Genomic DNA, 144179 nt, shown 5'->3' with positions numbered 1-144179 from the left:
AGTTACAAAAAATATGGAGCATGACCTGAGAAGAAAAAAAGAGAACTGGAGTGGAATTACACCAGAATATAGTCCTACTTGAGAAGAAAATGAGACTGCAGTGAAGGCACGAAGGGTGGAGGCTTCTGCACAGAAGTATTTAGTCACTGCTGGGTGTTCTGAGACCTTATGGAAATAGTATTTCAGAGGAAGGATCTGAAGGAAGACAAGGAGCAGATGCGTACAGGCACCTTCTTCTTGGTGTGATGGGCAATACAGGAGAAAAAGGATGAAGGATGTTTGCATATTGAGGAAGTGACAGAAATAGCTAGATGGGGATGGGAACTGGCCTCCTAGCATTTACACAGTGAAAGATTATAGGTAGAGATAGGCCATGGTGATTTTGAATGTGAAAATAAGAAGACATTAGAGAGATTTCTCGAAGAGATGATGATCTCTTCGTCCAAGTGATAGACTGGAAAAATAATTTGAGCAACTGACTACCGTTGGGACTATATTTCGTCTATCATGACAAAACAAAAACTTAAAAGGAGATGCAAGATGATGAGAGGCCAAAAGGATTTTTTTTTATGTAGGGAGATCAGAGAATCCTTAACTTAGGCATATGCTTCGGATAGTCTGTGGGACCCTAGCTCAAGCCGTAAGGTTTTAGAAAGGGATTCAAGCTGAGCTGGTTACCTGAGTTACAGGTAGGATTGTGCTATTATTCAAGCCGCTGAACAAAGCATGTGGAAGGAGGGTTTGGTATAAATACTGAAATCTCTGTTTTAGCCAGTCTGAGCTTGAGGTGACAACTAGACACCCGTTAGAAAGTTTCCAAGAAACAGGCCAAGATTTTGATTTGGGGTAGGCCTAAAGTAGAAAGGGGTATCAATCTAGCTGTCTGGGGCTGGGATGGAGAGGAAGATTTGTGGTTATCAGTAAGATGACTGTAAACCTACTGTCAAAAGAGAAGGTATTTACAACACAGTTCTGTGGGATCTTCAGAGAAATCCAGAATGAAGGTGAGGAAATTCCGGATTTAGAGCCTCCACTGACTGCATATGAAGACCGCCAAGAAAGGAAGGAGCTATGGACATTGAGGGAAAATGTGATCTCAAGAAGAGCTTTCAGGAGAACAAGAAGAACTAGGGCAGAGCTCCCAAACTTGGCTAGAGACAAGGGCAAAAGAAGCCTGGGTGGTAAGTGAATGTCCTTGGAAGCCAGACAGGGAAATGTGCCCAGTGGAGCTGGCGGGGAATCCCAGCCAGCAGTCCTAAACTGGGCACGCAGTGAACTCAGAAATTAGGAGAGAGGCTGGATAAGGAATTGGGGAGTAGTAAAGGATTAGGGGTAGGTTTTTCATTTTGTTTCTTTTTTAAGATAGGAAAGGCTAAACTGTGTTTGCCTTGTGAGAGAAAAGAGACAGCTGGGACTGAGAGGTAAAGGAAAAAGGTAATTCAGGAGACAGTTTATCCTAGCCTGTCCTCAAAAGATTTGTTTGAGTTGCTTAGAGCAAACTCTTTGTAGCTTTGGGTTAAAGCTCGGGAGTATACTTTTTATCTAAAGAATCTCTTGATGACAAGTCCAGTGCCGGAAATGTATGATATTTTAAAGGTACAGCCATTTCAGCAAGTGCTAGAAACCAAAGTATGTCTGAGACACTACTCTGTTTACGCTGATGAGTGGCAGCCTGTAGCAAACTGTTCCAGACAGCCTCCAGAGACAGAGATCAGGTATGGGCAAAGAAAGATAAAATGTTTGGCAAGTGCATAGGCATGCAGGAGGTCCATAACCTTTCACAGGGGCTTAACAGCTCCAAGCTTTTGACAGACCACAGTCAACTAGCACCCAGTCCTGCCAAGTATCACAATTGTATTATAAAGCTCTGAGCTTTTCTTCAAGTGCTCTCGTCCGTCCTATCGCATTAGAATATCAGCTTTCATTTAAAGAAATAGTTCCGGTCCTCATAGTTACAGAAAAGCTTGAAAAATGTCCCCTAAAGGCTCTAAAAACAGAAGGCAAATAAAAAGAATTATTCATGTACTATTTTTTAATAGCTTATGAATTTTACCTCAAGATTTTTGCAAAATACGTTTGCATCGCTACTTACTCATAGTGAAAACTGAGCCAAAAGACCCTTAAAGACTGGCTCACCTTTAATGTAAAATTTAAAACCTAATACAGAATAAGCAGTAAGGCAGTGGCTCCCAAAATGTTGTTCACCCATCAGATTATGGTAAAGCGCCTACCATTTGCTGGATGGCTTTTCACTGTAATTCTTACATTGCCTTTATAACATATTCAACGAAAAGGTGGAAGATAAACCTGCCAAATAATGTGAGCTAGTGTGGTAGCCATTGTAAAACTCTTAGGATTGACAATTGGTCCAAAAAGCTTAAGAATCATTATTATAAAGGTGCATTTTTTTATTGCAAGGTTAACTGGGTTGTTCATTTCAAGCTCCTCCCTTCCTGTTAGTCTACAACACAAGAGAGTGATAATACCACTGAGCAACGTGTGAGTTGCTGTGTTCATATAGGCACCTTGCTCCCTTGAGAGGGACAGGAAAGCTGTTTCTGTGCTGAATCCATTGCTGTATTGCAGTGTGTTGGGAACCTACCAAAGCTACCTTTCAACTAAAAAGCCCAGGTAGCATTAGAGTCTAGCCACAGCGGTAGGGAGCTTAATGTAGGTTAACCACCCAATTATTCACCCTGCTTCCCAAGTGATGTTTACAGCACATGCTGAGCCTTCTGCTGCTGCTTCAGCTATTCTGCGATCAGTATCTAAACTGATGAGATTACAGCTAACCCTGATATCTCTAGCATAGACCCGCTCTAAGATTTCGGAGGTGTAGCACATTGCTTGCACTGTGGTGGAGTTTCAGGGAATGGGTTCACTTGTACATTGCCAGAGAGCTTTTCTCTGCTTTTTGAGATGCAGAAATTAATTGTGGGAAAAATTTTGAGCACTGGCGGCCCCTGAACGGAGCTAACTTGCAATGACACTGAAGAAGGGCTGTATTAGTGCAAGATAAAACACAACCATGCTCAAGGTGAGAGGCTCCTGAGCAGATGGGACAAGGTTTGGGTGAGTGCTGACATGTGGCCAAAGCCAATGTCATTCTTTAGAAGAAAAAATGGACATACACGTGGGAGGGTCTTGTAAAGTGAGAAAGTAGTCAAAAATGGAGAAACCAAAATTGAACTGCACCAAGCTGATTAGCTCAGTTATTTCTGGTGCTCAGGACACCCACAGCATTAGAAGGAGACTGATGAAAGGGTTCTGCTTACCACATGTGTATATTTGCTAAATAGATCTCTGCATGAGAGAAAGGACTTACAAAGGCCTTGCGGAGTCCCAGAAGTACTCTGGTAGTGGCCCAGATGAGGGAAGAGTCCAGATATTCAGGCCAGCATGTGAGCAGTCACCATGGATATATTCCCAAGACATCATTTAAAACATATTACATTCAGCCCAAACAAATACAAGGAATGGGCTATGGAAGGCAGCGGTGAAGAGATCTCAGGCAGGAAGACTACTATGAGCTGTGTAAGGGAACAGGGCAAGCAGAAGGACAGGCATTACTAAATTCACCTACAAGAACGCACAATAACTTTTCTAACTGTAAAAGTAAATATCTATTGTAGATGACTTTGTAGTAGGTAGTGACAACATTTTCTGTAGTAGCCTTTGTCTCAGAAAATTCACATTTACTGAAAGAGAAATAGGTGATAGGTGTATTCCAGTCTTGATAAAGCTTCCCACGAAAGTAGAAATGTTCTAAAGGAAATGTGTCTGTGGTCTTTTAATTTGTGTATTTTACTGGCTTTTCACTAATGAGGCTTCCACAGCTTCCACATGCTTTTTGCCACCTCTGTCTGTTGAGGTTCCTAGAGGGTACAGAGTGCAGAAGTATCATAGCTTTCAGATAAGCAGTAATTTCAAAGCAAAATTTTGAATTTAAATTTGAGGGAAAATTAGATATCATCTTCTTTTGGGACAGTAATTTTTTCAAAACCCCGACACCTTTCATGAAAGTGAAACAAAACCAGTTTTCTCTAATAGATCACCTACATCTCTGAATGTTGAACTATATGACTTAGACAGCAACAGTCTTCAAAGCCAGTCTACCTTGAGAACAAGAAAAAAGCTATTAATTTTGATTTTTACATAACTAAGATTAGGAAAGGAACTGGGAAGAAATGTAGTTTGGACCTTTTCTGAGAAAGAACTATGATGTGAACTTTTTACAGCTGGTGGATGAACGGCATGAAGCAAAGGTGTCTGAAGAGATTCTGACACGTGTGCACATATACGCTATTAAATGTTCAAGACTCTGAAGAGTCCTCTTAGGGAGAAAACAAGAAGGAAATCTTTGTGATTTATCATTAACATTTATCTTGTGCCAACAAACCATAAATAACAATATATGCCTGGCAAAGAAGTTCAGCTTAACAGCACCCTGTGCAGGGACTTTAGCAGAGGGTGGGGGGAGGGAATTACTTTTATTTCAGCAATAGGAGCACTGCTACCTGATGGACAGGTAGCATTATGAGTTAAAAAGAGCAGCAGCACTTAATAAGGAAGACTATTTAAAGAGAAATGAAACAAAAAGATGGAATGTAACTTGCTACCTTCTAGGGTGAGCACTTATTTAAAACATTAATTTCTGCTCAGTCTAAAACAGAGAACCCACAAATGCACTTCCCAGACACACTATTGATTTCTGACCTACAAATTACTCTCCTTCAAGGAGGTTTGATGCAGAGTACAGACAGTGGGGGAAGTGGGCTGGAGTAGACTGGGTACTTCTCAGCTGCAATCTGCATAATGTTTAGTATTCAGTGAGTTAAAGCATGCAATGAAAGGGAACTGTCAGCGCAATCTAGAAGATATAAAGAAATGAAGGGGTGAAAAAAAGCCGTATGCTAATAATCCACTCAGTAATTAAGTGAAGATCGCTGCCAAGCGCCACTGCCACTTTCAAAGGGTAATTTGTACAGGAAATCATAGAGTCATTGTCAAATCATTTCAGGATAAAAGGAAAGTCATCAACTAAGATAAGATAAATGCTGGGTGTCTGGCAGCATGTGCCCTAGGAAATGCCTTTGCTTTTTTATATTAAAAAAAAAAAAACTTGCAAAAGTGGGGCTAGGAAACCTTGACATGTTGAAATGCACATTTACTATTAATAACAGGGATGATATGTGCGTAGATGCCTTATTAAATAGGTAACTGGAACGAAAAAAATGATCAAGTGAGCCAGGCTAAAGGGGACATAACTTTCAGCAATCATATGTGACTTTCAGGTTGAACCTTCAATAAATCAGAGCATACTTCATCCCACCCCTAAAATTTTCTTTTATAATTAATATAGTTTAATATTACCCTCTTACAAGTACGAGATAATCTGTAGCAGAGTCAGTTTTCTGCAACAAAAAATTATTCACAAGAAAAAATTTGCAGCTTTATTACTGCTCGCCTTCTGCGAGCCTTCTTCCCAGTGCCTACATGTTGCCATACACCAACAGCCTTAGAGCCAGCCCAAGTGCTGGACCTGCAGTCGGTCTGGCTGTGTTGCGGTGGCGGTGCAGTGAGAATGAGTTTTTGGGTTTGCAGATACCGCTTGTCTGCAAACAGGCATTATTTACCGCTTGCTTGGATGCTATTATTTTAGTTTCCCTGGGTGCTCTGAGAGGCACCATTTTTTTGAATATATATTTTCAGTCATCAGCATGTTGCCTTTAAGGCTCTGCTTCTGTGAAGGATGTGCTTTTGTTAGGACTGCACTCGTGCATCTGGGTCTGGCTGTTGGACTAATCAGTGTTTAACGTTCAAAATAGGCTGCAGTGGGATGGGGACACATATTAAGGGCTGTACTCAAGAAGGTCAGTGATTAACTCCCATGGGAGCTCTCCGTTTCTCTGAGAACAGAACTTCAGCTTGTACATCAAGTGTGGCCATACATCTCACACTGTCTCATACGTCTGAGATAGATAGTGTTATAAGATGAAAATAAGAAGTTTGAGCATTTTAGTTCCTCATGCCGTGAATGTGTTTACCTCAAACAAATGAAAGCGTTGGAGAATATCTCCATGAATAATCATGCTTATTTTGCTTTGTATTTAAAGATATATGGATTTACCCAAGCTTTTATACCATTGGACAATTGATTTTGACTATATCGTTTTCTTTCACCACATCTTGAAACCGCATAATAAAAAACAGACTAATTTCTAATTCATATAATTAACTTTTGTGTAATGATATTTGAATGTTATTAAGTGTATATTCTGTCTTGCATTTACCCTGTCACAGGTGTACAATTCTATAGATGGGTTTAATCATTAGAAGATATTTATTTTCAAGAAACTGTTTACCAGAAGTGTAAAAAAACCTAGTTCATCTATTTTTCCAAATGTACTAACTAATCTTGTAAAAAGTGAGCAGGAGGCTCTTCAGATGTGCACACAATTTTATTTCATGCCAATTATTTTGCACCTATTCAGCAATCCTAACACAGAACCCAGATCTGAGAAACAACACAGGCTCCTCACTGTATTTAACACAGAAGTCTAACACTCAAACAGCATGAGGGCTTGTTATGCTCTGGAGAGAGTTCTGATTTTTTTAAAACAGTGATAACGTTTCAGCCATCCAGATTTTTTCATCCATGACAGACATAGTATAGATCAAACAATTCACATCATAAATAATTCAAGTCTAATTTAATAAAAGTTAATGATCTACAATAGAAATGGCTTTAATTTCACTTTTAACTGTTTCACAACACTGTCTGTGAATGAAAAATACAGACTGGAAATGGACTCGGTGATAATAGACAAGCTCCTGTGCATATTTTAACGTACTACCTTTCACCGAGAACAATTTTCAGAGCATTTATAAAGCAATGTATTAAAACTTCTGCCAGAGAGTCTTGGAAGTCAAAAATGGTCACAACAATGTACTAACAAATAGAGAAGGGAGAAAATGGAAAGCCCTTCAGATGTACATTTGCTATATTTTCTTTTACTCTTCCCAGTCTGTAATATTATTACCTTTAAATTTTTTCTTTTCTTATGTGAAACTAGACTTTTGAAGATTTTTATGTTTAGAAAATCTTTTTTTTCTTTATTTGAAGGTGGAGTTATTTCTGAATTCAGTTTTGATTAGGATCTCACTTACATTGCATTTCAGAATAAGCCTCAATAAAAGGATTTCCAGAATATTCATTGACTGATTATTACATGATTAAGGTGAGCAAATAACTATTGGAATATATTATTTCACATAATGCAATATAAAACATAAAAATAAAAAATGCTTTACCTTTCTATTTCGGGGCTATGCGTATTTTGTTCTGAACAGAGACAGAAGAGGGTCATATCTGTACTCAGCACAGAACAGTAAATCTCTAGGTATTAAAAAACAACAAAAAAGGCCTATTGGTGATCCTCTTGCTAACCAAAAGCGATCTAAAATATACAGTGGTACAATTATACTCATGTCTAATAATATGCAACATAGCTTCTAAAGAAGAAGAGGAAGAAAAATACTCTTCACTAAGCCTTTTTTAAGGATTAATTTGTGTGAGGGATTCATTTGGGCCAAATTTTTTCAGTATATCTAGGCATGAAGGCCTACTTTACAAAAAAAGAAGGAGGGGGGGATAGATGGCCGCATGTTTCACACTCCAGCAGGTGCTCAGCTACCACTGCCTGGTGCAGAAGCTGCTTTCGTGAGTAAATATCTGACATACCCAAGTGCAGCCCCAAAATAGGTAGCATTTCGGTGGCAAAAGAGCCCCAGAATTAAGCTATACAAAATCACAGGCCCAGTATTTCAAAGTAGCTCCGGGTCCAAACGGAAATTTGGCCCCAATTGGATTTTACCAACCGGGAAAAATTAGCTGAAAGTTTATGAGGTGAAATGTTGTATTTCCTACAGTAACAACGATGACTAATTTGTGATTGTACGGCGTATCCTAACAGCTGTGGTATATGTTGCGTTGAATTCATTTAGTTGTAACAATATTTGTTAATTTTTTCCTTCAGATGCCTGTTGTTGATATTTTCTAAATAAAGCCAAGGAAAAGAAAACGCCAGCATTTTGAAACATAAAGCAATCTGTAAAATTAAAAAAGCTTTCGCTTCCCCCCACCTCACAAATGTATACCATATGCCAAAGCTACTCCTTAACTATAACCGACTGTTGTTACTGTAGTAATCAGTCTATGTCAGAGCAATTACTTAAAATCATCCGTCCCGGTTGTTTTCCACCGGCGGCGTCACGCTGAGCCGAACAATGCAGCTGACAGCCCGCGCGGCGCCCGTGGACCTGCCGCCCCGCGCACGCCGCCTGATTGACGGGTACCTGCGGGAAGCAGGAAGGACCCCGTCATCAAAGCCGGCGGTGGGCTCGCCACCGGCCAACTTCTCCGGGGACGGCTGCCGGGCGGCCGGCCGCCGCGGGCTCAGCCGGCGCTGCCCTGAACGCCGGCAAACGCGGCCCACGGTGGGAGAAAGGCGACGCCGGGCTCGCGCCGGGAGGGTGCTGGACTTCCAACGCCTCTCTTTATTTCTCCATGTGACCTGAGAAAGGAAAACTAGAAAAGTGTGCCAAACCAGCAAAAGCATCCGAGTCTGGATGATGCGAGGGAAAAGGGACAAACCGCCCCAGTAGTCCTCCCCAGGGTGTCAAATGTAGGTGTGCCAGAAATCACCCCCAGATACTGTGGAGCTTCAGAGTGTCGAGGCCCCGTTCCAGACCCCGTAGCTTAGGGCCATCTCCAGTTGAAACACCCTCGCTCCCCTTTCTATCCTTAAGAACATACTTATGCAACAGAAAAATAACGGCCCCCGAACCTCTTTCGTTTTCTCTAACAGTCCTGAGGTATTTTTTTCTACGTTACCCAGAGAAAGATTTTCAAACACTTACTCACATTTCATTTTATTAACAAATAAGCTCTGTTAGAAGAGGAAGCCATGCAAAATCGACTGGTAATTGAAAGGATACGTACACATTGATTTGTACATCAATGATATACTGCACCAATTATTGCTGAGTGAAATACTGTATAGAGGTAGGAATTGTTATACATTTATTGTTACTTTCTTAGCTTTTATTATTATTGCAAATTATCTGCTAGAGTGAAGAGAGACACGACTGGTTCCAGATCTTTGAAGCAGGTCACAAACGTATATGGGGAAAGAGCACAGAACATACAAAATGATAGTAAGTTTGAAATTTCAAACCATTGAAGCTTTTCTGTGTCCCCACCCCCCCAAAAAAGTAAAAATAAAAAATTCAGAAACCGTAACAGTATTGTTAAGTTCACAGAAAGGGTTTGTTGCTCTGTTAATTATTGTTACAATGCCTGGTGAGATGGCACCATGACTGGGGTGCTTAGGACACTGCAATTGAAATAATAAATAATTGTCTGACATTTCTTAAAAAGCTCGCTTCTTTCTGAGTGCTGTTGTCTTTTACCAGCCTGCCTCATGCCTTTACATTCAGAGCAGTGCAGGCTTTCATTTCTTCAACAGTCCCAAAAGCCAGGATTTGTAGGCTGTATTCAGATTCATCTAAAATCAATCTAGTACAAAATAATTAGGGAAACAAAAAGGTGTTGCAGGTTCTTTTTTTTCCCCGACGTCTTTTGACCATAGAAGGATGACTGTTTGTGTTGGAGAAGCATTTTTAAATAGATTGTGTGTGCATATGTTATCTTGCACACATACTGGCTGTACCCCGCACAGACCTATAATTGCGAATGCAATAGACCAGCAGAATCCTAAACATCAATACAAAGAAATACATTTTTTGCTCAGCAGCAGAAACATCAATAAAAAAAGCCAATTAGAAGAGATGAATTTTTATTACATGCTGATGATTAAATCTACATTAATCATAAACATCCACAGGCCACCAACAGGGCTTGTTTAATCATTTTCAACCATTTGTGTCTCTCTCTAGCTCCCATTCTGTTAGATTTTTCTACATTATTTCCATGTTTGGTATTGGGATGTTAGAAAGTGAGAGTATACTCCTGGGTAATCAGAATTTCATGCAATATGACTCAGAAAAACATCCACAAAAGAACTCTTCTAAAAGGTTTCTTAACCTGTGATTTGATGGGTTGTGCAGCTACATGGCATTGTTTATGGGGCTATTGTAGCACATATGACACTAACTGTATGGAATGCATGGAGGTTATTTCAAGTGTCAAATAACAGCTGAGTTGGGTAGAGAGATAACTGTATAAATGGGGTAGATATAAAGGATATCACGCAGAGTAAAAGGTCAAGAAAGCCCCAGGTACAATGACCTGAAGAGGACAAGAAAAGACTTTAATATCAACAGGAGAAATTTTAAATAATTTGTTTTGAGCAGCAGCCTAGAAAAAAAAGGATATAGCATGTTGTCTCATTGCTAGAAGCAAGTAAATAACGCTACAGAAGAGTTCAGACCTAATTGGGAGTTGGAATAATTATAGATGATGATAAGCCAGCCACCAGAGAAATGCAATATTCAAGATGTGTGGTAACAAACACATTGATTAACATAAGTCAGGACAGGAAAGAACACAGCTTAGAAATACAGTATATAATTTATGACCACGGCAAAAATGAATATCAACAATAGATATCAAAAGAAAGAAATACAACCATTAGAATTTCTCTCTCCCATCCCCCCCCCCCTTTTTTTTTTTTTTGATTTCACAGTGGTTTTGTGGAAGAAGAACATTTAGGGAAGATTTTTCATTTAAGTATGAATTACATTGCAACGGAATACAGCATTTTCCCTCCCCCTTTCTAAACACATACAGAAATTTCAGAGCAGGTTTTTGTGGGATATTGAGAAGTTTTTCTGCATGCAGTCATATATCAAGTTGCCTGGTGCTGATCTGATTCTTTTTTTTTTTCAAGTAGATTTTTCTTATATGAAAAAATGGTGGGGGGAGGAGGTAAGCAGAAGCCATTTTAGTTTTTTCTTAGATAAATTAAGCCAGTAAAGATGCTCTCGGGAGCTTTCCTATGGAAAAATAAAACAAAAAACCTGAAACACTTTCTAGGTTCTTATTCTTAAGCTATTTTTCATTCCAAACAGCTTGACAAAGGACAGTATCTCTGTTGTAGAATTTCACAGTTTTATATTTTTTCCTCGCCTTAGAATGGTTTGGAGACGGCAGAGGCAGCGAGGACGCTATGATGGTCTGGTCTGACTGGGGCCTGCACCATGTCCCTATGCGGGATGCTGCATGCAGCCGTGATGGGGACCAGGGAACAACCGGCCGCACAGCCAGCAGCTACGCCAACCTGTGACCTGGAGCTTCGTTCCTACCACATCACGCTTAAGAACGAAAAGAAGACTGGCAGGAGCTACAGCTCTGTCACCTATAAATCTCTGTGCAGCTAAGTTCACTCTTTGAATGCTGCAGGATTTCAGAAGAGCGTGTCTCCATAAGAGGGTGCTTCCTTTCTCTGGGAGCACCGTTCAGACTGCAACGCAAAGATTCGGACATGCAGTGGCTGCTGGCTTTGAGTAACCTGGTGTGCTGATTTCACCACCAGGCAATCTCTGCTTACTTCTCCCAGAAGCAAAACAACCTTACAGTGTGCAAATAGCTGGGGAAACCAAAGGCATCACATGCTTTTTTTTTAGTGGCAGAGGAGATGCTCTAAGTTCTAATTTTAAAGTGCCGCCCTCACCAGCCTGCGCTCCATCAGCAGGGTATGCCTTGCCTGAATTCAGTCAGTGGGAAACTGCGAAGTTACATTGTTTGAGTTAGTAGTTCTGAGAATTTCTGTGCTCCAAACTGTTCATCTCCGAATTTCTCAAGCACCTCTGTGCACATATAACATCAAAATATTAACTAAAAACACTATTAAAGGCAACATGGCTCATCAACCACATATCATGGCTTTGCTATCAAGCAGTTTTTTTGTAGAAAACACTCTGAGAACCACTCACTGAAACTGTCTAAAATGAAGTATGGAAAACACTATAAGAAACAGATCCAAGGAAATAAAATAATGGCAAGGAAATGGAATCCAGCCTCATTTTTTCCGTCTCGGAATTACAGAGATATATGATAGCTCTATCAAAAGCAATGCCAGTCTAAGTCAGAATGTATGGTTAAGCACAAAGAAAAAAATAGGGAACCATCACAGCAGGCAAAAAGAGGTATAAAGACTAGCAAATGAAGCTAAGCTGAGATAGGTATAAAATGGTGAGAACCATGAGAAAAGTGAAAGATGAAAGTTATCAGTCAGCCCAACAAGATGAATATGATGCAAAGCAGAACAGCTTTTAGTTAAGGTAGATCTCAGTTTCTTAACATTCTGTGAGGAAAGATTTGCAAAAGAATGGAGCAATGTGTGAAAATAAGAAACAGAAGGAGCAGAAGGAAGACAATATGGTAACACATGGTTACAGTTCCAAGACTTGAGAATATATTTCTTGTACTATATCCCTTTATGTTAAAATGCATTCTGTTTATTCTGGCTCAGTGGCTCAGCTGGTACCCTAGTGTAACACCCCACCACATGGTAGACCTAAGCTCAGGAGCAAGCTTGGGCCAACAGAGCTTGGGACTGCCACGGAGGTAATGCTGTTAGCTTCAGCGTTGGCGAATGCAGTGCTGAGAAGGCAAAGAGATGTGCGTTTCTCAGAGAATACCAGTAAGAAAGACAAATAATAAGCAAAGCAGAAAAAAATGCATTTCAGAAGAATAAATGACAAAAATGTAAATCTCACATAGATCCTGCTTTCTTAGGAAAGTGAGAACACCTTTTGCTCATGGTTTTCTGCAGGAGTGGTAGAAGATCCTGGCATCTGTACTGTAAACATTAATTTTCAAAATAGATTTGATTCGCTTCCTAAATACTTCATGCTTTAATATGAATATTGAAAGACAGCTGAGATGAACATCAAGATCACTAAATTTAGAGCTAGAATACTAGCTAATTATGATAGTGAAGGCTATAAACAATGATCTTTGGGATACCCTTGCAATCCAGATACGGTTAAATATCAGGACTGCACCCGCTCTCTGTTGGAGCTGCTGTGCCTTCTGATTTTTAAAGTTGCAAGACCACATAAAAGATAAACCCACTCGTTTCAGACATCCTACAGCTAGCTTGCAGAAAGCTCATTTGAAACATACGTTAGCTTGCAGAGTCAAAAAAGTGCGGCGGGTTTATCTAACTTCAGTGATCTAAATGTATCAATTATTTATTTCAGATATCTGCTCCAGAATGAGGCATGTTTCTTCTCCTAGACAGAAAAGTCAACTAAATTACAACAGATGCTTGATTTCCTGGTGAGTAATCTCAGGTGAGATGAAGTCTACCCTGGGATTACTGAATTGAGCAGATCTTAACTCCATGTATTTGACGCCACCTGCATCCATGTCTCTCCAGTATTATCAAATACTGCAGTCTGAGAGAAATCAGACTGATTTATTCTGGCTCTCTCAACAGCAATGACACATCGATAATGGAGAACAAGTGGTTTCCCTCAGTAAAATTCATTCTTTGCTCTGCGCTGTGGTAGTGCAACCTGATGAATATTTTGTAAGAAATGTTGCAAGGACAGTATGGCTCTGAATTGTAAGCTGGTCCTTTTAAATCAGCTCAATATCTTGCACATAGCCAGTAGCTTTTGATTTGTTCTAGGAGCCAGTAGCTTTTGATTTGTTCTAGGCATGTGTTTTAGACAAAGCATTCATACATATAAATATACATTATTCCAAAAATAATTCTTATCACAGCTGTGAGATTATGGACTTTTTTGTCAACAAATTTTCCTGAAGAAATAATCACGCAAAACATTGTCTTTTAGAAGCAAACTATAACTATTTCAGAAATTGCTTCTTCCTCCCTCCCCAAACTTGAAAATGCCAGGCAGATATCTGTGTTATTTCTGTAAAGCATATTTAAATAAGAAAAGCATGGCCAGGGTCAGAAAGTAAAAAAAGAACAAAATTATAATTAAGTAAGATTTAAATTCTACACACAATTAAGTTTGATCAGCTCAGGGAAATAGGTAATCTTAGCCTGACAAAGATGGGTACGTTTGCTTTGCCAGATCTGGGACAATGAATCTGTAAGTTACTGTGCCTTTTCTTTTAAATGCTACTTCAAAAATGTGGGAGGAGAGAGCATCCAAAGCAAAATTGCAAATGCAACTTTTGATTGTTATGATTTATTTTTAATTATCCTTTTCTCCTTTTGTCTTAATTGGACAGAGCCAGTCTAAACTTGTTCTGTGCAATTAAGAGCAGTTACATGCATAGAAAATTGAGACCTATTTTAAATCTCATTTGGACTGACTCATAGTTCAGCTTGCTACAGGAAAATTAGAGCAAGAAAATATATTTAAAAAGCTAATGAGCTTTTGTAAAAATATCCTTAACAAAATGATGTGCTGGGAAATTTTACACATTCGCTTAAAACTATCAGACTGTAGATTGGGGGAAAAGTGCTCTGCTCTTACTAGGCTTTCGTAGGGGACACCAAGGCGTATGTTATCAAATCCTCTTATAAATCTGTTCTGAAGTTTGAGCTATTTATTTCCAAGGCAACTAAACAAATATTTTCCAAATAACTCGTACACGCAGCTCAGACGGGGGCTAATTCTGTGCTTATTAGTTTCATACCTCTCGCAAACACAATTGGCACCCAGTGTACCAGGCAATGCACTTTCCAATAGCTAAGGTAACAAAAACGCCGTAAGGTGAAGGCGGTGCTAAAGCACCTGCATAATGCCCATTAGTGTTAATAGGGGCTTGGGCGAACATATCCAATACCTCCATAAAAGGCCTCACGCAGCGCAGAATAAATGTGCAGAACAAGAACAAATTAGTGAGCCAGTATGAGAATAATCGTTTGCAATGAACCCAAATCCAAATATTGGAAATTTCTGGGGTTTCATGTTGCACATGGGACTCATTTTAGATGCTTTTGCTAAGGTGCTTGGAAGGAGGGAACAGTGCCTGAACCTGTTCTCCTGAAATCTGAATCTGAAGTTCTGTCTCCTCTCATGGCTGCTTGAATGCAGCTGGTGGTTTGGGACACTGAGGAAGTCACACGCACAAGCAGCAGCTGTGAAGAGTCTGTGCCTGCTTGGGATAAAAACGTGCCTCCTGACTCCCCTGGGCACTGCCATTCCCTGCTTCCCTGTTTCAGGTGCTGCATATGCTAATGAAAAAACATACAAAACCATTCAGAGCCATGTATGTGTTTGAAAGGCTGAATTACATGTTTTGAGAGAAAGTCAGTATTCCATGGCACAAATCTTTGCTCAAAATTCCTACTAATTTTTTCCTCAGACTTGAAATACGCCATCAGTTTTATAACATTTTATTAATTTTTAAATAATATTTTTTATCCCTTATCTTTTATTGCTGTGCATCCTTGACTCCTCTAGTCTCCAGCGAGAAACAGCAGGAGGAACATGTAGCAGCAAATCAAGCTTTTCTCTTTGCCTATTGAATAAAATTCCCCAAAACCAAGACACTTGAAGCAATCTGAAGCTGCTTGGTAAAACTGCTTGTTTGTTTTAAACACCCTGTCTTTTCTGAACTCTTATTTGTCCTATTGCCTTTTTGCCAAAGCCCTTTGCTGAGGTCCGGGCTTGTTCATAACGTGTGAATTTCCATCAAGTCAGCCGAAATGCGAACTCGAACAATGGAGAGTTGGCTCCTCTCCAGTCCTAAATATAGCTGTGTGAGAGCTCTCTGAAATCTGCCAAGCTAGTCAGCCCCACTCTTAAAGAAATGAAAGGCCTGAAATAGTTACGTGACCTCAATTTGCCTTATTCATTTTTTGTCCTCCCATAGTTTTGAAGGTCCTCTTTCTCCCGTGTGACCAGTTAGACTCTGTCTACAGTTTACAGCCACTATTTGATGCAGGAGTCTGTACGCCTCCTGGTCATCTTCCCTTCTGAAAGAAGGCCTTCCCTAGGCTCTTAGAGTGGCATCTGTGCTGGAATGAAATTTTAAGGCATAAAACAGCAAATTGAAGAGCTCCTAGGGCTTGGTGATGTTGCAGGCAGTTACACAATGGCTGACCAGCGATAAAGCCAAAGCAGCTTTTCTAGAGCTTGCCTACGGCAAGGAGCAGCAGGTCTCCTGGCAGAGAAGCACAAAATCGATGTAGTCTCAGCAGCTCCCGGAGAGCAGGCTAGCTGAGGGTGAGGCAGAAGAGCTCCTGTCCTAAGCCCAAAGCTCAGGGATTGCTCAGAAGGGAAATGTACCCAGATATTAACAGTTTGCCTAGAACTGTCTACTTTCCATGATGGTGGAAGTACGTAGAGTGATTAATTTTTAAGTTTTTGACAGAGTGTCATGCTGCCCAAATGCGGGCAACTAACGTTTGTGTTAGGGGGCTGTTGTCTCTAGTCTCCCAGTAGAGCCCTGCAGAAGGTGATGCAGCATGGGATCCTGTAGAGGGCCCTGCAGAAGGTGATGCAGCATGGGATCCTAACTTAGATCCTCTGAAGAAGCTGCTCTCTCCTTCTTTTTTGATGTTAGAGGAGGCTTAGAAACACCAGCTTCTACATTCAGAACCCAAATCAGATGCCTGAAATTAGACAATGGGAATAGTGGCCAGATCTCCGGGAAAGGCCTGTGAGGCTATATGATCCTCCAGGGGGTCACCTGTGGTCCTGATGGCCAAAGAAAGTTAGCCTGGGCAGTCCTGTTTCCGTAAAGGGAGAGCCTGTACCTTGTTAATAGGGCAGTGAGTGCAAGCTAAGAGCCAGTGCTGCAGCTTACCCCAGCTAAGCGAAGGCTGAGAGTGCATGGGACTCAAATGCATGAGCCTGGTGAGTGTCCTACGCTGGAGCTCTGCCAGGGTACATGACACTCATTCACTACACTTTTTGACCCTCCAGCCAGATGTCTTTCTTCAGCTCTCAGATTCTCTGGCTGTTCCTCTAGTATGGTAGAGATTTAATAAAGAGTCCTCTGCTTCTATTTTTGTTGTTCCTTTTACTTTGTTTAATTATTTTTGTGTTGTTTTTGCTTGGTTTGTCATCTGCCTCCCAATTAGATGGCCTGCAATAACGACAGCAAAGCGCAAGCAAAGCCTTTCAGCTGACGGAGACTTAAAGGAATTATCTGGTCTACCTATGTTGGGATTTAAGTTTTGGGCAAGAATTTCAATACGGCACTTCTCTTAATTCATCATAAAATTGAAGTACATGCAGGAACGTACGGAAATTAGCTCCTGTGGACAGACTCGTAATAGGATAACAGACATTGTGACTATTGTACGTTTTCAAGGCCCCTATAAGAAGAAATAGCTCATGAATACTTTCAAAGTGACAATTTTTTTTTTTTTCAGATGCAGATCATATATTTCTTCAGATTGATGATGGATTATAATCGGATGAGAAAATTGGGGCAGTAATAGGTGAGGCAGTCCCGTTCCTGAGGAGCCCTCTCCTCAGCTGCAGATCTTGGAGGTGAGGGAAGGGCTCTTGATGTTTTCATGAGCGCACTCCTGCTGCAACCTAGAGAACAAAGTTCCTAAGCTCACAGGTGCATATTTATGTCTCACATCTAGGGATGCCAAGAAAGATAAGGAAGGAAAGAAAAATGGAGAGAATGAAAAGGAAATGAGATACAGCTCCAGTCCTTCTCAAGCTCAGGGACACCAGTATCTATGTAGAAGGATTTATTCTTATACACCATTAAAAAAGAGAAAGCATGCTTCTGGGTATATTTTATGAAGAGAACATTTCTGATATTAGACTCAGATTCTCAGTGTGAAAAAATGATATTTTTCTCACTAAGCATCTTTCTTCTCAATTCATTTAAATTCTTAATGTTTTAGCCAGGCTTTTCTGAACCTGGGAAATGTATATGAAAAAAGGTTCTGGCTTGAAGACAACAAATAGACATAATGTAATGTTGACACTGTAAAATAAAAATTCACTTCTGGCTGATCTAGCATCTAATCTCTGAATGTTAATGTCTAGTGTGCTAATTAATCTATGATGTTAGTAAGTCCCTAAAAATTTAGGAATAGAGAAATTTAGGACTGGCTACATTGAGTAGACAGTCCTGCCAAACTTTGCATAAACTGAACAACTGCATCTTAACATTTATTTGAACTTTTTCTTCTCCTCTCCATTTCCAATGGAAAGCTGATTCAGAACCTCACTGCTCTTATGGTTAGAATTTTTCTTATTTCTAGTCTAAATTTATCCTTGGCTAGATGATATCAAACTGTTTTTGGCCCAATACTGTCCTTTCTTTAAATAGTTCTTATCCCTGCCTAATGTTTATTCCACAATAAATAGCAATCACATCTCCTTTCAGACTTTGTTTTGATAGGCTGACAAACTAAACATTTTAATATTCCTTCTTTGAGATAGACTCTTCTTTCTCCCCATTATCCTCATAGCTGTTTTCTGAAATAGTTCCAGTCAGAGCACATCTATCTTAAACATGGATGACCAGCAAAGAGATGCCGCATTTCAGATGAGGTTTTGATGGTGCCTCGTACTAGGGCATGAATACTTTCCTATCTCTAGTGCAAATACTTCACCTGACACATGTAGGCTCTCACTTGCCTTTTTCCCCAACTGCAACATCTCTGCTGGCTCAGAAAGGCAGTTCCTCTTCTTCCTCCCTTTTTGTTTCAACTGATGAACTCCAGATTGTAGCAGGAAACCTAATTAGTCTGTGATTTCATAACCTTACACTGAAATTAAAAATGAACCCTTTCATTTATTTATTTTTAATTTCTTACTTCTTTAGGAAAGTACACAGTTTCCTCCCCCCCTCACACAGATGCCCTTAGTACAGTGATGTCAACTGTGACAGGCAATCTACAAAGTCATCTGGAGATAATATTGACCCAAACATAGCTACTTTTGGAGAAGCCAGATCTGAGCACAGTCCAGTCCAGTTGAGCTCCTTCTGTCAAAACTTCATGATATCTCAGCTGTTGGAGTGCTCTGATCACTAGTTAAGAGTCTGAATAAGAGCTCATTGCATTTTTTCAGCTCTTTGTTTAACCAGATAGTCTTTCTACTCTACAGCATAAGCTGGGATGGACAGAAACCAAATTCTTAGTATGAGATTATACGGTGCTTTACAAAGTAGGGCTCTGATCCTACTGGGACTGAATTCACAGGGACCTATGGGAACCACAAATAATACTCATACAGGAAACCAAATGAAAATCGTAAATAAAAACTTTTGAAAGGAACAGAAAAATTCAAATGTAGATTTGAATTTTTGGTATTAATCAGTATTAAATAAAGTGCTTGGATATCTTAACTAATTCTACCTAAAAAAAAAAAATATTCAAACATAATGTGTAATGTAGGAATCTAATCTGGCACAGAATCTAACAATAAGTATCTCCTGAATTTAGGAAACTATATGGCTTACTGTGATATGCTTTCTGCAAAGGAGGTGCTTTCCCTAAACTGAAATGTGATTTACTTCTGGAATTGGTTGAAAATGGGAGTGCTGTTTTCACCAGCCATCCAAAATGCCGATGACTGTTTTGAAGATTGAGATTCGTTTTTTAGAAACATTAATTCTTAAATTCTTAAAAAATTCTTAAAAACACTGAACATTTTTACCAAAATATCTTTAGCTTCTTCATTTTTTCAAATGGTCTCTATAATTCTTCATTTTTTGGTATATTATTAAATTTTCAATACCTAAAATGGATTTTCAGTGTCTCTCAGATCCTGTAGATAATTGCATATAATCTGCAGGACAGTTGTCAGCATGACAATTCTAAGATATCTGGAGCATGCAAGTGTCTCAAACAGGCACCCCACTATAGTGAAACATTTTGAAATACAGACTTTCTCCTTTGTAAATATAAAGTCAGTCTTAAACTATGATCTCTGAATACAAAAATCAGTAAACAGTAGAAAAAGTAGTTAGAAAGAGTAAAAGCACTAGAAAACTCTACTTTCTGTTTGTAAAGAACTTCCTGTAACAATACTGAGAAAGCAGGCTTTTTTTTTCCCCCCTCAGGTTAGGTGTCTTCCCGGTACAAACTTTATCAGTGATGGAGGACATTTTTTTCAGGATTATTGTTCCACCCGTCCTGAAAATACTCCCCTCCCCAGTCCAAGATATAATTACCTTGTACCTTGGGCTTTTGTCTCTGCCAAGCCTTGTGGATGATACCAAAAGGTGTTTCAACTTTACTTTCTCAGCTATCAGAGGAGATGAATATTTAACTAAGAGACAAGAAAGCTATTTTATTGCATTACTTAGGGGCAGAAAGACAAAGAATTTACTGTACACTCACCCAGCTGTAGCTACAGAGGCTGACACAGAATATACAATTGCACTGAAAACACTACAGCAGCACTTTTAAATGACTGTTAATGGTTTTGAAGAATGCCACAAATACAAGATGTGAAGCACAGGGTATAAATGAGCCTATACACAGTTATGCGGCTGCTCTAAGAGCATGTGAATTTGGTACCATGCAGGACAAAATGCTAAGGGATCAACTAGCGGAGAAATCTTCTGTTCTGTGTATTCGGGAACAATTGCTGTTTAAAAGAAAAGCTAACAGTGGTCCTTACAGATGACTAGAAATTGCTCACAGCCCTCAGTCAAAGCTTGAAAAGGTTATAGGACAGGAAGATTTACCTCAGCATTCTGCACAGGTAATTTTGCTCTTGGCTAGCTCCAGTCCACCAAAGAACTACACTATTCACTGTTTTTGTTTTCAGCCAGGATGACAGGGACATATATGCAGTTTACAGCAGGTGCCCAGGCAAGTCAACAAAGTGCAAACTATGCAGTAAAAAATAATATATAAAAAAGGTCACTTTGCCAGGGTATGCCACTCCAGCAAGTTTCAGCACCTTACAGAGAAAATGTCTGAGTCCAATGACCGGAGTGATACTGTGCTCACCACACTGTTAGCAGAAGCTTTATGTTGTTTCCTGTTAATGCATGCAACGACTTTTCAGATGTTTCTCAGCTCTTGTCTTAACAGTCATTACTACACCTGTTTCTTTGAAAAAGAAAAATTTTCAGCCCATTCATTGATAACCTCCAGGTGTACAGCTTTGTGCCTGTGACAAAAGGTCATTCTTCCTAGCAGCCTTTTCCAAATCAGACCTATAACGCCAGGTCACTTTGCTGAAGGGTGATCCCCCCTGGGGGCCCTCTACACACATTCACCTGGCCCTCTAAAAGAAATAGAAGCCTGATTCCATGTCCCCTCAGATGACCATGACTTCTCTATCTTCCTACTGAGGATGAAGGAGGCAGAATTAAATATGCTGAAATTAGCTGCATGTGACACTGTACGTGAAAGCTGTCATAAAAATTTGGGTACACTCTGAAAATAACTTTACACTGAAACGTAAAGGCTACTGTCAGGGCCTTGAGTGCATTAACAGGCCTTAATTGCCTATTGCCTCACCTAAGACCTCCACCCCTACCTGCTGCCTATGGGCCCTGACATCATGAAAACACACAGGTACATGGATCAAGGAACTGATTCAGTTGAAATCAAACTGAGTGGAAAGAAGAAGATTATTTTTCAGCTGGGTGAGTTTCCGTCATTTACATGCTAAAGCCAGCAGAAGGAAAGACATAGAACTGTGCAGACCTAGGAAGGATGAGACAGGCCATTTCGTTTGCTGGCGCAGAGAAGATCCTATCATCTACCTTGTGATCTCATGCAGAAGCTGGGAGGAGGACCACTGACACATTATAGACACATTATAGACACAATGAGAGAACCATAAGTCCCATTAGCATTTGTGTTAACGGTTCAGCCTTTGCTAGCTAGCCATGTAAATATCAGTAAAAGTGCAAAAGAAGTCATTTTGTATAGTGTATACCATTCTATTTCCGTAGAAAAAAAAGGCTGATAGCAATGTTGTTTTTACAGTTATGGCTCTGATTCTGGTTCTGATTATCATATGGTGAAACCAGGACAGAGTCCACATTGAAAGAAAAGCTATGCAGATATTTTGTTTCATGTAGTATCAGATCATTATTATCTATATTTTGTTACTTCTGCATGGTGTGTGGATGTAAGCCCTGGGAAAAACTTAGCAGTGTGGACAAGAGCTAATTCTAAGAAATCGCTGCACACTGACCAGACTGGGACATCATAGGATCAGGAGCCCCTACTGAAGACGGCTTTATTAAAATGTATAGATTTATGGGAGGGGGGAAAGATGTTCCTACATAAAGGAAGTTGCAGAAGAAAGAGGACAGCAGTAGATAGAAAGCACCTGGTACCATGCCAGACACGGCTGTTACCTGCTATTTTTAGATGGATCTTCTAAGAAGCGGGGCTTTCAGAAGCATGCTGTGTGCATGTGTGCCTTTCTAATTTTTGAATCCATTGATTCAGCTTCAGGCAAGTTTGACAAACGGCTAGAGGTCTCAAATATCTGACAAGTTTCACATAAACTTATACATATGTGCATATATATGTAAGTATGTCTATGTCTGTGTCTATGTATATAAATCAATTGTATGTATATATGTATATAAATAAATTTGAAACTTTCATGGGTGGTCAGGTTGAAGGAAAAAACCCTATTAGTCACTCTGCTAATGGAAAAGTTGCATGGTAAATTCACCTGTACTTGATATCAAAGAATCTACTTAGGTAATATTACAGTTCAGACATGAGAGAAGCTTAAACTGGAACTTGTGTTCTAGTGAGTACCAGATCCCTGCACACAAGCACCAAAAAGCAGCTTCATTAACTTTGCTTCTCACAGGATTATTTGTTTCTGTCACGCTTGAATTTCTTTAAGGCATTGTCCATTCACTGAAAAACTGGATAGAGGAGTGTTTCTCTGGTGAGCAATTTCTAAACTATTCTTCTGAAAACTCCCATGGGAGAAATAAACAACATGTTGTTCAAACAGGGAGACTGAGTGATAAACAGCAGAGACATCACTATGCACTTCAGCCTCTCTTTAGTAACCCCAGGAAGTATGAATATGTAAAGAGGGAGTAGTCTTGCTAACCATACCTACAAAGCAGCTAGGGCAAAACCACAAAAAGAGAAGATGCTGATTAACTGGAAGACTGTTAAGGAAGAGGCAGAATTTCCTCTATAAGGGGAAGTAATGGTCTTACAGCATGGCAAATTAAGGTGAGTTACAGATGCGGAAGTGGGATTCTTTACATAAGAAACAATCCCATATGCAAAACAATGAATATAGTCCTAATACTTACGCAGAGAGTCAGTCAAATTCACAGTTGTTGGCCTCTCTGTGCACAGAATAGAATATATATATGAAGTTACAACATTACTGCATTGGATCTGCGCTGACAGAAAGAGACAGTATTTACTTGCCTGGTCACATGCCCTTTCTATCCCACATGACCTTCATGTCAGTCTGCACTTGTTTCCTGTAAGTGCCTGAGGCCATTTCATACTGGCATAACCTCCCACCGCAAAATGCTTTCTCAGGGGTCCATCTATTTGAGTCTATCTGAAGTTCATCTATTTACTAATCTTTGCATTGTGCCCTGTAGGTCAACTGACTCAGACTTTCTTGAAACGGAAAAGAGAGTGGAGTTTCAGCACTGTGGACCTTCACTGAGGATGTCCTCTCTGCACCATCCAGATGTTTACATCAGTGCTGAATATCTCAGGAGGTCTCAGCAGCTGATGGGAAACAGGAGAAGAGACGCAGTTTGTGCATGACAAGCAGGTAATAGTTGAGCCAGTTTGAAACATATTTTAATTTTTAATTGATCACCCCCCTAATTTAAACTGTGTTTGTGCCTCCTGGAAACGTTATAGAAAGAAGAGAAATAATAATGGAGAAATAATAATGTTGAACTTGTCCTTATAGAATAACATTATCTGCCTTTTCTTTGAGGTGCTCTAGGATGCTCGTATTAGGAACTTAGAAACTGAGCAAGGAAAAGTTTCTCTGGCAATACCGTATCTTATATTGTTCCTAATTTGCTGAGGACTCCCTAGCTGCTTAAGCTTTTGAAAACAGATCAATTTCTTCCTTATTAGCAGACACTTCACAGTGAATATTTCAGCAGCTGAAATGTGAGTCCTCACTGAGCATGCACCAGTTGCAGGATGAGGACACCCTTTCCTGCAGCTCAGTTCTGGGCTGTATGATGTTGAAAGAGAGTCCAGAGAGGTACCAGCAACAAGGAGATCATCTTTCTTATCCTTCCCCTACTAGTCTTCCCTTACTGATGTGAAGCCAGGTAGGGCTGGTACATCATTTAAATATAAAGGAGACAGGCTGCATATTGTCTTGATGTGTAAAGAAATGTAGATTAGGCCATAGTAGGGGATGTTGAAGTGGAGAGGAAGGAACTGAAGACGAGGAGCGTATTTAAAGAAATTTAAGTGAAGAGTAGGCAGGGACAGCAAAGAGGAGCCTAGTATTGGGAGAATGAGAGGAAATGGTGAAAGGAGAGGACAAGGGTCGGGGGGAGAGAGGAAAATATGAGTCTGGCTGAAGAAATGAAGGAGGTATACTGAAATACTGAAACTGAGAGTTACTGGGAACATGACTACCAGGCTAAGGTTTTGGAGAGAAAAGAGCATTTAAAGCCAGCGTCAATAAGTAAGCTAATCAGAATGAATATTCGAGAACAGTTGAAATGGGTCTGGCTAGGTGAGTCAATAATAGATGCATGGGGAGACTGGGAGAGGACTTGGGGTCCAATGGGTAAAACTTAGCACTCACAGAGAGAAACTCCTGGTTTAAAAGTCAATGTAGAGAGTCTGGGGATGTGTAGGTGATGAGAATGGATGTGGAGAAAGAGCCAGCATGGAGAAGAAGAAACACCTGAGCCAGGGACAAACTGGAAAAGGTGGAGTGGGCATAAAGAATAATTTGTGTGTTTTAGCAACAGGTCTTTTAGAGCAGACTCCTTTCAAAAGCCCCAAACAGAGGGCAAGAGTCACAAACCTCACTTTCATCTGCTCTCAGTATCTGTGAAATCCACTGGCCAAAGGTTCTCTCCCCTCCAGTACCATTCGGCAGAGACCAGAAGGCTACTAAGTAATTTAGTCCCTTGGTGCAGAGAAGACTATGATTCCCAGTCCTGGTGATGTCCCGTGGTACAAAGATATGCTGTATGTCAGAAATGGTATTCCTGATTTGTAATTTGCTCAGAAATTTATACAACACATATGCAAACTAATCTAAAAAGGGAAGGTTGCAGTATGCAGCATTTAAACCTTAGGAAATATTGGACTTCAAGTCATTTTCCTGAGGTCTTCTATTTCATTCACAAAGCATTCTATTTCTGCTCCAAATGATTCAGGGAAGCTATTAAAAACAACAGCCTTTGCAGCTGGTATCTTCCCAACATACTGGCTACCCTGAGTACTGAAAGAGATGAGGATCCAACAGGAAAGGAAAAGAAAAAGAAAAAAAAAAGCATGCAAACGTGTTATGTAAGTCTGTAGCATATAGTGCTGGCATGTTTTGAATCAAGAAAAAAATATTCTGAAAGAAGGAAGGCTCTCCCTATCTTTCCCAAAGAAAACAGGCTGACTCAGTTCTGGAGATTGATTTTCCTCCCTAAATATTTATAAAGGGTCAGCCAATGGCTTCTTTTTTAGCCTTTTCCACCCTACAGGTTTATGCTGAATTTAAAAAAGACAAATATAGAAAGTTTTTTTTCTGCTTAATTTGCAGATTCTCATATAACATAAATGTGAGAATTTCTATTGCTTCCTGATTTAGCATTCATTTCTCCAGCCTTATTTCTTTAGCAGAGACAATACACAGATCATGGGTTTCTGCATTTCTTCTGACATTGGCTGGTAATTTACTCATGAGAATCATCTGACTATAGACACTGTTATTGTTCACGTAAGCGTTGCTTAGCAAAAGGAGGGCAGAGTTGGACCCTCCTGGGTCCGGCTCTACATAGTTATAGAATCAGTGAAACATGTGATGAATACATAGGAGTGGGAATGGAGAAAGCAAAATGAGTTTGTGAGTTGAAAAAAAGAGCATGTTTGATTATCTTAAGTCTCCTGTGTACCTTTTCTCCATATCTGCAGAAGAGAGAATATTCTCTTGGCAGCTATCATTTATTATTTATTTTTTATGCTTTAATTATTTGTGGAAATCCTTGGCTTCTGCTTGTTCAGCCAGCTCCTCTGACAGTAAAGTTTACACGTTAAGATGTGGGAGGTAAAGCTCTGGCTCACTGGAAGTAAGGGAGGAAGGAAATATTGCTTCTGCTGCTGGTGATGTAATATTGACCATCTGCAATTTTTATGCTTTAATCTGCTCCTATATATTTTTCAAATAGAAACCTATACAGATGATGACTGACTTCTTATCTGGCTATTTCCATTACTTTCTAGGCTGTTTTATTTGGGCCTTCATGCTCGTGATATAACCTTTCTATGTTTGAATTTAAGGTTTGAGTAAGAGCCAAAGTATTTGATTTCTTATCCAAACTTATCCATTCTCTTTTAAAGCTTCTATTACTCATTCTTCCTATTCCATCCTCTTACATTTCTCTCTTTCTCCTTCCCTTCTTTCCTGCCAGACAGCTCTTTCGTTCTAGGCTGGCATCCGAGTTTTCTTGGATACTTCTACTTTTTCCACCTGGAAATTTTGTCTGGGTACAGTCTGAAGATTTTGGACAATTGTCAGGGATTTCTGGACATCTGGCAATTCTTCTGGAACAGGATGGGAAACTTTATGTCTTTCTGCCCACATGCAGATGATGCCTACAGCACACGTGCAGGCGATCGCACACATGCCAGGAGCACTGGCCTGCTGAGGATGTGCTATACAGGTGGTCTCAAGACGGATGGTAATTCCAATGCATTTCAAAATATCAGACTTAGGATGTGTGCGCAAGTATTGTGTGCAGGGGCTGTGCAGGGGTGCTGATGTGTCCCGGCCTGCTGGGCTGATTCCATACACGCATGTAGTGCTGTCTCCCAAAGAGAAATATGTGTTGCACAGACAACCTGACTTCTTCCTTTCATTTAGCTGCTCCTGTGCTTCTCAGTTCTCTGTCCTTTGCTATCCTTCCCCTCCCCCTTCCACCTAGGACTGTGGAAATTTGGGGATTCATGGCTCTTTCTGCTGCTTTTGGGACAGAACTCAACTAACACGCTCGGGGGCAGCTGAGAGCTTGTGAACTTTTGTCAAAACTCTTCAAACCTAGTGAAACATAGCACTGTTGAGCGACATTTAGGCTAATTGTCTCCCTCCACTCTTTTCAGAATTGGCTTATCTCAGGTGATAATCACTGTCAGTAATAATACCTAGGCTTAGGCTCCAAAAGGATTTTGGGTGATATTGAAACCAACTGAGCGTTAAATACATACAAGAAATTCAGACTCTGGGCTTTAGTGCCTATGATCGCTCAGTCCCCAAGGAGGGTTAAGAAAGAGGTAAGCTTTATTATTCACATTTTGCAGCTGGGAAAGAGAGCCACTAAAGATGAATTTTTTCCACAGGTTTCACCTAGCAAAACAAAGTTGCCAGAATCCCAACCAAGCTGCTATACACTGCATCACACTGTTATTGTTTCTAATATTTCTTCTGTTCTGAAAACTTCCTTCTGGGGGAGAACTCGTTATGCCTGCATAACAGAAATCTCTGTTGATATATATTTGTCCATTTCTATTCCATAACTATAAAAGGGATATAAACAGAGGAGCGATGGAGGAAAAAATAAAGCATTTCCTCAGGAATCCTGGGTACAATATATAAGCCAGGATTCTGGGAAAGCAAACTTTGTATTTTCATACAATACACTTGATGCCTAAAAATTCAAACCAAACAACCTAAATAAATTGCATAGATGCAGCCAGGAAGTGTTCTAGAGATGGTAATGGTACATGAAAAATCAACGTTTATTATCATTTTAACTGAAAAATTAAAAAGATTTGCCATAAAATACAAGTGCTTTGCAACATTTTGCATGTTCAGAGCATGCCCTCTAGGGTGCTATTAATATAGTGTGACAAATGAATGATACATTGTTTATGTAATTATAGAAACGTAGCCAAATCTTTTCTCTCCCTCTCTCCCTCTTCTCAAGCGGTGGCAGTCCATAGCTGGAGCTGATGGATCATTTCTAGACCTCTGCGGTGAGGAATATATATTTTCAGAAGTAATCTACTAGTTGGTTATGCAGACCATCTCCCAGATGTGCCCCAGTGCCTAGTGCTGGGAAATCCAAGCTCTCAGGTCTGGAAAGGGTAATGCAATAAAAACCTGTTATCATGTAGTAATTGAGGTCCAGGGTTTACAGCAGTGCCATGAACATGATGCATTCTAATGCAGAAGACCAGAGTAACACAGGCTTGGGCAGGAGTACTAGAAGTTTATTAGTACTCTATGGCCCGGTGAACTTGTTCGTTCAATGCATATTGAATTTGAAAAGGCTTAAATGCAGCTTTTAAGTAACTTTTCACAGTTTATTTTCCTTTAGTGGATACATTTGCTGCTGTGACTTGCTGTCACCGGGCACTTGTTTTCTGTGGAGCATGGCAGATTTCTCCATGAACTTTCAACTTCTTTCTTTTTCACTTGAAAGCCAAGAACAAAAAATGGAGCAGGCGCAATATACAACATCTTGCATATGTGTCATTTTAATCAGATTTTCTGTATTTCCCTTTAAAATCATAAAGGCCTCAAAGTGTATGTTTTACTGATGATATATTGACTGATAAAAATGCTCGTAAAGTGTTTTGCACTGCTAGTGGTCAGATGCTGACCTTGTTTCTCTGTCATAAGCATTGGGAGCTGGCTTTATTATCATTCATAAAAATGTGTAAGAGGGCAACAAAATGTTCCAGAGACTCATGAGGCTAAGACTTTATGTTACTAATGTAAGTAAAAACTCTGAAGAATATCAGATTTATTGTGGTACTGATGTGGATTAACTGGGCAAAACAAAATAATATCCGAGTACTTCAATAATGCGTACTGATAAAACTCACAATATCACATTTTTTTCTGTGATAGAACCAAGAAAATTAGCTTGATGACTTCTGGTGCTCTAGGAGAAAACTGAGCAAAGATTTTTCAATTTTTTTTCATCAAACTATAAACAAGTCTCCCTATTTTTCACTTACCACAGTTAAATTTGCAGATTTGTAGTGAATAATAGATTTATGATTAATAAATCAAAAAATGGCTCTAATTAGTTCTGCTAGAGATGTCGCAGAACAGAGATTCCCCCCCCCCCCCCTTTCTGACTCTTGCACAGAAAGAGTTTATAGTTTAATTTTTGAATAACTTAATTGGACCAGAATCTGATTACACTTTTAAAGATTTGAATCAGCGGACTCTTGGACTGCCAAGAGTTACTTTTGACTTACTATAGCATGGAGGAAAAAATAAATCAGATCCATGTGTTAAGTTTACCCAGTATTGTGTTCTGCTATGAAGGAAGGAAGGAAGTTGCTATAATTCTTAAAGTCTTTGTTTAGTGAAATGAATGCTATAAAGATATATACTCCTCTCTCCAAAAAAGATAGGATTTTCATTTGTACAAAGAGTGGTGCTTATATCAGCTGAAAGGAATTGAAAGGATTATACATAACCATACATTTCTAGCTAAAGGATAGACACAGCATAACTGGTGTGCACACGATGAAAGTTGTTAAAGGAGATACTGATTTCCCCAACAGTAGCAATACCTCTATCCTTTAAAATTATATTCAATATTACTCTCAAATAGAGCATCTCTGCTGTTCGCAGCACACACTTTCCTTTTTTTGTCCTTATGCCTACCTTTAGTCTCGCCAGTCTCATGTCTTGCAAAACACTTCATGCAGATGATGGTATGATTTTTAGCAAGCACAAAAATGAATCAAAATTAAAACAAGAAGATAACCTGAGGAACAAGAGAAAAACAAATGGAGAACTGACAAAAAAGGGCAAACGTGCAGGGAACTTCTGAGGAATTCAGCCTATGTCTGTACTGGAAGCCAAGACTGGGAGATTTAAGAATATGGCTACTTTGAATAAAATAAAGTAGAAGCCTGACTGGACTTAAACAATAAATTGCTTTTCAGCCTCTAAAAAACTTTGCTCTGTTCTGGTTTTCTTTACCCACTGGGATCTAGCTATTTTCTCCAATCCTCAATCTTTTGAAATGATTTCTTACTCTTACACTTTCTTTAAAAGGAAGATACCAGTGGGAAATGTGTATGCCTTCCGCTGAAAGTCTCACAGTAGATGATTAATATCTGCTACTTTGATAGGGAGTGTGAAACCTCAGAATCCAGGAATTCAAGTGTTTTGCTCCTAGCAGTTTGCTCTGCTCTGACACCAGTGGCTAAGACCAGCTGAAAGCCTGCCCATCATCAGGATATGGTATAGATTGCCTAGTGATTCAGTTCTGAGTAAAGAAGAGGGAGACTAAACAATATAGGCACAGAGGGGAGATGATAGCTTTAAAAATGAGAAGACTACAAGCTTGTAGATGCAAGATGGAGGGAAGGGGCTATCCTCTCTAGATCCCCACTCACCTCCTTACTCCCTGTGTCAAGTATCTCACAGAGAATAACAGAGAGGAAAGTCAACCTTAATTTCAAAGAACGGCAAAAAAATGAAGCACAGGGTCTGGACTGGATGGGTTTTATTCATATCCCAATTAATCCAAGCAGAATGTTCATCTGAAATCAGCAGTCTTTTTGTTTAAGATAGGTCTGTTTGCTACATCCATTGCAAAATATGGACTATCCTGGCTGGAGACAGGAGGTGGAGAAAAGGAGATAGCGAGCAAAAAGCAGAGAGAGGAAGCAGAATCTAAATGTAAGGACAGAACTTTCTTCTCTGGGTGTTCAGTATGAGTGTGCTCAGCATTAATGGTGTGATTTGCCTTCCTTAACAACCAGGTGTTTATTTGACATAAAGCACTTACTATTTTCCAGATACTGATACCAGCTACTTCAGCTCATATCCATGCCATAATGCAGCTTTGTTCATATTTTGACTGTCATTTTGACTTATTAATGGCCAAGAAATGTTGAATTTGGAGCTATGGTTATGTATACTAAGTAAAGCATGGTATACAGATAAATTCAGGGCTCCGCATGCCTACGAATTGCTCGTACAATCTTTCATCAGTTCCTTTAACATGTTAAATCTTACAATGTTTCTATGAAATAATGAAAGAGGGGCAAGGGGCAAGGGAGAAAGGAGTGCTGTGACAATTGAGATCAACAAAAAACAAGCATCTGAATACCAATTTGAACTGGACACTTGCCAAGTTCGATTTTAACTGCTGTTAAAATTGGCAGTTTTTTTATTTGTTATTTTTATTTTTTAAGAAGGCTAATATTGGTGATAACAATGACTTCTGGCTGCCAAGCTTTACATTCTACTTCTCACCCTAGTAATTAGTGCGTGGCTGTTTCTCATTGGCATCATGGACAATTTCTGCAAGACTGATGACATCTAGGTATCTCTTACACCTCTTATACAGAGGACCTATTGCTACCTAAGCCTTTGAACGTACAGTTCTTTACCAGAGGCACATGTGGGAAGTTGGTTTCTCAAAAGTGTTTTATCTATTCTCACCTTGGACTAAAGTTTCTAGAACTACTAGTTTCTAGGGCTTCCCTTTATACACAGAGGAGTTAAGTTACAGTACTATCTGCGTAGCATTTGTTAATGCACGGTGACTTTTTTATAGGTAACGCTTGTATCATGACAGATTGTCTATTTAAGAATTGTTATCAAAGAGAGCAAGAAAAGATGTGAAAAGCAAGTTTTATTTAACTAGCTCTTGATCCTATGAGATACCCAGAATCTCACCCTGACATTAACTTCAGGCTGAGTTAAGCATGACAAGGTCCTTCATGAAAGGGTCTAAAGGGAAAAAGATACCTCCACAATAGCCTTTGAATTGTTAGCTATACCTTATTTGTTTTCTTTTTCTTAGTAAGACATAAAGAGCACAGTTTGCAGTTTTTCTGTGGTAGTTTGGCCTCTGAGATCAGCCTGCTGTTTTGTATTACTGGACTCTATCCAGCAAGATCAAAATGGGGAGTATATTTCTGTCTTTTTTTGTTTTGCTTTGTTTTTTTCTGTTTAGATGCAATTGCTAGTGTCTTTTATTAGCTTAATTCTATTATATGTTCACAGTTCTGGCTCTAGACCTAATTACCACTTCTGGAAAACTACTACCACACATACTGTATATTATGCTGTTCAGACCCCAGTGATTCCCAGTTCATTTAAAATTTCTAAATATTTTAGTTTCTACCCAATTCAGACCACAATCAAATTGTAGTAACCCCTTCTCCCCCCTGAAGCTCATACACCCCAAACTGGAATTTATTGTGAACCAGAAACTCTGCTTGTTGGCCAGAGTTGTTCCCTGAAGTGCTACTCTAGCCTGAGCACCAAAGGTTTCACTACACAAACTATTTAATTTAAATGAGCTGAAGAGTGTAAAATGATTGTCTGTGCCATGCTGTAGCAAAAATTTACAGACTGCGAAATTCGTCTAGGGAAGAGCAAACTGCTTTAGAATAATAATAATTTTCCCAAATGCCTCCCAAAGACTAGCACTGAATTAGAAACAACATTATTTTAAACATTGAAAATAAATGGTAAGTTTTGACATCAGGTAACAAGTTATTTTAGCTATCATGAAAGGTCACAGGTATAAGACGGAGTAGGAGGAGAAACACATACAAATATGGGTGACTTTGGAGAAGGAGAAATGAATAGTTCTGTTCACTAAAAATGCTGCTTCAGTGGTGCCAGAATTATTCACTAACTTGGCAAATAGTTCCTGCTGAAAAAGTTCAGTCATGTTGACAGAGTTATTTTCAGCACTTTGGAAGTGTTGTAAGGGAGTGCGATTGTAAAGCAAGGACATAAAAGCCTGTAGAGACTTCGATATGTTTTGAATAATGACAGTCTTCATGAAACCTTCTTGCCCCGAGGGTATTTACCTACCTAAGGAGTACAATGCTACTTCCTTTCTCAGACACCCCTCACCCCCCCATCCCCAAATGTTTAATTACTTATATATTATGCAGTTGCTTCACACATAATCTAATCACTGGTGCGTTTGAGGTGGCCACTCGTGTTTCTACTTCTTGTTTGAAACAGAGAAGGATTTTATACCCTACAGTTCAGCACCTTCGGTAGGCATCCTAACCATTGGGTGAAAGACTACAAAGGGTGATTCATCCTAGGCAGTTTTAAATGGCCAGACTTAGGGGTGCTTTCAGCCACTTACATCAAATGCTTCCATTTAGGTGCCCACATATGCACTAAGCTCCCACTTGTTGTCCAGGCTCCCATTATAGTCAACAGAGATCTAGTCAATGCTCTAGTCAGTGGGACCTGGAGAATTTATTAGCGCAGTTTAAATTGGACAGTTTCTGTCTGGTTATCTGAACAGCTCTCTAGGACCTCCTGATGACACTGGCTAGATCTCCACTGACTGTAAAGGGACCTTAGACCCCCTAGGGATTGATAGGTAAGATGAAATCCAGTCTTATTCTCCAGTGAAATCTAGCCTTATTCTCCACCTTCAGAGCCTGGAGCCTGTTACAGACCTGCAAATTTCTTCTTCCAATCCATTAATTAAAATATTAGTGGTACAACTTACAACACTTACAGTCCGACATTTATTTCAAAATAAAGATATATTTTCTATCTCTGTTGCTTAGCTTATAATGTAAAAAGAATGTAGTCAAAACATCTTCTCTCCATTTTTGATGCTAAGTCAAAGATTCAAAGATTTCTTCAAGTTTTTTTTTTTTTTTTTTTTGACCGGCTCTGGTACCGAGGTCTCACTGAGGTGTACATATAGCCGTCTGATGCTGATGTGAAATGTGGACATTTATGGCGGAGTGGCTGAACCTACATAATGATTAGAAAAAAAAATCGGTGGGTTTATTTGTGAAGCCTGTCTATATTTTTGCTAATAAAACTCTTAAGGGTAGTGCAGATTTTTGTACTGTAGAAACGTCCTTAATTTGTACACCAGTGAAGTCAATCTAAGAAGCGATTCACTATTGCCCTGCCCTCACCTCAAAGTTCATTTTTAGGAACTCTATTTGGTATTATTGTGGCCGACACACGTGAAAGAAAAGTCACACTCAATGATGCTTTCAGTCTATTCCACTGCAACATCAAACATCTCTGCCATGATGACTTTAGGATTATAGTTGAGTACTCATTAAAAAATAGAAAATCAACTCAACATTGTATTACTCCAAGACAGATTACAGAGCTTTTGTTGTTAAGTTTGCTCTGAATGTTAATCAAGGCCACTCTTTCTAATTCTTCATCCTGGACATTTTGTAGACATGTGTCTGTATGTAGCTGCCATGCTTTGGGCTGAAGTATGAGCAGCAATGACTCTTTTTATGGGTCTATTGTTAAAACTCTAACATTATGAGATTCATCAAACTAAGTAACACTGTTAATCCTGTAAGAGTCTCTTCTTACCCAATGAATGATTTATAACAAAAGAGTAGTCTTCTTTATTAAAAGGTTCTCATGCTCTAGAGGCTCTCGTGCTCAAACAGATAAGAGCTGCCACTGTTGCATTAGAAGAAATATGCTTTTCACTGGGACAAAAGGAACTGAGGGAAGTGCATCTGTCATTTGCTTTCCATGATTTTCTTTCTTTTTTCTTCTCTAGAGTTTACTTTGCAGAAAAATCTGTTCATAGTTCTACCATTAAGTTTTTGAATTCAAGAAATATGTAATTGCTCTACTGTTTAACTCAGTCCATTATTAACTTGTCATTGCATTAATATTTGTCATCCATATGTTCTGGAAAAGATTGAAGTTACATTAAATTATAAAACAATATGGGACACATTTTCAATGCTGACCTGATCTTTTCAATTCCTGCCCAAGTTTTATGCATCTCTATATTTTCAAATATTTTTAGGAACGAAAACTCAGGTATTTCTGACTGCAAATTGAACGAAGGATATGTTGCAGAATTTAAATTGTGGGCAGACAGCTGCATTTTCTTCTGTGGGGAAACAAGAAGGTGATAAATAATTGCATGTGGAAATGTTCAGTGCGTGAAACTCAAGGACTAAAATTTTGGAGAAACATTCAGATAGCTTAAGAAAAATAATATGAAGATGGTTTAGGACTTTTTTCACATCTATTCATTTTAATATAATCTAAAACACACATTTTCTTATAAAAATTCTAGACTCATGAGAGTAAATTTTCCTCAGTTTGTTTGCATGAAAGAAGACCCTTAAACTGCTTGCGAAGAGAGTCTATCAGTTGCTGTCAGTTGCTATCAGCTGCTAACAGTCTATCAGTTGCTGTGCTTACTGACTTCCTATGCTGCAACACAACTAACTACAACCAGCTGCTAAATATGGTCTCAATCCAGCAAAGCACTTTGGCATGTGCTAAACTTTGCCAGGGTGAACACTTGTATTAAAGTCACTGTGACTCTTCATACACTTAGAGGGAAGTTCATGCCTTGGCGTCTAGGTGAATTGGGCTCTACACATGTATACGTTCCTTCTTACACATGTACAGGTATTGCTAATATAGCCCTTAACACACCAGTGGCAAAGATATGCATTTAATTCCCCCACAAAAAACAGGCTAATGGGGCAGGACAAATTCTTAGAAACCTGCTAACAAACGATGAGGATATCTGTGCTGTTCTCTAGTAAAAAAAAGTATTGGTGAAGAAGTCATTTATTTATGATCTTTTAAGTACGCAATCATAACAGGGTCTCATAAAATAGATCCTTTATGATGATGGATAGGTTCATCAGCAGTCTTCCGCGCTGCGCTGTACATTTATACATGGATTTGTGTTGGCTATTATTATGTAAGGAAATCTATATAGTAAATAGTAATTACAACACAATACACTAGGTACAATTCAGAAGTGCTTCCCACATGTAACTGCAAAGGTTGTCATGTTGCAGGAGAACCACTCTGACAGGTATCAGATGCTTGCTCTGGGAAACATGTAGGTCCGTGCAAGTCAAGAAGGAGTCTGTATTAGAGACCTTATGCAATATTCACCCTGCTAGTCCTTTTGCACTTCTTGCTAAGTGTCACAGCATAATTGGGAGAAATTCTAGTTTTAACAATTCTTGGTCTTTTTTAGCTAATAGCCATGAAACTCATTAAGAGAGCACATTGCCTTTTTGCAGCCACAGAGCAAGGAGTGGAGGCACCTTTCCTACACTACACTTCAGGACTGATTATGGGGAGCACGATATGAGTGGGGGAGGAAGACAGCTGGTTCATCCTCATTCCAACGCCGTTATTTTCCTCTCTGTTGAGACTGCTATGAGAGTGTTTTATTCATTTCTCATTACGCTCTATCGTACCTGTCAAGTGGCTGTCACAGAAATCCATGAGACATTTTCAAGTGGAGTCCTCCCTCTCCAGAGATTCAGGCTTGAGGGCAGAAAGAGAAAGGCCTGGAAAGCAGAGGGTCTTGCAGGATTTAAAGTGGAATTAAGGAATGAAGAACTTGGAAAGGAGAAGACTCTCCCAGGAGAAGAATGGTAACTCGAAAAACAAGGTAGGGAACAGACAAGTGGGTTTACAGAAACAAAAAGATAACAAACATCCAACACTGATCCATCATGTTTTATTTATCTTTGATTTCTCTCCTGTTCATTCAATACTGCTCAAACTTTGAAGTAAACAAGTCCAGCCTTTATCTCACAAGTGCCACAATAATGACAATTAAGCAGAACAGAGACACGTGAACGAAACAAGTACGCTTAGGTAGATATAGCCTTCATCCAATTTGCAAGAGGAATTTTTGCACAACACTGCTTTTCAGGAAAAACCTACCAGTGCTCTTCATTAATTCTTTGAGTGCCTTGCATCAGTGTGTCCACACCTCGTTTTATGTATTTTACTTCTCTTCTATAGGCTTGGATAAAAATGGGAATCCATACAGCATTCAAATGTAATTCCAAAATGAGCATCTCTGGAGCAGTAAATTTTCTCTGTGACTGACAGTACGATTGGGAGCTATTTGCTGCACAAAAGAAAAGTGTGAGGAGTTCTTTTTCTGGCGAAGCTCACAGCATCATTATTATGTGCAGTGATGTTTATACGCAAGACCCAAAGTGCCAAAGTGCACAGAAACATACTTGAAGTGCTGCTCCTCAGAATCTGTACTAATCATATTCTGTGAAAGTCAGAGACTAAGGGAGTCATCGGAACAATCAGCATTGCGTCTGTCTCACATATTATTTACAGTTTGAAGTAGCCCACTAGTTTTTTTTTTCTGTAAAACTAACATCAGTGTTTACCTATAAACAGACACAGAAGTCACTGCTGGCTATACTCTGCTTTGTATACAATGCTATTATATAAAGAGCTCAAGCAGCACGTCTGTCTGCCTAGATGTGTGTGTTCTCCTACTCCAGCTGCCAACAACCTAAATTATTCAGCAAGCCCTGATCATGCCAAGTTTTTAGTCAACAATGGAGATCCTGCCAAAGAGCTAATAATGTTAAAAAAAAAAAAAAGAAGCAATGTTTGTGACAATTAACAGAGCCTGCAGCCTGCAAAGAGAGTTGGACTCATTTGTAAAGGAAAATTTAAATGATATGCTTCATTATAAATGGTCCCATGCAACACATTGCTAATCAACCAGAGCAGCTTCTTTTTTTCTCCTCCCTTCCTATCAGATAAACCAAACAGCAGCATGAGCCAAAGTTCTTGGCCACTGCTTGCTATAGCTATAAATGTGGTGTGGTTATCTATCAGTATCATAATCGGCTCAGATCAAACTGAATAATTAGCACTAAAGTGGATGAATAGAGCCCCAGCCTCTTATCTTGTCTATTAATAATAAGTATAACTTCACAGCCAAATCAAGAGGTATGTTATTGTACCCCTGAGAGCCTGTTTGGGTAAAACCCCATGTGACCTTCCCAGCATAAGCAGTGCAGATGGGACAGTGTGTGCCTGTAATGATGAGCTGACAGCTGCCAACTCCCCCCCCCCCAACTCTGCAGCTCAAACTGGGAGTGAGAGAGAAGATAAACAAGCCAAGCACAAACACGAGAGCCATTTGTAGGGACTACTTCCTCCCCCCGTCTTCCTTGCTCACACCACCTCAATTAATAATAATTGGTTTTCATATGACACAGCTCTGCAGACTGGCAGCTAAGACTATCTGTTTTTTTTCACCCAGGCTCACTATGAAATTTAAGTCATGTTTAATAGCAGTACTGTGATGACTACAAATTGCTAAAATCTTAGGCATAACACTCAGACACGCTCTTCTCATTTAAACCCTGGTGCATACCTACTAATTATTGTGCAGTGTCCAATGCAGTAATTATCGTTATACTTTGTACTGCATTACAATATTAGCCTCATTTTAGGATCTCAAAGAGTTTTAAGCCATGTTTAATTAATTAGTGCCAATTTAATTTTGCTTATTTTAATAATTAGAGAAGTTAACTCAAAGTAAGGGTTTCAAGGTTTGCAAGAGAATTAAGTGCTTTTACTCTCTGCTTGGGAGACACTTCCCACAGTTCATCTGCAGCTTACTACTTTCGTTCACTTTAGTTCCATTGATGAAGATGATACCTGTAAAATGCACTGCTATAAACAGCCTGATTACTCAGCTCACATCAATCACAGAAGCGGAGTTTTTAGGTTCATCCTCCAGAAGCTGTGCTTTTATTTATCTTAGGTAGCTGAACATTTCTGAAACAGTCTATCTGTATTGTTTATTTCTGAATGCGATGAACCTAAAGCAGGCAGTTTCCAGTCAGTTTTACTCAGGCCGTGGCTTTCCTTATGATGTTTTTCTATGAGATTTAGTTTGTGAAAAGAGATTTGGGTTGCATGATTACTAGAAGTAGTTGAGATAGATAAGTGGAAAAGAAAAGATTACTTGCCTTTTCCCTATTAAAAAAGTTGGTCGTGGGCCTAGTATTGCTGTCTGGTGGAAGAAAGGAAATTTTACCTTTTATTAGAAGCAGAAGAAGGCTGCCTGTTGTTGGGATCTGGAACAGAACACGAGGAGAAGAGAAGTCTGGATTCGCAAGAAAGCATTAGTGCTAGTCTGCTACTGTGCATAATGGGATTAAACATGGCTTAGTAGGTTTTTCTCATTTTCTTTTTTTTTTTTAAGTTGGGTATTACGCACTCAATAATGCAGTTTATTTTTACTAGTAATTTAGTATTTGAAAAAGACAAAAGTCAGACTAAGTATAAGGAGAATTGACACCTACATTTACCCGTGGCAAAAGTACTGCAGCTCTCTTGAATGTGGGCTTTTGCCTGCCTGGCACCAAACAAGCCAGCTTCAGTAGCTTTGGGGTGGTAATTCCCAAGCTTCAGAGGAAGTCAGACCAACCCAAGTTTATAACTACAGAAAAATGTTAATATATATTTTTATTTCAAAATGGCTTTACTGCAAAATGCTGTTTCTACATGTACATGTGGGGAGAAGTGCTATCATTTTTAGCCAGCTCCCCAAGAATGGGTTGACAGAAGCGGGGAATATTAAGCACACAGCTTCAAAATGAAATGTTTGTAGTACTTTTCATGTGTCCACAAGGCACCTGTCACTAATGACAGTGTCTTGCTTAAATATTATTTTCTTAGGAAAAGCTGACCAAGGTGTGAAAGCAGGGCTCGTAGTAGAAGTCTGAATCCTGAACTGTGGTGCTCCACCTTTCTAGGATGATAGCAGAATTAAGCTGAAATGATCCCTCTCTTGGGTTTGTTCTTTTTTTGTACCACTTTCTTTTGTACTTTTATAATCCACAATGAAATGCTTAATAAAGGAAATCAAATCAGGATTTTCATGCACACCTTCTAGCTTTGTTTAAATCTCATTCATTGTATTCAGACTGAGAAAAGGTCTGCGATTTCACTTAATTCCGTCAATCACAGCTTCAAAGGTTTGAAACTTGAATGGACCTGACTAGCAACCTGAGCCCTGAGCCAGTAAAACTCTCCACCTCTTGTCATCCTTAAGATGACAGGCTGAGATTCACCATTTCTTCCATTTTTTCTCCTTACTATTCAGTTTATTTCTTTCTGCATATCCATCTGGCATTATTGTGCTTACTTAGCAAAATTCAGGACAAATAAAAAAGGAAGATAATTTCTTCCAATTCTAAAGGAGCTGTTAAGCTACATCTGCCCATTCAATTCAACCACCAGCAAAGACTCTGACTCTGCCAGACATGCAGCTGTAGTTGCAGCCGTGATTCAAGTCTGGAAATTCATTTCCAGACTCACTAAAAACCTGCTGGAGAGACATGCAGTGAGTAATATTTTCTGCTTTGTGTAGGTATGGATTTAATATAGACAGAAATTTGGCAAAATAACCTGCTCCACATTTCCAGCATCCTATCCCTGTAGACTAAATGTTAAAATTTATATACATATATGCTCAGAGACACACACATATATTCATACTGGGGTACATGTACATCCATACACACACACGCAACCCTCCTAATCAGTTGGCTAGTTGCTAACCTCAATTCTCTGTTAAAAAACAGGAGAAGGGAAAATAATCAATTTTTTATAGTATATTACCTACAAGTGCAGACATGAGTTTGGTAATCATGCTTTTGTTGCACACAGGCTGTAAAATATTTATGGAGACAATGTGATTTGGGTCAAGGCATTAAATAAAGTAAAAGTTGCTTTATTCAATATGTGATGAACACTATCCATATTAAAAACCAGAGGGAAAAGTGTTCAAATGAAAAAATATGCTTAAAACAAATTCATCTGTTCAATGTTCATAAATGTTTTAAGAAATGCAGACAAACAAGTCTTAAAATCCATATTTACTGTACACAACTGAAAAAAACTAATCGTATTTATTTAATCCAGAGGGAGAAGTGACTAAAAATTTAGCATTTAATGATCAAGAAAAAAGTATTTGTCTTTGGAAATTACCATAGTATTTATTGTCAGGTAAGTTACAATAAGGTTATAGCTCTTCTCCTGGTAAATTAATAAAGCTATTAGGTCAACATAGATCTAGAAAGAAAATATTTCCTCCAATTGTGAGATTATTTGCAAAGCTTTGATTCAAAGGTATTTCTACAATAAAATATGTGGAGAATGCAAAGTGAATTTGCTTGGCTATGAGACTTATTTCATAAATAATAAAGATTACAGATGGACCTGATCCCATAAAAACTTACACACAGGCTTGACTTCAAGTACCTATGAAGTCTCACTTGCACTTCAAGTTGCAAGTTTGTAAAGGAATAGCAACTTAAATAGACAAGGGTATTAAAACGCTGCTGACCTGTACGGATCTAGTCCACATGCAATATAATTCACAGACATATACAGACTGTACAATTCTTCTTAATTTAGATAGAAAATGAAGCATCACTTGACTTTCTTACTTAATGAATATCAGAGGTAATCTACCCACCCTTTAAGGCTTCACCAGCTCTGAGGCTTCCTTCCCACCATTTTTGCCTCTCATCGTGTACACCTTGATATTCTGTTATTAATATTCTGTTATTAGCTCTTCCTGCTGGCTGGGTCTGTCAGCTTGTCAACTTCTCTTTTTATTGTCTGATATAGAACTGGCACAAAGAACACTAGATTCTGATCATTTTTTATTTCCCTTTTCAAAACCTACCACCACCACAATGCTTTAAAAGGCAGCTGGGCTCAGATTTAGAAGTGAGTTACTACAGCTGGAAGGTGCTTCAAAGGGTCCACCCATGTGTTGGGCCACTGTAATGACCACTTGCACCCTCTGAGTCTGATGTCATTGGGGGGTAAAATGCATGAACATAAACCTTTTTTGGTAAAATTAGAGCTGCCATGTTTTCCCTCACATTTACGTGAGCAGACAGAGAGTCAGGTACCGTGGCTTAGCTAACATGTCATGATTAATTAAGATATAGTAATTTGAGATCTCAGAGAGCAGCGTTAGCTGTAATTTCATTTATTTTACTCTTCTAAAAATTAAAGGCAAAAAATCATATCTTTTGCGACTTTTGAGCACCAAGTCAAGAAGGCCTCGATATTAATTAGGACTTTAATAGCTAATCACAACTAAGGCTATTTTAATCCAGTTTCTGTTCATTCATACTTCAAATGTATTTGTTCAGGATATTTTTCACTCTTTGTGCTGCCGTCTTTTTCCATTCACAATACACTTGCCATGCCAGTACTTAGATACACACAAAAAGGCGTCTGAACTGTTGTGAGGGTCCATGAAATAGATATGTGCTGCAGGCAGGAAATAAACTGTAAAAGAGGTTAGGACTGGATCTTCTTTAAGGCTCAATTCAATGGCAGAAAGCTCAATACCCATTTAACTTTGCAATATCTACCTGAGCGTCACTGTTAGAGACAGAATTTTAGGGAGTTCTGTTTTTTCCTGTCTCCCAGGGAACGTATCTGTGGTAGCATTTAACCCAGGACAAAGGAACTGGGCAAATCTCAGCAGAGTTCTCTCAAGGAACCTGTACAGAGACAATCTGAACTTAAAATGGAGTTAATGCCCTGAAGAACTATCAGCACAATGTGATAAAACAAGAAAAGTCATATGTGATTTAGACAACATTTTAAGAATATATGATGTATTTCTGTATTTCTTTTATCCTTAGTTTTTCCTGGGCTAACACTGTGAAAACAGTATCTTAGTATCTTCAGAATCGATCAGCTCCTTCTGCTTGATTCCCTGTTATCATAAAATGCAGTTGTATTGTCACATTTATTTCTATAACAACAAGTTGTGAAGTTATGAAAAAGTGAATTTTTGAAACAGTCTATAATCAAATAAAATATCTGCACTTTAGTTCATAAAGTTTGTAAGTTTATAAACTATATGTAATAATATAATAATATAAACTAAAACTACTAATAATAGTAATAAATAAAATCCCCTCAGAAGAGGACTATCTGTACAAGAATATCTTTAGTAACTAATAACAGAGAAGGAACCATACAGAAAGTAAAAATGCATAGCTAGCTATGTCTCTGATTTATTCCTGGGGTTTAGACTAGTGTCTAAATGCAATATGGACAGCAGCGGTAAGCTGTTTCCTAGGCAGAGAGAAAAATGTTGTTTTCTTCTTTTCCCTTTCTTGTCACAGAATGGTCCTCTGAACTCCAAAGCTAAGTTGCCTCCCTCATGTAACAGACACTTATTTGGATCGCAGCAAGAACATAAACTTCTGTGTTCTGGCATTCTTTTTACACCTTTTGAAAGTCACAGACCTGGCAGCAAACCACCTCGTTCTACATGTTCAGATTACAATCCCTAGAAAAGCAGCACAGATTACCTAGGAAAGTCTCTACTCCTCATTCTGAACCAAACACAAAACCAAACCTCCAAGCCACCTTGTTCTTTATATCCCTAAAATCTGTTCAAGGATTGACAGATTTCTTCTTCATTACCTCAAGCACCTCTGGTGCAAAGCACATAAATTTAGATATTGTTTAGATATTGTTTAGGTGGTGGTTCTGATGTGGCTACTCAGCATCTAGTGTGGTTCAGATGATTGGGGCAATGCAGTAGAACTGAAATAGCTTTGACTCATATTGTAAAAAATGTTATACTTTCCAACTTGTGATACTGGTAATTCTTCATTATCCATCTTATTGGAAACTATGCTAGTTTGACATTTTATATCACGAGCGACTCCTGACTTCACATCGGTTTGTGTGACTACTCTGCATAAGACTGGAAAGAACTGTCCTCAGAAAGGTTAACTTGTAATGGTAAGTAGCCATTCATCAGTGTCCTGGGGGGGGTTTCACAGTCAGTAATGCTTTTAATCTTGGTGCCGCTGATAATTGCTCCTATTTTTGAATTTAGACTGTTTCTTACTGGTGCGGGTGGTACATGTACTTGCACTATATTTATAAGTCCAACCTTTGTTACCAGCCCCTCAGTAAAACTGGTAGTACTGTCTGTCATTTAAAGCCTGGGATGACTAATGACTTCCCGCAGTTAAGTGCTAGAAAGACAGAGGCTATTCTAATTGGGACTTCCTGTCAACTAAAGCAAGTATCTCTTACTCTCTGCGCATTGGAAGGGTGTCATCCTGAACTCACTCATCCTCTGAACAGTCCTGTCATCTTTATTGATTCCGAGGCAAGTCTCATAGTGGCTCAATTTCTAAGGTATAATACTTTATTTTCAACAAACCAACCAGTCACATCATCATTGCTATAAAGATTCAGTTATATTTTCCTTTTTTTCTTCGGAAATAGAGAAATTGTCTTTTCTGGTCTTCCTAAATAATCTGGTAAAAATATAGCTCTTTAAAACTGCATTGTCCATTTTATTCTTTTTTTTTTTTTCTTGAGCTGCAAGACAGTCTTAAACTTTCATGTATACATCAGATCTAAAATTTCCAGCCCCTGCATGAGATGTTAACAAATACAAGGCAAATAAACATTTCAGTCACAATATTCATGAACCCAGCTAAGCTCATATTTGAGGCTCACCACACAGTGATTTTGCCCATGTCATCGCTGCAGTCAGGAAACCAAAACCCGAACCAAGCCAACCCCAAGATGATTCTCTTCTCAGTCCTAGCAGAAACCAGCCACTTGGCATTTCTGCCTGTGCAAAATAAAATCAGAAGGTCAGGAACATACACTGAAGCATGATGATGCATATGCGAGGTATAGGCAAGGGGGAAGTAAGACATATAACTTTATTGCTATCTATAGAACTAGTTGAAGAGTTTATTGTAATTATAATTTTTTCATTATGTTTCTTTACTTATTATTTACCTTATTGACTTTTTCCTATAATTCTATAATTTTAATGTTCACCATTTAAAATATTTTTCTAAGATAAAAATGTGTAAGATATATAAAAACATCACTACACTCACGTATAGGGACAAGCCCTATGAACTACATGTACTAGGATTATCATGCTGTATGGACCAACTCAAAGAAAATACATAGGCTTTCTATTACACAGAGTGAGGCTGAAGACTTAAACCACTTATTTCAAAAGACTGAAATAGTCTGTCCCCTGAGAATGTTAGATACCTCTTTCACCTTATGTGCTAAATCTTGTTCTGTATTCTATAGATGCCAGTCTTCTCTCTATGGCTGCTTACTGATGTTCAGCCCTGCGGGTAGGCTCCTCTGGCTGCTTTTACACTGAGGTATGAGAATGATATTCTAAAGTTCATAAGTATTGCTGTAACCTTGGCCACATACATATTTGAATTAACTGTTTCAGTGCTGCTTTTCTAGAGCCAGACCTGTGCTAAGTATTTTCACCCAAGTAACAGATAGTCAGTTACTTGAAGCAGTTAATGAAATTACAAGAATTAGCAGAATGAGGATAAAGACTGTGAGAGAACCTATAAGGAATGTGTTAACTACTTCAAGCTAATAGGCAAAAAATACAACACAGTAAAAGTATCTCATTTCAGTAAACTCAATATATAGGTGCATGGGGAAAAATAGATCTTGTCCTATTCCCAAACCTGTCACAATTAAATGGTAAAGGTCCGTTAAAACATGGGTGTTTAAAAAAGGCATTGTTGTGATCTATGACTAGGAAGTTGCTACCATTAGACCTAATAATGGATTATCAGTGCAATAAAATCTAACAGATGTGTGGCCTCACAAAGGAGTTAACGTGAATACAGCCCTGGCCATGTGGGTTAGCTGAAGCCAAGTCAGAGCAGACACACTGCAAATTCAATGCCTGGCGTACTGATGAATTGCCATGCTAAAACATCTTAAGGCATGTGCGTTAAAGTTTTGGGGCTGAAATGTTGACCAACTCTATGATTCTTAACCCACTCTGGGAGAACTTGACCATCTCAGCATCCTAAGGTGAGGATTGGGGGCAACACAGGAATAACAGGGCTTGTGCAGGAATGTAGGAATAGCCTGGGCTAGTTAAAACAAAGGCAGGCGCCAGTCTCCTCTGCACTGAACCTGTCTGTGAGCCCTCTATCCCACTCTGCTTCAGAGAACTCCTAAAAAGACCAAGAGCCGATCTAGAGCCAACCAGATATAAAGACTCTACATGGTAGCACTTGTGCCTTCCCAATTGTAGACTAAACAATCTGACACCCAGTTTCAGTGTGTGAGTGACAGAGTCAGGAAAATAAACTGAAGAAAAAAAGTAGGGTCTTTGCCTTGAGCACTGAGATCTGTTAGAGGGGAAGTTTATCCTTTTGCATTTAGTGCCAAAGATATGAGCATCTCTCTTATCTTTAAAATGTTGTATGGCAATTCCCCTCCCTTCCCGAAAAAGCTGCCTGCTGGTTAATTTCACAGATATCAACTGAAATGTGGATTTGCCAGCTCTGTGTAACCCACCCCAAATCTAGCAGCTGTACTTGTGCACATGCAGCATCAAGCCATCTGTGAAATATAGCACAAAGTACTTCCTTGACTTAATAAAGGACAAGAGAGAAAGGCTTTAGCACTGTTAAGAAGCCTTTCTTCTGAGGAGTGTTTTGGCCAGATTATGTCTCGCTTCCTGGGAGGCATGCAGAAACGGGCGTCTTGGAAGAGCCACAAGGAATTCTGGCTGCGGAAAATAGCATTCCTTCTGCGGGCTCTCGGTGTGTGCACACCACTGTTGGAGGAACAAATGGTGGCCATATGCTTCCTCTTGCGAGCAAGCTAGGCATATGTGACCACTGCCCTGCTTATACCAATGCCTCTGTGTTATCATGCAAAAATCCAGCACCCCAGGAACCGCTGATCTTGTTGATGTGATCTTTGCCAGGACCCATACCTAGGAGCAAAGAAGATATGGCAAAAGCGTATTCCCCCTCTTTCAGTGGCTGATTTCAATCTGGCTAATTTCCCTTTGTGAGTGAAATGAGGAGCGGGGAGGGTGTTCTTTTTTTTCCTTTCCAATGTTTGTGGATTATAACGTGACAGAGAAGAATTCAGCAATCACTGGTTGACAGTTTGGTTTGACTCTTATGTGAACACTTTCTTCTTCTTTTTTAAAGAGATGCTGCAGATCAAATGCCTGACTCTCCACGTTGATCTTAGTTTAATATGCTCTTTAGTGGTACAGCTCTTGACTTCTCTCCAGGTATCTGCACTGGTACTGGAGAATGATATCCAGACTGTAATGCCACTAATTCACTCTAATTCTAATTCTGAGTATGAAAGGTGCCAGCTCATTTTCTGTGCAGACTTTTTTTTTAATTTCCAGTGTCTTGAAAGAAGGTTAATGAAATTATACTAGAAGCTTGGCCTCAAGTCATGTTTCCATCAGGATTTTGAATAGTATGTTATTCAGTCTGTGAAGGAAGATGAGATCTGAATCCAGGTATTTTTCGGATTCTTCATAAACACAAAAGTCACCTGCAAAAATGAAATCTAGATTATTTTCTAAAATAATTTCATCATTTGAGCCTCTTTCCTTCATAGCTATTTGGATCAGGGTCAATTCTAATTCAAATATGCGTCCAATCTTGGGTTAATAATTCATTCAAAGCATTTTATATTTGTGAGTCTTTCAAAAAAATTAATGTCTTCAAAAAGAGTAAAGTAGATTGCATTTATAAGATTGCCTGTGGCTCCACCCCTACAAACAGATATTGAAGAAGTATACCATTTTCAGTCACATGACAGTGAAAAAAAAAGCTTGCTTGAGTCGATCAAACTGTTTTTATGGAAACTGGTAACGTATTTGTTAGCTACATCAAGGAAGTAAATCAATAAAGTATATTCCAAATTGCACCTGAGACATACACAGTTGCTTGCTCTCTCTCTCTCTCTCTCTCTCTCTTTTTCTCAGCTGGAATTCCTGTTGGTACGTTAAAAGGTTGATGGGATTAATAGAAAAATAAGTCATCTTTACTGGGTTATGTTAGAACAAATTCAAAGAGATTTTTTAAGAAAATAAAATCCATTGTTGACCTTTCTCACTGAAACCTTTAAAAAAAGAACATTGCATATTGCAGTATTTTACTTTTTTTTTAGCAAATTAACTACAAAGAAATGTATATAGTGGTAGAGTTCCACTTGCAAGGAAGCCTTGGCTTTACGTTTGCTTTTCAGTGCAACCTGGTCTGCAAAGCAGTTATTTGTGTTGTTCTGGAAGTCACAGTCTGTACACCATGAAGACAGATACAAATGCTTCCACCACTTAAACAGATGAATGAACTTCATTTCTCTCTGAAACCAGATGCAGTTTGTATGCTGATCAGTTATTTCAATAGAAAGGAGAGTTTAATTTCTTTAATAAATGAAATTATGTGATCTTATGCTTGACTGGCAAGTGCGTAGGTGTATCTGAAGATTTCAGAAGTAGAAACCTGCCTTGAACAAAAAGGAGAAAGGTAGGGAAATAATACCTCAAAACATTTTGGCATTAGAGACAGAGAGATTGCTCTGCTAATATGAATAACTGGCAGTTCATACATGAAATTATGGGTCTGACTAAAAGTAGTCTTCTCACATATTATACAAATGTGCTTTTTACAATGCACAAAGATCTCAGGGTACTTTACTAAACTTTCAAGCCTGTGAAACGGGCATACTTGTATTTCTTCTACACAGTTCCCAGGGGCCTAGTTAAGGAACAAGGTTATGTTTTTGCTCTCAGTGCAGTGCAAACAAGAAAAGTCCATGCTTGAGAGTGAATGTGGTCTAGATCTATCTCAATAAGCAGATAATCAGGATGGAGAGAATAAAAGCGTACGGAGAAAAGAAGAGGATTTGAATACTTGGCAGAAATCTCTGACTACACAGACATTACCAGCTGCAAGTGTTTTTCTGGTATGTTTTGCAGGAAAGCAAAACAGTAGTTAGTGTTAAGGAGAGATCTGAAGGTGGTTGGAGTAGGACCTACAGGCAAATGCAGCCAGACTTGAGGATGCCTGCAATGGTATGCTGTAAATGAATGTCTCCAATATTGAAATGAATGTGATGCAGAGGTTTCGCTTAGTATTAGCTTGCAACTTGGAGTAGACACGCATCACATTATCTTTTGAACTCCCTAAAAAGGAAGAGGTTACTTAGCCACCAAGACTAGACCACTCTTTTATTCCCTGTTACACCCTTTTACTCAAGGAAATCTGGGGAAAAAAAAAAAAAAAAGGCATTTGCCTACTGGAGGTTTTCCCCTTGGCCTCTTTTTTACTTCTGCCTCAATCTGGTATGAACCAATCTTTCTGGAGTCACTGTTCCAAGTGGCTTGTCTCACTTCAGTTTAATGTAACTGTGCCTCCTTGCTGCCACGAGATTGAGAGAATTCCCTAAGCCTTTGCCAGATTTACCACAGTGAGAAAGATGCCTTTTGGACCCTGAAAAGAGGGAATTGGACCCCCCCCCCCCCCACCCCAATCTAAGACAGTTGCTATGTGACAGTTATGGGAAGAGAGGGAGAAAGGGACAGCTAAAGGGAGAAAAACACTTCTGGAAACCTAGTCAGAAGTTTAAATTAACAGGGAGAGGGGCCAGACGGAGAGGACAAGAAGCTCCCATCCAGCGGACAATGAGAAGCAGGCATTTGCAAAAGGGGAGCCATCTCCCATGGTGGAATATGACCTGTCTGTCATTAAACCAACTTAGGATCTAAGAGGAAAACAGCAATAGTCTATCTATCTCTGTAAAAGGAATGGAAGAAAGGTGCCTAAACAGCAGCACTATAGCAATGCTTCTGGCTGAAACTTAATTTTGATTCAATTTCACATGAAATGTGCCAGTATCTTTTAAGAGACTGTTTTTTTTTTGATTCAGGTTAATTCAACTTCAGACAGCTTTTTTATTTTATTTTATTTATTTTTTAGTAGAAAAACTGAAATGCTTTGGTGAAATTGAAATTTTCTTTAAGAAAAACTTGGAATATTCCATTCTATGTCAGAAAATCATTTAAGCAAATAATTACCAGGCAGTCACACCATATATCTTGCTGCTGTGTTATTTATATTTTATTGTGCTAGGTAAATAGCCAGGTCTTGGAAGATTTTTGTCCTTTTAGAACCTTTAAAGCTAAATTTTAGCAGTGTAAATTAGAAATTAAAGGTCAAATATCTATTCCGTACATTGAATTTCATATCCGTTATATGTGAAACTAATATATTCCCAGAATTTTCTCTCTCCTCTTGCCTCATTCTTTGATAAGCTTCTGAAAAGACTTTTATCTGGGGCCCTATCTTTATGCCATTCTTATGAAGAAAGAGTGCTGCAGCAAATGGATTGATCTTGAGAGCAAAGTTAGAAGATTAGGAAAATAGATAACAGACTTAGCCGACCCCTCTCTTTGCCTCAAGGAGCCACTTTACAGACCATTGCAAACTCACTCATAATCTGTAAAACACAGATATTCATCACTTTTACTAGGTAGTGTCTGTAGCAGTAGGAGGATAAGATGGGGAGGTTACATGTTTGGTTGCCAAATTCTCCACATAAGCCTACAGTCATAATAGCAGCTAGAGGAGCTCTGTGAGGTAAAACATTCACACACATACATACCCCTGAGACCTTATTAAGCTTAATAGTTCAGAAATGCTATGAGCAGTTATATAGAAAATTAGAGCCAGGCATTATGCACAGATGAACAGACATTTCTCTATTCTCTCAACTTCTCTCAGTGAACTGCATGGGAGATGGGAAGATTCCTAATTCTCCCTACAGTTAGGAAGAAAAAAAAAAAAAAAAGAAAAGTTGAACTAATTTAAAATCTACCCCAAGGGAATGTTCTTGGCCCTGGTAGGTTTAAAGGAGATTTCTGTAAAACCTTTTGCTTAGCCTCTGTCATACATTTGCCTGACGCACTCTATTCCTTGAGGGATTCAGGTGGATTCATTTCTGCTGCTCTTGGTGCATACACTTAATTTTACAGATTATACAAATGGTATCTCCTGTAAACTGATGTTACTCATCCATGAAGATGAAAAGAATCTTTAAAAAATTTAACTCAGTCAATACCACAACTATGATCTGATAGGAAGTGATGATCTTGACCGAATGCATTTATTTTTACAGTTAGCTGTGTTGTGCACTGCATTTCCAGTTAGTAAGATGCCCTGTCATGTTCACCACAGTTTGGAGTGGTGCAGATTCAGTGTTTGCTTTAGAAACAATGTCTTGTTAGGACTTTGCATCCTCCGTGCTGAGATGAGGCAGGCGTATTATCTGCTATTAATAGGGGGGTATGTCAGTTCAACTGCAGATATTTGCGCAGTGGTGTAAGACGAACAACGACACACAAAAGCTTTCAGGCAGTTCTTGGACATCAGCTGAGAACTTTGATAAATCCAAAGACTCGACGGAATCTTAGGCCTTTTCTATTGGGCACAGCATCATGCACTTGATACTTTATGATATTCATATCCTAGGCTCTATTTTCCTAAGAACGATTTTAGGTTGTAATCATTTTAATTTTATAGACTCACTAGAAAAGTGATATCCCATTTTATGGCTTTTATTTGTCTTCTCAATCATATGTTTTGCACGTTAAAATAAGAACAGGTGACTGATATTTGTGCAGGCAGTGACTCTTACAAGAACCTTGTTTTATACATATAATTAGTGATAAATCTTAAAAGCCCAGTCAACTCCGCTAACATTTTTAGTTCGCCTCCTAATAGCTTATGATAAATACTCCTGGGAAATGATGAACTTAAATGCGCTTCTTTATATGATCATCTAAGTGTTTCAGATTTCAGAGACCTTAGTATCAAATAATAAAGAGGACCCATAAAACTACACTCATAAAACAAGTAAAGCATGTAAGTGGGTTCTTCCTGGGACAAAGTCATTGCAGCTTTGGCACGTGGAAAGTGAGATTTTTAGCAACTGCTGTTTGGAGTGACGATCCTATTAGCAAGTCCATAGCTCTATAACAAGTAAGTTGCAAGGCACAAGAAGTCACACTTCACAAAATCAAGCAGTTCACACTTGTTTGCTTTTGATCCTTTTTTGAGGAGCCTGCGAACTCTGTTTATTACTGCATTAACTGTGTAAATTAGGAAACGGTGGAGCAATGCTTGGATGGGAGGTTCTCAGGATGTTCCAAGGTGCATCTTTTCTCTTACAAAATAATAATAAAGTTCCCTAGCATTGTGCTCCAAAAGATATTATTGCTGAATGTTATACTTTGTCTGATAAAGTGAGATTTTTTTTTAGAAGATGAATTATTAACTGAGGATGCTATGGAGCTTTACAAATGATTTTAAATATCCAAAATCAAGTCCTGGCCGAATTCCAATTTGGATAATTTATTTGCTGCTTAGTTAAAGTTAACCTATCTTTATAATTAGATATGCCGGTATACTCTAGTAGAATAACTTTTAGGTCAGTGGAATTACATTAATTTATACCAAAGAGGAACTGGCTCAGTGTTTTTCATCACATCTTGCCCTAAGATCTCACTAGGGAGGCTATTAATAGATTAGGAATACCATGAGGGAAGGGAAATGGGGAAAGGGGAAATTGGATAAGTCTTTAAAATAAATTTAATCCAATCAGAACTACAGAGAGGAATGAAATTCTAGTCACGCGGTTACAGCATATTGGCATTATAGAGCAAAGTTCTTAGTTTTCCTTAGTAACGCTTTCTGTATTCAACTTTTCCATTTGTGCCAGACAGTCAGTATACTAAGCTTACAGTGCATCATTCAGATCGGTGCTTTCTCTCTGTTTCCTTGTATTCCTTGCCTATCTGTCTGTCTCCATCTCCCGCATCCTACCCTAGAGCTGGAGCTCTTTGGGGCCAGGAACCTCATTTTGTTCTACGTTTGTGTTGCACCCAGTGCATATGCGGCCTCGTTGGGCATGACCACGAGCAAAACTGTAACAAAGGGTCCATGGGTGTCTGGGGCAGCCCCCCACTTCACCGGGCTTGTTTCACCTGTGGTCTGCAGAGCCTGCCGACCGTGGTGCTGTGGTGGATGTCCAACCCCTATTCCTGGGGGCAGGACGGGAGCAGGCAGCGAAGCATGGGTGCGTTTACCTCCATTTGGAGGCATCTCATTCTGCTTTGGCTCCGATCATACACACACGTGGGTGTGAACAAGCAAACACAGATTAAAACTGAATTCCCTGAGTTTTTTACACAACGCTTAGGAACGAGACACAACTTCAATTATCCACTGTTTGAATAGTGATAGGTCTCTGACCTGCCATCAAACCTCACGCTAGCTGGCTCCCAAGTCCGTGATGGCTCGTGGAGAAGCACGGTGGTGCTACTGACTTGATTCACAGCTGCTCAAAAGTATCAGTAAACCTTGTTCAGGAGCTTGTGTCGATGTGTTTCATGCACACAAGTGGAAAATGGTCGCTGCTCCAGTCTGTCGATGACAGTCTCTGAATGAATAAAGCACAACATTGTTTCTAATTACAGTAAAATTTAATAGGTACTCATTTCTCTGTCCCATGTCAGCATAACATTTACGAGTAGCGTTAATTTATTTTAAGTGTATTTACTACATGATGAATTTTCAGTCAAAATGTAGTCTAGAAACGGAAGGCATTGTATAAATTTCATTTGCATTTGTTTCATACTTGCTGTATTTGACGATATCAACATAAAAATCTATGCATGTATGCTGGTAAATACTGTTATTACTTTTTAAAAGAGAGACTTTTTACAGGAATGTATTTAAACAAAAAGCTATTGTATGATGTCTTCTACCAAAGACGTGGACACGCTAATAAAGCCTTAAAGATAACTTCTTTGTTTGTGCTAGACATAATTTTTATGCTTTGTGATCTAGCAATGGACATAATGTTAATGACTGTACACTATCCACTCAGCAAGCAGTGCTGTTGCGTCCAACCTGATTTATAAAACAACAACACAACAACACTAGTTAGAGCATTGTATTCTACTTGCCAGATGGTTAACTCCCATGGGTTAATGAGTATACCCAAATTCTAGATGATTTAAGATGTCCTGCAGATATTTCCTTAGGTACCAGGATTGCTGGCTGTTAATTTACATGTGTACTGTATTTTCCCCTCTCTCTATTGGTCTCCCGAGAATTCTGAATTTCTTTTTGCCCATAAAATGCTAATAAGCCACATTTAATTCCCCCCTTTTTGCTGATCTGACCATCAAAACATTGTTTTCAGATTTCAAACACTTCATCTATTATATTGAATTAGTTCCTTGCAAAGGGCCAAATTTAAATTTAAATTTGTATATACATGAGCGCACACACACAGGCCTTTTTAGGTTGCATGTGCGATTTCCATACATCTATTTGGCAGTCATATCTCAAGACCTCATCACTGAAATGCATTTGAGCGTATTTACAAATAGTCCAGAAGAAATCCAGGCTTTGTTTTATGCCACGGCAAAAATTTTAATTTGTATCAGAGAGGGATTTAGCATTCTTGATAGCTGAAACCCAGGGAATGGATCCCCCACTAATCACAATGTTTTCCTGAGATCTCCCTATAGCGGCGTGGCACTTCATTACCTCTGACTCTGCCTGACTGGCACATGCTCATCTTGAACGACAGGAGATTTAGAAACAACAGGAAGAACATTCATGTTCTTAGGAAAAGATACAAGTTAGGTACAGCTGTATTATTCTTCCATGTGGGGAAAAAAATAGGCATGCAAATTGCAGGGTAGGATGTCAGAAATTTAGTGGTAAATGAAATGGAGATAGGGCAACTTACTATTTAAAGACAGAGCACCGGCCTTCAGCCTTCCAGTTACTAGCCCTTCTCTATTATCAAGTCGCCCAAGTATATTCAAAAACCGTAACTACACCACTCTGTAGAAAATGATATGTTGGGAAAGTCAAAGAAGGACTATTGGCAAAAGAAAAGAGAAAATACGGAAAGAAGTACAGTTATTTTGTGTAGAAACATAGGTGCTGACATCGTGAAATAGCTCACAGTTGTGTTCTTTTTGGCAGCAGCTGCTAGTGTTAAGTTTTGTGAAAGATATTCTAATGGGAAGTTTCTTCCTGACTCTCTTTCACCCATTTAATGGACACACATGTTCCCTTTTACCTATATAGATGTTTAATCTTCATTTTTAAAATCCTATTAAACTCTTCATATAAACAATATTTTGAGGCAGTGAGTTCCACAAGGTCAGCATACATTGCATGAATCTTATCTTCGTGTTTTAGATTAAATAATTTATCCTTACAATTTTGTTAACTCTTTCCTTATTTTTGATGAGGTGATATTTTAATTTACTTTTCAATTCACTCTTCAAAGCATTTATGTGCCTTTTCAAATCCTGTTATTTTCTGTGCCCAGCTCATAACTCTTTTTGTACATGTCTCCTCAGAACTGACTATTTTGTACAAAGTCATACAAGCTTAGGGTCCTAGTGCATGACTGCAGTTCTTAAGCACTAGGACTATGCACGTTACTCCTTTCCTACTGCTCACAGCAGCAACAATGAACAATCCTAGCTTTTCCAATCAGATATAGAAGTCTGTCCACCACCCTAGAGTTATGCACTGGCTACCTTTGTATCCTTTCTACTATTTCATTTAGTCAGGATGGTAAGAATTCTAAATAATATTTAATCTGAGGGAAAGCCATCATAACTGCAAAGAAAAAAAAATCCGTTTTGTTGTATTCTGTATGCATCTAATGTTCTCCTTTGTTTTCTTTTTATCATGACTGTACTCAAACTAATGGTTTTCCTTGAGCCATCCATTTAAATATTTGTATTTTTCTCTCCTGAGTCATCACAGTGAATTTCAAAACCAGTCATGTGCATGAGTAATGCAGATGATTACTTCCCACCTGCATTACTTTGTGGGATTTCTGTTTCCCCAAGGTAAAGTGGAGATACCTGGAAATACCATTCAAGTACTCCAACAGCACACAGACCAAATGTACAGGGTCAGCAGAAAAGGGAAATGCTAGCATCAGCATATTGATTTACCACCTCATATACTGATACACTCGTACAACATCATATACTCATCCCATGGCTGAGGTGACTGTCCAATGTCTGTAAAATTCGTTCACCAAATCCCGGAGTTATGACTTTGTTTTCAAGCAGGGATAATGCAGCAGGGACATGCTGAGCACTTCATACTCTGCCCTCCTTGAGGTAAGGCTCATAGCTCTCTGGCTGTACTTCTCCTTCACCCGTCCATACCTCCCTGCGCTCCACGAGAAAATCTTTGCTTTTTTGTTCCTCAGGCTTCTGTTCTGCTATTATGGAAACAGGCAGGAAAGACAAGGCCTACCCTGTTCTTCTTTTTTTCCCTGAATTGAAAGCTAATCAGTTTCTATGAAGAAACACTACAGAAAACCTATGTTAATCCAGATACTGAGCTAGGATTTTGCAGTTTTCCTGCTGATAGCAAAAAAGTGATTAAAGTCACAAGATTAAAAACAAAAACCAGCTTGCATTAGTCAATCTGGGAGCGTTCTGCCAGTGCACAAGCAGCCTGTCTGTTGAAGCACATCAGTGAACCAACTAAAGGCAAAGAGCACTATAACTAGGGTCCTATTTAGGCAGAGAGAGCGGAAGTGCTTCTGCTGGGCTGCCCATGCCAACCTCAGAACAGGATGCTTGAAGGTGCAGGGTGCTGAGATACGCATGGTACCTACACGCACGCCTGCTTGAGTTAAGAACCTGTAAGACATAATTTGTCTGCCTCTCACTCTGGATTAATAAAACCTGCTTCTCTGACTGTGACTGTCTTGCTTCCAGAGCTGGGTGAAATGGTTAGAATTTACTAATTGGGAGATTTACTTGATTAGAGACGTCTGCAGCTGAATAGTATCGTGAAGACATAGTTTAGGGGAAGCCCTTTTGAGAATGGAGATCAGTCTTCGATAATCTCGCTAACCTCTCAGAGAGTGCCAAGTCACGTAAACAGCATTCGCTCTAGAAGTTCGTACACTTCAGTTTTATCAGCTTCCTCGATTCAGTGTTTGTTTCAATAGGGTTATTGTCCTCCAACTTCAAAACACAAAAAGAAATGACAGATATTACTCCATGCTGCTGGAAACCTCAAAGCCTTGATACTACCACCGAATCTGACCACATGAACCGAGGTCAAAATCTTTATGAACAGCAACCCAGTTCTCATGAGACAACTTCATAAAAGGAAATGCACCACCTATAGAGACACTGATACTTCCAGTGCTACGTGCACTTTGTTTATAAACCTGCGCTTGCTATTTCAGCCTTTACGTACCACTAAATACTGCCAGGTCTGATTTCAGGGGAGAAACTGTCTCATACTCATGGTAGCACATAAACGTGGGGGCTGTAGCACAGAGTTTCTGCCTATGATTAGGTTTAAAGGAGTTAATGCCAGAGGAGAAATGTCCTGACTTGTTTCTTACAGATGGGAGAGCTGAAGAATGCAGAGATGGTGAAGCCTGCTCAAGGAGAAAGAGGGTGCTCATGACAGGTCCAGTTCTTTAATTCACTGAACCCCAATGAGCAAATAGGACATGAAAATTCCTATTTTAAATTGCATATCTAGCCTATTTTCTGCTCACTGTATAAGTTTTTTAGCTTATTCTCAGGATAGCAAAAGTATAAAAAGTATTATGACAAGCATTTCAGCACAAAGGCAATTCAGTATATGATTCTATTCTCATATATAATATCCAATGAATACGTACTTAGGAAACCAGTAGTATGATGGGCAATGAAGCAAGCAGTAAACAAGAAAAGTATATGCTAAGTGAGCCAATATATGGGAAGAGCTACCGGCTGAATGCCCATCTATGGTAATCTAATCAGCCAGGACTGAATACAGCTCCGCCACCCAAACACAGCGCTATAGGATGCCAGCTGCATCTGCTTCCACTCCTAGTTATTCCTATTTCTGAACAAAGTACAAAACCAAGCTCTTAGGGAGTAACTTCTAATAGCATACCCAAATAGGCAGTGCTGAGAGAGGTGTTATAAGCCTTTAAATTGCCATTAGCTAATCAGAATCATTGTTCAATGACCATTATCTTTTATTAAATGGCCACTGAATCAGAATGTTCATACTGCTTTTCAATTAAAATGTAGAATAGTCAGAATTACTCAATAGCATCTATTAGCAGCAGTAGGACCACTGAAGCAGCCATTAGCAGGAGGAAATTCTGTGCTCAAGAAGGTAAGTTTTTTTTTTTTTTCTGGTAGATGCTTATTTCTAGCCATGCATATTTCAAAACAGCTTTCCAAACAGGAACTAGGATTTATTCACAAACAAAGGCATAACCATCCTCTTTTACCTTTTGAAAAAGGCAAAACCATTGATTTCTTTCTCTGTGCAGGGATGTTGCTAGAGTCTTTTCTATATCTTTGTCCATGGGGAAGTATGATAGCTCCCACTCAGAGGTACAGAATGGGAAGATTCTCCCTGGCACAGGACTAGCTTAGCAAACATATTCTCATATATTTTTAGAAAGGTTGAGCCGTGATATGTTAAATCTGATAATGACATGAAAATGCCTTCAACATCAATCATTAAAAATGCAATGATATCAAATGTTCTGGAGTTCTCGCAGTGAGACCAAAGAGATATTTTATAATATACAGTCATAACTATGAGGTGAGACTTTATAAATAAGTAAAACATAACACATGTGCATATGTGCTCCTACAAAGAAGTCTCTTCTCTCTTACTTAGCATACTGGTAGAGGTAAAATAATGAATAACCAGGTAACAACGAGTTAATTCTCCCATAGGAAACAGAAGCACGTAGTTAAATACTACATCACAAATTACCATTTTTATGTCACCACCTCACCATGACTTTAGCACTAACCCATCTCCATCTTCACACTCTCATTAGGATATAATGCATATTCATGGTCCTGATTATATAGCCACTTTCTTGACTAGTTTTAATTGTGCATAAAGACATTGTGACAGGAGACCTGACCTTTTCAAGATCATTTTCTCTCCATTACTTTTCACAAAGCTATTAACTTGTCGCCTTCCATAAGATTGCAATAATTTATTTCCCATTAATAAAAAATTCCTGGTGCCATGCAAATTAAAATTTATTCAGCAAATAGAATTCTTTGGATTATTTTCTAATGGCTTTATATACTTCCAGCTTAGGAAGAAAAATAATATTAATGGATACAGGCTGAGTGGATAATTGCATATATAGGAGAAAAATGAATGTGCAACTGGTGCTGTGGCTTACTGCACACCAATTACCCAGAAGAGTTCCTTTACTTCCTTTTTCAAGAAACATATTAAATAATTTATTTCAATGGATATCATTATAATCTTGAAATTATTCCCATTGCATAAAAAGCTTGGCAACCTGATGCACAAACAACAAATGTTGGTATTAGAAAACTCGCACTAAGTAAAAATACTTCTAAGTGTAAATGAAACTACTGAAGGAGTAACTTTGACAAAGTTGCAACAGCACTGCAATGGAATTAGAGATGGATTACATGGTGCAGTGATAAATATGATTTCTATTTCAGAGTGCTTCTCCAATATGAGTGAATTACCTTGAAGTTGCATAAAATATTAATGATAGAATGGTTTAGGTTTTCTGAGAACTTTTTAGTTCTGAGACGTTAATAAAAATATTGATTTAATAGGAAAAACAGAACATCATAAATCAGCAATATTTATCTTTTTTTTTTTACAGTTTAAACTATGATATGTTCTTAGACTTGCTTACGTAAGTTCCTAATGGGAAAAGTAGCTCACATATGTTTTAAGCTGTGTATTAGTAATATGTAGTAATTACTGCACAAACAGAAATTTCAGTGTTTAGAAGCTGGCATGAAAACTGCAAACCATGTAATAGCAGACATTTCAAATCCCTGACCATCTAAGCAGGGGGTGGTGATGATAAAACCCAGTGATATATTGTTGGAACATTGCAAAGTCTTAGAAAAAGAAGTCATTAAATTTTCTACTTCAAAGTCACAGAAATGTGAGCTGAAAGAGGAACCCTTGGCTGTCTGCTATTTCCTCCTAACAATTCCAGATTGTTCCCACTCCTCTCTGGTGTATCTGTAAGCACTTGCTTAGAAACTTTGTAATATTACTAAATAGTGCTGTATGTTCAGTTGTACGACCATGAGTAAACACCAAGAAAGGTGTTTAATTCATTAGCAAGATGGACTATAGTATAGAAATGTGGAGAGCAGCATGAAAAGATATGAGGAAAAAAAAGAAGAAGGAATAGTTTTACAGGGCAGCTGGACTATGGTAGAAAACAACTGGATATATGAGCTACGTAAAACAGTGAGAGACCTAAATGTTAGAAAAGAGACTTTGTTCACAAACTATACATTGATATTAGCAAATTAAACACGCTGGGGGCTGCTCCTCAGGGCTGAGGCTGGGCTCTGAGCTGAGGAACTGTTTGGGAGAGCCCTCGCTGGTCTGGGCCAGAGCCACATCAAGGACCAATCCAGCAGCTTAAACACCAGAGACTCACAGTGCTCCCATGCTGGCCGACGTCCTCTGGCAAAACTAAACAAAGCTGTGGGCGTGTGGGAAAGGGGATACGGGGAGGGTGTGCAGGAAAAGGGAGATGGGGAGAGGTGTCTTGGCACGGCAACATAAGATCCTGTCTCCTGGCCTGTCCGACACTGGCGGGGAAGGAGTTTTTTCATGAAACCACAAGTTCACTGGCGATAGCTGTGTGACAGAAAAATCTGAGAAAGATAAGGCAATGTCTGAAAGGCCTACAGCGGATCCAGCCCTGGAGATTGAGCCTTTCAGCTGAGTCTCACAGGGAAGGCCAAGAAGCCTTACAGTTCTGGCTACTTCTGCTGAATGTTCTGCACGATGATATCTCATGCAGCGGGAGCAGTGAGACGGGTAAAACTCATCGTAACTGCATAAAACGACATGTGCATGCCACTCAATGTTCATAAAGCTGGTCTTGGCCTGGAATTGCCATTCCTGTTGGATTTAGAACCTCATCTTTCCATGAGGAAATTCTAAGTTTTATCCGTACTAAGATGTATCACACCTGAGGCAAATTCAGCCGTTTGCGTCTGGAGTAACACTTTGTAAATGCAGAATATTTTTTGAAACTCAAAGCAAAAGACTATTGAATGATTTTGTGACCTTTCAATACACAGACGTCTCTGCTAATAATCCTTCTGAGGTCTTCTGTGATGCTTTTTGTAAGAATATTACTTAACCAGAACAAACTCGGCCCTCTTGTTAACTCTGATTTCTAAGTACAGGTCAAATGAAATTCTAGGAGTAAAATTGTAGGTGCAGAACAAAACCAGAAAATGTATGGTTAAGGCATAAGATGGTGATATTGTTGATGAATGCCAGAACAGGAAGATCAGCTTTATTTCTGACGTCTGATACAAAACCTTCCCAGGAATGACAATGTAGGAGCAAGATGATTTTACAACTCTGTAGCTGTTGGTCAGACCTCGGCTTCTGGCTGAAGCTTTTATTTTTGTTTCTGTTAACGTTTTCACTTCAGGTGGGGATTCTAAAATATTTGATGCACATTAGCAATTTTGTATTTCACACACACAGCTGTTAAGTTCATAGTCAAGAACGAGCAACTAAACTATGCAGTGTTCCCTATCCTTTAACTGTATAAAATCAGTCATCACATAAAACTCTTTTAAATACTGCCTTAAAAAATCAATTTGCAATTCATGGCAAAAATCAGATCTCACTTAGTAATTTATCTGAACAAAAGGAAAAATCAAGAAATTTACTGTTTTTCTGTTGACTTACACTAACTCGAACCCCTTTTCCCTTTCGTTATAAAATTCTATCCTGCCTTAACATAAGTAAATGAGTTTGTTACTCCAATGAAGCAACTGTCATATAACTCTTTTTTTTTTTTCCATAGGGTAGATGTTCTGATATACTTTAAATGCACAGTCAGATCTAACCTAGTCATTTTATACACCTGTAAATCTCCTATGGAAACTTTAATAGCGTAACATGAATGACAAATATTCAGTAACAGAAAAAGTGTTTAAAACTATTGCAGCTATTCCTTGACTCATACAAATTACTTTCACAAGTTCAGAGTGGTCACTATTGATCCCTGAATATTTATCAATAATAACCACACTGGTATGCATAAGCGCTGCAGAAAAGGAATTACAGTTTGTCTTTCATAGGATTGCTGCCTTATGGTTGTTAATAGGTATCAGGGCTTTTTTTCTTTACAAGGCTTTGATTCCTATTACTAAAAAAGAATGGTTTAAACGTATCAGTTGGCACAAGTTTTCTGAATAATAGTGCAAGGTCTTTTCTAATAAAAAAAGTTATCATATTCTTCTCTGTTAATAGGTCCTTGCTAATAAGGATCAGATTTTTACGGTTGCTCAAGATATTCAGAAAGATTTGGCATTTTCTTGTGCAATAGCCTGCATGTAGTTGCAGGACTTATCATGAAATAGTTACATTAGCCTACCAATTTAGGCTGCATTTTAAAAATTACCAGCAAACTGAACAGGAGGAAAGAGCTGGCCATGAAACGATGTTTTCCCTTGTGAAAAAAAGTAAGTGAGCATGAACATTTTTGTTTACTTTCACGGAAACTTTGCACAATTCTCAAAAACTGCTGAGTCAAATATCTAAAAAAGAATTTTAGTGAAAAACCCCAGAAGCGTTTACAGAGGATTGCTTTCCATTTCACTTTTCTAACGGAAAGCCTTTTTTCTCCAAAGCACTTGCTAGAACGCTTTATATCACATGACCACAGTCCACTGCCCCATGCTGTCCTCTTTCCAAGTACCAGCACTGAAAGTGACAAAATACAACGTTTGTTTTTGAAGAACCTTTGTTGCGATGTTGAAACAAACAGAGAGAGGCTGGGGATTAATTAGATCTAGTTTGCTTAACAACGTTTTAGTTTTCCAATGGTCATCAGTCTGCTATATTTGCTAAAAGAATTGAGTTCTTACTAAAACATGGTACCAATGTGTTTCCCCACAGATGCTCACTCATCATTAAGTTGAGTTCTTTAACGCTGCAGAGAAAATCTTTATATCCTGGCCTGCTTAAATAGTCTAAATGAACAAGACGTATACCTATTTCATAAGGCAACGTAAAGATGGGGCTCTTGCTCCCCTTTAGTTGTGCAGATGGGTATATTTTGCATGCCTCCCACACACCTCCATCCAAATGCAAAATATGGATGTTTCATCTTTCACAACAGGAACCTTCTGTTCACAGATATGCTAACATTCCTGAGAAATTTCTGAATTTTGCAGGACGGTACCCTACCTGAACATGAGATCCAATTCAGAGCTATACAATTCAGCTATAATAAAACACCCTAATATTCTATAGGGTCATAAAATTTAAGAACCTAGAAAGCATTTCTGGCCTTATTAACATGAGTATGAGTTTTATTATTGACCTCAACTGAGTCAAGATCTACTCAAAACTTGATTTTACAGCAAATCATTTACATTCACATTTTATATCTGTCTATATAGATATGATATTTTACCTACAAAGTTGACTCTAATTTCTCATTTTGTAAGAAGCTGGTTTATATTCCCCAAATGATCATATGTCACATTTGTCAAGTAAAGTTTCTTCCCTTTGTTGTTGGAGGACAATACAATTGTGCACCTATTTTGTGTCTCTAAGAAGAGGATACGCCTGCATCCTCCTTGTAGCGGTACAAAAAAGGTGCACAATTGTATTTTCCTCTAACAACAAACAGAAGAAACTGTAGGTCTGATGAACGCAATGATCCTTTATAATGCTTTGATACTACTGTATCAAAGGTGTATCATTAAAAATAAGCATACTATCAAGTGGGAAAGCAGACTTATATTGCAATTATTTTCCTATTAGCTGCTGCCCATTGCTCCTGACAGGTATAAATTAGATCTCTCTAGGTTGCCTGCAGATTAATGAGTTCCAAAATTGGCATTTAATTGTTTGGGAGTAAGAGGAAGAAAAGGAAGGTATCTGTGAAAAATCTTTATACACCTGTGATTAGAAGACACTCTCCTTTCTTTCTGTTTTTCCTTTCTCCCTTGGCATCGCTTGGGTGATAACTGACACTTCTATCAGAGGATTCCTTTCGACGCAGCAGAAACTTGCAGCTGAGGCAAGGCCAGAATTAATAATCTGCGTGAGCAAACACACAGCTGCTGTTTGTGGAGAGAGATTCTATTAACGAACAGTGAATTCTCATAATTAGCTGAGCGGTTTCTGCAGCTGCCTGCCTGACCCCAGACTACACAAATTGTGGGTGGTGTTCGGCCTCTAAATCAATCTTACCTAATTACTATAAGCATGTTCCTCCAGTCCTAATGATTGGGGGTGGGGGGAAGAGAGAGGATAGACATTTCCTTACCCATTCAAATGTTCCTCTTATTAGATTCTCCTTTGTGCCTAAATTCATATTTTTTCTATTAGCATTTCTAAGGGTATACAGGTGTGGCTACAAATCAGAAGCACAGAAGTATAATTCATGTCCTACAACCATGTGCCAGTGTGTGTCTGCTTTGCAAACAGTAGCAAAATGTGTGCTTGTTGGAAGCATCTGCCTTGCTTCAATTCACAAAACATAATTTAAAGCACACATGTCTGTCTGGATTCAAAGCCTTTTCTCTGCACTACTTCCCCTCCCCCCCAAATTAACGTAACAAAAAATAGGAAATCCTGAATGGTTGTGCCTTTGCCTTGTCTGAAGCACAGTTACTTACTACTATCTCGCCACGTGAGAACCGCATAAGACAAGCGTGTTCGTCACTCAGGAAATAAAAAAAGGGGACTATTTGCATTGACAGCCCGTTGCTCAGCAAGGGGCTTTGTGTTCCCAAGCTAAGGTGGAGTGCAGAGCCAAAGGGCTCACCCTAGACTGTGGTTAGCAGACCTCGGGGCACCTCTACCTGTGGTAATGCATCAGGAAACACAGCTGCTGTCATAACACGCCTGCAAGGCGTGGAATTGCACAAGGAGACACTGATGTACACGTGCCATTTTGGTATTCACATGATAGCGGTGCTCTTCTGCATAGTTTATTTCTATTATGGGGAATGTTAGCTGAAAATATTCTCAGATAAATGAGATATGTAGGTTATGACTAATTTTCTCTAGAAAAGCAGTCCTCAGAACCAAGTCTCTACCCATCTCTGTCCACGTACCCTCGTAGGTGAGGACTGCCTTCTGTTATGTTTCTGCAGCCATTAGGCTCACAGCAGTTCTTCCCTGACGGTAAAAATACTGCTGACTTCTACAGTCTTTGGTTCCTTGGGAATCACAGTTCTCCAGCTTCTTTTCTGGTGTTTTTTTAGGGATTTGGCTTGTTATCAGAGAGCGTCTTCCTCAGAAGATCCAAGTCCTAGGCTCTTTTTTTTTTTTTTTTCCTTAGCTAAGAATTTGTCTTGGGCAAATTATTAAGGGTCTGATAGTATGCTAGCTGAATCTGATTCTATATTAACCTGAACAGTAACTGGATCTAGATAATATACAGTTAGGTGTTTTCTATAACTTTGAGGCTTACACAGACAGTAAACTTGAGGTAAGTTTTTTGAATAGCCAGAAATATTAATTTTCTGGAGCTTTATGTAGAAGTGCTATTTTTACACTTACAGAATTAACAGCCTTCTTGATCAATTTTTAAGAGGGCAACTCCTCCTAAGTTCTATTCCACAAGTTTAAGATGGTATTTTGCTAGCATTATAAATATTAGGGGTTGTATCACTAATTAGCAGATTTTCACCTGCTGGTCAGATTGCTGTCATGGGCACGATTCCACAATTTTGAGTGCTACACCAATGCAGGAAGCAGCACTGTAGAAATCAACAATGAGGGAGCGCAAAGAACAACTTGTAAGGCCACAAAATTACATAAAGATATACTCACAAAACATTTTCCAAAGTACTACCACTTGTGGTCATTATATGTTTGTATGTCAACTGAGAAAATCTTGAATGGATTCATCATTCACATTATTTATGGATTGTTTTATGAATTATTCTTCCTTATAAACTGTTAGAAACTCTGAAAACATCCAATACCTGAAATCTGATCTACGTAGACTTAATTTGTCACTTTCATAAGTTAAGTATTTTTTTTTCTGTTTGTTGATTAGTTTATTGTGGAACTGACAGGAAGAATTTCAAATTTTGAATGTTAAGACCCAGGCTTCAAAATAACTTGTGTTGAAACAACTAAAAAATGTGTTTCATAATTTCATTATCATAGATTCATGTCATTGCTGGTAAAGTTCCTGAGTGTTTATACAGAAGTAGAAGCTATACGGTCACAAGAACATCAAATCTATTTCAAGGAAACATGAACAATTCCTATAGATATTTTCTGAGGAAATAACAACTCAAATCATTTTATGTGACACATAATGTAAAGAATTAAAGTATACTACACTGTCAACATCTTCTCCAGCTAGATAGCATCACCCTGGATTAAATACGTGTATATCATTGGTATATCATTTCTTTCTGAAATCATTATGAAAAAAGCACTTTCATTCGCCTTGCCACCTGCAACACTTCAGCTTCTTCATGCCTTTATATTCATAGTGATATAAAATTTCATGTCACATAGTTTAACAAGCAGTTCTTTAATGCCAACTGTAGCGGATAATACCATATCAGGAAACCAAAATCAGACCACCCTTATCCCTGAGTTAACAGGTTAGCAATATAAAGACAAGTCTGAACACTGCATTCCAGCAGCCCAGCTGGATTTGGCCCTGAAATCCAGATCATCTCATTTGTGTACCACAAGCACCACTGGTAACAGTACTCGACCTTGGAAGCACCATGCCATATACAAAATTTGTTATAACAGTTTGTTAAGTTGTTATGAGGCATCTTGCCTGTCAGTGCATGTTATCCTCTGCATGTTAGCAATACAAAATACCTGTCATTTCTGTTTTGCTTATTTTAACATATAGACTTCTTTTAACTTCACTAAAACCCCTTTCCTGAGATATACTGCATAGATGCACATATGTTGCAATCTACCACCTATTCAGAAAGCAGCCTCCACAATAAATCTTCTTTAAGTAGCACATTCTGGTCCAAATCGGCAAGCATGAGCCCAGATTCTTACAGGGCAAAAGACAATCTTTTCCATTCACTTTGTTTACTAAAGATATTGCTTTTCCTATGTCAGCCAGGAGAAAGTCATAAGGCATTTACATCCCTTTCTTATAACAAAAAAAAAAGGAATAAAATAGTCTTTCATATCCTCCCAAACAATTGCAACCTCTATTTTTTTCACAGACAGGGTACTGCAGGGCGCTCTCATCACAAAACCTAGCAAGTAAATAAAGATTTCTGACAGCGGTAAGGGACTTGTTCTGTGTCTTAGTCAATAGGCGTGTTTAATATACAAACCAGGAGAAGCAAGAATAAAAGACCAAAAAAAAAAAAAAAGAAAAGAAAAAGCAAAATCCAAAATTGCAAAATAGAAAAAAAAAGATGACAAAATCCTCTGTCTAGGAATACGGCACAAACTAAAACACCTGAAAAATCCTCATTCCTGAAGAATCTGGTGTTTTAACAGAAACAAAGACAATGAGAACAAAAATAATCATCTTTTCACCAGGGAAGTCGCATTACTCACATTGTCAACTCTAAGATATACCCCAGCATACCAGAACAACCACTGGTTCTGCATATGCCAAGAGAGCAGCTCTTACACTATTCACATAGACTCTGATCCAGAATCCACTCAAATCATTGGAAGTCTTTCCTTTTATTTATTTTTTTTTGTATGTAAGGCCCACACGGTATTAAAAGGTTTTCTGTTATCCTTTTAAAATTCAGCTGGTCATTTCTCTTAATATAGTCATCTGGTAACAGCAGAAGAGCCTGTAGGCAGAATCCCTCTCTCCAGTCAGGGAAAAGTGGAACATGACTCTTTAAGTAGTTTCCCTTTGCTTCCAAAGAGAGTTATCCTCTACGTAGGACCTAAATGGAAGGGAGTCTGAAGTTCACGTCCGCAAAAGAGGACATGTCTGTGCATGAGGTATGCTTATTCTGTGGCCCCCTTCCCTAGAAACAGCAAGCCCAGATCACCAACCAGCCCAGCCAAGATTTACAGTGTAATGGATACTGCAGTCTTTATCATTTTTAAAGAAAGGGAAAGACTTTTCATGCTTTTTGCTTTCGTCATCGCTAGTCTGGGACCCACCTGTACTGCAAAGGAGGTTATGCCATGTTATCACAGCTTCAAGGATGGCAGGAGCTTAGCACAGGTCTGTTCCCAAGGTGTTTTCTGGCTCCCCGTCTGACAGTTCATTCTGTTGACAATGAACTGAAGGGAGGAACCTCTAATAATCCTGAGAAAAGTAGTCCAGGGTCAGGTAGGGAGACTGCATTTTACAAAAAGTTTGGGGCCAAGCTGGAAGGGATAGGCCAATCAAGGAAACATCAAATTACTAGCACCGTGTGGTTTAGTGCTAAGCAGTGCTAAATGAGTAGAATGGTTAAATTAATTAAAACATATCCTCTTATCTGTCTTTCCACATACCTGGGGCAAATCAATTTGATCTAGTCTGATTTATTACCGTGGGAACAATTTTGTATAAGCCATGAAGAGACATAGGTTCAAATCCGTAGTCCTCTACAGCTTGATTCATGTTAACTCGTGAATCCTTTACTGAATCTATTCATGCATCTTGAAATTAAAGTTTCACCTGTCCTATAGCTGTCTCCTTAACAGAAACCCAAAGTAATCAGCAGATCAGCAGTAAAATCAGCTGGCAGGATAGATAGGCTCCCCTCTCCAAGGAGTCTGCAGTTTCAAAATTTGAATATTTAAAGAATATTTAAATTTTGAACAGTAGAGTTGTGTGCTGCGTACACATTACACTTTATTGAATTAGTCTCATCCTCCAATGAGTCTGAGAGCACTGATCAGAATACTAGGAGTTTCCCATTAGGCAAACGAACGCTCAGGTAGCAGCAGACACGCGTTTTCTGCACTGGACCCAGCTACTCAGCGAGAAGTGCCACTACTGCGTGAAGTGGTCTGTTTCATCAAAGGATGAATGCTTTCCCATCAGTATGTTTCAGAATCAAAGCTGAATCCCCTCAGGCTAATACCTGCTTTGAGAATATATGTACTTCACACACGGTGTTTTAAATAGGGTGGTATGAACAATATGCTCATGGCATTAGAAATACTGACAACATGAGATATTTTTCATGTCGCAGAATTACTTCAACATTGTGTTTACCAAGATATTTTACTTGTTAGTCTGGTCATATTTTGCCTAATGCATAAATGAAACAGCACACAAATTAGATTTTTTTTTTCCTGGAAGTCTCATTACAAATGCTTACTCTTTAAAGCATGCAGTTATAGAAGTTTTGACCAAAAATGAATTTTAAATATATACTCAACCATGTGTGTCCTGTATTTTATCCAGGACAGATGGATAACAAAATGGTCTAGTGTCACCTGAACGAATAGCAGTGGGAAAATTTGAAATGTTTAATTCTTTATAGAAGTTCAGACCATCCTCTTGAAAAATGCCTCTTGGAAAAGGCCAGGTATGGGAAGGCCAGTCTATCTCCGAAGTTTTAATTACTCTTTCCTCCAGCTTTGTCGCACAAGGAGAAGAAAGAGGGGAGGCCTGGTCCCAAATCATGAAGTCCTGGATCCGCCTTGGAGCTTTCTATTGTTCTTTTCTGCTCCGTGACTCCATGGCTCTGTTCCCGTTGCAGAGGCAACCTCGCCTGCTTCAGAAGGGTGTGCACCAGTCCCCAGCAGCTGAATTAAGGGCATAGCAGGGCATATTTCAAAATAGATATAGGTGCACATACCTATATCAGCATCATTGCTTTCAATTAATTTAGGCAACTCAAAATGTGTGTCTACATGTACCAACTTTTCATACTTTCGTATTTTTAATAACTTGCCTCTAAACCTCTGGCACAACCAAGTACCTTGATACCTACTGACTTTAAACAGGTAAATAGACTTTTTTCTATAGGACTATTTACATATTAAGTGCTTTGTTGGTCTGGGGCCTCAGACCTTTGTCCTGTAAAAGGCCGAAAGTGTGAGACCCAGAGAACAAAGTATGGACACATTTGTGCAGACATTAAGCATACAGAAACAACGACAGCAATGGCTGGGAGGGACCTCAGAGCTTCCCCAGTTCTTCACTCAGTCCCCAGGCATGATCAGCCACACTTGGATCATTCCTGGCAGGGTTTTATCTAATCTGCCCCTTAAAGACTTCTAATGAGGGGACGCCACCATCTTCTCAGATATCCTGCTTCAGTGCTTCACTAGTTTCAGCACTCGAAATTTCTTTTTAAACTATAATTTGATTTTTTTTTTTTGTCATTTAAACTATTCTTGTCCTAGTTATCTCTGTTCTATGCTTGATGATTACCAAAATGCCCCTCAACCTCCCCCCCCCAACAAAAGTAAACACAAACTTTTCAGCCTTTCCTCACAAGTCATGTTTTTCTAAATTTTTATCATTTTCATCACTTTCTCTTGGTTTCTCTCCAGTTGGGTTAAACTCCTGGTCTGAGGCACCCAAAAGCAGCCACAATACTCTACCTGAGACTTTTCCAATAGCAAGGAGGACAGAAAGATCACTTCAGCTGTCTCACTATACATATACTCCTATTTATAAAACTCAGTAAGACGTTTTTGCTTCTTCTACAATAGTTTAACTCTATTGACTCACATTCTGTTTATAAGCCAGTGCCATCCCCAGAGCATTTCCTGCAGAGCTACTGCGAGTCAGCCATTCCTGAGAAATCCATACTAGTTATTTCTTGTACTTCTGCTTTCTCCTCAGTTTATAGAAATAGTTCATTTGATTATTTGTTGCAGTATTTTCTAAGAATTGAAGTTGAAATCATGGTTTATGCTTAACAACAGGCACCAGCTACACACTTTTACAGTTATTTTGATGATATCCCCCCCCCCCCCCCCTTTATAAAACTACAAGCAGAGCCTGTGTTTCTTCATCCAGGTTTTTAAGTATCCTAGGGTGAAGCCTATCAGACTCAGCTGATCTGAAAGCATCTAATGAGTGGTCTCCTTGACTCCATTGAGATGCATGTGCCTGTACTCAAGCACTTTGCTGGACCAGGGCCAGAAAGCTCAGCACTTTACAGAACTGTGCTGCTCTAAGTTTCCACGATGCCACTGGTAATATAGGAAATATAGGACTACCCAGAGAGGTTGTGTCCACCTCTTATGTGTCTCAGACACAGTGTAAGGACATCTAAGATGTACTATAGCACATCACACTTCCCTAAAGGAAAAAGTGAAGCTGTTTTCAGATCAGGAGGAGTGATCAGACCTACTATTTTCAGAAAAAAAGTTTCTATACGATCTATTGCCTCATCATTACCACCGATACAGCAGCATTTTCCTGCACCTCCATGATGCAAGGACCCTGTAAAAATGCACTTGAATATACAGAAAATAAACTAGAATAATGGCAGTTTTGTGAAGCAGAAACTCAGGTAAAAGTAAGTAAAAAAGACTGTGGTTTTCAAAGGGCTGCTGAGCTGCCTGTAGGAAGTCCTTGGATTTCTAGGCCACTTAATTCAAGACCCACATCTGCCACAAAGGTAACAGAATCCAAGTGTAAATTTTAATAATTGCAGCAGTGATTAGTTTTAGTTCTTGGCAGTTCATTACTGACTGCACAATTCCAGAGGCTCTTGTTAAATGATCCACGGAATGAGTCAGGCATGGAATTAACCTATTTTGAGTTCCCTGAAGCTTATGTCCCATGAAGGAGTATTCACATACCTCTCTTGGGGCCAATCCTGAAAGCCCTTCCTCGTACGAGTAATCCTTACCCACACTAGACTGCTGTTGACTTCAGTGCCAGCACTTGTGTTAGCAAAGACTGCACTCATGAGTAACCATTTGCAGGACTGGGTGCGTGGTTTTCATGTTCCATTTGACAAAAGCAAATTACTTACGGGCACAGTCCCAAGTTTACATGAAAAATTACACTTACTTGTTTAAAAAAAACAGTATTTCTGTTACATTCCTACTTTCATTCTAATTGCAAGCACATTTGGGCTCTGTCCTAACTGAGGCCAATGCCAGCAAGATTGGGTGCAGTGGCTGTGAATCATTATTACCTGTACAGCACTGCTCAGATGCCAGCTGTGATGATCCATGGTCTGCTAGAATTCTTTAGGGAAACATCTGGGAAAGGATAAAGCTAAATGGAGGGCTAATAACTATTAAGAATTTCTTTCTCTTTTTTAAAGTTTTTTTTTTTAAAGTTCTATGTAAAGAAAATCCAAGAGAAAATTCTTTTTTTCTTTTTTTTCTGCCTGGGCTGACAGTCAGCTCTCCTGTGCAAGGTATGCTGTGGTTGATCAGTTGTATCACCAGGTAAGGGAGTTACAGGAGGAAGTCAGTAGGCTATATAGCATCTGAGAAAATGAGCAGGAGATTGACAGCATATTCTCAGAGACTGTGCAGCTCTAGGAGTCCCCACTGCAGTGGAATTGCCAGAAGGCTCTGTACTGTGTGAAATGGTACATCATAACACTGTTGAAGAAGGATTTTCCAAGTTAACAATTTGCTGTGCTGCTGGTGTTGGCAGCAGGGTTTTGGTTTCTATGACCATGGGACCCTGTTTGAAGATCACCAGCTGATGGGAAGAGATGGGATCCACCTCACCAAGCAAGGCACGTGTGTCTTTGCCAACAGGTTGTCCAGCCTGGTAAGGAGGGCTTTAAACTAGGCAAGATGGGGGAAGGGGAGAGTTATAGAGATAGGGTAGTCAGCAAAAGGCCACTGAAGTTGGGATGACTCCAGCGGGTGCATGCAGTCAGGGAAGTGCACGTGGGACATAGCTAGGAGGATCCTTTTGCACCCCTCCTAGGAAACCTGCATGCTTGATTGCCTGTCTGAAATGCCTATACACCAATGCACACAGAATGGGGAATAAACAGGAAGAGTTAGAGATCTGTGTGCGGTCCCAGGACCATGATCTCATTGCAGTTACAGAGACATGGTGGGATAGCTCACATGACTGGAATACTGTCATGGATGGCTGTGTGCTTTTTAGGAAAGACAGGCAGGGAAGGCGAGGTGGTGGAGTTGCTCTTTATGTAATTCCACATACATAAAGAGAGCATGTATGAAAGAGCAACTGGAATGTATGGAGCTCTGCCTAGGGGTGGATGAAGAGCAAGTTGAGAGCCTATGGGTAAGGATTAAAGGGCAGGCTAACAGGGGTGACCCTGTCATGTGTGTTTACTGCAGGCCGCCTGATCAGGAGGAAGCTGTCGATGAGGCCTTCTACAGACAGCTGGAAGTAGCCTCACGATCACAGTCCCTGGTCCTCATGGGAGACTTCAACCACCCTGACATCTGCTGGGAAGACAGCACAGCTAGACACAAACAGTCGAGGAGGTTCCTGCAGAGCATTGATGATAACTTCTTGACCCAGGTGGTGGAGAAGCCAGCAAGGAGAGGTGTGCTGCTGGACCTTGTACTAACACACGAAGAAGGTCTAGTTGGAGATTTGAAGGTTGGGGACAGCCTTGGCTGCAGTGACCATGAGATGGTGGAGTTCAGGATCCTACGAGGAGGGAGCAGGGCAATGAGTAGGATTGCAGTGCTGGACTTCAGGAGAGCACACTTTGGCCTCTTCAGGGACCTACTTAGGGGAATCTCATGGGGTAGGGCCCTAGAAGGAAGAGGGGTCCAAGAAAGCTGGTTAATGTTCAAGTATCACCTCCTCCAGGCTCAAGAGCAGTGCATCCCTCTGAGGAAGAAGTCGAGCAAAGCGGGCAGGAGACCTGCATGGATGAGCAAGGTACTCCTGGCAAAACTCCAACAGAAGAAGGAAGTGTACAGAATGTGGAGAAGGGGATAGGCCACTTGGGAGGAATACAGGGAGGTTGCCAGAGTGTGCACGGATGCGACAAGGAAGGCTAAGGCCCATTTGGAATTAAATCTGGCAAGGGATGTCAAGGACAACAAGAAGGGCTTCTTCAAATACATTAATAGCAAAGGAAGACTAGGGAAAATGTGAGCCCACTGCTGAATGGGCCGGGTGCTCTGGTGACGAAGGATACAGAGAAGGCAGAGTTATTGAATGCTGCCTTTGTTGCAGTCTTCACTGCTAAGGCCAGTGCTCAGGAATTCCAGACCCTGGGGACAAGAGAGGAAGTCTGGAGAAAGGAAGACTCTCCCTTGGTGGAGGAGGATCAGGTTAGAGATCTTTTGTCCAAACTTGACATCCACAAATCCACGGGCCCTGATGGGATGCACCCACGAGTGCTGAGGGAGCTGGCGGATGTTATTGCTAGGCCACTCTCCATCATCTTGGAAAGGTCCTGGAGATCAGGAGAGGTGCCTGAGGACTGGAAGAAAGCCCATGTCACCCCAGTCTTCAAAAAGGGCAAGAAGAAGGAGCCAGGAAACTCCAGGCCTGTCAGCCTCACCTCCATCCCTGGAAAGGTGATGGAACAGCTCCTCCTGGAGGTCCTCACTAAGCATCTGGAGGACAAGAAGGTGATCAGGAGTAGTCAGCATGGATTCACCAAAGGAGAAATCCTGCTTGACCAATCTGATAGCGTTCTCTAATGGCATGACTGGCTGGGGAGATGAGGGGAGAGCAGTGGATGTGGTCTACCTGGACTTCAGCAAGGCTTTCAACGCTATCTCCCACCACATCCTCCTAGGTAAACTCAGGAAGTGTGGGTGAGACGAGTGGACGGTGAGGTGGATTGAGAACTGGCTGGATGGCAGAGCTCAGAGGGTTGTGGTGAATGGTGCAGAGTCAAGTTGGAGGCCTGTAGCTAGTGGTGTTCCCCCAGGGGTCAGTGCTGGGTCCACTCTTGTTCAATGTATTCATCAATGACCTGGAGGAAGGCACAGAGTGCACCCTCAGCAAGTTTGCTGAGCATACTAAACTGGGGAGAGTGGCTGACACACCAGAAGGCTGTGCTGCCATTCAGAGGGACCTGGACAGGCTGGAGAGGTGGGCGGAGAGGAACCTCATGAAGTTCCACAAAGGCAAGTGCAGGGTCCTGCGCCTAGGGAGGAAGAACCCCATGCAGCAGTACAGGCTGGGGGTTGACCTGCTGGCAAGCAGCTCTGCTGAGAAGGACCTGGGAGTCCTGGTGGACAGCAAGTTAACCATGAGGCAGCAGTGTGCCCTTGTGGCCAAGAAGGCCAAGGGTCTCCTGGGGTGCATGAGGTAGAGTGTTGCCAGCAGGTGGAAGGAGGTGATCCTGCCCCTCTACTCAGCCCTGGGGAGGCCTCACCTGGAGTGCTGTGTCCAGTTCTGGGCTCCCCAGTACAAGAGAGACATGGCACTCCTGGAGAGAGTCCAGCGGAGGGCTACCAAGATGATTAGAGGGCTGGAGCACCTCTCCTGTGAGGAAAGGCTGAGGGAGCTGGGCCTGTTGAGCCTGGAGAAGAGAAGACTGAGAGGGGATCTCATCAATGTATACAAATATCTAAAGAGTCGATGTCAAGAGGATGGGGCCATGCTATTTTCAGTGGTGCCCAGCAACAGAACAAGAGGCAATGGGCACAAACTGAAACACAGGCAGTTCCATCTGAACCTGAGGAGAAACCTCTTTCCTGTGAGGGTGAATGAGCACTGGAACAGGTTGCCCAGAGAGGTGGTGGAGTCTCCTTTGCTGGAGATATTCAAAATCTGTCTGGTTGCAATCCTGGGCAATATGCTCTAGAGGACCCTGCTTGAGCAGGAGGGTTGGACAAGATGATCTCCAGAGGTCCCTTCCAAACTCAGCCGTTCTGTGATTCTGTGATATATTAAACCTTATCATATGAATTTTTGCAGTATTTAATTTTGTAAAACTTTAAAAAAAAAACTTCAGACAGTTGAGGACTTCCATGGCATTTTAAATATGAGAAAAACAGTGTCATGCAGGAAGAATACTAGAGATAGTGTAAGAAGGGTCTTATGGCATAGTCTGGCTGTAACAGCTTTCCCCAAACACATTATATAGGGAGCATAACACTGAGCATAGGGACCTTCTAGTATCAGGTCCAGCCTACTGCTGTTGGGCAAACATATCATTTAACCCTTTTATGAACTTGCAAGGTTCCTCCTGACAGTAGCCAATCTCTGCTCCCTCAGACTCTAACCTGAAAAGTTGTCCTAGACTTCAGTATTTTTACTTGCTGGAATTTATGCACATACTTCCGTGGCCATGTGTATATAGAGTTTGTCATAAATAACTACAAAGCAGACACAAAATCATTATATGGAAAGCTAAGACTTAAAATGTGGGATAATGTTTTAATGATCCCACACAGGCGATAAAGGTTCAGGAGCTGAACAGGGGACAAGGTAAGCAGAGACTTAGCTCTTCCAAAAAAGCAAGGAGCTCAGAACAACTGATGCAGAAGTGGAAGACAATCGAAAACAGATTGAGATTCATAGAGACACAGCAGTAGATGCGTCAAGCCCAGCCATGCACACAGCCAACCTAGTAAACAACCTCTAGGTATCATTTTTGTTGGAGTGTAGCCACCAGCTGCTCTGAGCCGACAGCGACCCCACTGAGAGGCTCTGCTGCTGACCTCCGATGCTTTAATTCCTCTGCATGCATATTTTAACATTATTACAAAAGGTTTCATTTACAATTCACAGGCTGAGCAACAATGAGTACATTTCGTGGAGGTCAGCCTCAACCATTCCTCCCAGTGATGGAATTATAGTTTAAACAGCTGGAGCACAGTCCCAGGAGGGACACTGGGATATGGTTCCTTTACAGCAGAATAAATCCATCAGGCATACTTCATGTGTCCGATAACATTAATAGATATCAGAGCTTTTTAATATTTAATGAACTCACTTGGAGGTTGTTTACTAGGGAGAGAGAAATCGGAAAGGATGATCACAGCCTTTTGATCTGTAAAGACAACAACAAAACTCAAATCTCAGCTAACGGGGCCAGCCTCTCTCCTCGCGTCCTCCCACTACCTTTCTGAACTCTAAGAAGAACCTGCCTAATGCATGACCTGTTTCTTTTTCAGAATGTGCAAGAGTGTTTTTAGTTTAGTGGTTCAAAAGTTAATCATTTCCATGCTTCCCACAATTTAATAGAGATGCCAGAAACTGTCAAATAGCTTTCAGTTTAGTGATGGAGAAAACAGGAAAGGAAAGACAACTTGCAGAGGCATAAAGCAAACAGCGTACCACTAATAGAAGCCAAAATGAGCCTGGGTGTGCTAATGAATGTTATGTCCATTAGCACAGAGATATCACTGAATGTGAGCTTTGGCAGTGACTCTCTTTGCTAATGGCCTTTGGTCTTAATATTGCCATCATATGTTTCCTTTTTAATTTTGCTATAATACTCAGTTTATTAGAGATTAGAGAATTTCAGTTGAGTAGGAGCTTGCGTTTATTTCTTTATTCCATTTCATTTCTTTATTTTTTAACATACTTTATTGAATTTAATTTCATTGGGCAAGTAGGAATTACTGTTTAAAGAAGAGATGTGTGTTGACATTTACCTCCTGTTCAGAGGTTTCAGACAAACATGAAGTGTCTATAGTAGGTTCTTGCAGTTGAAAGACATACAATGTGCTTATCAGTGGGACAGTCCCAAACAGTGTGAACAGGAGCATAAGAAAGTTTATTTTCCTGCAGAATATGAAACATGGACTGCTGCACAGCTGATGAGCTTTCCCGGAATCACTAGGATTTCGCATTAGTGGAAGGGTTTACATATGCAGACTTGCTGCAAGATCAATGAAAAGGTCTGCTCCAAGACTCGGGAAATAAAGAGCACAGTCTATGCTTACACATGAGCGCTAGTCTGTACTTGTGAGTAGTCCCACCAATGCCATTGCCTTGGCCAAGGCAGATATGAAGAACAACTCCGCTCTGCTGTGTTCAGGAGAGGCAGGGAAACAGCTGGTACCATGGCACAAGGCACCAGTGAGACATACCACCTTCGAGGTGTACTTCTGATCACCTGCCTTCAAGAGAGATGAATTCAAACCATAAAGGCAATTGTAGGATGAGGTAAATGGGAAGCCTATTCTCTGAGTGGAAATAGATGTCTTTCACTTCCTTGCAATCTATCAAACAAAAGCTCAGGGGAACAGGACTGCTTTCTACACTCTTGGAGGTAGGAGGAAAAGGGCAGGACACAGAAAAGAACGATTTCAGCTGGAGGACAATGCTGAGGGCTGAACAGAGTGCCCATGAATAAATATGTTTGGAAATTAGAAGTAGATTAGAGATCAGAGGTAGATAAAGGAGTTAGGATCTGGAACAAGGGTTAGCAAGGGTGAAATCTTATCTTGCTTTAAGACGGAGATTAATACATCTACTCCATTTACACAAGTGTTTATATAGTATGATTGCCTACATGTAGTAAAAATGACTGGATTTGACAATCCTGGCAACGCCTTTCACTATTATGCTTCTGAATGAATGTAGATTTGAGGGAGGTGTCCATTTTCTCTTCATCTTGCACTTATAATTTTTATTAATAACTATTTATGGATTACAAGCAAGTTACCCCAGAAAGACAGACTTCATTCATATTTTTTGTACAGTATTTGTCAGTCTTTACCAAAAATAGGATGTGTATCTGGGTGAAAAACTTTTAGCATATTACCCAGGGTTACCAGTTTAGAAGAACGAGTTGCTGTGAAAAGTGGTGAACTATGTAGAGAAACACATTGCATGTGAAAGCCATTAGGATTGTTCACTTACGGGCTTTTCTTTTTCTTTTTTTTTCTTGTTACTATTTGGTTTTCAGATTTTCTGTTCCTTAAAAAGTGGAGAAGTAAGCAGATGGTGGATTTCCTGAGAGCCAGGGCTGCTCCACTGATGAAGTGCTGTCATTCTCAGCGAGAAAGTCACCACCAGCCTTCACCTTTTACAAGAAATCATTTTCAGGTAAAAAGATATTTAAAATAATTTCAATTAAAGTACTAAACCAGAAGCAGATGTTCAGATATGATTTAGGAATATTTAATGGCTTTGGCAATGAATACACATGGGTTATTTTTAACAGACATGGGGCACTTCTCTACTCCTGTCACCTTTTCATCATTGCCTATCAATGACAAATGGTTAAATAAAGAGCTCATCTGCAGCCCTGCTAAGCAACTGAGATAAAGGACAAGTGAAAATACCTGCTAGGTAGAAAAAGAAGCAGCTTTGCCTCAGGTTCTAATGTCAGATGCTGGTATTTAAGATGTACATGCAAAGGATCTTCCCTAGAAACATCTTATTGTGTAGGAAATTAACGGGAAGAAAAGAATGCTGCTCCTTTTTCTTCTTTTTCCTTCTTCTTCTTTTGATCTGTCAAAACTTTTTAATTAATCCATTTTGGAAATACAAAAAAAATCCTGGAGGATAAAGGACCAGAGATCTCCTTTTGGAAACTGAATCTGCTCTGGAACAAAAATTGAAAGCAATAAAAGCTGAAACTAATTTCCAGATGGACTAAATTGGTTCCAGGGTTTCTTGAGATTTTGGCCAACATATTGCACAGCTGAAGCAGAGCCTCAACTTGCTAATTTTACCGAGGAAAAACATCTCAATAGGGACACACTCCCCTTGAGAGTCTGTGTGCTGCTTGTGTGGTTCTGCTTAGCCTCAGCTATCCATTTCTCCCCATCCCCAAAGGCAGGGTGAAAATCTCCCCTGAGACTGTCACCAGCACCCTCTCAGGATTACAGTCTGGCAAGCCTCGACTCCCTGTGACGCTGCAGAGTCACCTAAAAGTTTCCTTGAATCCCGTCAGCCTCCAAACCTGTACGGCTGGGCAAATTTATCTGATTGGAGCAGGGTGGGTCTGGTTTGTTCATTGCTTAATTAAGTGTAATATCTTTGACAAGGTGCCTTATTGACATTGAAGCAAATTAAAGACCTTATTATGTGACAAACACTGTCATCACTCAAGCAAAACTTAGTTCAGAGGGGAATTTTGCCTGAGAAGGGATTGCAGTATGTGACTGTACTATTTATCTGAATAACCTTCTCCATTACAGTGTATGGAGAATTATTCTAGGCTGGAAAGATGAAATTCATCTCCACATTCTGCCTGCTGCCTCTCTGCTGCGATTGTTCACAGTGACTGTCTTTTTGATGCAGACACCTGTCCAGAAGAAAGAGCACCTCTTTTTCCAGGGGCCAGGTGGCCAGCCATGGTAGTGCATGGCTGGATCTGCCTTTGTACCTATGATACACGAAGTGAAAGGTTCCGGTTATCCAGTAAGTGCAGAATACTTACTTTTAAGAGAAAAAGCCCTGGTTAAGTAGGGCATTATAACCATGCCATGAAATTACAGATCTCATTCCTTTCCAAGAAAAAGGAAAAAAGGCCATTTTAAAGCTTTTTAAAAACAATAAAAACTGTTTGTTTAATAAGTGCACTTTTGCATGCTTGCCAACAGCACAAACCGTATTATCCAGAACAATCATCTGTTTAGGGTTTCCAGTGTTAAATAAAACCTCAGCCAAGCACAAATTTGAGAATAGGCTGAAAACAGTCTGCTCACTGGCACTTTATTCCCAAGAATACAGGGTTTGTGCACTGGGATAGTTTTAGACATGACCAGGAAGGTTTTTATAAAACACGACTAGTACTTGATTCCTCCTGCCTGTAGGCATGATCCATGATTTGTTTTACATGATATAGTGGAAATCAAGGGGAAAAGTATACATTTATAGTTAAAGCATCTACCTATGTTATTTGTAGTTCTCTTTTGCTAGATTATGAAATAAGGTAATCTCAGGTGGCTAATCCAGGGTGGTTTTAGAGAAGAGATCTGCTCAGCAGAGGACAGTAGAGGTTCCTTAATCCTCCCAGGGCCTGTAGTGGCACAAACAGGTTTGCCAAGGGCTAGCTTATTCTGCAGAAAGGAGAAGAGATAAACTGGAGAAGGATAGACTATTTCTTGGGAATGTGGGGTCTTCTGTAGCTCTAGGTAATTCTTAGAGCTCTCCAACTACATAAACACTTTTTTCCTTGGTTCAGAGGTGATGCGCCTCAATCCCACTCTAAAATACGGCAAACTGGAGACTGAGATCCAATAGCATCTCCAGCTACTTATTTATAGCCTTCCTGATTTGCAAATTTTGAAACAGGTTACAATGTCTTTTTTAATAACTTTATCACTGAACAGGGGAGATCAGTTTAATTCAGTCCCAACATTGTAATGAAAGTCAGAGGTGATATTCTTTCTATCCGGGTGGACCAGCCCTCCTCTCACTGTAGCCATGTCACTCTGGCAGACTCATCCATTATTTCTTGCTGGGGTTAGAGGGGGCTTATCATCTCCTGAGACCCTACAGTCTCTAGTAGCCCTACCTGGTGGACTTCCAGAGCATATCAGAGGCATATCAGTCAGCTGGGAAGAAACACTGTATTCTCTCTTCCTCTTCCTCCTCCTCCTCCTCCTCCTTTGTCGATAGAGACAGTGAATAGGAAGGACTCTGCCTCTGACAGCAGCTGACAGCCTTGATCAATAGCTGTTGTTTAAAAAAAAAAAAGCTAATTAAATTATTAGAGCTTTCATGCAACAACATTGTCTCTTCAAACCAGAACCTGCAGAATAAGATGCTCTCTGCATGCCCTACCCCCCTGGAAAACAAAGCAAAAAGTGTTTGGATGCTTTGTATTCTTAAAGGACCGAATATTATACCACTATAGGATTAGTGGTAAAACCTGAGGGGGTTATTCACCTCAGAAAACTTTATTTTCCAAACAGAGTAGCACATGCTAGGGCAACACACATGCCACTAGGAAGTAAACAGTTTGTTCACTTCACTGAATACAGAATTGTTTCCAATTTAATAGGTTTGTGTTAAAATGCTGCTATAATATGTATTTTTCTGTTGTCTCCCATCAGCCACATTGCAGCCTTTTTTTTTTTACTGAGGAGGGCAAAGGTGATGTAATGATCCACAATTTTCCCTCAAACATGCTATCCATATTTCATTAACCAAGTAAATTATTTAAACATGTTCACTTGCACACGTGCCTCCTCTTATACACATGCCATACATTCCTGCCAGTGCAGCCTACCTAGATGTAATGAGATGCTCCTCTTTGGATCTTATTGCCCAATCAGACTGTAATTAAGCCTAAGAAGATGCAGGTAAATGTGCAAGATGCCTGTTTAATTAAAAATGAAAATGACGGTTTAAGTATCAATTCATGTTCTATTCAATTATCAGCAAGATTCGTAAAGCAACTTTACCTTTCAGTAGCTTTCAATTAAAAAAAAAAATACCCATCCTAAATTCATATTTCCATATGGCATGGTTACTTTCATCTCCATATGCAGGAGAAATGCTGGTATATTGCAAAAAATCCCATGAAAAATAAAATGATTGCATGAATTCATGGAGGGCAAAAAAAAAATGCTGTCAGAACACAGCAGACTGAGTCAATGTATAGCTTGCATATGGAAACAATGACATGATTGTTTACTCACTGGTTTAATGATATTCACTTTCTCCTAATGGCAATGTTGAAAATGTGAATGCCAGATGTTGAGCCTACAGCGCAGAAGCGACAAACACTGGAAGGTCTATAGAAAGGAATTTATCCTGACATCAAAATATAGTGTAACTCTTCAGTTTATTAATGCTGTGTGTGTGTTTTTTTTTAATTTAGAAAAAAAATAGTTTCATGTCTGCAGTTTAAATTTCCATATTTTATAACAGTTCAGCAACAAATTTACATATTTCCTGGAATCTGCAGATATAAAAGCGGTAAAACACTTCAGGCATTATTAGATAGTAGATTATAACCCATTACTATTGTTTCAATTAGCAATGTAAAAGTGACCTGCAGTGTTCAGATGACCCACTAATGGATTTAAATGCTTTCAAATATTAATGCAGGTTTTCTAAAGATGAATCCCAAACCCATTATTCCTGGAATAACCGTGAGCTGAAAAGCTGGCAATGATTGTGCATTATGTGGAAAGGCTCATGGTTAATTAAATGAATACCTAGCATTACACTGTTCACTTTAGTGCTACAAAATTATTTCTCATTGATTTTTACATTCTGAGCCCGTGATTCAATTTACTTCTGCAATTTGGGTTGTTGTGTCAATAAAACAGAACTGCTTGAAGATGGAAGCATTAGAGGGGGATGCAAACATTAAGATCCAAAGAAAACTGTAGTTTTCCTATTTTTTTCCTATTGAAATATTATTTTTAGGCATCACTGTTATGCATTATTATTACAATTTTTGTTTGTTTCCATCTGCTCTGTATTCATTTTGATATTCAGGAACCGGAATGTTAGTGATTACTTAAAGGTGAGTAGCTAATTTTTCAGAAACACGTTCTCTCACTATCAAGAACAAAAGCATCATCAACACAAATCTGTTATTTCATGTTAAATGAACTAAAAGGGCTTGATTCATCAAAGAAATCATGCTGGAAAGTCAGGGAGTTTTTGGTTTAGTAAATACATGAAATTGAATTCTTAAATTACTAAAATGAAGAATTCTGAGAAGAAGACAAGACAGTTCTGAGAAGAAAAATCAGAATCATCCCAGGATGTTTTTTTAGGAAATGCCTATTCCCTTCTGAGTAAAATAGTGCCTGGAAGAAAGGGGAGAAACTTTTTCATTGGAGATGCTGGTGTGAGTAACCTCTCTGGTGGGTTATAGCATTTAACTGATGTTCTTTAGGATACTTTCATTGTTCGAAAGTGGGCCTGTGAGCTATTCCTGCATATATTTCATGATTCAGCTCATAATGCTCTCAAATATCTTAGGTCTTGGCCACCTATGCGTGTTTGCAGAACGTGTATTTTATAGCATCTGAAAATATTTTAAATTAATCTCATTTATACGTGTGTTATGCTATGCACAGGGTGAATGGAATAATATTTTCCTCACCTTTCCCATGGGACTTTAAGTAAGTTTGATTTTCAGGGTCAGGAAGAATTAAGGAGAAAGGTGTACTGCATGTCAAATCCTAAGCCCTCTGCAACCCCCGGCTCCCAGTGAGGCAGGAATCAGCTCCAGTACGGATTTGAATAATAGCAAGATCTCCACAGAAATACACTTAGCTTGGAACATTTTACTACTGTTGCACTGTGTTTAAATGACTCATCTCATAGTCATCATTATTTTCAAGGTAAGTTTTTTAAATAGGCATGCAGATGTCAGTTCCCTCATATTGGGGAAAATCAAGAGTAATTCTATTATGGCCAGTGGAATTGTAATGATGTAAAATGAGCGTAGGTGAGGAGATAATTAGGTCCACTCTGTTCATCGTGTGATACGCTCCTATAGTCACTTACTTGCCTGAGTAATGCTCTCTTTAGAAAGTCCACTGAGCTCAATCAGATTATTTGCATGAGTAAGCATCCCGTCATGTGTGTGCACCCTTTTTTCAGATGTTTAATTCCTCCAAAAGTGAAACTAACTATAAATCAGCACTGTGAATAAATAGGTTATAAAACGGATTTATAAACATGCAAAAATTGAATTAAGTTAGAAATATTAAAAATATACAGAAAGCAAACAGGATAAATTTGTCTTTGCCTTAGGGCACTGCTTTTCAGAAACCAGAAGGTGTGCAGGAAAATCCTATTCAAAGTTAGGATCATTATAATCTCAGATAGTTAAATAGCTAGGGAGCTGTTTTGTGTTCACCAGCTAGGACAATGCATTCGGAACTGAAATGCACTTATGTGTAGCCTCACTTAGAGCATTAGCCATTACTTGAACCTTGACCATGAGCACTCAGTATGACAGTAACCAGTTTGATATCTAGACCCAGCTAAATGAGGATACATGTTTGTGATATGGATTAGAACCATATTCTCTCTGCTTGCGAAAAGAAACAGATAGTTGGCAACTGGCTTAAGTGCAAAAGGATCTGGCTTCATTGCTAAAGGTAAGCAGTCCCGAAGATAATTAAAGATTTCCTGCAAAACGGGATCACTATGTCAGGATTTTTACAATAGAATACTTTTTCACTATGCTGTTATCTATAGGTAAATACTGTTTATGTACTTTTTACTTTTAGTGGATGGGGATGTTATTTATTCATTAAAATGAAGAGAAAAGAACCCATAGCCACTACATTCCTGCAATGAATTCATTCTCATTTTATTACTAGTTGGAAAGCTGTTGACTTTTCTTTCTCAGTTAGCAGAAAAACTGTAAATAAAATTATTTCCCCCTTGTTATGTTGTCCGTAATGCTAGAAAATACAGTGAACGAAACCCAATAGTTTTGCTTCCTGAGAGTGGCTTCCTGACCCAGAACTGAAGAAAACCATCTGCATTGCCTTGCACATCCCTCAGTTTTAAGAAGGCTGCAGTGGGTAGAAGATGCCATACAAGGATCTTCCAGTGCACCAAGACTGCCCCTCCATAGAGACCTCACCCGCCACAGGTAGCGTTGCACAGGCAAAACTCCCATTAACATTAATGGCTGTTTTCCTTAAGTAAGGATAACAGGGCTGGATTCAGCATATCACAGTTGATTGATCTGATCAGAACTAATGAAAATACTAAAAGCCAGCTCTTAGGAAGGATTGAGGCACCTTAATTAGTGTGGAGGTGAAGTTCAGGTAATACATGAGGAATTCAAAATTTCCCATCTCCAGTCTGCTTAAGCACCCGCCTTTCTGTGGGTAGACACCTTTGTCAATGAGTTACACAGTCATCATCTGTCTTCCCTTACCATTATTTCATCCCAGGGAAAATTTCAGTGCTATCTATTCAATGTCTCATCTTCAGCAGGAAGGGATCTCCTGCAAAGGAGCTAGAAATGGCAAAAAGAGGACCTCAGACTTCGGTCATCTGCTCTTCAGGCTGGTGCACTGACTGCCAGAGCACTAAATGATGAATACCAGGATCCCCTTCCCCTCCTTAGGTAGTCATTTTTACAAGCAAAGCCTGTGCCACTGTCTGCCTCTAAAGACGGTATTTTCCTGGAGGGAATTCTGGGCCATGAATATGCGTCTTAATGTATAAAAAATAAAGCCCCTTCCCTCTCCACAGCATTTTCTCTTTGCTGAGATGTTCCTCTCTCTGTCTACTTCTACATCTAGTAGAAGTACTTCAACCTCTAAGCTGCTGTAGGGAGACTTCAAGCCAGCACCCGAATTTCTGGTTCTAGGCTTTATTAATTACCACAAATTAGCGGGGTTTATGAATATACATCCTTTTTGCTGGGATGGGAAACTGGGAATGAAGAGGAACTTCACTGTTCTAACTGAACACATGGTATGGGTGCCTTCCAGACAGCTTTCTTTGGTGTTGATCTTAACGGAGAGCACCTGGACAGCAAACTCCAGTTTAGGCTAATTCACTCATGCTTTAAAGCTATTTTAATCCCAGCTCAGATCTGTGCAATAAGGATACAAAATTTCGTCTAAATATAGTCTCCAATTCTGAATGTCCCAAAGTCAGATAGGTTGATACAGATATAAGAATTTAGTATTGACCATCTGTTGATTTTTACGTTTTAGAAAAAAAGGTCATTTCTGATGGTGGTTCACACGATCCCACATTTCCAACTCATTGTTTTAAAAAGAGAATTTTGCCAAGGTAAGACAACACAATTCAATCCCTGCTGGATACGCATGTGCTGTGAGTACAAGTATTCAGGATTAAGTTACGTGAACAGAAAAACAAATACCCTGTGTAAAAGCTATTTGGTAAAAGCCATATAGTCTAATTAGAAAGGCAGAAACAGAAATTATTGTAGCAATAAAGAATTAGAACACAATAAAGAATATAGATTTTAGAAATTTATTGTAGACTACCAACACTGTGTATGGATTATACAGCTGTGTGGAAGTCATTTGGAGAAATATTTACTTAACAATATGCTAAGTGTAGCTGTTGAAGACTATAAGAGAATCCATTAAAATCCTGTATTTTTAATAAAAAAAAAAAGATAATTTTTTTTACAAAGGATGTAGGGAATGTCAACAAATTTGGAGAGCCGGATAGCACTTATATGGGTGAGATATATTAATAATCATTGCTTATGAGAAATGTAACTGAATTTGGAAGAAATTCTTTAAAGAAAGGAGGGTATAGGACAAAAGCTTTTTATACTAAGATAAAAAAATCTGAAACTGCATTTTATGCAAAGCCTGAAGTGAATTCAGATCCTTTGTTATGGTTCACATATTTTCAGCTTCCCACATTTAATCATAACAGCCTCCTTGTGGTTTAATTATGATCAGAGTTCTGAAGATGATTCAACCACTTGCACTGAGAATTTGACTTGCATTGATCAGGAAAAAAAAAAAAAACCTCCAAGTCTTAATTAACCATTTAACTGAAAAACATTCCTTTCCTAAGACTCTGCCTTATGCTTTGATAAACCAAAGATGTGTAAACCGTGAATCATAACCTGGGGAAAACATATAATAGCTGCAGAAGCTATCTTAAGGGCTGTAAATAAGATTGTAATTTAGTATGTTCATATGAATTTAACCCCTTTACGTACAAGCTTTTACTTGGGTTTCATGCCAGAATTAACCAGCTTTGGAGAAGAAGTAGCTGATATCTACTGTGTACTATTAGTGGGTCTCAGGTGTGGGTATATGCTATTGGACAAAAATACAAAATTTAGCATGGGATTTTCAAAATGCTAGTGTGGTTATATCACCCACTGACTTTGGTGAGTCCAGAGGAAGGTGAAAGCTGAACACTTGTAAAAATCCCATTCTCCATATGCGAAGCTTCTTTTGACTGCTGCATCAATGGAAATGCAAACCTTCTAGGTATTCTGCTCTGCTTTACCCTCAGTAGCTTAACCTAAAATGAAGCAAATCTTTTAGCCATGGCAAATTTCACACACAATTATGAGGGCAAATCCTGAGACAGCTTACAGCTTTTCTATCTCAGGGATTAATTTTAGTGGATTAACAGAAGAAAGTCCTAGTAAATATCACCCATGCAAAAAAGAAAAAAAAAGTAGGGGGGCAATCTTTTTTCTTTTCACCTGCTTACACTAGTAAATGAAAAAGAGCCTAAATGACTGAATATACTTCTAAGATCATCCTTTCATCTACAAAGAAAAAACTTGTCAAACAAATGACTTGAAAGGTGAAGGCAGTTTGCCATAAAACTTGACCAATAACCAAATCCACACAACTCTTCCACTTAACGATTCAGTTCTCAGCCACTTCAGAATTTTAGATTTAAATTAGGTGACATTGCAGTATAATAAAAACATACATGCTTAGTCACTCAAAAATATTCAGTAAATATAAAAATAAGTCATTTAAATAAACATGAGGTGTGCGGATATATGTTTTTAATACATTGATCTATATTTTAGATTAAATTGATTTGTAGATAGATCTAAAAGTAAGCGGTAGAGAACTATAAAATTCAACTTTTTATTCTTATTGGTATGTTATGAGAACAAGGCTTTTAACAAGGACTCTCAATCCTGCTAGTCTCTAAAGCTCAACAATATTGGGAAAGAATTTCTGCGTATGCAAAGATCTGTTCTATGTTAACTTTAAGTTCTTCAATTTAAGGACTTAGTAGAAGTTGTCCAACAGGACTAATACAGAGTATTTTGTACTCAGAATGAGCTGCTGGACACTGTCACAAATTCCCACCTCAGTGGAACTCTGGAGGTGTCAAGTTGTAACAACTTAATCAAGTGCCGATCTCAAAACCTTAAAGAATCACACATGACTTTGATAAAAACGCTTAAGAAATACACAAAGGAAGTAAATCTAAAATTTTACACTATTTCCAGCCAAGATTTTTTTTTAATTTAAAACTGAAATAAAAGGCAGCTGAAAATTTGCATGGAAATTAGTGTGCAGCAACCTTGTTTGAGATAAGATTAAACTACTGCAATGCCGAAATTTGTTGTTGATAAGGAAGCTTAAATGTATTACACTATGCTGTATTTTGCCTCCTTTTCACTCAGAAAGCGTATTCATTATAATAAATTCACACTTTACTATGTAAAATTCATTCATATAGCCAGAAGCTTATAAAAAGAATATAGACTAAAGAGCAAGCTGCATAATGAGATCTAATCTATGTAAAATAAGTCCCAGAAGAAATGTCCTTTACTTTGATCATATCCCTTGAAACAAGATCTCCTGCTGGAAACCACAATAAATTGAGAGCTTGGGAAAACTCGCCTGGCAAGCAAGTTAGGTTTTTAAAAACAAAAGCTTGCCAAGCCCACTGACCTCACGGTACCTGGCAAAACGTAATTAAGGCCAATAAAATCTCTCAGACTCCCTAAGGCTTAACAGGAGAATAAAGATTTTGGGGGGCTCACTATATGCTGTAGAAAATAGAGGGCTCTCCTCTCCTTCTCTATGTAGCTGAAATCTCAGCTTGCTGCCATGTACAGGAAAGGACCCAAAGTCCTTTCAGGAGGAGATAATAACGCAGAGATGCCCCCTTGCCACCCACCCACACACGCACACAAACACACATGAACACACACACACACACACACGTTTCCAGGGGACTCAGCAGCCTGTGTAGGTCCGGCAGTAGTTTAGCACTGGCTGGTGTCTCTGATTCACAGGGATAATTTCAGAGTTGCTCTTTACTGCAGGCACGATGGGTGAATCATCACTGCTGGGAGATTATAATGCTAAATTAATTTTTTAAAGTACTCTGCTCTTCTGGGATGAAAGCAAATATAAAATCTGCTTATCATGAACTGTGAACTTAGAAGGCTGCATTTTAGTGGCCACCAGCTTAAATTACTGGCATGATCTACCACCATGCGTCTCAGGAGAAAACCCATTGTACATACATTTCTTCAGTGACAGTATTTCCTAACTACTGGATTTTAGATTGTAATACTGTGAAATAAGATATACAAATGGTAGCTTATCAGAGAAACACTGACATTTTAACAAATAAATCAAATAATTAATACAGAAATATTTTATTTTCTTCCTGATATGACAGAGAGTTTAAGAGCATTACTATACAAACACACTTGAGCACCCATCAGTGTAACATCTATCAAGATAATCACAGATTCGAGATGCTCAGCAAGAGAGGAGACTGTAGGTGCAGTGCCTCAACACCCCAGAAGTAAAGCTATTTAAAACAAAGGAATCACTCTCTTGCCCATAGTGAATAGCATAATTAATTATTTCATTTACTGCAGAAATGGCAAGCTGAACTAGCCTCCAGCTGGCCATCTGCTGTCCCACGCACTTAGGACAGAGCTGAAGCGAATGAGATTGTCCCAATATCCTGACTACTTTGAACTGTTAACATTGTCTGTAGTATCTAAGCATGTCTGGGTAAATCAAATCTAAACACTGAGCTCCTTAGCAATTACACTTTTCTTCTTTTCTTCCTCTGATAATAAGGAATTCTGCGATGGCCAGAGGCATTTTTCAGCACCTGGCTACCTGACTGTCCAAGCTAACAGGGAAGCCCGGGACTAACATAAAACAATGCCACATGTTGCCAGTGCTGCATCAAACCTGCTGCACTGGAAGCCCCAAGGCCACCTGGGCTGTCACCAGTTGTGGTGGGCAGTTGGAGTTGGGGCAGGAAGACGGTCTCCGTGGAAAGCTGGGGAAGGCATCTTGGCTTGGTCCACAAGGCTTTTATGTCTGGTATTATTCACCCTTGGTTTTGGTTTAATTTGAGCTAGGTGCTCCCTAGTCAATAATTGATTAGGCACTGCTTGTGCCTGTCAGAGAGCAGCAGCCCTGGAGACACGCAGAGCAGAGGTAAGAGGAGCCTGCTGGCACGGGAACCCCGGATCCTTACCCAGAACTAGTTCTAGTATCCCGGGAGAAGCTGTGTGCCCCACCAACCTTCAGAAAAGCTAGTATGGCCCTGTCTAATCCCTTTCCCCTGTCCCTTCAGTGTGGAGGAGAAGACTTGCTCCCCGGGTAGCCACAAAACTACGCAGGAAAAATCTTGGCGCTCTCTCTTCCCACGGGCACTCGGGGCAACGCTGCCTGGTCATTGACAACGAAATGATGAAAACTAATAATTGTTTCAGTATTTCTCTAATAGCTTTTTTTCCTCCCCTGTTTGGCTTCATTTCCTATACGCACAAACCAGTTTACGAATATTTTCAAGGCTGAGTTATGAAAACCTTATCTAATGTATGACTTGCTTTAAAGACTGTTAGAAGAATGACTTCTGCATAATAAAACCTCAGGAATACACAAGTGATCTTAACAAATACAGTATGACTGCTGTGTGGTTTCCCGTTGCCTTTGTAGTTTCTAAGACACTATAACATTATTTAATTAGCTAAAATTTCCTCTCTCTAGAGAATGGAAACTCAATGAAATGTCAACAATGCTGTCAGTCTGCTTCAGGCTAAACTCATTACACAAAGGCTCGCGATAAAAATAGTCCAAGACAGATTATTTTGTTGCAAAACACAGGCCCACACAACTTATGCCTCAGAAACCAGATGTGAAATCCATGCAAGTACTGCTTTTTGCGGGTTAATGGGACTGTTAAGTTCCACCAAGCAATTATAGATGCTATGTACTTTCACAGTTTTATGTATGGCCAAGGAAAAAAAAAAGAAAAAGAAAAAGACTGTTAAACCCTGCCAATGATTTCTGGCTGCTCACAGATTGCTTACTGAGGGACAGTCTTACATCAGTCAAAGGTTGATATGACATCTATATCTTTACCTTAAAAATTCATCTTCTACCATCACTTGGATAGTGAGCAGATATTATATTTTAAGCGAAGTGAGGTAAGGAGCTAAAGAAAAAATCGTTTCACTTGATCTGAATTACAACTGATATTTTAGAATACATGTGCTTATTACTAAGCGTAATAAAATTTGGCATTTTCTATTGTCAGAGGGTTTATAAGGGCTAAATTTCTTGATTTATTTAAATAGACAGACGGAAAAGAGCGAACTACAAAACAAGTGCTATATACTGAAGGCATGTGAATTACCTCCTTCCCAAGGATAATGCAAATTAGAAGTATGTAAAGCTTTGTCTGCACCTGGGATCTTTAATGAGGATAAAGAAAAATCAGACGGAGATTCTCCTGGGAAAAGAGCGGATCGTTATTTGAATAACCTGCAGTGAATTCTAATCAATGCAACGTGACTTTGAAAATGAATGTGGTCTTTCAGCCTGCTGTACATGAGCCATAATATTAATCATAACTTCATGGTACAGTAAAGCCTATGACAAATGGCTATTCAGTGGACTAACGAAAAGAGGGAGGAAGATAGGGGCCATACATCCAATAATTTTTTTGTTGTTTGCAAGAGCATTTGTCTAAATATACATCTGCATGTACGTGTGTGTGTGCACTCACACACCCTTGTGTGTGTGCCCCTGGTTTAGAACATAAGCATGAAAGGTTTTTGTTTTTTCTTCAGGAGTGACATGAACAAGGAGTATCTCATCCTGTTATGCTTCTAGGAATATTATCTACTTTTATAGTTTTTAACATGAAGCTTGGGATCATTTCTTTCGAAACTGGATTTTCTGGATACAGTAGTGATTTATCTACCAGTATCTGAATCCTCTACTGTGCCTCTAAATGGCGGGAGGTAATTTGTGTATTCTCTCCACTGCTAAGCTTTGTTCACAATCTTATAGTTGGGGAAGAGTTTAACATAAAGTATGGTTCACTGGCTGCAAAGCAGAAATGCAGTGCTGATTTATTTACCTAGAGCACAAAACAGAACTTTTATATAATTTTTCCATTTCAAGAATTAAAATCAATAAGTATTTTGACATTCTCATTATTAACATGTTTACTTCAGAGAAACAAGCTGTGTCAAAAGTAACACTTTCAAAGAAGCATATCAAAAAGACATCAGACGTATTTCATAATGTATTTTAAGGGATGAATTCATATTTTAGCTAAAGGGTTGTTTGTAGGATACAAGGAAGTAAATACGTCTTGCTTTTCTGACGTGATGTAGTGAGTATGTTCATATATAAGCAGTAAAATGTGACAAGGTCTGCCATAAAATGCTATGCACCAGTGCGAACGATGAGATTTTTTTTTTCCCTGTGAATATCCTCCACTTTCAGAAAGCAGTTGTCAACCCTTGCCTGTGATAACTGAAAGTCTGACCCGGCAGGGCCAGAGCTCCAGTACGGAAACTGGCCAGCACTGTGGAGGAGTTGGGGCTGTGTTGCTCAGAGAAGGCTACAGCATCAGTACAACACTGATGTAACCATATTAATAGATTCGCATATAAGCTAAAGTACAACTGCTGCCCACAGCAGCCCTCAAGAAGAGGGCTCAAGAAGAGAGCAAGGGCCTCAAAGTTTAAGCTCAAGATCTCTCAGACTGGGGAGAGCAGTGCGCTGCAGAGTTAAAGGCCTTTCTCTGGGCACTCAAAACGATAGCAAGAACCTATCACATCACCAACAGTGATCGAGGGGAGGAGAGGCTGTCTTTCCTATAGCTAAAAAATCATCAGCATAAGAGAATAATACAAGCTGACCTAAAAAAGGAAGTGGAAAGTCACAGTGGGTAACTGGCTGAACATGCTAGAAGTCAAACAACATGATAAAAGCTAGGCACCGGTGCCTTTAGACCACTTCTGTCTTCCTCCATTAATACTGGCCGTGCATATTCTATTTATTCTGTTTTATCAGAGCTTCAGTGGTGGCTGTGGTGGCCTGTAGCTGAGCAGTTGCCTGATTTGATCAGAGCTGGTCCCCTGGCCCTAAAAATCTCTGAATTATGCTGTAAAACACGATGGATTAAATAACTGTAAAACCATCCACATCAGCATAACAATTTTTTTGGAGTTTTATTGTTTCAATAAAGTAAGAGTTTTCTTCGAGTTAGTTTCAAGGACAAGCACATATAATAAAGACTGTACCTTACTTTGAAGAACATGTACATTTTAAAAGCTTAGCAAAAAATTCCAGTTATCTTGAAGATTTCTGATAAAGGATGGCAATAGCTCATTCAGGGACTGAGAGGCACCATTACCGGAATCTCCCAGTAGTTTTCTTGCCATTACCCTTTGCATTATCTGTTTTGATCCTAAAGACTAGTCAGAACTCAAATAAGTCAGTTAAGTGTGTTTTTCTGTATATATAAATATATATGTATGTATGTATGTATGTATGTATGTATGTATGTATGTATATGTAAAACTGGAAATCAGTGGTGATATAAAACACCTCATTATCTTCAAGGACCTCAGGTGTGTCACCAAAAAGTAAAATGAGAGAAAAAAAAGAGCCCCTACAATCTCAATAAGGATTCAAGGACTTGGATACATCTGAATGAAAAAATTCAAACTACTTACAAATGTGATTTTTATTCATAACTTCCATAGCTGATATACAAACTAGTAATACTTTTCTAGCAGTCATATTAATGGATGCTGTTTTGTCTAGAAAAACCTAGCCCCCTAGCCCCCATACCTCTAGAAGAACAACAAGAAGCACAGCTTCCATACTCTGTCCAGGCCTGCAAATGCACTACAGAATCCCAAACACAACATTAGATCGTTTTCCCAGTGTCTTACGAGTAAATTCTTAAAAAATTTTGTAACGTTAAGTTACTATGACTCCAACATGTTACCCCAGTGGAGATGAGAGAAGATTTAGAGCTTTTGCTTTAGCTTTTCAGCCCTTTTACAAGATGGCACATGAAGAAGCTAAAGTGAACACTGTGGTCTTCCACTGCAGTGTGCAATCTCCCACAGATCCCTAATAACGGCTATCAAAGCTACTGCAGTTATATTCTTAAAAGAGTCTATTGATGCATCAGGTATAAAAACAATCTAAAAGCAAATAGTGGAGATCAGCACACCTCAATCTGCCCAACTGCAGAACTGTAGAGATGTTCAGAATTATATAGCATCCTCCTGTTCTGCAGAAAATCAGTCTTGTTTTCACATGAATTACTCACAGAAATGCCCCAAATTCTATCTGAAGCCTGGGAGTTCAGCTGCGCTGGTAGAGGAGGGACACAACAGTTCTTATTGCCAGTGAGGACACAAAGCCTGATGGCCTTAGGCTTCCCCAGCTCAAAGACCTAGGTACGCATTTGACCTAAGATGTAAATCCAGAGCAAAGCTCCAGGAGAAAGACTTAATTGTGTCCCATTGGGAACTAGTGACCTCTTAAGAAAAGAAAAAAAAAGCCAGGAGTCTGCTTTCATACTGTTCATACAGTTTACAGGCAGCAGTGCTGTCTGGGAAGATGTGGCCTCAATGTCACAACTGCTTCATTTTATAAGGCTCCTTGGCTCAGTTGCATTTCATACTATAAATGGTAACTGCTGGTTCTCTGCTGCTTGTTTTCTCTTGCTGAAGATAGCCCTTGCCTATAAGAGGAGAGTAAATGGCTGCAGTGGGGGAATATACTCACAGTCCTTGCAGCGTCCTCGAGAAGCAAAAAGTCAGACTGTCCTCTTGTCATGGACATAGACCTAAGCAGTCAAAGGGTTTTTGCACAGATGATCAGTTACTCAGAGGAATATAGCTTGAGCTGCTCTTGGTAGCCTGATTGTTCAAGGACGAGCAGGGATTTTAAGCCCTTGAGGGACTTTCCTGATTTCTCCTGTGTTCTTCTGGAAGGCAACATGCTCCAGTTGGATTTCAGGAGCAGTAAACTGGTTAACAGGAGGATAAATCATTTTCTTTTCAGTAAAGCAAGGGGGCAAGCATACACCTGAAGCATGAAGAACAATAGGAAAATGCAATTTAAATATTTTCCAACTGTCTTTTCTCTCTATATCTATAAGATACAGTGGTTTGATTAAAAAGTAATTCAGATCTCCATAAATTCACCATGGATTTTAGGTATGTCCCAGTGCTCAACTTTAGCCACAAGACAGATTTTAACAAACTTACAACGTTCCTGTCTGAAAGCCTGGAATAGTGATACCAGGTTTTCAAGTTTCTGTGGTCATTCAGTTTATGAGTATGGAGATCTACAGCTTGCCTCTGGACTCTTCTAATGGTGCTTCCTTTGCTAGTTAGTATGGACCCCTCTTTCTTGAGCTATCTTTTGTTTGCTTACTACCCTTGTGTTTTACCTTTTCAAACTTAGTCAGTGTATATACCACAAGGCTGAATATACTCGGACAAAAATTTTCACCAACTGGAGCTCAAATTTACTGACATATTTTCTCGTTCCTTGTCTCAGTTAGAGTTTTGATGTAATAACTAAGAGTCATAGTGCCTGTAGAATGACTCTAAGATGATTAAACTATGCTGCTCACACAATCAATTTCTATCTAAGCCCCATTAACAGGAAGATTATTCTAAAACTTTTGTTTGTTTTTAACTATGCTATAGCTTTGGATATTCATTGTACCTATAAAAAAATCTAATCGTTGGTTAGATATGTCTTCAAATATAAACTATTTAAAATCTAAATTTGTCACATTGCTTACTTCTAGTTTTACTCAAACGATTACATAGATTTTGAGAGATAATTAGATTTGCGCTGTTCATCTGACACGTACAAGATAGTATAGGAAGAATACTTTAGCTCTATTAATTTATATACTCCTTAAGGATAATTTCTAGTTTGTGCTACTAGATTCATCTTCAACAGATTGCGGAGTTTGCTATGAGAATTTTATTTTCAAAGCATTTCTACAGTACTTCAGGTTAGGAATGATCTCAGGAAGGGCTTCCTTGAGGCCTATATGTTTCTGCCCCAAATGCAAGAAAGAAAAAGCATTGATTCAAAAGCGAACGGAAATTTTCGTCCTGGTGAAGTCGCAAGGAGTTTGGCTGCTGAGTGTAATGAAGTCAGTATCACCTATGAGTTTTGATTCTACAGCCTTACTATTTGCGTGCTGTAGGAGACACTAGAATTACATTAGGAGAAAAAGGAGTAGGAGGCCTGCCCATTCACGGGGTGAGAACCATGAGGTCAGGCAGAAAGGAGGCTTCAGCCCCGTTCATCAGATAGAGATATATGCTGTAAACTGCTCCTTCCAAAACAGCTTAAAATATATACTTAACACTTTTTCAAATCCCCTTGAATAAGTGCTGTCTTAGATTCACTAATATTCAGCCTAGATTATGACCTACCTTGCTTCAGAAGAAAAAAAAATCCTGAACAACTCTAATATGCAGAGCTGACCTAGTGCCGTGTTTCTACCCGTTCCCTGTTCTAACCCTCCAAGTTTCTTTTGACTCCTTTCAGGTGTTGTTCCTTCCTCTTCTACCACAGAGCTGCAGCTCCTGTTTCTGGCACTCAGGTCAGCACCAGAATACCCGTGTGGTGGCAAGAGCAGCCAAGGGTCCTGCTTAGCCCTGCTCGAGCCTCAGCCCTGCAGCTCTTTGCTGGTATCCCTTTAACTTTGTCTGTCTTACCTTGCCGGAGTCTACAGGAGCTCTAAAACTACATTATAAAAGTGGAAGAAATGTGTGATCCCTATTTCCTTCTTGCTTCGCTGGTACCAGCTACTGTCAGTTTAGTCACAGAAGTAAAAATAGAAACAGTTATAGGGAAGGGATGATATTCCATATCCTGGTAAAAGGATAGCAGCAAGGCTGTCCCCCATTTCTCCTTCTATTAAAATAAACTGTTGCTCGCAAGCACTGTTCAGATAGCTAGATGTTTGCCAGCGTGAAACAAAGAAAAAGCACCTTTGATAAAAGGTATGATCCAGTTCCTACTAAACACAGAGAAAACCTGCAGGATTAGACCCAAAAGAAATAGTAATGCAAAGGTCATATGTCTGATTTTAGTTACACAGAAGATTATTGATTTATCCAAGGGTTACTGAAATGAAGATCTGGTTCATGGTTCAGGTGAGGATGGGGGGAAGGTGATTACTGCTTTATTACAGGCCTTCCCTGTGGATGTGGGGTGTGGAAATAATCAGGGCTGATCTTACAGGGAGAGCAGCAGATGCACAGCATCTGGTCTCTGGTCTCCAAGGCTACATCTATACTAGTAAACTAAACAGGCTTAGGACATGTTTAAGCACTGCTCCATGAGACCCACGTTGTTTAACCCTTACCGTGCTCTCTGTATTTTAGCTCTTGCCAAACACCACACCTGGTCAATGCCTGGGTACAGGCTGGGGGATAGTACAGGTCAGCAGCTGTTCCCGAAGGACAGCAGGGACAAGAACTGAGTTAGCCATGAGCAGTGTGAGCTGCACTGAGTTGTGCATGATCTCAAGGCTAGAGGATGGGCTATAATTCATCCTATCTATTTGTGCAGACAGAGGTTGAAAGAGTCCCCAGATGACTGCTTTCTTACTGGGTTTAATGGCCCCCCCCTCCACTGTCTGCCACTTTTCAGTGAAATAAAACACATAGTCAAACAATCTTCACAAAGAAAGAAAGCACATACTTAAATAAGTTTCCGTTATCTTTTTGATTATATGGATGAGGTACCAGTTTCCTTGTCCATACATACAGAAAAATCGTCTTCTCTATAACTAAAGTTCTGTAGCCACACGTCAAAGGCATGCAAATGCAGCCTTTAGCCAGCCTATGCCAGTTTTCACCACTGTAGCTCTTGGGCCTGAAATGGTCTTGGTCACCCTTTGTTCTTTGGGACATAGAGGAAGGTGCTGGGACATTACAAGTTTCCCTCCGCAATTGATAACAGAGTCCTGCTCTAACTTCGGTGAGCAGGACCTGACCAGTAGCCTCCTGGAATTAATAGGTAATTTTAGCTTTTAATTATTTTATTGTAGAATATGGCAACGCTATATTTCATCATAGTATCCAAGTATCTCCCATATAGAGTAGATTGGTAAAAGTGAAGTATCTAGTGGGTTTCCTGTATTCCTTGGCTCCTGCATTCTCCCTTTTGGGGTTAATTTAATCAAGATTTTTAAAGGGATAATTAGATTCCTACAACTTTTTACAGAGACAAAAATTTAAATCTATTTCCACATTGAAGAAATTTGGAAGGTACCCAAGATTTTCTTTCAAAGTAACATCATCAAATAATATTTTTGTGTATCTGAGATTTAGCATTTCAGACTCTTTCCTCTGCACCTTTTATTGTTCCTATTTACAGTGCACCTGAAACACATTGTGTAATTGGCAGAGAGCCCAGATTTTCCATTTAAGAACAGTTTGATGATTTCACTTTTTCTTTCTCTCTCTCCCTTTTTTTGAAAACAGCAGGTGCTCTACATTGTAAACAATGCCAGTCGCCATAATATTATTAGCTTTTGCATTTTTATTACATTTTTGCCTCCCTACATATTTTAAACTTCATTGCAAGGCACTTTTGGCACCAACTCAGAAAGCTTCTTATTTCATAAGGAAGATGGATACCAGTGAACACAGTGCTTTGTTGTCATTTATAATTAGAAAGCATAAGATTTACTTAATCATTAAACCACCCAATATTTGCAGGTTTCTTTCTCATTTTCTGTGTGATACATTCACATCTGTCCCATGCAGTACACTAATTCCCTTTTCTGTAATATGGATTTTTTCAAACATTTAACCCTTTTCTTTTCATGGTATCGTAATCATCTTTTATAACATTGCTTTTCTCCTCCCTATCACCTTGCCTAAGATCCTGTACACTGTATTTCAAATTTTTCACAGTTTGATGGGTCAATAGCCAGAACTGACATAGCCCAGTGGTTCTGCAATTACTTTTACCGTGTAGTGAGAGTTTATATTTCATTGGTTATTAAAAATGTGTGCAAACAAATGGAGTTCAAGAAAAACAAATCAGAAATTCATTTGAAGAGAAATCTTGAAAAGAAACAACACAAGAAAGAGCAGATGAAGACTCCAGAAATCCAAATAACACAAGGCAAGAATTATATTATGTGCATATTTGTTTTTTTTAAGTGGGTATATTTACATGATTTCTAGATAGAGGTGCTATCACTTGAAAAAAGATTTAAGCAAACGTCATGTGCAATAGATGTTATTGTTAGAATTATTTGTGGTTTCAATGAGATCTTCATTAGCAAACAAAGGAAAAAAATCAAGCTATTTTCATGTTTATACAGCAAGGATGTCTTTTGCTAAACTGCATTTTGAGCTACAATTTTTTTCAGATCAATTCAATAAGTGAAAGCCCAGCAGAGAACAGATGCAATATAAGAGCAATAAAGGGAAGTAAAAAAAAATTAAAAATCCTTTGTTCTCCCTGCAGTACATCCGTAAATCTATTAGTGTTATTTTCCTTTCTTCTCTTTTTTGCATCCCAAGCCAGATCTCAAGTTCTCTGAAGCAATCCTTAATCAAGCTCCCCAAAGGCCTACGACTGCATGCAGCAATTTCTCCCCTGCTCTCAGCACAGATGTTTCGAGCACATTCCATTACACCTACATGCCATTACAGCTAATGGCTTATTCTGATGAAGAAAGCTGCTTTCTGCTCAGTGCAGCAAAGGGGAAAATAGCCTCCTGTACAGTTCGTACACTGCAACAATGAAATGTGGGGGCAGGTGGTACAACAGAACTCTCTAATGTTAATTACATACTGTATTACCCCCAAATTTGGCTGGTCATTAATTATGCTAATTTACCTTCCTGGAAATTAGCACCATTCATGTGAGCATTTGAGCAGTTTTTAGCAAAATGAACTATGGCATAGCGGTTTGTAAACTTAAACCTTTTGAACCATCCAAATACAAGATTGCAACGGCTGTATCACCCAGCCCGGCACGAAAACAGCCTGGTAGGGAGGGGGCGCCACCAGGAACCACAGCACCGCGCTGCCTCTCACCTCCTGCGTGACCTTGGGCAAGTTGCACCTAGCTGCTCTATGCCTCGGTCTCTGTCTCTGAAAAACTATACCGACCTCATATAGATTTGATCTCCTTGTGCTTGAAGAGTAATAATTGATTCCTGAGAGCCTGAAGGGCTATGACTATTTCTCCTGCAGAACATTAAGCTTCAGATTACTGGACAAGTTGGAGACATTAGGTAAATGATCAAAATGTTTTGGTCAGGCAGCAAATATTTATCAATCTTAAAAAAGAACAAACAGTTAAAATCCTCCCTTGGAATAAAGAAGGAAAATAAAAAAGTTCAAGATTAACGTATTCAGTAGTGAATCTAAATAGATTCCACGCTTTGCGAGGGACGATGACATGGAAAATACAAAGTTTGACAGCAGATATTTCTTCTAACTCCTTAAACCTGTCCAGGCAACCCCGCAACGATTTTTTTTGTATGCATTTAGATTGCATGAGGTCTCAATAAAGGTTGATTCAGTAGCTTCAAGTATGCCTATATCTATAGATTGATTTTTTTTATTTAACTCTTCATAAAAAATTAATCTGTCTTCGTCCAACAAAAATTAAGATTTTGTCATATTGATTACAGGCCTAACAAAGTAAGGTATCAGATTTAGATTCAATTTGTTTTCCTATGAATTAAATACATTAAAACACATTTTACTCATGTTGAAATTGATTGAGTTTCAGAGTTAAACAAAATATCTTCTCTGTGTTGTGAACTGTCTCCATTTCTTCCTCAAGGCTGCTGTTTTCTTCTATCCATCTCCAAGAAGCCATCATCATATTAACATAGATGACAATCTGGCAAGGAGGTGCTGATCAAAGATAAATTTCACACTCGCACTTCGCATTTTCTAATTACACCATCTGTGTCAGACTCTTTCGTGGCAGTTCTGCCCAATCTGTCAAATGCTGCATGCCTATGGGAATGCAGAGGAGCTGAGAAAATCGCCTCCATTTCCCCCACCAGCCGATCCATCACCCCAATCGGAGCTGGGTGGCTATATTAGTCTAATTGGTGCTGGAATGAAGGTTCCAGACTGCATACAGGATGAGGTGTTTGGGGGATGCAAGACATGAGATTTACAATTTGAATCATATTACAAGGCTTGCCCCAGCTTGTTCCATAGCAAGCTGAGAGCAAGCCATGCATGCAATATCAGCATGTGGAAAAAAAAAAGAAAAAGGAAGAAATGAGGAATTTTTAAGAACAAATCATGAATGAGACGGTGTCTCCTTTCATCACTGTTGGCTTCTTTCAGATATACTAACTCTAAATGATTACCAATAAGTGCAGATGAAAAGAATTCATCCTTGCATTAGAATGTAAGAAAAATGAACATAAGGAATTACATACCCTGACCTACCAGAGATGGCTAGATGTATTTTAATCAAATCCTGATCCACTAAATCCAGCAGCCCATCAAAATAGAGATGGGTCTTTTCACACCAAAAGTGCATTACCTCCTATCCACGATGCATGAGATAAAGCCACAGATGGTGAAAAGCTGCAGCTTTCCTAATAAGGCTGACATTTAAAATTATCTATTTTATGGGTCAACTTTTTCAGGAAAATTTACGTCAGCTTTGTACCTGTGTGTAAACAATTGCAAACTACCCCTGATGAGTGCAGTCAAACCTGGTGCAGTATCTCTGTGTGCCCATGCAATCACATTTAAAAGCGAAAATGGCTGGTACTTCTTCTGGGTACATAAGTAGAGGTGTGCCTGTTTACTCCGGGGTCTGCAAGCCTAAAAAGCAAGTGCAAAAAATTGTGTGACAAAAGGAAATGTGTTTGTGCATTAATGGAGCCTACATGCAGAAATTTTGAGCCACATCTGGGATATGTGTTCTTTCACGTCTTAGTGCACTTGTACACACACTATTGATTTAAAACTTCACACTTCTTTACTCTTAGCCCCATTTTTTCTAGACAAAAAGGTAGCATAGAATTATGCTCATATTCATATTGGACATCTGTGATAGACTCTGGGTTTGAAGTCAGGTTCCAATTCTTTTTAGCTATTGTCTTTGGCATAAAATTGGTTCACTTAAAGGATTGTTTATCTTTATTATATTTTAAACAAGACAGAGTAAACAACTACTGACTAATTAAAGAGCTCTTTGTTTTCAAACCCTTTTATGAATTTCTCGGGAACATAAGAAACAGGATTCAAGCACAGTATTTTGTGTTCCAAACTTTGATTTAATTTAATGCAGAGCCAAAGGCGTCACTGATGCAAGAATGCTGTCGGTCTGCAGCATCCACAAAGTAATGCTACCTGAGTACAATACTTTTAACACCCTTTTCTGCATACAGAGTGAGTGGGGGAAAGAGCTGTTCAAATATTCATAAAGGACAGAAGACAAATATTTGGCAACTCCCAACATTTCAGTGCTAAATCATTTAGTAAACACAGGCTAAGAGTATTAACACAAGATCAGACAAAACTGCCCAGCACCACTCAGGGCTAGGTCAGCTGAAAGTAACCTTTATGCTGTAAATCAAGCTTTTACTGCCACATATTTGACTGAGCTTGTGTCTTTACTTGAACTTTTGAATTTTTCCCTTTCAAAGAAACATATAAGACAGCCTCAAGGTGGAATATGCCAGAATGACTCCACTTCAGAGGCACAATCAATGAACAGCAATTATCTCAGATATATTTGAGCTTTTTATAGACAAAGACCTTTGTCTGGGTGGGTGCTGCATAACATAATGTGTCTGTATAGGCTACTTCTCTTTCCCCTGTGCATTTTAATTACACTGGCAATTTTTTTTCGCAAATAGCTATGAACAGAATTTCAATTACACATATTCATGAGTGTGCAATGCTCATCCCTGCTTCTGTGAGCCTTGTGTATGGGCTTTGAGGAGGAGGCTAGAAGCCGCTATGAGACAAGCTGGTGTCTGTACAGGGGACAGCACAGGGACACGCTCTTGCATTAGAAAAGGGGCTGCAGCCTCCAGAAGCAAGTTCTGCAAGGGATTCACAGCCTGCCAAGCTGCATGACTGCATGGTTTGACATATGCCATGAGGCCCCTTCTGCACACGTCCCCGTGGGCCTGCTACCAGCCTGCAGAGCAGGGCAGGCTTCAGCGAGGGGCCTTGTGCACCCACACCAGTGTGTCCGTGCCAAGGAGCAGCTGTTCTCTGCAGGTCCTTTAATGTGCAAGGAGAGCGAGTCACAGGTTTTTTGGAAGAGCAAGAGCTGGGGCAGATTCCTCCAGCAAGCTTCTTGTAATGATTGTGTGAAGCAAAGGACCGTATATTAGTAGAAGAAGAAGCTAAGTCGATACCACAAAGTATAATGGCCAGAATTCAACCACTACATCCCTGCCTTGCAATAGTCCTACTCCTCCACATATTCTCTAGAGCTTCCCGCTCAGCCCAGGCTTCCCCTGTATTTCCTTAGCCTATAGTTACATGCTGAGCAAGAGGTACCCCGTGCTATTACTGATTGCAAGCACTGAGTGCACAGGCCTGTGCATGCTGCCTGCGAGCATGTGCAAAGCCAGACAGAACAGGCATGAGCTGAGATTGTACTGCAGGCTTTCCTTTCTGCAGGGCTCCCATCCAAGTCTTTCTCCTCTGCTCAGCCACTGAGCTTCAGAAAACATGTCGGAGCTTCCTGCCTTTGAGGCAGACACTCCTACCTTGGGTTAAACTTGGCCAAGGAGGGACAAACAGGTGGACAGAGAGACAGTGCAGTTGTGGAACAATGGGGAAAAACAGCCTACGGATAAAGAAAATCAGATAAACCTCTTTCTGAAGAACTATGCGACAATATTGACAAGGTGAGAATATAACAGAGAAATCGGTAAGAATTTAACCATCATAAATAGCACCAGTTAAACATCGCAGGGCGAAGCTACGCCAGTGAGCATACATAAAGAGCAACTGTTTATGAAGTGGGAGAAACTGTAACTGTGTCTCTGATATGAGAGATATCTCTGCAGCCAAAGACATATTGACATGCCTGGAAAAAATCCCCCTTTTTCTACAAGGAAGCCCAGGCACAAACTGTCTGCAGTGAGAACGCCAATGAACCTTCAGGCAAGTCTTTCAAAACTAAATAAACATGAAAGGAAAGATTTACTTGGCTGCTGTTTGTGCCTTTGACAAACCTGTACCTGTTTGTTTAAAACTAAATCTGGAGGGAATGCCCTGGTGTCATCAGAATAGGTACCCCCATCACTGACATACCTCCCCAAAGCTGCTTAACGATGGAATTTGGGAAGTATCCTGATTTCCTGAAAATACATGATATTCTTCTCCAGAGGAGGGAAAGCAGATTTATTCCTTCTGTGGATATGGAACAATCTGCTCATGCAAGTGACAGAAAAAGCCATTTCTTGTATTTCCTATTGCTACCAGCCCTACAGAACCAGCTTGGGCAGAGAAGTAAGGGGTTAGAGGCTTGTTCTTCTCATGCATTATCTAAAGGGTTACCTGCCAAATCCCAGTTCCTCCCACTTGTTTGAGCCCAGTGAAGTCGATGGCTTTGCACAGGTGTCAGTAAGGACCTTCTCTGGAAATAGTGGAGTTGAGCACCTTTAAATGAAATAACTGGGCTTGAGAAGCCTTTATTGCAAGTGATGATGACATGTAAAAGGGAAAGAAGACTCTCAACTAGAAAAATCAGGCTGCATTTTTAAGATGACCACATGTGATATAAAAATCACCATGGTGCAAGAGACTTGGGATTTGTGCTGTGCAGTACTTGCAACTCTTTTCAAGTAGAACTGTGCTTTCAGGAGACAGGCACTGTTTTTAGAGCTCACACGCTTGCAGCCAGTACATATATGGATCATTGTGGTTGAATAAATAAATGTCCACTAAAGGAACCTGGTTCAAAAGAGTAAAATAATTAAGAAACATGGAAAACATTACTGCCTATATTCATTTAACAGCTGAAGTATTATTAGAAAGATGGATCAATCTGGAATGATCTGACTAAAAGCAATGGTTTAGATAACTTGTCTGATAATGGCATATGCACAATCATATAAATGCCCAGCAATCCCATATCATTAAGCCTTCAAGAACAAGCTTGATTGACGGCAATGTACCTGCAGGAAGGAGCTCAGATGGAATAACTCCAGTATGTGCCGGTAAAGTAGTTACCAGGGAGGATGACTATGCTGTGTTGTCAGATATGAACGAGGGCAGATACTGCAGTACTCTGAGCAGTTCTCTGGTCCCCTCTACTGAAAGGCAGCTCAGCGCACCAGCATCTGAGGAGGAAAGTGGCTCTTTGCTCCTTTTCCTCTTATATCCTACTGAATCTTCAAGATCACTGACTCTGTTCCACATCAGTATATCTGCACCACCTCTAGATAGCAAGGGGATACTGCATCGGTCTACAATAATTCACACTTTGTAAATCACAGTATAAACCATTCCAAACACAAGTAAATTCAAAATGCACCAGAAATTTACAACCAAAATGATGCCATCTCCCATATGCATACACGCACAAGGTGCTTAACAGTTAACATTCACCAGCAATGAAGATAGATATCCTCCTTATTTTTTTTAAATCTCTGTCTCCTGTTACCATTCAGTATAAGAACTAAAAATAAGTATGCCACAATCATGCAACCCAATCCATGTAATCAAGCACTCCTATTTCAGTAATGCTCTGTATGTATAAATATTTCAAGAATAAAGATTATTTTTGAGCTCTCGAGTGCTGAAATATAATATTTACACTTACAAAAGTAATACTTGGGAAAAGAATTCAGTGAGCCATCCTTCTTCACTTCTCAACAAACAGAGACTGGAGTTTCTTTGCCATCATTAAGGAAGCTCAGTGTATGGTGGTAAGTCTATAGAAATATATAAGACTGATGGATCTTTTTTGTTTCAGCTGCGTTCCATCCCAAACCACACAGGCCCAACTTTGCAGCCCAGTTACGGCAATGATGAGTAACCCTCATGACCGATCAGTTCAGTTCAGTTTAGTTTTCAGTTAGGTATCTAAAAGCAGGGAAATAAGCATCTGGACCTTTGGAAGTTCAGGTGTTTTTTTTTTCATCTTTTGTCTGTCTCTTGACTTCAACAAGGTTCTTCTTGATCAATCCCACAGGTAGACCAGAATTATATTTTGAGGCTGAAAACATGGCTTACAAATCTGGTGAGGATCATTTCTCTCGAGACTATGGTACTTTTGAGACTGGTTAGGCCAGAGATAAAAGAAGATACCTGATTCATAATCTTCTGGCAGAGGTACTCCCTGTCCCAGACGCTCAAAAATTTGGCTTAAGTTAGTTTGAGCTTCAGTGCAAATACAGGTCTCTTTCTATTGTGTGCTTCCTTTTACAAGCAGAACTTACACTGCAGTCAAAAGCCCTACTCTTTATTTAAAGCAGTTTACTCTGTTCTGATTTGACTACCTCTTTGTACATCCAACAATATGATTTTGTTTAAGTCAGTGATGAAAGTCCCTTCCCTCCGACTTCACTGGGGGTGGGATCTGTCCCAAGAAATCCCAAAGACATCAATACACTTATTCTTTGTAGGTTGGCTAAATAAGTTTTAAACAAGCTGTGCTGAAAACCAAAAACTGACCACGCTGATGATGCTAATTTTGTATCTAAAGATTTGCAGATTAAGCATAGATTTAATAAGCACCTTAAGTTAAGAACCCAGTAATTATTATTCCTATTATTTATAGCATACAGAATATGTTGATTTGAATATTTTGTTTCAGAAGATTATTTTGCAAAGAGAGAAGCATTCAATCCATTTCTTAGATTTTTTCTTGGTTATATAAATCAGGAAACAGTTCTTAGGCTTAAGACAAACTTATACAGTCATGACTGTTCCGTCCTAAATATCTGATATTCACCTGGGAAACTAACCAGGCTTATAATTCATGGCTTTCTTTCCACAACACTTAAAAACTGCCATCAAAATCCCTGACTGTTGCCTCCCAAGACCTACAAAAAAAGTTAATGTCTCCAGCTGTGACCTAGCCAGGCCATGCAGTGCCTTCACATAGCTACTTGACAAGAAGGTCTGGAATTACATAAATAGCTCAATGAAGAAAAAGAAGGGCATTTACCGCTTTCTAGGAATAACTTTTAATGATTTGCATTGGGTTTAGAAAACTATTCAATGCTTCAAAATTGTTCAAGAATATTACATGCAGTAAAGAAGCATAGATGAAACTCTACTCCATTAAAAACTATAGCAAATACTCACAAGTATCATATCCTTGTGTTGAGTAAGATCCTGAACTGTCAAAGCCTATTAGTACACTTTTGATTTTCACTGCTCTGTGGATATTGTCCACTTTAGGACAGTTCACTGTTCTTTGAGTGAGCTTACAAGGTTAAGCCCACAACAGACATAGTGCTTTCCATTCAGGTATATCAGGTTGTCTTAAGTTAGTCAGAAAGATCCTAGCAATATTTACAGTGGTATCCATTTAGTGAAACTAGGAAAAATAAGTAAGTGAAATATCAAGTGTTTTCACAACTGAATTTTGAGGAAAAAAGTTACAGAAAATTTTCACATATCCTTTCAATTTTTTTCATCTGTTAGTGTTTATCATCCTATTTTATCCTCACCTTTCGTCTTTGCTGGCAAAATGGAATATGGAGAGGAAAACACAAAATTTTATTCTTTGAAAGGTATAGAAAAAATATGAATCCATAATGTTTTATTTTTCCCTTTTTTTAATTGTCTCTGCTCCTCAAATTCCCTTGACTGGCTTGTATCTTCTTAAATGAATTATACTACTTTTATTTATTGTCCCATCGAGAGAAAATACCATTGTTTTCGACCATAGTACCCATAATTTCATAGCTCACAGAAAAAGATTGAAGTTCAAAGTGAAAGTTTTACATTTTAGGGCACCATAAACACTCAAAAATTCTGGAAGCATGGAAAGGGTGATTGGTAGTATCTTTTTCTGCGTTTGACATGATTCTTCACTCTTGTGAGCTGTGTATATTTTGCCATATTAAAGATCCTTAATCCTTCAAGCGAAGGATTCAAGACACTATTGAAGCGAAAATAACACAATTTTTCATAATGGAAAAGAATATGCAAGAGTTGTAATATCTGAAGGAGAGGAGCCATCTGTTTAAAGCCTCGATCCTGATAACACTGAGGTAAGCAAATTCACGGGAACAGTTCATATGAGCAAAGTTACTTACATGCTTAAAAGTTCTTGGGATGGGCTTATAGAAGGTAGGTGGATTTCACTGCATTAAAATCAGCAGAAATCATAAAAAATTCCAATAGTGATGTAAAGACAATGACCATAACGTTGAAAATGTTTGCGATGTTATTCTTGTTATTTTTCATTGTGATAAATTTTATTAAGGCTATTTATTGTTAACACATGGGTCCACAGGTTATTAATATTGCATGTAGATATATATGATTCTTGTGTTATTGCCCAAAGTAACTAGGATTTCAGTGAAAAAGGCAGACTTGGAATTTTAAATATTGAATTGCAGATGTCTTCTCAGTAGACCTTTACTACACAAAGATGCATTATACATTTACAGTTTACTACCTGGAGAAAAAAGAATTAATATAGGGGTTGCACACGTCCAGCTTCTATGTCAAACTCGGCTGAGGAAATCAGTTCATATCACAGCTGGTCCAAAATCTATCACACTTTTACATTTTTGGCAGGATGTCACCTTAGGCATTGTAAATGGTGTATGTGTGCTATATAATTATATTGTCCATGGATTTATGCACCTGTGTTGCGTATTTCATTACATTTTCTTGGCCTGCTTATTAGGACTACATTTTACATGTCTAATAATATGATTCAAATTCTACCAAATATAAAACACTGACTTTCGAGCAGAGCTAAATGAAGCTTAAGTAATTTAACATGAACCAATGGAAGACAAAAGAATTACGTTAATCACAACAAGGTCAGAAGGTTCCTTTTGCTGCTCTTCCACCCATATTTCCTTGCTCTCTGCTTGTAAAAAAAAATTTGAGCCTTAGAGATGCAATTTTAATCCATTTATTTACAGACAATACAACAAAAAGCTTTTTCTTCTTTTTTTTGGAAAGAAAGCAATAATGGGACGTTTACAGGAAATCACAATAAGCTTGGAATCTTTCACAGAATCAAATCAGAGTTCATACAACAAATATCATGCGCATTTTGTTGTTTCTAAACATCAATTGGCCGTACAAAAAGTGTAATAGAAAAATTAAAAATTTGTGATTACAATGACACAGAGCGCGTGCCAACAACTCTGCGGATGGCTTTTTATCTCATTCCCTTAGTGAAAACAGTTAACTAGGCACTGGTGAGATATTCTGTAACTGCGCAACAAAAAGCTGGCACAACTGCCAAGTGTGGCATGCCAGATGTGTGAATACATTCTGGAGAGCAGTATCAGCAGCTCCAACAGAAAGCCATAGCCATTAATCTAGAGACCTCTGGGAGTTCAGGATAGTGCTGTAAAACCTAGACCCTGCCAAGACTGCATCAGATAAAGCCATCAATGCATTGTAAAAAAGACACAAAACCTATTTCATGGGCTGCACTGATCAAGCAATTACAATCATTGACTACATTAAGCAAAGAAACAGCGGGGTGCCCTATAAAATTGACTGCCAACTTGAATAATCAATAGACTCCATGTAGAGTAAATTAAATAACTGAAAAACTATTTGGAAAAGCTGAAGTTAAAAAGCCAATCTGTAATCCCTCATCCATGGAAAAACAATCCTGCCTCCAAAAGATTCTTTACTTTACTTTCATTCTTGTCACTGAGAAATATAGTAACAGGAAACTGAGAAATACATTCTGTAACTGTCTCATTCACTAGTTAATAATTGTTCATTTAACCTGGGCATTCATAATCAATGCATGCATTAGTATCATACCTCCCAACCTGCCAAGCTTCAAACATGGGCCTGAATTGCAGGGCTAATAATCAGAATAAGAGAAGCTAGAGAAATAGTATGCACTCTGGGAGACTTAAAATGATACAGACTGCATTCCCAAATACAATGCATGTTCAACCTGGCCTAACTCTCCTGATTATTTCCAACATAAACCATTTATAGCAATAGCAATAAAAATTTTGCAATTGAGAGTAGAACTTTTTGGAAGTGTTATAACAAAACAACTTTTCAACAAAAGATGCTCATTTATCAAAAACAAAGGCTGTGGAAACAGACTGGCTTTGACTAAAAAGTTTTCTTTAGTCCAGAGTAGGAAGGTGGTAGAGACAGAAAGAGAAATTCCCTCTCTCCCCATGCAAACACATACAGATGGAGGTAAAGTCCCCCCAGCCCTACAGGCATCCCGAAAACCCATGGCTGTCCAGCAGATCGGTGGCTGGAGTACTTGCCTGTGTTACAGCACTCCATGAAAACAGAAAAGAAATCTGCACCCAAGTCCTGACAAGGACCATTGTCCCAGACTTTACCTCCTCTGGATTTCGGATGCTTTTGTGAAAAACATTAACAGGTTTTAGTTTTGTTATGCCACAGAATGTAAAAGAGCCTACTATTTTCATAAAGCAAAAAAAAAAAATTTTTTTTTTTAGAGTGGGCCTAAATAGCTGCACAGAAGCAGACTGCAGTAGTGCTGTGGAACGACGTGCGCAGGCTCAGCTCTCTACCTGCAAATTGCCAGAGCTGGGTGGGAAGGTTTGTCTTCTCCTGCATGCATTGCGCCATCACTGTGGCTCACCAGACATCAGTTCAAACAGGGTTCGTTGACTGCAGAACCATGAATATTTCTTTCAAGGGTATTACCTTCTTTGCAACATTAGGACAGCTATGAGCATAATATAAAGCCATATCCAAGTTATTGTGTCCTAACAGGTACTGTTCATGTTGTTAGGACTTCCCAAGAACGTATGCCACAGTTCTTTGTTTTGCAGGAAACTGAGCCAAGTGTTGGCACTGGAAGACTCTCAGTGTCTAAGAGTGCTCATTAGATTGTGCCTCGTTGCTGAGTGGAATACCAACCTGAGCAAAACCACAATGTCACATTATAACTCCTGTCCTGCTGGCCTAAGTACCGTTTCACGTGGTCACAGTTTCGTGTGTATTCTCTGAATTAGGTTCAACACTTGGCAGGAAACACTTATTCTGCATTGAAGACATAGCCTAAAAGAACAGTTGAACAGTATTAGATTGCTCCATATTTCAAGGAGAGGAGGCTTGTAAAAAAACTCAATTAATGGCAAATGTTCTTTTTAATTCCTGTAGAAAAAATAAGTGCCTTTTTTGAACAAACTACACTTTTTTATGCTTTTGCCTATGCAAATTTTCTGTTTTCATTCTCTAGTTTTGAAAGAAAAGTCCCTTTTTTGCAGTGAAAATATATTCTTAAAAAAAAAAAAGCCTTCTGTTTTCATTCTCCCAAACTAGGAAATATCAAAGGCAAAGCTGCAACATATTTTGCTTTTCAGAGAATCTGGAGAAATGTGATTTAGCAGTTTTTCCAGTGGTGCAAATATTTTTTACTCACCTCACACTAACATGGTTTTTTTTGTGTGGATAAATTAACACGTAAGCAAGGGTGTTAGGCTCTGTACCTACAGCAATAGCATGAGCTGGGTTCTTCGTTGACAAATGTTTCCTTATTTTTTTTAGCTGAAACATAATGTAGAGTTTTGAATTCATTCAGTCTGGTCTGCAGATCAAAGGAAAACAGATGCAGAATCCAAATGAACTCCTCACTATACGGAGCTTTTCCACTGGGTTACAATGGTACTTCCCAAATATGTGCCATACACTCAGAATAAATCTTGGGACTGTCATCATTACTCAAAAGGCTTTATAAATCAAAGTGTCTGGGAAACCTGTAGGACATTAATTTACTCCATTAGTATATTGGGGATGTTTATACAAGTACGTGCCTTGGCACACAGTAAATAAGTTGTCAATAAACAGCCTGGGATAACAGTACTCTTTTCCTCACTTGTTTAAAAAAATGGGGACAAAACCTCAGAAAACATGTGCTTTATAAGCAAACTCACAGTAACGGCATTTGAAAGAAAGAGAAATATGATGAACTAAAAATGGTTATATGTCACAATAAAATTTTCCAACTTGTCTGCTGATTAGATGGTAATGCTGCCCACAAGAGCAAGGGGAGGAGGGGAAGCACTGTAGAGAACCTGATAAAACATCGTAGTGAAACCTATTGTATTTACTACTTATTAGATTCTGAACTCAAATAGATCTTGATTGCTGAGAGCTTGGGTATTTAAAAGCCTAAGATCATCAATTACATTACTCATAATTTCCACATCTGCCTGTTCCCCAGCAATTCAGAAAGAGAGAGAAGGCTGTTGTAAGAGTCTTTCTGCAACTTGATTACTACGAGGCTCGGTTACAATGTGCACTTGAAATACCTTTAAGGATTTGAACTAAACTGTAATTTTCAGCTGTATGGAACTCCTACATGGATTGCTTTTTGGTGATAGTGAAAATCAAGTGAGTGGAGATGTTCCAAATTACCTGGAAGAAAAGCAGGTCCTTACCTGCTCAGAGAAATCCCTCCATGCCTGCAAATAGCACAATAAATGCACTCTTCTTTCCTGTGTCATCTGGGGAGTAAACATGTATTCCAAAATAAACAGAAATCTTGATTAGCTCTGTTGTTATGAAGCTAAACAGCAAGATGACTATGTTTGTGGAAGGCATTTGCGGGCTGCAGGGAATGGTTCTTCCCTGTTGTTCTCAAAATAAATATTTTTACGACAACGTTTTTTCTTCCAAAGCCCTGATAGATACTGATCTTATTTTCTGTTAAAATCAGTGAGGAAATGTCCATAAACTCTTATAGGGACTGGACTACACTAACTGCGTGTACTTGCCTCATTCACTATTTCCATATCCATGCCACTTGAAAACAATACAAGGTGTTAATATACTGAGATTGACCTGAATCTAGTAACAGAAATATGCTGTTCAGTAACTATACTGGCTGCTCCCTATGTGTTGCCTGAGTGGTACCTTTATGTGAACTTACTTTTATAAAGGAAGACATCTCAAAGGAAATGGAGACACTCAGCATGCTGCAGGACAGTGGCCTACATGAATAGCCTCACTGAAATCAGTGGGAATATCTATAAGGTAATATTAAATGCAAGTATTGGACCTCAGAACATGTTTATGTATCAAGTGCTGTGCAGCAGAAAGAGGCAGGCATCTGTCAAACATGAATCAGATAAACCATTGTTATAGGACTAATGAGGAGGCGTGCTTAGAGATTGCAGGAAAAAAGAGGAAATAAATAAAAATATTTGCAAAAATTACTCTTTTAAAGGGCAAATGTGGCATTGACCCAAATGACTTGGGTTTCCCATGCTGAGGGAAGTGCTAAGGGAAGGAAAGTGCTAAAAGTGATGGAAGAGGAGGAAGATGAAAAGGAAATGCACACATTGCTGAAGTAATACGATAAGATATGGCCAGGAAGAGTAACAGTTGTTAGAAGACCTTATTACCATCCTCTGAAAAATGCAAATAAGAATGATGGGGTAAAGAGAAGAATAACCGTTCGCTTCTATTCTGAATTACTGCTTGAAAGCTGACTTTGTAAAATTCTGCAAATCAATATGTTGACGACATGGAGACAAGCTCTGACTTACGACTCTTTTATCCAAGGCACCTGCAGGAATGTAAAACATGGAAATGGTGATTCCACCAAGATCTTTGGTGATTCCACCAAGATTCTACTTTCACCTCATTCCCCTAAACACATTTATGATTTACATTGGCGAATATGAATGGAGAGGGACGCTTTCTTCTTGGAGAAATGTGACAGCTTGGATGGAGTGCAGCAGAGAAAGGCTTTGTGGAGGCATACTTTTTCTGACAGACTTCCTTGGAAATCCAAAGCACTTTTTTCCCAGAATATCACAGAATCACAGAATGGTTGAGGTTGGAAGGGACCTCTGGAGATCATCTAGTCCAACCTCCCTGTTCAAGCAGGGTCACCTAGAGCATATTGCCCAGGATCACATCCAGACGAGTTTTGAATATCTCCAGGGAAGGAGATATTCAAACTCTCTGGGCAACCTGTTCCAGCGCTCTGTCACCCTCACAGGGAAGAAGTTTTTTCTCAGGTTTAAGTGGAACTTCCTATGGTTCGGTTTCTGCCCGTTGCCTCTTGTCCTGTTGCTGGGCACCACGGAGAAGAGGCTGGCCTCATCCTCTTGACACTCCCCCTTCAGATACTTGTACACGTTGATGAGATCGCCTCTCAGTCTTCTCTTCTCCAGGCTGAACAGGCCCAGCTCTCACAGCCTTTCTCGCAGCCTTCTCGCAGCCTTCTCACAGCCTATGCTTTGCTTTAAATAATTTTGGCTTTAACTATATCACCTTATACTTGTGCAGGACATTGAGCTCCCCAGTTTTCATGGGAGTGTGCTGGGAAAAGCCAGCTTTTTGTATGCTCTGTTACATCATTGCTATTGCTTTCATGGTCATCTGCATGAGCATGGAGAATATAATGTGATCTCTGTTTGTAAATGATTCCACATTCATCTTTATACACAAAGAGATAAAGAAGTTGTCATGAAAAATACCAGTACATCACCTCGGATTATCTCATGCAAGGTATAGATAATGACAGATACTTTTTATGCCACTGCTACATCACTGTTACGGACTTTTCCAAGTACTCTTTATAAATAGCTGTATTTATATTCTCCCTCTTCGTTTGCACAGCTCTTGCTGCAGATTTAGATATCAATTTTCTGAGAAACTGAAAAGCATAGAAATATGAGTTTTCCCTGTAACAACAAAAATTTTGGGAAGATGGAAAATATCAACTGTACTGAATTGTTTTTTGAAACTAGATAGTATTTCCCTATCCAACTTAGAAAACGCTATTAAGTGCATTTACAAAGTAAAAATGTATGGAATGATTAAGAGTATATTGACAAAGACATTTTATACAGGAGATGAAGCTGTGCTGCTCAATGATGGGGTTAACCGTGTGTTCTATCTATATTACAAAAGATGGGAAACATTAAAATGCTGAAATTAGAAAGAATGAATACTTTTATTTTAAAAACAATAATTGAAAGAGATGCCAGCAGACACCTAGCATGGGACTCATCTTACTTCATCTTACTCACCTAAATGTTAAGATACTAATTTAGCTCAGTTGTCTAGGGCCTTTCTCTGCTTAATGGAGAGAAAGAGAACCAGCAGAAGCTGGATACTTTTATACCCCAAAATCATGTCAGATGACTGATGAATCACCTTCAAGAAGTGCTTTTTTTTGCCCCATTTTTCAACTACAGCAAATGTGCTGGACTGCATATCTAATTTTCTAATGGCTAAAGTTAAGTTAGGTTCTCTCAGTGCGGATGCGACTTGTATTCAAGAGAAAAAGCTTTGAAACAAGCATGATCATCCTCTGCATATGCAGGATAATATAGTTCAGTTTACTTAACACAGGAGTAAAGGCCAATAATAAATATGGCCCATAATGTACAGGTCTACATAGAATTAGACATCTTAATAGCCTACCACTGTTCTAACCTAAATTTACTTAACCTGAAATATTTATTAGGAACATTTTGAAGAATCAAAGTATAGCAATAATTACATCATTTTAAACCTTTAAAGTTTCTCTTCTCACTCCGAGAGAAAGCATGTCACATTAAAATGTACCTTTAATTTTTTCATGTTCACAGGAGGTGTATTAAAACCAAGGCTTTCTTCTAAGTTTCTAGGATAAGTTTTTTTATGTGTGCACTCTTAAAATTTAGGGAGGGGGTTGCTCTTTTTTTTCTCATGATCTCACTCACGTCTCTTCCTAGATCCTTCACTACTTATACAAAGTCCTAATAGTTTTCTTCTCATCTATCTCTTTTATATAACGCTTTGCTTGTGATTCCTTAGCAAGCATGACCAAAATATCCCGGTAACTCCCAGTCCAGAAATTATAAATTTATTTGAACCACAGAGGATACATAGATATATGCATAACACTTCCTTAAATTAACTTTGATTTGAACTAAAATATATCTTTTGAACTAATCTAACAGTTTTCTTACAGATTCACAAATCCCTTCTCTCTCTCAAAGCAGCATTGCATAGTGACTGCCAGCCTCTGATTTCATACCACGATCTCTTTTTCTCCTCACAGTCTTTCTCAAGACATGAAAGACACGGCTTCCCGTGACAGAGCTCACTGTCATGGAAATACTAGCCACTTACCTTGTTCCTAGATACAGGGTCTTACATCTGATTGCTCCAAAACACTTTTTTTTTGGCTTAAGCTAAATGTTCCAGGTCATGCTATTTCACGACTAGGCTTCCTGACTCTTTACTCTTTACTCTTTACTTTACTTTACAGTCATCTGGCAACCTGAAGGGTTCTGTAGTAAAAAGTTTATATTTGCTTCCAGGCTATAAATAAAAATGTTAAGTAAGTTCACTAGGATCAAGAAACAATTCCCATTAAACTTGCCAAACATCAACTGAACTTTATAATGGCATTTTCAAATAAGTGGTGACAAGTCAAAGATATTCAAGAATATTACGCTTATATATGAAGATGGTATATTTTATTGTGAACCTCTCATACTCCCAGGCTATTAGTCTGGACTAGACCTGATTTCGCTTGATATCTTTTGCCACAGACCTTTCTGTCAGAAGGATACTGCTTGCTTCAATGGGGAAAGCCAGGATTTGTGAGCCTTTGCAAAAATTTGCCAAGATAAGAGTATTCCAAAAACTCTGCGAACTGGTGATGAGACAATTTAGGAAATATCTACAAACGTGCAGGAACCAAAATAGTTCTGCACACATTCTGGCACGCTCTACCTGGGCAGGTATAGTCGCACTGGCATGCTGCTATACCCAGCTAATCTGCTCTGCTTTTCAGCTAAGCAGCTATATGGCTTCTGCACTTGAATTAGCTTGTTCAATGAGCTTCAGAAAAGAGCAATGTCAGGACCATCCTCTCCTGTACTTATGACTGGGCCCTGAAAGAAAAATCACAGAGAGAAATTGGAAAACTCTTCATAAGAAAATGTAGGCTCTGATATCTGTACTGGTGATCTTCATGCTCTTAAAACCAAAATGAAATGGAAGTATCATTGGGAATGGTGGCTCCCTCTTGGACTGTCCATATAAGCAACTACACCAGCTGTGTTGAGATGCTGAGTGCTATGCTTCTTCATTACGGAGGGTGAAACAATGTTAGACAGCTATGAAAAAAAAGAAGTTTCACTGGTGCAATTTATCTGCAAAGGTTCTTGATAAATTGAATGATACAGGTCTGGACAACAGACTAAAATCATAGTTATTCAAAGAAATATGAAAGATTTCAATAAGACATGTCTCTTACGGTGTGGTGAAGATGCACGGCTTGAAAAACCAAAATATAGCATCAGATATGTATCATTGATTTCGCTAATAATGGGAGCTTGGATCTTGTCATGAGTATGGCCAAATGAATTCAACAATTCAAAATTAATAACAGGCAAATGATAGAAAACAATAACCAATAGGAAAATGCATGGAACTGTCCAAATGCAGGTAAAGGGAAGCTGGAACTCCAGTTCTTTGGAGCTGGGCTGCTGGATAGATGGATGTTACTACAGACTGTTACGTAATCAGTACCTCATACTATATTTTCTATCTGCTGTGCTAATCAAATAAATTAATCTGCCTGATGAATCTGGTCCAAACCAATTCACTGATTAAAAAAATAGAGTCAGCTAGGGTTCCCTGTGGTAGCTAGCAAAATAGGCTTCGAATCAATTAATATTTATATTCAAGTACATAAATGTTTGAAGATGGATTGTCTAAGAACTCAGTTAGGGTACGTACACTGCTGACAGCGGTCAATGAGAGAGAGACAGAGCCAAGAAGAAAGAAATAACAACCTGAAAAAAAATTTGTTTTTTCATTCATCCTCTTCAGCCCTGTTTTCAATCAGCTGTGCAACAGAGTCATTATTAAATTCCACGTATGACTGAACGACACTTTTAAGCCTGTGATTATTTGAGAAAAGCAGGAGATGCTTTATTCACAATCTTTAGCTTTCACAAAGATATCAACTCCTCATCCTCCAAATCCATTGGATGACTATCTAGAGTGATGCTGAGCAAACTTTATTGAACTAAATCACAGCTGAGGTCATGCAAAGCCCCTCAGAACCTGGATGATGGCTTTTATGGTTCAGGAATGTGCTATATCCATTTTAAACATCAGTAATTAAAAAAAGGAAAAGCATCTTGCAAAAGAGAAGGTGGCCTAACATAGGGAGCTTAATCAAAACTAGGAAAAAAAATTATATCCATCTGTATACAAGTCAAATCCTATTTCTGGGTAAATAGTCCAGACCTGTCATGCTAAGATGTTTAAAGCAAAGACAAGGCATAGTACCTTTCCAATAACTACAAAATTGCTAGCAATAGCTACTATTTCATAACTGTTCCTACTGTCACAGAAATGAATATAACAAGTGAAAAGTAAGTCAATTTGCAGAAAGTAGTATGTATTTGCTGACTAAAAGAAACGCCCGGTCTGTTTCTTGTTTAGGAAAGTAAGCTATGCAATGTGAACACACACTCTTCTGTCACCGACCTTATGGGTCACGGTTCTAATAGACGTAAGCTACAGACCTCATAAAATGAAGCATAAACAATTGCTTTCAGTACCAACTAAATCTTACATTGAGATCAAGTGGCCAGCTTAAGTACTCACTAGGGTCTTGTGATCAAAATACTAAGTGAAATTTTAAGCATATCATTCGCAAAAAAAAAAAGGAAGAGAATTAAACCGGGGACTAGATACTTAAACATCAACATTCACAGGCATATCAATGCGAAGAAGCATTAAAGAAGAATTTTTTAATTGATAGGCACATAATCGCAGTTCTCTGAAAGAAATCAGTGCACCCAGCATGAAACATATGAGTTTTACAAACATCATTTCATTTTTTTTTATTACCTACGAGCATTAGGATATACTTCCTTGACTCCATAGTAATTGCTTGCAGTTAATTACAAATGAAACAGAAGTGCTGGTAATATTAGACTTGCACCCTGCATAAAGCTAGAAATTACTGCTATTACTCTTATTCGCTGAGAATATTGGGTCATAGATGCTAATTAGCAGTTCACAGCCCCCTACAGGAAAAAACTGATTATTATGAAAATCTGTCTTGGTAGCCAAAGCCACCACTCCTGTTACTGTGAACGTTTTTGTCAGAGCAATTATAAGGTATGACAAAACTTAAGATTTACTTTTTTATGAAGAAAATTCTGAACGTTAAAAATGCAACATGCTAATCTAGAAATTAGTTGTCATATCAAGAAAAGAGATCCTGACCTATTTTGTCTTAGCAAAATCTTACTGGATATTGGGTAGAATAACAGCAAAAGTTTATTAAGTGTGCATACAAACAGCATTTCTTTCAAAAATACATAAAATGCAAGAAAAGCCTCTCTGTAGCTAGGTAACAAACGAAAGTAAAGTGAGACATGAGCAGCCAGCAGAAATGAATATTGCAAGGTCATATACCTAGAGCAAAGAACCCTATTTATTATTCACCAATAAATTGGGGGGAATATTTCATTTCTTTGTAAACAAGCACCTAATCCAGAAAAAATAGAGATGAAGAAAGTAAGGAAGGCCTTGTTTACCCATTTTTTGCAGAGTTTATTTGAAAAATATAAAGCACAGAACACTCTGTGATTTATTAAACTTCTCCCTCTTCACAGCACATGCATCCAACTTTGTATGCTTGAGGGACAGTGAATAGGAAGGAGACAGTGAAGAAAAGAGCAGCTAACTGTAATGCTAGCGTGAAGTCTGCTAGTTTACTTAGAAACAAAAATATGAATGTTATGTTTGCTTGAAACAGTGGTTTAAGAGTGGTTCTGTGTCACGTGAGGATGGGGCCGGGGAAGGTCATCTTTTCTAACATCAGCCATGTAAAACTAGGCAGTTAGTCTAAAATAGATGCCTGGACTCCCCATGTTGGCCAAAATGAGACACATACCAGCCTGGAGTGACTCATCCTAGCCTATGAGAAGTATCAGCCTCTCTCTAATGGCTACAGAGTGACCGTAAAACACGAGTGCGGGCTAGAAGTCCAGCTCTCAGTGGCCTCAGGTGGGAGAGAAGAATCTAACCCTTAAATGGCCTGAAGATATGAATCTGTCCAAAGTCAGATATAATCAGCTACTTCTTGTTATATTCAGTAAAGAAAAATGATGAAGGAAAAGCAGGAATTTGTATGACATATAAATGCTTCTAAGGTGGGAAAGAGATCCATAAGAACTGTGCTGTGTCTTAAGGAAAAATAGTCACTCAAAATCATGCAATACTCTGTCCACATTAAGCTAAGCTTTGCTTTCAGTAGAGCTAACTTGATTTCCATCAATGTAAAGGAGAATGGGACTTGACTGCTAGTGCAGTCACTCTGCTCACCTATTAATAAAAATAGCTTTTCTTTCATCAGAGGGGATTACTTTAGTTAAAATTAAACAGAACAATACCTCATTTGAAGACCTCTAATTCCACCCAGAAAGAGAAAAGGAAAAAATCTGCTGTCTTAAAACTGGGAAATGAAACCAGTCATGCAAAGTGCTGTTAAAGAACTCATTATCCACATGCCCTGGCACCTTCCTAATCCTCTGAAATACTTCTGTGAAACCTGGAACTGTGAAAAAAACAACCTACTTCCAGCCTTCCCAAACATTGCAGGTCCTGTTTCAAAAATGGGGGGTTTCTCTGTGAGCAAACAGAGAAGGGCTTGATGCATGTAGGAGTGCTTCAGACAGTATACAAGGACTACATTATAAAAAGGCACATATATTTTTGCAGAGGTTTAAGAAAATATGATTTCCTTGTGGTAGGTCTCTTGCCCTAGTCACCCAAAGCTGCTCCGCTCCACAGGATACCCTCCTCTACCATTGTATTCCTGCCACCACCTTCAGGGCAGGCACCTGAGGCTATTGCTTAAATAATGCAGCATGACAATGAATTAACAAGATGAATTGCAAGGTGTAGTTTAGCAGGCCTCTGGGAAATAATTAAGCTCTAGAGATGAGTGGATTTTTATATTGCTGTATCATAGAGGACCAGTCCTGTAAATCTTTACTCATACAATTAGCCCTCGTTCGGTTGAGTGGGAATTTTGCAAAACCAGGTCTGAAATTATTACTAACAGTGTTTTTCCTGACAGTCAAGGTCAGAAGTCGTTCCAATCCAGCCAATGAAAAACCAAGATACAGTTATAACCAGTAGTCACAACACTGAGGTGTGATGGTCTGATTATAACAATACCCAAAAATGAGGAAGCAGTGGAACTGAGTATATCTGTGCTCACACTTAAGTTCTGACCTTGAGGTCATCCACAACCAATGCTAGCACTTCTACAGCTTTATCTTATGCATATTTAATCACCTCATGTAAAAGGAAGCTTTTCTAGGAATCAGGAGGGCAGCCTCAAGGTTTGAGCTTGGCTGTTGCTAACACTTGGTTGAAAGGTTTTGTAAGGGTCATGAGTGGTCCAACACAGCCACCTATGTAGCTGTGGACTATATGCTCTCGAGCACAGTTCTTCAAGTGCTCCCCTCTTGCCCCAGAGCAGGAGTATAACTCCCAGCTCTTTACAGCACACTGTCCTCTATTATTCACTTCCAGATAATGCTCTAGGTTGCCCAGGTGAAGTGAGAGATATTAACAAACTGCCTTTTTCTTCTGCAGGCTGCCAATGGCACAGGTTGAATCCAGAAACATGCATGTTTATGCATCTACATTAAAACAGGAAAAAATATACTAGCTAATACTATAGCACAAAAATATATAATCTAGCAATGCGTAATGTGATGTTGTAATGCAGATAGAATCCAAATATTGCCCCAAATATTGCAAATATTGTATACATACATTCCCAGAATACTACAGTAAAATCAGTCCTGGTATGTACTGGGTATTACTACGATAGCAATCAAATAAGAATTGCTTTCAGATCTCTGGGTTAGGCATCCTAAATGTAATCCAAGGCATAGCTGTGCTGAGTCCTCAAGACTTTCAGCTAGGATTCACTCTACTCTCTGTAAGCTAGAGCTAATAAAAATACTTCATATTTTCACCTGTAGATCTCTCTATAAAGATATGCACACATCATTATCACTGTTCTACACATCCTACAGCTAAAATCAATTACAGTTAGCATGCATGAGAACATTTCTGGTCTAGTGCATGCCCTGTGGTTCTAATATGTAGGAGACTAGAGCCCTGCTGATTTTTCTCCTCCAGATTTCTTACAGGTTTGTTAATACTAGGGTTTTCAATGCAAGTTAGTTGATTTTCATGTAATTCATGTTAGCTAATAAATTTGTAAAGGCTAACGTAGGTACCTCACAAATTCTTGCGCCTTTGTGTCATATTTGTGTATAATTGTCTCAGAAATTTTCTTTGTTCTCAGCTATACAGAATGAGTCGCACTCAAGCCTACATGGATTTTTGGAGCTAAAGAACTTTAAATCCTCCTGGGCAATGGGCTCTAGGCGACCCTGCTTGAGCAGGGGACTTGGACTAGATGATCTCCAGAGGATCCTTCCAATCTCAACCATTCTGTGATTCTATGAAAAGTAATCTGACGAGAAGGAACGGTTTATTCATTTTCTCTGTGTATTTATTTGCCTGTATGAATACAACCGATACATATAAAAGCCTTGAAAATTTTCCTAAACTAAAACAAACTTAACAAATCAATGAATGTTTTTTGCCAGTTTTACAGAGGTTTAATGTTAAAAATCCAGGTCTTGTCTACCCTGGAGGACTGCATATTAACTGCAAAACTAGTCAAATAGTTACATCCCAAGAGAATGAAGAAATCTGAGCAACTCAAAACCAGATGTTTCAGCAATAGACTTGAAATTCTTTACTTTTCTTAACACCCCTTTAACTCCAGTAACAAACGAACGCTGATGAGAAATGATGTCTTTGTTAGAGATTCAATACCCCTTGAGAGTTCCAAATAAGCATCTGAAATTCCCTGAGAAAGTTCTTCCACAAACAAAAGGTTAATTACATTTTAGTGGGTATCTCCGGGTGAAGGCTACTTTTCTGCCATGCAATTACAATAAGAGTAAATTGAAGGTTTTCAGGATTTCAGGGGTTTGATTGATGTGTTCATTAATTTACCTTTTCAAACTGAGGAAGAATCAAATTTTAAATGTTTTATTAATCATTTGCATTTTTCTTGAGGTCGCTTTTCTATTGCTGCTTTGTCTGATTGACTAGTACCTGATGGCTGGCTCTAGATATCAAAGTCCTTGTTTTGTCCTGAATTCCTAAAGAAATGAGGGGTTTGTGTTCACATAGTCGGGATGTTTTTCTTCCTACTTGTAAGTTTTGAACTGTTTGGCCATTTCCAACCAAACTGGACAGAGCTGTAAGGGTTTTTAAACAAGTTCTGTTCCAACAGCTTTCAACAGCGTTAGGTGACCAGGTCGAAAAGGGAGACCCTATTTCTATCTGGCTGAAGGAGAGGCTGTAGTACAAGCTCTGTCTTTTGGACACAGAGAATTCACATCGTGCTCACACAGAGAACACAGAGAAAGTATCACCCAAAGTGATTCCTGGTTAAAAACCAGAGACCCCCTCTGAGGCATGCACACCAAGCTCTATTAGCTGTGATGTGCGTTGACCAGTTTGTTTTGGGAAACAAACTTTACATAGATAATGAGAATGCTTATCAACTGATAGATCTCAGACCCTTAAATAAAAGTTACTTTCCCTCAAATAGCAATAGCTGTGGAGCACCTGACTTAGACTTCCCATCCAGAAATTTTCCCGTCTGGGTAAAGCTTGCACACTACGCGGACTAAGTTCCCACTTAGACCTGGAATAATACCAGCTCTCGTCACATATGCCATAGTTGGAGCTTTAGTTTTTTCAGTGACAAAGCAAACAGAAAGAATTTATTTACTCTCCAGGAAAGGTCCTGCTTTTATTTATGCATGCCAGAGTTTGCTCCTGCTGCCTGTGTCTGTATATAGGAGCATGTCTGCCTCCTTCACCCACTCAGAAGTCAGTCAAAGCCTGAGTATGGAAAGTTCTCACTTTCCAAATCTTTATTTTATTTTATTTTTTTCCCCCCTAGAAATTACCCACATGTCTAGAAGGGTGAATTTTGTAGCCAGTATACAGTATCTAGCTTCTGCTGTGGTGTCAACTGCAGAAGAAATTACATGAGGTCTATTCTCTATATGGTTTGATATATATATGTCATGCTAACCACTGAGAGGCCAAAGGACTCTGATGTTTGTATGCAGGGACCTGGAGAAAAGTCACCCAGAAAAGAGGGGTGACAGCCCAGGAGTGGTACAGTGGTGAAACTGCGCATAGAAACAGAAGTAAGGGGTGACGGTACTCACGAACATTAAAGCTGCATCAATATCTTCATGAATCAGAGCCCTAAAATTCTGGGAATTGTACAAACATACAGTACGGACAATCTCTACCCTCATTGATCTTCATTTAATGGCAAGAACCAATATTTAGGTGACCATCATGAAATCTGCACCAATTTGTTGACAACCTCATCTGGTGGCACAGGAATGTCTGGCGTTTGCCCTGTAATATCTGAAGCATCTTCAAGCCTAGAGCTAGAAAACCCCTTGTGAGACCTCAGATATTCTTTCAGGACATATTTGCTCTAATTTGCTCTAATTTTCTGAGTAGCGCGGAGGAAGTCCCATGCCAGCCACTGAACTGCTTACTAAGTCTCAAGAGGAGGAGATGGCTGTAAAAATCATGCCTGATTTTCAGACTATATGCTCTAATTGAGGGAAATGCTTAAATGTGTGCTTTCAGTAATATACTGAAACTAACATAGAGTGACATCACAGAATCACAGAATCGTTTAGGTTGGAAGGGACCTCTGGAGATCATCTAGTCCAACCTCCCTGCTCAAGTAGGGTCCTCTAGAGCATATTGCCCAGGATCACATCCAGACGAGTTTTGAATATCTCCAGGGAAGGAGATATTCAAACTCTCTGGGCAACCTGTTCCAGCGCTCTGTCACCCTCACAGGGAAGAAGTTTTTTCTCAGGTTTAGGTGGAACTTCCTATGGTTCGGTTTCTGCCCGTTGCCTCTTGTCCTGTTGCTGGGCACCACGGAGAAGAGGCTGGCCCCATCCTCTTGACACTCCCCCTTCAGATACTTGTACACATTTATGAGATCGCCTCTCAGTCTTCTCTTCTCCAGGCTGAACAGGCCCAGCTCTCGCAGTCTTTCTTCATAGGAGAGGTGCTTCAGCCCTCTAATGATCTTGGTAGCCTTAACATCCTGTCCTGCATGGCAGGAACTCCAGTACCCTAGATTTCTAGGAGAAAATCGCTATGCATCCTAAGGAGGGCTTCTTTTTATTCTCTAAAAGCTGAGAATTGAGGGGAAGAAGAGAGGGAAAGGGAGGAGGAGGAGTTATAGGCTCTCCTTTTGAAGATGTTAAGATTATGCTTTGATGTTGTATTTTGAAATAAGAGGGTTCCCTTTTTTCTTCTAAAAATATGCCTTGAAAATTGCACAGTATTAACAAAGTCTTCATGTCTGTTATTTAGCAAGTGTTAGCCATCTAAGTGTTAGCCATCTAAGTGTTAGCCATCTAAGTGTTAGCCATCTAAGACTTTCTATGCTAAAATTGAAATCTATGACTGTCCGCTACCAGCTTAAGGCTGCATGCTTCACTTTCCTAATGATCATGGAAAAAAAGAAAGGCGTCAGTGTAAAATACTTTATCAGATGCTGACCTTCTGGAGGGAAGTCAGAACCATCTTGTGGGAAAATGAATAACTCGTAGCTCTCAGTGTCATTTTTTCTGATGCTGTACATAGCCTTGTTCTACCTCCTTGCCACTGCTAACCTTTTATTTCATGCAGGACTTGCAAAGGATACCAGGCATCCATTCCATTTATTCCCTTATGTTTTTACAGATACATACATAAATATGCATACATAAACTCTCAAATCTAATAACTAGTTCTCCTTATGGCAGCATGAGCTAATGGTTCCAACTCAGTCTGCTGGAACCATTAGAAAAGTCCCTCTGTTAAGTGAAGCCGTATTTAGTCAAAAACTTTTGCTAATATATCTAAAGCAAAACATACGCAAAAAGTACTTAAGCCTGAACAAAGTCTCTAGCCACTAAAAGACAAAAACCATCCAGAATAAAACAAGCCTTGGATTCTATTTTATCGTGATGTATCATTTTTCTCCTCAGTATATGAAAGTCTCGTCAGAGACTCAAGTCAGATTTATAGGTTTCCCACAACTGTGTAAGCAAGTAGGTAGCACTGAAGCAGACTCTGCCTAGCACAGGACAGCAATTACATTGCAACTGCAGAGGAACAGGAGCTCAGTACAAAGTCATTATCAGACACATATTACAAATTCAATATGTGTTGCACATAAAATATATATGATTTCTCCTTACTGTATATCATGTACCAAAATATAATGTGTTTCTGAGGCAAGAATGAATTTAAAATGAAATATTCTATTGAAAAAATTTTTTTCCTGATCTAGGTAAGTGGAATTTAAAGTTGAAAATATTGCACAACCATCCATTAAAGCATACTTTGAAATATTCTTAGGATCCAGATTTCCTGCCGGGGAAATAAAGTAGAGTTAAATATCCCAAGCAGGAGCTTGGCTGATAGATGTTAGTTGGCACTAGAAATTTTCATGACATAAGACGATACATTGCAAGGTAAACACTCACAATCTCAAGTGTGGAAGAGTATAGATAGCATGCAAAAAACTGCCAGTGTGTTGGCTTTTTGCATGGAAGCGCAGGCCTGTTAGAAAGAGAGTGATGGGTAGCGAAAAGGGCAGTCTTGGAGAAAATTGACTGATATTTTGTGATTTGTTTTTTGTTTGTTTGTTTTACTAAATTAAGCTTTTTTGGAAGGGTGACTTGTTTTTGTTCTGGTTCCTGCTCTGACAGGAACAGCAGCAGTCTGGGAGGGTGGAGGGAGATTTTTCTAGCCACGTGCAGCCTTAGTGTTTGCCCATGTTGCGCTACACCCTTAGACAGCCCCAGTGAAGAAATTGTGTCGGAAGCTGGGCAGGGCCGCGAGCTGCAGCAGTTCTTGGCTGCACGAGGCTGAAAGAGAACCATGAAGGAGCACAGAATAACACCTCAGCTGCTCTGTTTTAGTCTGAGGGTTGTGCTGACACTTAATATAGACAGAATCAAGTGTTACAAAGGGTGATCTGTGCCTCTCATAAAGCTGGAACACAAAATCTAAGGTGACCTCTTTGCAGAAAAGTTGCTATAGGAAAAATTGAGCCTAGAAACAAACATGTTCTGAAAGGTACTTTCTGACAGGGCTCTGCAATACTCCTCTGTAGTGCTCGAAAAGTATGCAGAAAAAAGAACCAGAAACCAGTCAGAGAAAAGTAGAAGTAGGTATAATTGAAATGGTCACAGGTGAACTGTAGGAACAGAAAAGTGCATTTTCTCATGTCTGTCCCTTCCAGTCCCACACCTGTGCTCTCCAACACCAAAGCACAGGAATATTCATAGGGATACTTGGGAGTCTGCGGCCATCCTTGCGCTGTTTTAGAGGTAAAAGCACAGAGCCACCGTCCTACCCCTACCTCGAGCAAACATCTTACTGAGGGAGCCGTAACTCCGTAGCACATCTGCCTCCTACGGTCTTGGGGAAGCCTTTAAATATCATATGTTGTGAAATACATCACTCTGCTTAGCAAGACTTACATCTGTCTACAGAAGGAAGAATGTTGCTGAAGTTTGAAGGACGTTAACTATGCACAGAATAATTAATAGCAATTTACTTATACTTAGTGCACCTATATGTTTATTCACAGAAATAGAAAGTGCACTTAAAGTGCTCCTACTGCCTTGAGAGAGAGCCCAATTTAACCAGTACTCTTCATTTCACGTGCTGTCAATCCAAGAATGCTTTGGTCAGCGGAATTTTATCAAACAAAAAAAAAAAAGTGGTCCCTGGGCAGTGTTTGGCTTCATTGATTTGTATGTTAAGATTTACCAATCAATCACGCTTTGTTAATAAAACATATTACTTGACTCCTCACCTTGTGAGAAGTTAGGAGGGCTGTCTGTTAAAGAGACCCCACTAGCGTTTGCTCAGTCTCACACTGAGATACAGTCATCACAGGTAGACACTAAGATCATTTCTCCTACCAGCTCCAGTTTAAAAGTTAACAGTTCACATCTCTGAACCCTTGTTAACAACCAGCTCTCCAAAAATGTATTCAGAAAACCTCAACAGATTGCAGTTGTTCACAGCCTCTGCAAAACTTACCAAAACTGTCAGTGTGACCATTATTAACATAATAATATCAGAAAGAATCTGAGTTATATCACTGATGTGGGGCCTGGAAGGAGTATGTTCCCAGTTGCATAGCTCTTACAAGGATAAGCGATCCCATTATTTTGTCACAAAGATTGGAACATGTGGCTGAAAAAAGCTGAGATGCAAATTTGAGTAAGCATTTCTCCATAAGAACAGATTTCCCCTGTTTGGAAATACATATATGGTGAGAAATGGATGTACTTTCACTTATAGTGTTGGCTCAGTGATTTTCTGTGCAGAACCACCTTAAATCCTTTCGTTTTTTTATTCCCTTAAAGCTGCACATCCCAGCTGGCATGTCCCAATCCTATAAACGTCTCAATATAATACACCATCATTGTCTGATGTATGGGCTTCCATTTGGTGCACCATGTCCAAAGAATATTTCTTCATGCTCGAATGACTCATCTATGAGGAGATTAATCTCTCTGGGGGAGAAATCAGTGTCCCTCCTATGGAAGCAAGTTGCTATGCATGCATTAGCTGCAGATCTTAGTTGTGCTCTTAATATTCAGGGTACAGCTTCTATTTGCCATAAAATCCTTTTGTCCTTCCCTAAATTGGTGTCACTCTCCAGCCTTGCTTTCAAAGCAAAATGGAAAATCTAAAGCTAATCTTTAAAATAAGATGGAGAAATAACCTACTAACTGATGCTACTCAGTTTGAACTAGCAAGTCTGTGTGCCATTCCTTCTAAGCGTCAGGTAGTCTTATGCTTTTTTTTCTGGCCTACAGCTTTTAGCAAGAAGATGCAAACAGCTGGCTACGCTAAGTGAGGAGGCCATCACTTCGATTTAGATCATCTCCCTAATTCTCAAAGAGGTGAGGGTTAAGCCTATGCCACTTTGATTCCTGGCAGGGAAATATTTAACAGACAGCTTCCATCTTCAAGAGAAACGAAGGCACAAGAAGCACGTATCACTGAACGTGCATTATCATTTTCCTTTTGGCTAGGGAATAAATCTTATGTTTCAAATGTTTTCATTAAAATGGAAACTTCTTGCAAGTTTTCTTATCCCTTCCTGTTTGTTTCTAATCCCACTTTTACATGCAATGAGCAATGGTAGAAGGCAACAAGGACAGTAGAAATATAAATACATTTTCAAATAGATAAATTCAAACTGCAAACTGCAATTTAAAAGATCAGGCTGAACATTTTTCCAAAAAGGAGAGCTTTCTAAGCAATTACATTTAAAGTCACAGATTTCATTTTATACAGCCTTGTCTGTTATTGAAACCTATCAAAAACCTGAGGCTGTCGCAGCCAGTGCCAATAAGCAATCTAGAGCTATTAATTAGTACACCCATGTTTTTGCCACAACAAACATTTTAATTTGTCCTCTAAACAGTGTTCATGATATTAGCCCTTTGCTCCTGTTTTATTTTTGTCTGTGCGATATACATTACACATGAGAGAGTCCTACGTCCATATGTCCACAAATTGCAGTGGACATATGGCAGCATACAGAAGAGCGGTCTTTTACATTTTGCATACAGAAGCCTTTGCAACTATTATCATGGAGGCATTACAGCATCCCTTTATGTTATGATGCTGTTTAGTCAGGTTTATGTCATGTTTTTGAATCTTCTCAGCTGGCTTGATTTATTTTAATTGTAGGCATTGGCTTAGTCTATCTATTTGTAACAAGCAATGTGTAGAAATTGCTTAGTAATATTGCCTGTAACAAACGTCATTTATTTAGCTGATCACCAAGAAACTTTGTTTATACCTACAGGATAGAACAATAACAATAATTATTTGCAGACACACATTAAATGCTATTTGTCATTAGTTCTCTATATCTAATGAAAGGATATGTGCAAAGAATTGCAAAGATAGTTGAAAAATCAGATGCAAGAAGGATTTATGTTTTGCTTTGAATTTTGTAAAGTAGTGTCAGCTCGTGAAAAATATACCAAACAGTTATATCAGTTAAAAAAGCAGGCCAGTTTCATACGGCCAGTCTTTTTAACACAAACCTTTGGCATTTCGAGTAAACAAGGCATTTTAAAAGACAGAATGTACAAAGACAGAACGTACTTTCAGACATTTACATAAAAAAAATTCCATAGAAAATAAGTGACCTAATCCTTGCTAGCCACCCTAAAGCAGTCAGGACTGTTTTGGGTACCGCTAATAAACACTGATGGGCAAAGCTGAGCAGTGATATTTGTATGAGTGTGGGAGCTGACTGTGCATCCAAATGGGCACTGCTGGTAGGGAACTTCCTACTCACTCTCTATTGTTTCATTCTTAACATTTTCTATGCTTTTCTTCTAGGTAATTTCATTCTCAAAATATTCTGAGGAAAAGCCAGTGATAAGGAAGAAAGCCAGAAGAAGAGATTATAATTCAGTTGTACTGAGAGACACCCTTTAAGAGCAGGATTCGTTTCTGCTCATTCTAGCTGTCTGAAAAATTGACACCTCCTCCAGCTCATTGAGTGGGCTCTCTTGCAGGCACTTCCAGAGGTCTCATCCATTTTAAGAAAGGACATGTTACTCCTGGAGGTGTCTGTGTCTCTCCAATGGCTACAGAAAATGTGTAAGTAATCAATTAGATTAGATACCTACATGGCTAACGCTGTCATTACATGGCTGACATCAGGTGAGAGGAACCACACTCTCAGGTTAAAGTTTCACCCCAGAAAATAAACATACTGCAGAGGGAAATGAAATCTCACATTTGCAGGAAGTCTTTACATGAGTTCTTTTATTTGATGTTTTAAGGACTATAGGCCATACTGTCTTTTCCATCCCACTCAGTTAGGTATGTATCCCTGGGACATAGCCCGGGGCATGGCTGGGAACAGGCTCCATGCTGCTCCGACACGTACCAGCTGCCAATAGTTCCCACAGCCAATGTGCCAGCTGACAGTGCTAGGAGCGAGCCAGTGCTCGCATTGGCTCTCCCACTCTGTGCCTGACATAATTTATGCAATACAAAATTGGGCACGGAGAGGGAAAGGGAACAGCTCTGTTGGGCACAAGATAAGGAAAAAAGGCAGAAAATCTGCTTCTATCAGTCTAATCCAGCTTCTCCTGACATCATGGCAGAGCTCTTACAGATGTCAGCAAGAGTGGACCCTTCTCTTGTTATTGCAATGATTAGTCAGGTGCAAAAAGACATCTACAGTCTTATAAATTGTAGTAAAGCAATATTTGGGCTCACCTACTGCAGCTAATTTCTCTAGAGAGGTGCATACATACTCAGTTGGAGGAGAAAAAGCCAAAAAGGAAAGTACTAGTTCAGAAGTCCTGAGCAAAACTCAGTCATTCTGCTGCTTTTTGTGCAGCGCAAAGGAGGAGTAACTTCACTGCATGCCTGCTGTTACCCCCACCCACATCAAGGGGCACAAGAGGAAAGATGTGAGGGCTTTAATAATGCTAAGGCCATGTGCAGATAGACAGATTGACGACAGCTGCGTGCTTCCTACGTTGTGGCTGCCTATCTGGAGAAGGTATAACCAACCTGGTTTCCTACGGTTAAGTAATAAAGGTTCTGGATATCAAGGCTAAGTAATAAATACAGATCAAAGGGAAAGTATTTCCTCGGTTCTTGAATAACATGTTCCAAGCAAGTGCAGCACTAATGGATCTGAAAAAATAAGCATAAGGTAGCAACATCTCCTCTAGTGCAAGTAACATCACGCACACTGACTGGTTTAAATTTCATGCAGTTTCACCCCGCGCATTGCAGATGAGAACAGCAACATACCTCTCTGTTCCCTGCTTCCTTGCATGCAGCAGGTACAAGGGGTTGCTCTTTCCCTTGTATTCATTAACACACTTCATCTACGTAAACATTTTACAAGCAGATGACAGGGACAGTTGCCAGCTAAACTAAGCATGGATTAAAACTACTTTTCATGTGCCCAGCTACAATAGTTACCTGGCAACAAGTATTCCTTTTTTAGTTCCCCCCATACTAACAATGTATGCAAATAAATGTGAGCACTGAATTCATTTCAAATTTAATGTAAAACTACTGCCGAAGTGCATTTCTTGGCTGGGATAGAGAGCGTGGAAAGATGAGTCTGAAGAGGCTTTTCTCCTTTCCCTTCTTCTCGTGGTGAGGTGACCAGGCCATTGTCCACCTCTCTGCCCCTGGACTCTTCTTCCCTTCTGTGGCTGCAGCTCCCCTGACTCAAGCCACTTCCAAAAGGCCCATACTGTCCTCACAGGCTTTCAGCTATAGGTCTACGATATGAGAGGAAAAAGTGTGACAGCTAGAAGGATAAGCAAACAGGAACAAACCTGAGGTCCTGTTAGCTTAGAAAACTTGTTCAATGCTTGTAGTCCTCAGCAGCCTGATTCTAAGCATGCAACTGTCTGTTCTCTCCCTTCTTCCTAACACATTTGACTTTATCTTGGTGGGAGGTGAACCTATGGTCCTCTTAACGTTAGCAAAGCACACCACTCCACTCTTGGTACCCAAAAGACAGGGCAGGCTCCCTGTTGAGGGCGTAGCTCCATTGGCTTTGACATGATAGCATACCTAGCTGAGGATCTGTATCAGCTACCAGAGTATCTTCCTGGATTCATTGGCCAATCCTCCTGCTTTAATCAAGAGAGAGTTGAGATTCATTTAATGTTTAAAATCTGGCATGATATTCCTGCTTGCAAAATCTGTGAAATATCATGGTGTAAAACAATCTTCCCCATAATTTTTACAACATCAAAAGTACTCTAAAGCTGAGGACAAAAAAGGAGGGTCTGCCTAAGTCTAATGGGCCTACTTAAAAAAAAAAAAAAAAAAAAAAAAGAGAAAATCCTTCCTGTAGCAGACTGAGTGCAGCATATATACCAGAAAAATCCTTAGTGCTTTGGGAGTATGGGACAAAACAGGCTGTCTTATCTACTGTCACATCATAAAAGTGAGTTTGTGCACAGTTGTAGATATAGGTTTACAAATACAGCAACAACTATCCCACCCTTAGGCCCAAGTTTATTCCTGTTTTGCCATAAGCCCACATCTCCCATTTCAAGTCCCAAATGTCTTGCGTCAGGAGCCTAGGTTTGTTGCTGCATTGCCTGTTTAGATAAGGAAGAGGGTAGCCAAAGGAGTCTCAGCAAGAAGGAGGGTTAATGGCCCTCCCGTCACAGGCTGTGCGGTCAGTAGGAGGTGAACTCCCTTTCTCCATTTGTATGTGTTTAGATGCATCTTCATGGACTCCTGCTTGGCTCAGTGAATGTTTTTTTTTTTTTTTTTTAACCTGGGCCTGTCCTTCTCACCTGTGCAGCAACCTTTTTTCATCAATTTGTTATTAAATTACTGAAATCTCCAATTTTCTTTAGCTTTTCACTGCATATCAGTGAAACAGTGCTTGTCTTGGCCTCCCTACAAGAATTCCAGTTTCTGTGGAGTTCCACATCTCCCGTTCTCCATCCTGTATTACCATTATCCCCCTCTTTCCCTCGCTGCATTAGCAGTCCTGTCCTTTGTCTCCCTTGGGCAGCTTCTTCGCTCCCACCTTTCTTTTCCATTGCCCTCACTTGCTATAAGCTTATTTTTTATCCTTTCTTTCACACACCCTCTGCCTTCCTCGCTCCCTTTTCCATCAGAGCCTAACTCATCTTCCTCAGCCCCCTGCTGCTTTTCTACCCACCTTCCTCAATGAGTTTCCACTCTCTGCACTGTTTAACAGGTTGCATGCACAACCCCCTTGCACACGGCAAGAGACAGCTGACTGGCAGTAGGCCCCAGGAATCCGGCTTCAAGTCTCCACCTCTGACCGCTAGACAACGCTCTCCTGTGTGGAGCCATGAAGCTCAAACACTGCCACCGTGGTGGACAGGGCAATACTTTCCTCTGCTCTGCAGAGGGTGCAAGGGGAAGAAAGGCATCCTGCTTCATTGCTACAATATAATCGGAGGGCAGCGACCTCACAGCTGTGAACTATAACCTTTTAGAAAGTGTTTAATGCAGTATTTATGGCAGTCATTATTTTTACAGTGTTTTCACTCTGCAAAAAAAACCCCAGAACAAATGTTTACAACAGCCTAACTAAATAAGCGCCACAGGTGAGGCACTAACCTGGGCCAGCCCTGCCCACCTGTTGGCCTTCCACCATCAACGGCAGGAAATCAAAAGAGGGGGTTCAAATAGACCTCCCCTCAAAAAGAAAAAAAAGTTTCTTCCCCTGCTTCAGTTTTTGTTTGTTTCTTTAAGTAACAGACTGTTTCAGAAAAATAAACACACAGAAGGGCTCAGGGCAAAGATACATTTTGTATACAGCTTTAATGAAAACATGTTTTTCTTGTTAACACCTTGTTATATCCTAAAATCACAATACAGAAAAAACTGTGAATAAGGCTGTGTGCATAGACATCTCAGATTTTTAATGAAATTCACAAACCAGCATAGCTTCCCCCACATGGTTACCGCTACTATGGCATCAGCAGCTCTTGATGTGCGTGAACCTGGCTGAGTGCTACCTGTGCGTTCTCCCTGCACAAGGTGCACTGCAAATATTCCTGGGGTAGAGGCTTGTAGCACTAAGCTGTTCTCACCAGGTTGAAGAGTGCACAAAAATGAGATATAACTGTCGAAGCCACAGGCTGAAAGTATTATTTTTCATTAGAGACCACTTTTGCAACCTAACAAACTGTCTGCTTTCATATAAGCAAAAAGCATCAGTCCATAGACTGGCTAAAATATTAGAAGAATTATTCTGCAGTGTCTCTGAAAGTTTTGGGTGGATTTTTGCTTAACCACATCATGATTAATACATTGGCAAGCTAATACTATCAGAAGCTTTTATGTGAGCAACTTCATAAAGCCCTTCAGGACTGGATATAGTATGTTCTATCCAGGAGATAATAATTCTGTTTCAAAAGACTTCAGCAGCTTCTTTCCAACAAAATTTCATGATTTAATTCCCTGCTGAACCATGGCGGTCAAAGCCATTGGGCTGCAGAATTTAGACAGGATTCACAAGACAACTGTTGCCACATAGAGCTTCAGAGGAAATACCATTTGTAAAAAAAAAAAAAAAAAAAAAAAAGTGCCACTGTTCTCTGATAATGACCCTAAAGTGGCTCTGTTCACTGGTAATGATCCAGAGCCACACGTTTCTGCAATCTGCTGGGCTGCTATAAAGAACAGCGCATTGCTGTGATGAGTGACAGCAGTCTTAGAAAGGATCCAGGCACAATACTGACACCGGAAAGCAGGGGCTAGTTATTCCGTGGGTAATGAAATCCTACTTGTAATGAGAAGACAAGAAAAGCTGGTACTGGAAATTGGCAGTGTTTGAACTCTGAAACTCAGTGGGAGGGAAAAGAGAAGCAATTTTTGTAAAATACCTTGTTCTTGGGAGTTTCAGAGAAAAATCTGTGCTTTGGGGTGCTTGAATGCTCACTTAAGGAAGCAGCCTGAATTCCGTCATATATATAGCGGCAAGAGGGGGCCTTAAAGTGGTATTTAGACCTACTTTGTACCACATTATTAATATAAAGAAGACATAAAAGACCTTTAGTGTTATTGCAAATCAGACTTTGAATCCCAGCAGAGTACAAAAACTGAAGCTGAACTAGAATATCGAACCCAGACTTTGGTAAAGTTCAGAAATGAATCTCCTTTTAAAACTGTTACTCAGTTTAGAAAATAGATCAGTCATCTGACATGTGAATTGCAATTTCTTTTAGCTTTAGGAAAATTCTCCTATGGATCTGGACTCCTAGCACAACCTAACTTCCGCAGAACGATTACTGCCCTTGCAATGTCGATACTTTACTATTTATGAAGAGAGAAGAAAACTACCGCAGATTTTATATGAATATAATGTTTTTCAAAAGGATACAGATGTATCAGGTGCAAGTGAGGGGAGCCTCTGGTGCAGATGGGTACAACAACCCTACTTACTACCACAATTTCCCCACTTACTGCCACTACTGCTTCATTACAGATAGAGTAGCATTATTTTTAGCACAGCAGGTGTAGAAAAGGGCCATTTTGAAAGAAGAAAACATGAAAACAAAAATAATGAATTATTTATGCAAGTTAAATCAAAATATGCTCCATATAAATGTTTAATCAGGTTTTCACCAACTTCTCTCCATATGCTCTGCCTTGCTCAACAGCAGATTTCTAATGGAATCACTAAATATATTCTAATAGCTCTGTACATAGTATTATGCAATTCCACTTCTGCTTATAGAGTTTTTCCATTCAAATCAGCTACAGCAAGACAAACACAAAACTTACTCAGAGTTATACTTAAAGAAAAAGTTAATAAATATTGCTCAGGGCATTCCTACAGCCCATTTGCCATAGACAAGTGTTATAGTGGGTGACAGTTATGTGGTATGCACAGGTACAATCACTGTGTCAACGTGCATTGAGACAGATGAGGATGTTTGTCACATCTGAAAGAGAGAAGCTGCGCTTGCTCGAGAGCTTCCTGAGACAGCCAAGAGACGGGTCAGCGTGTCCATTGCGTTAGGAGTCCAGAAAGCGCAAGGGACACCGCGCTTCTTTCAACTTCAGAAGCGAATGAAATCAAAGCCAGTTTGTGGCTTACTACACCTGATTTGCTCAGTATCAGCTTTTGCCCCATAGGCCTGTCTTTCCAGGAGCGACTAAGAACTAAAAGCCAGTATCCTGGGTGGGCTGTCACTCACCAGTTGCAATAGCAGCTCCCAAACCAAAACAAAATACCTACAGAGCTTTTCTTCCTTTTCCAGAGTACCAGGAGACTGAAATGTAAGCTCCCACTCCCCCTTTCCAGGGCATAAGTAACTTAATACCCTCAGCTTTCCCTCAGCACTAGCCACTCTGTTTCTCCTCTTCCTTTTTATACAAAGCAGCTGGTCCCTGCAGATTAACAGCGCCCAGCTGCATCTGGTCTCCAGCCACTTAACCCCTTCTGAGCTGGTTCCTCACCTCTGTGGAAAAAAACATGATTGTGAGGTTTCTGGGAGCCTCCTGGGGCCTGGAGTAGGAACAGCTCCACCCCCCCAGTACCAGCAAAGATAGTATAGGTTTACAAATGGGGAGAGAAAGGTGGTGTGGTCTGATAAGATTTTTCTTCCATGTAGTAAGCCTAACTCTTTATAGAGCTTAGAGACAAGGCTTCGAGACAATTAGGCAGGCTTGGAAGCAGTAATGTCAGACAGAAATGTTTTAAGAAGTTATGGATGTTATTTTATAACCTGTTAAGTTTGATGTAGAATGATATCCATTCTATAGCTACTTCAATTATTTTGTAAAATACTCTACTGTTACGCTGTCATTCTTAAAGTATGCTACATGGTTGTTAAAAAGCATTTAGAGAGGTTATGCACCTGTGTGAAATTCTTCTAGGCTTTCCAGAAGGGACAAGAAAACACGTTCACAAAAATTTCTTCTTATGCTTTGTGAAATCTTCAGAAACTTGGGGTGAATATTACGTAGGTATTTGTGACACTTATAGCATTTAGTAGCTGTTAGAGCAAATTACAATAATCAAATATTAGTAGTTTTCAGAAAATGTCTATGTATGAATTTAGCTATGCAGTAAGAATATCTTCACAAACTTTATATATATATATATATATATATATTTTACAAATATAAACTTCTGAATAATCTTTTGAAATTAGGAGCAAAGGTGTTCAGGGAGATGTATTTACAGAGAGAACTTCTCTATTTAGAAATAAAGCATTTTTTTTGAAATCTCTGATATAGCAAAAGGAGTACAGAACAACCACCTGTAGCTTAGGAAGATGACAGAGGAATAATGGAGTTGAAAGAATAAAAGCTAACTATCTCATAAATTTACTAGAATTATAGATACAGCAACCTGTTGTCTTCCAATCCTTCAGGCTGGTTTCAGTTAATAACATTATTTCTCCATCACTGTAGCTTTCGGCTCCTACTTGTACCAAAGAATTTCCTCTTTGGAAGGATAGTGCACCTTTTCCTGGCAATTCTAGCATGAGACAGCAATCTGCTTAAAATCTGTTATATTGTCTTTAAAGCGAGTCTTCTGAAGGACTCATGTAATTGCAACTAGAGCTGTTCTCCAGCTCCCCAAATAGGCACCCAGACAAACTTGGACGCAGCCAGTCATCATTCCAGACATTATGTAGCTCGGCTTTCGTTGTGATGGAAACACTTCTCTCTGTGTCTGCTTCTCCTCCCTCCAACACTGGGAGGAACTGAGGCCGTCCAAAAGAAAGAAGCAACAGCTCCCAGTTGACTCCAGGCAGTAAGACTTTCTAAAAACTCAACAGCTGTAGAGCAATAATCTACTGATCTACCTCACCTCAAATGCAACCCGCTCCCAAAGGACTTTCCTGTCTTTGGCCATATTTTACCAGCTCCTTTTGTAGGACCCCAGCAGACTGGCTTGTATCTTCTGGATCAGAAGATTTCTTCTAACCTTGTCTGAGCCAATATTTTTTCCACTTGAGAGTCATGAAATTCATTACTTCATGATGTGTTCCTGACCCAGGGAAGCCCCAGAGCTGCGAGGGATGGGGACAGCTGTTAGTCTAACAGGAAACTGCCAGGGTTGCGAAGACCTCGCAATGGACCCAGAACATCGCTGAAGTAAAGGGCCCTGGGGGAAGAACAGACTTTAGATTAATTCAGTGTGAAAGGGGAGTAAAGAGGGAAGCAGAGAGGAAGAAGGGTTAAAAAGAGAAAATAACAACCGAAAAGTCTAGCTCTGAGCCAAGGAGATCAGCTAAAGAGCTGCTTGTTTGTGGAGGGTAATAGCTGAGCTGGATTAGGGGACTGGATTGAAGAAAACGTGAGGAGGGCGATTATGGAAGGATACAGTCAGGTTGGGAAGGAAAAGGGTTGCATGCAGAGGTATATTCTACACTACCTTCTCACTTTCTATAAGCTTTAGTAACTGTTAAAGTATCCTTAGAAATGGATAGTATTAATCGTCATTTTACCTTGCTCTGGTGCTTCAGACCACACTAGGAGATTAATAAACGCTATTGCCTTGAGTACAGACTCTGGAAGCTCTACATAAACCAGGCTGGAATCACACTCATTGGAGTGGAGGGGACTGAGTATGATGAACCTCAGAAATTATAGTCTGAGCAGTCTGAATTTATTTCTGAGAGCAGAAAACTTCCAGAGCCAGGGCAATTTCAGTCTCCTGATGGCATATAAAACAATGGATGCAAATGAGAGGCTTGTTAAAATTGGAGTATTTTTCAGTGGCTGAGAGAACCTGTCACTCACTGTAAAACTTGAAGTGAAACGGCCCACCACTTCCTACACCAGCTAATCACCTTGTAGTCTTGGTTCATTTTTCATCACGTAATATTCAGATCAAAGCATTCTTGCCATACCGACCCTTTTCAGAGTATAATGTAAAAAGGTTAATAGTTGAAGGTCACCAGCCTTCATCTCTCACCACCTTGTCTGCTGCCATACTTGGTAATAGTAAAAGTTGCAGCTGGCGTGGGGGACGTTGCCGAGCCTACTATTTGTGTGCCGAGCAGATGTAAAAGGCTTGGTGCAGCGATCTGGGTGCACCTGTTGGTTTGTCACCATCTGCTAGCCAAAATGTTAAAAAGCCACACCCTGAGCCGGCCAGCTGAAGAGAACTTAATCTCTTCCCCACAGGCTTCAAAACACAGGCCACTGAGCACGCCGCACAAAAGAGGGACGGCCGCACAAAGGCGTAAACCGTCCCCAGTCCCTGCCGGGCCTCGGGGGGAACCTAATCTGCTCTCATCGCGGGGGCTTGCTTCTTGCGCTGACAAGAAAGGCTCTTTAAATAAATCTAGATCGCTATTACCTGATAAGAAAGCATGTTATGAACTGCTCGTTTTTTTGAGAAAGAAAGGTATTAGGTTAACACGGATACTAATATTAAGTAAATTAAGCCGCAGTGGTATTTTCGAAGACTATTTAGTGATGTGGAACTATTGTTCAGAAGCCGGTGCTAGTCCTCGCTAATGGGGATGACTTGTAAGCTGAATAGCTTGAACGCTTGCTTCGGAAACCGGAGGCTCAGTTTAGCGCGTGCCACGATGTTTTCCTGTGAACCATTACCTGACTTGCCAGTGTGAGTCAGAGCAACAAAAGTATCAACACTCCCTAAAAAATGTATGCTACGTGAAACCTGTCACCAAAGTACACAAAAATGCCTTTATCACCAGCTTTACAGTATAAGAAAGCAAGAAATACACAGAAAGCATAGACAGGATTTACAGAAAAAATAAAGACTATTTCAAAGCCTCAGAAGCTTCCCATGTCAATCTCTAAATTATCCAGAATGAAATACACTCAGAACTAGGGCATACAATTGTACGACCTATTCAGACTCTATTTTAGTGTTCACTTTCAAAGTATTTTCTAACATTCAATTTAACAGTGAGGGATACAAAGAAAACCTGCTAACACTGAACCTTGTCTTCAGCCGTTCCTGTGAAATACCCTCAGTTTTGTCTGACTGCGGTAGCAGCAGCCTTGATTCCTCAGCTCCTGGTGCCTTCATCAAGCACTTCTGAGCTTTTTCCTAATATTTCTCCCCAGATGTAGAAAGTCATCACCTTACCTCTCTTAAGCTACTCTCCAGTTTCACAGTAATCTGGGGCATAATTTTGTAAAAGCACAAGCTCACTGATCTTCCTCACCGCCAACACATTGGCTCACTCTTTGCTCTAGACAAGACCGTAGGGCCGGCTCTGTGCAGGGAACGCTGGAAACTAGGGAAAGGCTGGTTTTCACCCAATCCCTGCACAAACTGGTGATACAAACGCAAGATCTCTGAGACCTTTGAGCACAGCTCCTTCATTTCATCAGCACCTTGTACTGTTTGTTTGCTTTTCTCTCGGCTGTGCATTTATGCTCAGTGGGTACACCGAGTTTCTTTTAAAGAAAGGTTTGTCTTTGTTATCCGTCACTGTGGTACAGTGGGACTCTTATTTTTTATTGTCTTCCCAATCGGCTATGTTAATACAAATATAGCAAGTGATCATGTTAATATTGCAAGAGCTGCTCATCACCTCCAGGCACTGCCCCTTGGGAAAATTGTTTTGATATTTTTTTCAAGGAAAATAATGGAAGCTTTGTCATTTGAAATATTTTAATTTAGACTTGATGAAACAATGGAGGATGTACAATGGGGTAGTGATCTTGCATTCGCAGGGATTAGGACTTTTCTGTCTCTAAATTTGCAGAAGCTATCTGAAGGCAAACATTGAATAGAAATGTGCTAAATTACTGTGAGCAATCCAAATTTTTTAAGAAAGTTAAATATTCAAATATATAACTAAATTACAAGTTTTCCCTTTAAAACATGTACAAGATAATTCAGAACAAATGTTAGAACAAGTCCGTCTACTAAATTAGTTGCAATGTAATAGCGGCTACCTTTCCCTTTACACTAATGACAAGAAATGTAAAAGGCCAGCTTCATAATTCAGGATGTTCATTTCAAGAGGTTCCAAGAACACTTATGCTAGATGTGTCTGTGTCTAGCTAATCAGCCAATTTCTTATCTCCATTTGAGACTGAAATACAATTACAAAACCTGTGGTTCCAGTCTTTTCATTTTTTTCCCTCACCAAAATATATTTCAATGCAAAGAATGCTAGAGAATGAAAGAGCTGAATTAACACCCTTAAACTAAGCATATTGCATTCTCTTAAATCAATGGTTTCACTTCTGCCCTCAAGCAATATGTGATTTGTAAATTTGAGACATGTTACCTTTAGGCAGTAGGCAATCTCTTTAAAACACTAAAGTAGGCAACATATGGTGGCACTATGCAGTACGAAATTGTTCTAAAGATACAAGTTTCCAGCCTCAGTGGTACAAGCCCAATTTTAAATAAAACATAGTATCATATGGTTCCTGCTAAAACACTGCAGTAAAAAAACCTGGCTATATGGTCATCCTCTAAACAACAGAGGGAATAGTTTATACACCTACTCTTGGAAACTCGCTGTCTATAAACGCACCATCACCCACTACCTTCCACTACATGTAAATACTGAGATATGACAGCTTATGTATTTGCAGACCCGTGTAAGCTCATGAATTTCTCTGTTTTTATTTCTATTTTTGGTTTAATCACATAAGCACAACTATAGGTATTTTTTGTTGTCAATGCATATGTGTATCTCATAAACCATGCACTGTACGTTAACATTTTTCTACCACTGAGACCAGCTGGGTCACATTAGTCATGTCAAAGCATGTCATGGACTATAACATGTAATTCAGTCCAATGTTATGGTGAAGGTGAATCCGTTCCATTACCCATGCAGAGAGGGCATACTGATATTTTAGCTCTGGGACATGACTTTTTCTTCGAGTCTTCTGTCATCTTCAAACGCACGTATAAATTCTCACAGAATAACATAACTTATTATCCTTTGGTCACAAGGACAGGAAAGAGCTCAAAAGAGGAAAACATGCTTCATTATTACTCAGCAGTGATCTGATCTGGTAGTTTAAAAATTGATTTGAGAGGGAAAAAGCCTGGACTTGGAACAGAGAATTATTACTATGCTGATGTGTATGCAGGCAGAGACCAACTTCTTGAGTAATTTTCTTGTAAAATACAGATCAAGAATGTTACATGAAGGCTACAAAAACTTCTATCTTTGCTTTGCGATCCTTGTCTGTTTTATTTCCTATAGATGGGATTCAATAAGAAGAATTTGAATTTTCTATCCACCAACAGCTCTAATCAGTCATTAATTACATAAGGTCTCTTGCCTCTATCTGGTTGTCTCTTAGCCTTGGAGTCTTACAGCGGTTTAATGGGTGGGTGCTGGTAACCGAAGCAGTTGGACTGTAAGTTGGTCAGAAGGTGAGGAAAGAGTCATTGGGAGTCTGAATTCTTCTACACAGGAATTTATTATATTAAATTATTATTATTATATTCTTATATTAAATTATATGCAGTACTATCGACGTTGCCAAATTCATCAGTTGTCCTCAGCCACAGATACCAGAAAGGAGAGTGGTCCTATATTCATTTGGGAAGCATGCAATTGGATTAATCAAGACTGTGGATGCGTTAGCTTATTCCTGTGGCAAACATACTTTTTACAGACAAGTGTCCTCTAGGCTAGTGCTTTGAAACTGGATATTAAGGGAGTTTAGGCATTTAGCTCTCAACGACTTCAACGAATGTAGACACATCCCTTTAAAATTCAAACTCTTGCCCATGTGATTGTAAAAGGTTTAGGGGATGGATTGCTCTTATACAGTCCTCATCCTCACCAGACCACTTGGACCTTCATGGATTTAACAATGAAACTTTTCATTGTTTTTCGGGTTCATTCAGTTGTAATGCACTCCTTTGTCCGTCTTGGTGACTTAGAGAAATAGCACAGCTAATGCTCCCAACAGTGACAGGAATTAGCATTGCTTTATTTCATAAGAAGAAAGGGCTGAACGTCAAGAATCCTTTAAACAAGCAGAGATTCGGCCATTCATCACGTGGCTGTTCCTTTATTCT

The 144179-nt window shown here is 39.4% G+C and overlaps 1 long non-coding RNA gene across 1 annotated transcript; it reads right to left on the bottom strand.

The window, feature by feature from the left end:
* Positions 1-45850: 45850 nt before the first annotated feature.
* LOC138066074 (uncharacterized) lies at positions 45851-81166 on the bottom strand. Its single transcript, XR_011139284.1, has 3 exons — positions 81092-81166; positions 53025-53211; positions 45851-47259 (listed from the first exon to the last, which is right to left on the bottom strand). It is a non-coding gene; the product is annotated as an uncharacterized lncRNA (long non-coding RNA).
* Positions 81167-144179: the final 63013 nt, after the last annotated feature.

The sequence above is a fragment of the Struthio camelus genome, chromosome 2 (assembly GCF_040807025.1).
Source record: "Struthio camelus isolate bStrCam1 chromosome 2, bStrCam1.hap1, whole genome shotgun sequence".
NCBI lineage: Eukaryota > Metazoa > Chordata > Aves > Struthioniformes > Struthionidae > Struthio > Struthio camelus.
This window is presented reverse-complemented; position numbering and strand designations above follow the sequence as displayed.